At 47.2% G+C, this 144179-nt stretch overlaps 1 protein-coding gene across 1 annotated transcript; it reads right to left on the bottom strand.

The window, feature by feature from the left end:
* Window positions 1-49201: 49201 nt before the first annotated feature.
* Window positions 49202-95545, bottom strand: LOC144759471 (uncharacterized). The gene is made up of 4 exons (XM_078646485.1): window positions 95445-95545; window positions 93101-94917; window positions 50081-50526; window positions 49202-49885 (listed from the first exon to the last, which is right to left on the bottom strand). Exons 1-4 carry the CDS (start codon window positions 95543-95545, stop codon window positions 49355-49357), a joined length of 2895 nt encoding a protein of 964 aa, XP_078502611.1. The 3' UTR covers window positions 49202-49354.
* Between the last annotated feature and the right edge of the window lie 48634 nt (window positions 95546-144179).

Genomic DNA, 144179 nt, shown 5'->3' with positions numbered 1-144179 from the left:
TTAAAGTGTGACCCGCATTAGTAAGTTAGTTAGTATGTAGATGGCACACTTGTGTTAGAGCTTCATCATGTTCTTTGCGTGTGGCCCCAAAAACGAGTATATCATCACTGTAATTGACATTTGTGACACGCTGTATTATGCGTCTAATGACGTCTTCAAACACTTCAGCAGCTGATGACACTCCAAAACTTAACTGTTTATATCTGAATAAACATGTGCAGAAAAGATAGTAATGCACCTGCAACTTTCTTCCAGTTCCAATTGATGATACCCTTTGTTCAGATCAAGGCGAGAAAAGACTTTAACACCATTCAGCTGGGTGATCACATCGGCAATGTGTGGCTCTGGATGTCGTTCTCGTCCAATGTGTGGCTCTGGATGTCGTTCTCGTTCAATGTGTGGCTCTGGAGGTCGTTCTCGTTCAATGTGTGGCTCTGGATGTTGTTCTCGTCCAATGTGTGGCTCTGGAGGTCATTCTCGTTCAATGTGTGGCTCTGGATGTTGTTCTCGTCCAATGTGTGGTTCTGGAGGTCGTTCTCGTTCAATGTGTGGCGCTGGATGTCGTTCTCGTTCAATGTGTGGCTCTGGAGATCGTTCTCGTTCAATGTCTGGCTCTGGATGTCATGCTCGTTCAATGTGTGTCTCTGGATGTCGTTCTTGTTCAATGTGTGGCCCTGGAGGTTTAATCTCGTCGTATGTGTGGCCCTGGATGTCGTTCTCGTTCAATGTGTGGCTCTGGATGTCGTTCAATGTGTGGTTCTGGATGTCGTTCTCATTCAATGTGTGGCTCTGGATGTCATTCTCGTTCAATATGTGGCTTTGGAGGTCGTTCTCATTCAATGTGTGGCTCTGGAGGCCGTTCTCGTTCAATGTATGGCTCTGGATGTCGTTCAATGTGTGGGTCTGGATGTCGTTTTCGTTCAATGTGTGGCTCTGGATGTCATTCTCGTTCAATGTGTGGCTCTGGAGGTCGTTCTCGTTCAATGTGTGGCTCTGGAGGTCGTTCTCGTTCAATGTGTGGCTCTGGATGTCGTTCGATGTGTGGTTCGGGATGTCGTTCTCGTTCAATGTGTCGCTCTGGATGTCATTCTTGTTCAATGTGTGGCTCTGGAGGTCCTTCTCGTCCAATGTGAGGCTCAGGAGGTCGTTCTTGTCCAATGTGTGGCTCTGGATGTCATTCTCATTCAATCGCCTTGTTAGCTTGGCACACAGCACACGGCCCCTCCACTGTCCATTTTGGGCACTACCAATAAGGGCGAAACCCACGGCATAGGCCCATCTCTCAATAATATCATGCTTTAGGAGGGTCTCAAGCTCCTTTTGAATTGCTTCCTGTAAATAAAATGCAATTCGACGATGTCTCTGAGCAACAGGACGAACGCCCTCATTTATGTGCAATTGTACTTTCATTGTTCTCAGTTTGTCAAAACCATGAAATAATGAGGGAAACTGATTCACTCTCTCGTGATGTGCATTCATATTGCAATTTACAGATATCAGCTCCATATCAGCAGCAGTATTGAAGCCGAGTAAACAGGCACTTGATGACATACCTTGTAATACATGAAATTGGTGCTTGTACTTGTGTTTTCTTTTGTTTTTTGTAGTTGCCGTAAATGACTCCTGACTTTTTAATAGTATCGATGCAGACCTTGTATATATTTTAATCTACGATGAAGTGAGACGCAGTACGGCAGACATTTCATAATATTTCTCCTCAGGCGTAATGTTTATTGAAACACCACCATCGATAATAAAATGTATCGAGCAACCTTTCACCTCTAGGGTTATTTTAGGGCAATGTTTGAATAACTTTTGTGGTTTTACTTGTCGACTTTTCTTCAGCTCATATTCTTCTCTGCATGTGGCCAGTCCGACATCCGCATGTTTGTCTGAGGTAAACACTGACATCACACATCCATCTTCTTCACTGTCACTTGATACTGTAATGGAAGAACTTTAAGATGAAGATTTAGACGACGATCTACTTTGTTTAGTGTTTGTTTGCCTCAGGTGATGTTGCTTGGCCTTGTAGGCATGCCTAGAACGTTGCATCTGGAACATTCTGGTGGCCATTTTGTCTTTACGGCGTGACACACTTAGGTTTTGCGTTGACTTGCACACTGTCAGAAAATGGTTCTCTTTCCTGTAACCTTTGCGTACTTAACCAATGGTGGGACATTTACCAGCATGTGCAAAGGAAAATCCACATCTGAAAAACTATTTCTTCTTCTTTGGAGACATCACTTTGTGTTCCTCAACCTTAAGTTTTTCTTTACTCTTCTCATTCATGACTGACTCACTTGGAGCTTCTCCGGCCTCTATGTCAGCAGCTTGTTTGTCAGCAACTTTCTCAGCACTAGAGGTCATCAGGACTCGCTCTAGACTTAGCTTTTGTCTAGCATTTGTAGTCTTAAGGAATGAGAAATTTCCTAGTTCACACAAAGGAAAGTTTCAATTCTATTAAGGACGCAGAGGCAAAGATTATGCTAGTCCTTTCTCCATTTTATTGGACAGCAAATTAAAAGCAGTATAGAAAAAACAACAACCATGAACTACCCAGCCCAACATGCTTAGCGGTAGTCATGGTAACACAGTAACCAATAGGAGTCCATGCAACGGCATAAAGGTATCCCACGCCGATAGTCCTTCCTCTTTCGTTGCTGCTGCTGGAAAGAAGTCCTCTACCCTCTAGTCCGTTTTCTGATCGGAACCTAGGGAAGAGAAAAAATAATAATATCTCGTCCGGTACAACGTGTAATACGTCAGACTCACATTGCAATGTAGATAAACACAGGAAATGTCGGGAAGATGCCAAAGAACATAATGCATAAGCAGTACATTCATATACAGATACTGAAAATTTTGGAAAAATAATACTTCTCTTAAATGAAGAACAATCACAGGAACCCACACTCAAGGGGGGGGAAGTCTAGACAAAGCCAGGGTGGGATAATCCTCGCCTCCGCGTCCTTAATAGAATTGAAACTTTCCTTTGTGTGAACTAGGAGATTTCTCATTCTATGTCAGGAAGCGGAGGCGAGGATTATGCTTGTTCAAAGCTTACTCACGACCAAGAAGCAGCCTCATGGATTGGCTTAAAATAAAACTTTTTGAAAGTTGAATCCGAAGACCAATCCGCTGCATTCATAATGTCCTCCAACCTGCCCCCAACTTGGACAGCCTTGGATGCCATTGCGCCTCTAGTGGAGTGAGCGCCAAAGTTTCTAATATTGATGCCAGCCTCAGACATGATCCACCTGACCCATCTGGCAATGGTGGGAGATGAAACTGCCTTGAAAGGTTTCTTAATAGCAATAAGTAATTGTCTTTTGCTCGGAGGGCGGACCTCGAGAGTTTTAAGACAACGAACAACACACAGTTTGGGAGAATCAGGAAAAGCTGGATATGATACTGACCTGGTATTGCATTTAGTTCTCCTTGAAACCGTAAAAGTAACCCCTTCAGGAGTAAAGACTCTGGCAGAAATATCAAGGGCACAAACATCAGAAGCCCTTTTGCAAGAAATGAGACAGAGAAGAATAGCCAATTTAGCCGAAAGTTCCTTACGTGAAAGGTACTCATTATCCTGCCAGGATAAGAGAAAACGTAAAACCACATTAACATCCCATAAACCAGAATAGCGTGGTTCAGGGGGACGTGAAAGACTAATACCTTTGAGAAGTTTGCAAACCCAAGGATGCTCTCCAACAGGAGAGCCATCAACTATGGCATGACCAGCGGAAATAGCTGATCTAAAAGAATTGATGGTGCAGTATGCAAGATTCTTGTGGAAAAGATCAGCAAGGAAATTTACTACGTCAGTAACAGAGAACCCCACGGGATCCAGGTGTTTTGCCACACACCAACAAAGCCATCTGTTCCAGGCTGATCGGTACCGTTTAGTGGTACTGGGGGCCCAGGCTTGCTGAATGAGGAGTTCAGCGTCTCTCGAAAGAGAGTCGTTAGACCAACGTCCCCTGAAATCCTCCAGGCCATGAGACGTAGATGGCCCTGGAGAACCAGGGGATGCGGATGACCCAACGGATCTGTCAGAATGAGGTTGAAAGATGGCAACCGAAGAGGTCTGTCCCATGATAATTCCAGAAGAGACGGGAACCAACACTGAGCCTTCCAAATCGGAGTTATCAAGATCAGAGAGGCCCACTGTCTGCGGACTTGGGCTGCCACCCTCTGAATGAACAGAAACGGGGGAAATGCATAAGCCGGAAACAGAGACCAATCCTGGAGGAAGGCATCTACTGCTTCCAATCCCGGATCCGGCTTCCAGCTGTAAAAGCGGGGAAGTTGGGTGTTCCACCTGGACGCAAAGAGGTCCACCACTGGAAGGCCCAAAAGATCCGAAATCATCTGAAATACAGACTGATCCAGTTTCCAATCGCTGCCATCCCGGAAATTCCTGGATTGCCAGTCCGCCACCTTGTTCAGATCGCCGGGGAGATATTCCGCCATGACAGAAATCTGACGTAGAAGGCAATAGTTCCAAAAGTCCTTTGCAAGATCTGCTAGGACTTTGGAATGAGTGCTGCCCAGCCGATTGATATACCTGACCGTTGTTGTATTGTCCATCCGGAGAAGAACACAACAGGAGACCTTGGTCGTGGTGAATGATCGGATGGCGAAAGAACCCGCAAGGAGTTCCAAGCAGTTGATGTGGAGGTGTAATTCCTCCTCCGTCCATCTGCCCCCCACTGAGAGGGAGCCGCACCGGGCTCCCCAACCTAGACGACTGGCATCCGATTCGATCACAAGATCTGGACTTGTGCCGAAAATCGCCTTCCCGTTCCAAGCCTCCATGTGTTCCAACCACCAAAAGAGTTCTGACCTGGCTTCTGTGGACAAAGAAATGAGTTCCGAATATGTGAGACCCTTGCGGAGATGAAATGCCTTTAGTCTCTGGAGGGCCCGATAAAATTGCCTGGATCGATGATGACAGTAAGCTCACAATCCTGGCCAATTGACGGAGAGAAATCCGATCCCGGCGGAGGACTTTGCGAATCTCCTTCTTGATATTGGATATCTTTTGAGAAGGGAGATGCAGCGTTGCGTCCTTCGTTTTGATTAGAAAACCGCGAAAAGTAATTTCCTGGCGAGGGGCAAGGTCCGATTTCTGGGCATTGATAATGAACCCCAGAGATTGAAGAAGAGATACAGTGGTCTGCAGTTGGTGAAGAAGGAGATCTCTGGATTGATTCATTAAAAGAATATCGTCCAGGTAAATAATTAGCCGAATCCCCATGGTGCGTAGATGTTCGACTACCGGACGAAGGAGTTTGGTAAAACACCAAGGAGCTGAGGAAAGCCCAAAGGGGAGAGTACGAAACTCGTAGACCTGATCCCTCCAAAGAAACTGGAGGAACCGGCAATGTGGAGGGTAGATTGGAACTGAAAGATATGCATCCTTGAGGTCCAAACGGACCAACCAGTCGTTCTGAAGCAGAAGGTCTCTCAGTAGATGGATGCCTTCCATCTTGAAATGTCAGTAAATTAACCATTCGTTGAATGAGCGAAGATTGATTATGGGTCTGAACCCTTTGTCTTTTTTCTCGACCAAGAAGATGTTGCTCAGAAAACCGCGTGGATGCAGATAAGAGAAAATGACGGTGCCTTTTAGAAGCATGTTGTGAACCTCTAAGTCTATAAGCTCTTGTTCCGTGGTTGAAAAAACCAAAGGACGAGGTTGAGAGTGTTGAACGGGGGAACCGTAAAACTCTATGTGAAACCCCTGAACAGTTTCCAGAACCCAAGAATCGGAAGTTAGAGCTGACCAGGCTGGAAGAAACAAAGCAATCCTTCCCCCCAGGCGAACCGGAGAGAGAATGAAAACGCTTACCGTTGAATCCTTTGGAGTTGTTTTGATTTCCTCCGCGTCCTCTGCCCTGGCCTCTGCCTCCACGGGATGGGTAGAAGGAACCTTGCCTTCCATCATTCCACCCATTGTTCCTTCTGGCTTGTCCCCTATTGAAGCCTTGCTGGAATTGGCGGCCGGAAGAGCGACCCCTGCCTCTGCCGGCCCCACCAAAAACCTTCTTAGGGAAAAACTTTTTCATAGAGGCCTGCGCCTTATCTAAAGCAGAAAAGGTTGCCACAAACTTCCCTAGTTCTTTTACGAATGGGTCTCCAAACAAAGCACCTTGTGCCAAAGAGCCCACCTCCGAAGAAGACAATTCGCCAAGTTTAGGGTCGATTTTAAGTAACAGGGAACGGCGACGTTCCGCAGAAAGAGCGCAGTTGGCATTACCTAAAAGGCACATTGCCCGCTGCGCCCAACCCGCTACGTCATCCACAGAAAGAGGCATACCAGTCTCCTTTGAGCGTTGAGCAAGCTCGATAATCTTTGTTAGAGGACCAACAACATCCAATAATTTATCCTGACATGCCTTCCAGGATCTGTCAATCCCTTTTTTAGGGTCTTTAATGTACTTGGCAAAAAACGTGCATAAATTTGGGTCTATCTCGGGAGTCAACGCCACTCTATTAGGAAGAGACGGGTGTAGGCACTCCGAGCGTAGACGCAGCCGCACATCCTGAGGGAGGGGCTGACAAAGCTTAGCAGCCACATAATATGCAGTAGACTTTTCAGGTATCCACTCGGTAGAACGGGGTCTGAAAATAGTGGTAGGGTCAAACATATCCATAGGTACTGGATCACTATCACCAAAATCTGAAACGTTGGACTTAGGGCGCCAAGACCTGCCAACATCCTTCATCTCCTCAGAGGATTCATCCTCGTCATCATCAACGTAACCTTCCTCGTCATCATCACCCTCTAGGGGTAACCCTTCATCCGGGTCTGGGTCCTGGGTGGAATCACCACCAGTATTTCTGGGCGAGTCATCCCCCCGGTAGGGTGCGCTTCTTAGCGTGCGCGCACTCTTGTGGAAAACCTCAGCAAGCCTGCTGAAGCCTTCCAGGTGCCCCGCGTCACGCTTCCTGGCCGTGCATGGTGGCACAGAAAGAACACCACTGGGCCCAGCCCCACTGTCACCAAAATGCCAGAACCAGTTTTAAACACGTGGGAAGACAGTTTATTGATGCTGTCCTGCAGAGGTGCCAGCGCCTGGGCAATCGCCGAAGACAGGAGTCTGTCCACCTCTGCAGGAGGACGCAATAGGGGCTGTTGAGGCTGTTCAGAATTACTAGCCAAATAATCATGGTCCTGACGAGTCTGCATTTCCGCAGAGGAATGGGCACCCATACAGTAAAACACACACCAAACTAATTAATAGGGGGTTCCCCAACACAGGTACACACAGTCAACACCAGAAAAACAGTGTGTGGAAAAAATGTCAAAGTAATCTGACTGACACGTATGAGAATAACATTTTTTAAAAACACTCAAATCCAGTCACCAAGTTAAACCTGCCACAATACAGCAGCGTCAGTGTGGGGAACGAGGCACAATTGTAAAACTTGAAGCGCCGAGCCTCAGCGCGTGTTCACCACTAGCGCGGGAAAGCGCTGTGGAGAAAGCCGGTCAGCGTCTGATAAAGACGACGCCACAGACCGCGCACGCGCGCAACAGAGACGCTCGGGCAAGAAGCCTACCGCGTCTTTCACACAGTAAATAAACAGCCTACAAAGCAGGACAACAGTCGCTATAGAGTATTTAAACAAAGCTAAGCTGTCAACAATGAATAAAGCAAACTGCCACACCACAAGAATAAGTGAGGAGAAAACGGGACTTATCTTGACGCAGCAGCAATGGAGAAAGAGGAAGGACTATCGGCGTGGGATACCTTTATGCCGTTGCATGGACTCCTATTGGTTACTGTGTTACCATGACTACCGCTAAGCATGTTGGGCTGGGTAGTTCATGGTTGTTGTTTATTCTATACTGCTTTTAATTTGCTGTCCAATAAAATGGAGAAAGGACTAGCATAATCCTCGCCTCCGCTTCCTGACATAGAATTAGAAAGGCAACCATCTATGACTCTTAGTCTTATAGCTTCTTTGTAGTTGAACTCATTGAATCAGCAACGTTTGATTAGCAAATCAAGTCTTTCTACAAATTCGTTGATCGGTTCACCAACGTTCTGTTTTTCGTGGCTCAAAATAATTTGCTCATAATTAAAAATTTGGCAATTGGATTGAATTTTATATTGAGCACCTCTTTGATTTAATGGTAAGAAGGCTCTTTAGCTTGTAGTATTTCCTTTATCAGTTGCTTAACTCCACCTACAAGGTTCTTGAGGTATTGGATTATCTTTTTGTTATCTACTTCTTCCAGTGCATCAATGAAATCATCAAACGTTTCAATGCAGGCAGTTCACAATGCGCCAATATTTTGTTTCTTGGCTGTATCAAATGGAAGCGGTGGTTTTAGGAATGCATATGCTGTTCAGGCTGCTTTTGATATGCACTTAACTAAGCACCTTTTTACAATACTGGTACTCTCACCGGACGTACAGCACCTTCTTCGTCTTTAACAGTAAGTACCTATTTTGTCTCTTGCAAGTGATCATTACCGTTAGAAATGGGGGTCTCTAGTTGTCAGAGGTAGGCATCATTGTCCAAATAGGGACCCTTGCTTCTAGTCAGAGAAAGAGGGATATACTCCTAAAATAACCCCTGCTCACCCCCTTGGTAGCTTGGCACGAGCAGACAGGCTAATCTCAGTGGCAGTGTGTAAGGCATTTGTGAACACATACAGTAACACAGTGAAAATACTACAAATGGACACCACACCAGTTTAGAAAAATAAGTAATCTTTATCTAAACAAGGCCAAACAAAAAACAATTCCACAATACAGCATTAAAAATAAGACTTTCTAATGGTAGAAATAGTTCAGTTTAATGCAAGTTGTAAATGCAACACTTTTCCAACAAAGTACCAGGGTTCCATCACGCGAAACAAAACAAAAGGGTCGCAGGGAAGGTGATGCGTCCGTTCCTTGCATTGGGGGAAGTGATGCGTCGGTTCCTTACTGCAGCGCAGGAGAGGTGATGCATCGGTTCCTTACCGGTGCGGAGGGGATGCGTCGGTTTCTTACTGCGTTCCGGTTACGATGCATCAAGATGGCGCCTCGTTGCAATGTGACGATCCGGTGTGATGCGACAAAATGGTGGCGCGATGCGATGATCCGGTACGATGCAGGCTCATTTGCAGCCACACGGCAGGTACTGCGACGGTCTTCTCGGCCAGTGTGGATGCAGGGCGCTTCTTCCTGGTTGCTCGGTGAGGCGTTGGAACCGAGTGCAGATGAGGGACGCTTCTTCTTCTTTCTTTGGTAGCAAGCAGCCACTGCAGGCCAACCCCGGACAGCAAACAGCACAGGGGCAGTATTCCTCCTCAGCTTATCCGGTTCTTCTCCTTGGCAAAGGTTTCCTCTTGATTTCCCAGAACTGATCTAAAGTTCTGGGGTTTGAGTCCCCCTTCTTATACACCAAAATATTTTGTTCTCTGAAGGCAGAGAGTGTCTGTACCCAGCCCAAACCAGTTCCGTCCTCCCTGGTGCAGCTTCCTGGCGGGAGGTGGAGACAGCATTGTTGAAGGCAGACTAGGTCCATTCAGGTGAAAAGCAAATCTCCTCCCCCTACTCTAAATTCAACCCAGGTCCCATTCAGCCCAGCCCTGATTCATCAGACTGCTGGAGCCACAGCCCTCTCCCAGCTCCTGTCACTCTCAAGCCAGACATGCAATACACAAACCTAGCAGAGGCATACTGGTTGGTTAGGCAAGAAAGTACCCACTTTCTAAAAGTGGTATTTTCGAACACAGAATGTAAAAATCACCCTCACTAAAAGATGCACTTTAACATTCTGAGTTCAGGCATACTAAACTTTATTTTCCTATATTGTTTCTGCGGCCAGTTATGTTTATAAGATGTTATAAACTAACTGCGCATTCTGGCCTATTGGAACAGGTAGCCTTGCAATAGTGATAAACGAAATTGGCTGTAATTCACTATCAGGACATGCCACACACATCAGGGCATGTCCTACCTTTGCATACAATGCACCCTGCCCACAGGGGTACCTTGGCCCTACCTTAGGGGTGACTAACATGTAGAAAAGGGAAGGTTAGGGACTGGCAAGTGTGTGCACTTGCCAAGTCGACATGGCAGTCCCAGACTGCACACAGGCTCTGCAATGGCAGGCCTGAGTCACATTTTGCAGGCCGCTTCTGTGGGTGGCACAATCAGTGCTGCAAGCCCACCAGCAGCATTTGATCTACAGGCCCTGGGCACAATAAGTGCACTGTACTAGGGTCTGACAAGTAAACCAAATAACCAATCATGGAGTCACTAATCCATAACATAATTTACAATAGGGAGCACTTGCACTTTGGCACTGAACAGCAGTGCCCAAAGCATCTAGACCAGCAAAACCATCACCATTCTCAGTGTTCTGCATTGTACTTGGTTTCCACTGCCTTTTGCGTTTTCTCGCTATCTGGCTATTTGTCTTTTAGCGCTTCCCTGCTCCTGGTTGTTGCTTCCTTTGGGGCTTCGCAGTGTCTGACTATTTTTTCTGCTAGCGCTTCCTAGCACTGGACTGTTGTTGCTCTTACGGCTTCTCTGTACATGGTTGCTGCTGCATTTAGAGTTAACGTTCGGTAGGACTTATGGATCTGTGTCACTTTGTGGTGCGGTATCTCTTTCACAGCATCACAAGCAGGTGTCTGTCCAAGGATGTGATAATTTCTTTGAAAAGCTCCTTCGACAGCTTTGCTGGAGCGGCCATTTGACTCTACAGATGCCAGTCATCAATATTCTCTTCGACTGGGGCATGGGTGGCATGCATGAGCAGTTTCCTGTCTTCGGCAAACTCTCTGGGGGAGCAGTCTTGTTCTTCGGGTTATGTATCCCCTATCTCGTCACCAGTTGTAGCCTCCTGCCCAGCCTGGGTACATATAAATGATCACGCCACACACAGAGCTCAATTATAAAAAAAATTATTCTGCACTGCATAAACTGTTGACTGAATATTCTACGTCAAGAATCTTTATTAACAACACACAATCTCCTACGTCACTGTTCTACCGTTCAACAGAGTCCGTCGGGGACCATAGGCGCCCCATCATCGCTAACTCACAAGACACTACAAGAGCTGTTCTTTGATAATTCTGTTTTTCACTCTTGTTTTGGATTTAGGTGCAAGAGTTTTCATGATGGCCGAGAGAGTTCTAATGTTCCGCCAGGGAGGAGGCATTTTCAAGTAACGTCCGTGCCAAGTGCCACACATCAGGGGTTAGTGTTACACATTGTAGCGCATCTCAGTACATTTCTACACTAAAATGCATTTGCCACACTTTTTTTGCATTTCTCAAGGCGCTTTGCTTTCACTGAGGCTTGAGTGCAGCCAGCGCTCATTTGTCTAATCATATTGCAGTGTGAGCTAGGCCCATAGAGGTGGCTGAGTTGTCATGGAAACGTCTTCAGGGCCCAGCTTGTAACAATATATGGGAATTGATTCTCACGCACACGTCCGAAAACAATCATCAAAGTGTCTCTGACCCTGAGCACATGCTGTGTTCTCACCTCCAGTCGAGGGATGGACTACCCTCTAGGACAGTGTGGCAGCGCCAGGGCTGGTCCCGCAGGTCAGTATGAGGGCCATGGTGTTGGCTGCTTATGAGAGTAATTCAAGCGAGAGCCATGCAGTATATGGAATGATTACAGAGACTTCTCTTTGGATTCCTTCGTGTGATGTGTACTATGAACGATACTGAACATCTTTTCTCTGATCACCTTGAGAAAGCCCGAGGTGTGCCAGCCCCTTGTGCAAAACACGGCGGCTGTATTTTCTTTCACATCAAGTTTTAAATCCTGATGCTAACAATAAAAACCAATGAAAGATATAGAGAACTCTTGAGGCCTTTATTCCTCAATAACAACAACCCCCCCCCCTCCTCTAGGTACTGCCTGCCTGCCTGTCTCTCTGGAAATACTTCTACAATTATCTGGAGGCATCAGACAGGTAGTCCGACCTCTGGAACACTGAATGAAGAGCTCTGTCCGGGTCACGTAACCCCTTCAGCTCTACCTCTACTCTTCTGCTAGTGAGCCTGTTTCAAGGACTGGTGGGGCATTTTTTACTGTGAATTTTCCTGAAATCACATTGTGAGAAAGTAGCTCTATATACACTGGACCAGAATAAGGAACAGTGTGTATAGAGTCCACAAACCCCAGAGGTATAACAGAGGTTAAAGCCAGGTGTGACCTTACTCTCTAAAGTGGTAGCTTGGTCGAGCAGTAAGGCAGTACCAGAGGACAGTGTAAAGCATTTGTTGTACACACTCAGTCCAGCAAAAGGTTTCACACACTCAAGAACTGAACTCCAGGCCAATTGTTTTTATATCAAAGATATAGATGTTTTATTTTCTAGAACCAACAGGTATAAAGATTTACTGTTCTCAATATGAGAGTTCTCAGATGAGTACTGGGCAGAAACGCAATAAACTTTGTAAACACAATAGGTAAAGGGGTTGCAGTAGGCAACACAATTCTACACACAATTTAGCATTGAGCTCAATGGGTTTTCCTATAAAAACACAGGTGATTACTTTGTGCATTACTTTGTGGATTACTTTGGTAGTTCCAGGACTGGATCCTAGATTCAGTCCTGGGGTGTAAGCTGAATTTTTTTTAGGAAAAACGTTTTAGTTATCGCAGTGATTTTTCAGGAATATTAAGCTATTTTAAAAGTTCATACAGAAACTTTTCAACAGAAATCTGGCAATGTTATCCAATGGGATAAAATTCAGGTTGCAGTTAGAGTACAACCTTGTTACTTTTGTAATCCAGTACTGGGCTCCTGGGTGCAACACTGGGGTCTCAACTTAAAACAGGTAAGTAATTACGTTTCAGTATTTCGTATGATTTTTAAAGATTATGCCTAGTTTTCAAAAGTAGACAGAAGAAATTTCATCGAAAAGCAGACAATGGGTTCCTATGGAGAAAATACAGATTACTAGTAAACCCGGTAAGAATTACTTTTGCGATTCAGTACTGGGCTACAAGGAACAGTACTGGCTTCTGTCCGGAACACAGGTGAGTACTTCAGAATTCGGAATTCGGTTGATTTTATATCAATATTTTACGTTTTCAAAAGTCGACAGAAGATTTTTGGAGTCAAACCAGTCAATGTTATCCAATGGCAGGTAAGTGAGTTACCGGTTTCCAGATGAGTACTCGGTTGGTGAAGTTAAGGTTCTGGGCATAGACTCAGGGGTCCCCCAAGGTCAGGTAGGTACAGTTGATTCACCCTCAGCGGCACAGTGGCGGCCGGGTGCAGAGGTAGTTAGGCCCAATGTTATCCAATAAGGGACGGGGGCCTCCGGTTGGTGGCTGCTGGCTAGCAGGCCACACGGCTGTGGGAGCTGGGCTCCTGATCACATGCTCAGGGCAAGGGGGGAAGTAGGATAGGGCAAAGGTTGCATGGCCAGAGGCACTCAGGCGGCTGGGTGCAGGGTGCTTTTGAGCCTTCGTGTGCTCAATGTTATTCAATGGGAAAGGTAACAAACGAACAAAGGCTGCAGGCTCGGGGACGGAGACTCTTTAGGGGCGACCACCACTTCGAGAGGTAAGTTGGGCTCTTGGAGCACAGGTAGGTATCCCAAAGGAAGGCACAGGTGGCTATAGGGCGCCGGGTGCAGGGGTGTCTTTAGGTGTCGGGAAGCTTACCCTAGGCTGGTCGCAGCTGGAGGGGCCCCTGGTTCTGAGTCTGCAGGTGTCGTCTGGTTCATTGAGGAGGGTCTTTGGGCACTGGACTTTGGGTCCCAGTCACCGGGGGGACGTCCTCGTGGTCCTGGATCACTCGGGCATGGGCCGGGCTCGGCGGGTGCAGAGTGGGCTGGTCCTGAGCTTCCTGGTGGGCACCAGGTGGGTTGTTGCAGCAGAGCCTCTACTGATGGGAGTCCCAATCTTCAAGAGGGTCAAAGCAGGCAGGTCCTCTGGGTGTCCCAAGGTTGCTGTCCGCTGAAGTCACCGGGGTTTAGGCAAGAGCAGGTTCCAGGATCAACAGGCCGGTAGGGCTGGGGCAAAGTCAGTTGTTGTTGTCCTGTTGTTAGCAGCTGCGCGGCGGGTCTTCTTCTTCTTGACCTTCTTTTCTTCTCGGGATCTGAGGGAGGAAGGTTCAGGGAGCCCCTACATACTGAATTTAGGGGGGTTACAGGTAGGGCAAGGGCAGGGACCAATAGGTCCCTGTCCTGAGGTGGGTACACCCCCTAGCCTGCTCCTCTCCTGCGGGAGGGGGGCAGGAGCCTAGCTAGGATTGGGCAGGGCTCCCCATCTTCAAGAAGGCCGGAGCCCGGGGTCGTGCTTCACCTCGTCTCCTCCACCTGAGGGGTGGGGTTGGCACAGGCTGGCACACCCCCCTTCCTGATGTAGTTTTTACCGCCAGTCTTCCCGCCAGAGTGGGGGGCAGGACTGGTGGGGGCCAGTTGCTGGGTACAGCAAATGGTCCGGAGAAACTCACTGAGACAGCAGGCCTTTGAAGCTTCCCCGTGCCCATCCTGGGGGAGGAGACCTAGCACCTCGCCCAGGATGTGCATTGTTGCAGGCCCAGGAGAGCGGGGGGCTCTCCACCCAGGGGTCCAGCAGCATGTCTGCTGTGTGGCAGCCTAGGCAGCCTCTCAGTCCAGACGTGTATTATGGTTAGGTTTCAGGGGGCATCTCTAAGATGCCCTCTGTGGTGCATTTTACATTAAATCCCACACTGGCATCAGTGTGGATTTAATGTGCTGAGAAGTTTGATACCAAACTTGTCAGTCTTCAGTGTAGCCATTATTGTGTTGTGGAGTTCGTAATGTCGACCTTCCAGCACCATATACTCTTAATGGCATCACTGCACTTATAGTGCCCAGGAATGGCCCTGGGTACTGTAGGGGCACAGGACTCATGCACCTGTGCCCACACCACTGGCATAGGGCACCCAGCTAGAAGGGTGTCTGATGTATGCCAGGGCAGTTAGTTTGTGGGCATGGCACACAGGGATGTGTGTCATGTCGACTCTTTATTTAGTTCTGTACTTAGGCACTCAGCCTGAAAAGGCAGTGTCTGGGTGTCAGGGTACAGGGCCCCTAAGGGTGGCACCATAAGTGCTGCAGTCCTTAGGGGTCTTCTCTGGTCACCATGCCCTGGGTACCTAGGGTACTATTTACTAGTTGCTGACAGGTGGCCAGAGATGCCAATTGGGTTTTAGTTTCAACACAGTTTTAGAGAAGGAACACAGGCCCTGTGTACCTGGTTGGCATTCGGCAGGAGCCCAGGGCACACTCAGTCAAAGCACATCAGCACCCAGAGAAAAGTGAGGGCATACCCATGCAAGAAAGATGGCACTTTCTCACACACATAGACTGCAATTTGTATAGCATCCAAAAGTCTGATCCCCAACGCAATACCCTTGGAGTGTTTCAGCACCCCCTGCATGCCTTAATGATTGTGCACCCCTCCAATTTGAAGACAGATGTGTTATCAGGCGGACCGCCCTCAGTCTTGGGGTGCTCTCGGAGCCCTGAAGCGGTAAAGCTTTTACAAGCGCTCATGTCAATCAAAGCTTTTACAAGCGCTCATGTCCATCAAAGCTTTTACAGGCGCTCATGTCCATCAAAGCTTTTACAGGCGCTCATGTCCATCAAAGGTTTTACAGGAGCTCATGTCCAGGTTAGCTTTTACAGGAGCTCATGTCCATCAAAGCTTTTACAGGCGCTCATGTCCATCAAAGCTATTACAGGAGCTCATGTCCATCAAACTTTTACAGGAGCTCATGTCCATCAAAGCTTTTACAGGAGCTCATGTCCATCAAAGCTTTTACAGGAGCTCATGTCCATCAAAGCTTTTACAGGAGCTCTAGTCCATCAAAGCTTTTACAGGAGCTCTAATCCATCAAAGCTTTTACAGGAACTCATGTCCATCAAAGCTTTTTCAGGCGCTCATGTCCATCCAAGCTTTTACAGGAGCTCATGTCCATCAAAGCTTTGACAGGCGCTCACTGCCGCCCGCTGCTAAAGTGCAGGCTGTGTAGACCTGGCGTTTCCTGTTATGGGTGAATTGGAGCAGTGGGAAGATTAGGGGTTGTGCTGCTGCTGCCTCAGACAGGACGCTTCCACATGGGCTGCTTAGCTGCGGCCCATCCTTCACTGGAAGAAGGCCAGTCAGTACATTGAGTGGAGGTGTCACTCTCTTAACTTATACGTTCACTCCTCACCCTCCTTCTCATCCTGCCACTCAGCCTCCCTCAACTCTCCTGATATTGTCACACCTCTTATACGATCCCACTTTATTCCCCTTCATCATTACCGCTGGCCGCTCTCATACCACCGCTGGCCTGGACACTCCCATGAGTCTCTGCAGTCTCTTTACACCTTTGACCCACCTCGGGCTTTAAAACTTCATGTTTATGCTCTTAACTTCATTTCTCAGAGATGACGTAAAAACCCTAATGTACCCCAGGTCAGCAGAGCAGTCCCCGTTCACATTTCACATGCTTTTATCCATCTTTCATTTGCTAAGAGAGTTTCGTTTGTTCAGATGATGTGCTTCTGTGTCTTTATTATCATACAACATTTGACTCTAATGTATTACAAATTGTGAAGCCGTCACCCTCAGGTCTGGGTGAGCTCAGACTGTGGTTGGGTGTTTATGATGGGCACGATTGAGAGCCCGGAGACTGAAGGCTCTACAGGTTTCTCACAGTGCCTGCCAATGGGTCATTCAGACTAAATGCACATGCAATCCTTGGCCTCTCTGGAGAGCGCACAGAGCAATGGTCATATAAATGACATTTGTAAACGAAAGCACTACTATGCACGTGCTGGCGGGGGCTGGGTTATGGTCAGTTTCGCATTCCCCTATGGGTGAGGTGAGACCCGGGCAGTAGGGTACTTTTTCTCCTCAGATGTTTCTGAAATCCTCAATCTGCAAATCTCACATCATATCTTTCCTCTTTAGCCCCAGTTTTACCCCCTCTTTTTGTATGTATTACCTTTAATCAGCGCAGTCAATGAGGAAGATCCTGACAAATTCGGCAATTATTATTGAGCATGATCTGGGATGGGTCCAGCATCAGTGAAATATGCTGAATTTGTCCCAGTGGAGTTTGCAGACATTGGGACTTATTCAGTAAGAGCTGCACGCTGCCGGCTTCTCTTACAGAGCAACAACCCTTAGGAGAAGAGGGGATTCTATTTTCACTTCCAGCTGGGTCCAAGGCCCTTCTTTTGTTAAAATCTTATCCTGGATTAGTGTTACCTGGAGCCCTCACCCATATATCAATGCAATGGAGGAATCAAAGACACGGAAGCATGTTATTTACAGGCCCCGTGCTCTGCCAGTGCGCCACTTTACATAATGCTCTGGCAGCGCAGAGAGCAGACCCATATCTGCCAGGCTACGCAAAGCCACTTTTCATGATGCTCTGGCAGCTCAGAGTGCAGACCCATATCTGCGAGGCTAAGCAAAGCCACCTTTCATGATGCTCTGGCAGCGCAGAGTGCAGACCCATATCTGTGAGGCTACGCAAAGCCACTTTTCATGACGCTCCGGCAGCGCAGAGTGCAGACCCATATCTGCGAGGCTATGCAAAGCCACTTTACATGACTCTCTGGCAGCGCAGAGTGCAGACCCATATCTGCGAGGCTAGGCAAAGCCACTTTTCATGACGCTCTGGCAGCGCAGAGTGCAGACCCATATCTGCCAAGCTACGCAAAGCCACTTTTCATGACGCTCTGGCAGCTCAGAGTGCAGACCCATATCTGCCAGGCTACGCAAAGCCACTTTTCATGACGCTCTGGCAGCGCAGACTGCAGACCCATATCTGCGAGACTACGCAAAGCCACTTTTCGTGACGCTTTGGCAGCGTAGAGTGCAGACACATATCCGCCAGGCTACACAAAGCCACTTTTCATGACGCTCTGGCATCGTAGAGTGCAGACCCATATCTGCCAGGCTACGCAAAGCCACTTTTTGTGACGCTCCGGCAGCGCAGAGTGCAGACCCATATCTGCGAGACTACGCAAAGCCACTTTTCCTGACGCTCTGGCAGCGCAGAGTGCAAACCCATATCTGCGAGACTACTCAAAGCCACTTTTCGTGACGCTCTGGCCGCGCAGAGAGCACCCTCCCCACCGGAGGGCGATATGAAATCTTTGCTAATAGAGGTGCGCCACAGCCTCAACACCATTTGCAGGCAAAATGGATGCCATGACAAATCGTATGGATGCCATTGTCAACAAGCTGATACCAAAGGGGATGATGGACGGAGCGCTTGAGCAAATCAAGCACTCAATCCCAGTCAACTGATCTGGGTTTATTCCATCACCATTCTTTAGCTCACTCCACCACCCCAGTTCAGACATGGCCATATGCAAATCAGTCTGACCCTGTGCCTCATAAGAACAGTCCAGCCTGAACTGCCAAGCCATGTCTCCCCTGGACCGGAAACAGGCATCCTGGGACCGGTTTTGGATTCATAATCCTCATCAGCCAGGCTATCTTGAATCCAGTGGTAGAGTGAGCACGGGACCCACGTCTGGGCATTCCCTGCCAACTTAGGGTGAACAAAGCAATACCAAAGGGGATGATGGACGGAGCGCTTGGGCAAATCAAACACTCACCACCAGTCAACTGATCTGGGTTTAATCAATCACCATTCTTTAGCTCACTCCACAACCCCAGTTTAGACATAGCCATATGCTAATCAGTCTTATCCTGTGCCTCATGGGAACAGTCCAGCCCGAACTGCCAAGTCATGTCTTCCCTGGACCGGAAACATGCATCCTGGGACCGGTTTCGGATTCATAATCGTATTCAGCCAGGCTATCTTGAATCCAGTGGTAGAGTGAGCACGGGATCCACGTCAGGGCATACCCTGCCAACTTAGGGCGAGCAAAGCGATACCAAAGGGGATGATGGACGGAGCGCTTGAGCAAATCAAGCACTCAACCCCAGTTAACTGATCTGGGTTTATTCCATCAACATTCTTTAGCTCACTCCACCACCCTAGTTCAGACAGGGCCATATGCAAATCAGTCTGACCCTGTGCCTCATAAGAACAGTCCAGCCTGAACTGCCAAGCCATGTCTTCCCTGGACCGGAAACAAGCATCCTGGGACCGGTTTCGCATTCATAATCCTCATCAGCCAGGCTATCTTGAATCCGGTGGTAGAGTGAGCACGGGACCCACGTCTTGGCATTCCCTGCCAACTTAGGGCGAACAAAGCAATACCAAAGGGGATGATTGACGGAGCGCTTGAGAAAATCAAACACTCACCCCCAGTCAACTGATCTGGGTTTATTCCATCACCATTCTTTAGCTCACACTACCACCCCAGTTCAGACTTGGCCATATGCAAATCAGTCTGACCCTGTGCCTCATGGGAACAGTCCAGCCTGAACTGCCAAGCCATGTCTACCCTGGACCGGAAACAAGCATCCTGGGACCGGTTTCGGATTTATAATCCTATTCAGCCAGGCTATCTTGAATCCAGTGGTAGAGTGAGCACGGGATCCACGTCAGGGCATACCCTGCCAACTTAGGGCGAGCAAAGCGATACCAAAGGGGATGATGGACGGAGCGCTTGAGCAAATCAAGCACTCAACCCCAGTTAACTGATCTGGGTTTATTCCATCACCATTCTTTAGCTCCCTCCACCACCCCAGTTCAGACATGGCCATATGCAAATCAGTCTGACCCTGTGCCTCATAAGAACAGTCCAGCCTGAACTGCCAAGCCATGTCTCCCCTGGACCGGACACAGGCATCCTGGGACCGTTTTCAGATTCATAATCCTCATCAGCCAGGCTATCTTGAATCCAGTGGTAGAGTGAGCACGGGACCCACGTCTGGGCATTCCCTGCCAACTTAGGGCGAACAAAGCAATACCAAAGGGGATGATGGACGGAGCGTTTGAGCAAATCAAACACTCACCCTCAGTCAACTGATGTGGGTTTAATCAATCACCATTCTTTAGCTCACTCCACAACCCCAGTTCAGACATGGCCATATGCAAATCAGTCTGACCCTGTGCCTCATGGGAACAGTCCAGCCCGAACTGCCAAGCCATGTCTTCCCTGGACCGGAAACATGCATCCTGGGACAGGTTTCGGATTCATAATCCTATTCAGCCAGGCTATCTTGAATCCAGTGGTACACTGAGCACGGGATCCACGTCAGGGCATACCCTGCCAACTTAGGGCGAGCAAAGCGATACCAAAGGGGATGATGGACGGAGCGCTTGAGCAAATCAAGCACTCAACCCCAGTTAACTGATTTGGGTTTATTCCATCACCATTCTTTAGCTCACTCTACCACCCCAGTTCAGACATGGCCATATGCAAATCAGTCTGACCATGTGCCTCATAAGAACAGTCCAGCCTCAACTGCCAAGCCATGTCTCCCCTGGACCGGAAACAAGCATCCTGGGAACGGTTTCGGATTCATAATCCTCATCAGCCAGGCTATCTTGAATCCAGTGGTAGAGTGAGCACGGGACCCACGTCTGGGCATTCCCTGCCAACTTAGGGCGAACAAAGCAATACCAAAGGGGATGATGGACGGAGCGCTTGAGCAAATCAAGCACTCACCCCCAGTCAACTGATATGGGTTTAATCAAGCACCATTCTTTAGCTCACTCCACAACCCCAGTTCAGACATGGCCATATGCAAATCAGTCTGTCCCTGTGCCTCATGGGAACAGTCCAGCCGAACTGCCAAGCCATGTCTTCCCTGGACCGGAAACATGCATCCTGGGACCGGTTTCGGATTCATAATCCTATTCAGGCAGGCTATCTTGAATCCAGTGGTAGAATGAGCACGGGGTCCACGTCAGGGCATACCCTGCCAACTTAGGCCGAGCAAAGCGATACCAAAGGGGATGATGGACAGAGCGCTTGAGCAAATCAAGCACTCAACCCCAGTTAACTGATCTGGGTTTATTCCATCACCATTCTTTAGCTCACTCCACCACCCCAGTTCAGACATGGCCATATGCAAATCAGTCTGACCCTGTGCCTCATGAGAACAGTCCAGCCTGAACTGCCAAGCCATGTCTCCCCTGGACCGGAAACAAGCATCCTGGGACCGGTTTCGGATTCAAAATCCTCATCAGCCAGGCTATCTTGAATCCAGTGGTAGAGTGAGCACGGGGCCCATGTCTGGGCATACCCTGCCAACTTAGGGCAAACAAAGCGATACCAAAGGGTATGATTGACGGAGCACTTGAGCAAATCAACCACTCACCCCCAGACAACTGATCTGGGTTTAATCCATCACCATTCTTTAGCTCACTCCACCACCCCAGTTCAGACATGGCCATATGCAAATCAGTCTGACCCAGTGCCTCATGGGAACAGTCCAGCCAAAACTGCCAAGCCATGTCTTCCCTGAACCGGGAACAAGCATCCTGGGACTGGTTTCGGATTCATAATCTTCATCAGGCAGGCTATCTTGAATCCAGTGGTAGAGTGAGCACTGGACCCACGTCTGGGCATACCCTGCCGACTTAGGGCGAACAAAGCGATAACAAAGGGGATGATGGATCCGATAGTCGACTGATCTGGCTTTAATCGATCACCATTCTTTAGCTCACTCTACCACCCCAGTTCAGACATGGCCATATGCAAATCATTCGGACCCTGTGCCTCATGGGAACAGTCCATTCCGAACTGCCAAGCCATGTCTTCCCTGGACCGGAAACAAGCATCCGGAGGCACCCCACACCCTAAAATGTTGTCCTTAAAATAGCACGGGAAAAGCGCTAACTTGTTTATGAAGGCAACAAATTTACAATCTACCCAGAGTGCAGTGAAGGAGGAACGAAGCAAGTTTAATCCCGCCAAAACAGAAGTTGCGCCAGGCCCAGATAGAATATGCTCTTCACTACCCTGCGAAGCTACGAGTCACACACCAGGGCAAGCAATCCTTTTTCACCAATCCGCAGCAGGTAGATGACTTCCTGAAACGATTGAAAAGACAAAATAACACTTCCTCTACGCCGGACATATCTCCTAGTAAAAATCCTGAAGACACAGGCTAATTGCCGGGAGTGACATGTAACCAAAGTTCTCATGACTCCCGGGGGAGCTGAACCCTCCTGCTATAACTGATGAACCGGATGAACTGCACAGGAAGAATTGCCCACCTGATGGGAATTCTCAGGCTCACATGGTACAAGGGCAGGCTACTCCACAAACCGAGCACCCTCGCCCTCGAGAGACATGATCGCTCCATCGTCCTACCTCTCTGAGGGCGGGGAGGAATCGTGCTTGCCCCTGGAAGTTCCCCATAAAGGGTGTACCCCCGTTGGCTCTTCTCACAGATTAATCTGCAGAAGTTATGTCATATTGGGAGGGGGGGGGGCAATGTACTTACTGGCATGTTTGGGATGCTTGCTTGGGAGGGGGGAAAGGGTTGTTAATAGGGGTTCTTCTAGAGACATGCCATATCAGACATATAAGGTTTAGATTCTCAATGCGATGAACATTCATTTTTACGTTCTTGAATGGCTAACTCATTGCATCCCTGAGGTCTAAAAGTCTTTACCTGGAATGTTAGGGGGCTGAGTGACCCGAGAAAGCGCCGGAGGGTTTTGTCATATTTAAACCGCCATTACACAAATTGTGATGCTTCAAGAAACCCATCTCAACCCTCACCACAACCACACCTTTGCATCCAAATGGGCGGATCACCGAACATTTTCATGCTACTCCTCATAGTCTAGGGGGACGGCCATACTCATAAAGAAGAACAACCCTTTTGTAGTCGCTGGCACGGCAAGCGATCAACAGGGACACTACTGCATAGTATGGGTAAGACTAGGCCCGATTTGGTCACCCTGGCATGATGTTATGGCCCTAACATTGATGCCCAGACTTCTTTACCGAGCTGTGGGGAAGAAATTGGCTCCACTCACATAATATGGGGCAGGGGTTTCAACGTAGCACTGAATCCTGTCAGAGATAGGTCTAATACCGCACCACATCACTATACTAGAGCACAAACAGTCCTCAAGAAATAATAGCCGATGGCGGGCTGATAGATGCATGGCGCCAACTACATCCCCACACTGCGGAGGGCACACATTTCACAGCACACTCTGCCTCCTGGGCTCGACTGGAGTATTGTCTCATATCCAGAGGCCTTGTACCTGCACTGCTCTCAGTCACGCAATTCACCCGCACATTATCTGACCACTCTCCTGTAAGAATGACGAGCTCCCCTCTGGGGGGGACCTTCCACGCCCAAGCTGGAGGTTGTCGCCTCTTATGCTGCTCGATGCAGTGTTTCCTGACGAATTAGGTCAAGAAATAACTGACTTTTACAGACATTGGATAGGGAACTTAAGGGCATAGAGACTAGACTTTCACAGGGCGCTGATGGTAGAACACAGAGTGAACTACGGGATAAACTCTCGGACTACGCAGACACAGCAGACAGGGAGACAAAATTCAGGGGAAAGTATTGGGTGGCTTGACGTTACGGTGAGGGAGAGAGACCGGGCAAGGCTTTGGCAGAGACCTTACGAAAGCCTGGATATTCCAATTCTATGTCAGGACAGGAGGCTCCGATTATGCTTTCTCATTTCTTTATTAGAAATGCTCAGCAGCCAATAGAAAAACAGTATATAAAAAATAAAACTACAATACCCATGAATCTCTGGGTATCACATGACATATCTTAGAGTCACTGGTATAAAAGGTGCCATAGAGAATACCAAATCCTCTTTCTTTGCTGCTCGGCAGCCAGTTAAGTGCCTTTCTACATTTATCATTCTTCTATGTGGTTGTTAGATTTGGCATTGCACCTGTATTTAGCTGTGTTTTCAGCGCGCTTTATTACCGCCTTGCTGGCGCTTTATTACTGCTGCTTCTGCCGACTTTCGCCTTTTTCCTTCGGCGGGTAGTTTTGGTTCTTTGTAGTTGTACTGCTTTGGGAGTGTGCGTTCGCCTCCTAGGTGCAGGCGCTACGCACCCACATTTCCTTGTTTTGTGTGGAGCGGGAGATACCGGGGCAGGGGAGCTCGCGCGCGGTGCGCGAGAGCTTTTCCTTTTGTGTGCTGACAGGCGGCAAGACCGCGAATGCACGGCGGCCATTTTCCGGTGTTTATTTCGGCTTTTGTCGGCACCGGAGAATATTCTGTCACGGCGTTTACACTCACAAGAGCCCACAGCCTGCAGCTTGCCCTAATTTACGTCCTACCCAGAAAATATCAGGTTTGGGCTGTATAACCATCATAGGCTTTGCCTAGAGTGGCTAGTCTGAGCAAGCCCTCCCTCCACGTTTTATTCTGCATTGTTAGACAGGTTTTGCCTGTGTGTGTTTCTTGGCTTGCTTTGGGGTTGTCCACTCCCCCTGCATTGTGCCTTTGGCCACCAAGGTTTTTCAGTCTCCTCTGTGGGCATTATTGTCGCAGTTTTGGTGCGACTATGGCTGAATATTACGAGGAGGATGACTATTATTATGAGGATGATGCCTCTGGCTCTATGGAGCACAATTTGGTTGAGGCTCTGGTTAAGGGGGTCCAACAGTCAGTTAATAAGGCGCTGGTTCGAGCAATAACCCAATTGAAGCGTCATTTGTCCAAGTACTCCCAGCAGCAGGGTTGGTTGCCAACTACCCGTGTTTCGTCCAAGTCTCCCTCAAACCCCCATAAATCAGATTTTCAAAGGTTGGCGAGATCCTTGTCTTCTGAGCAGTCATCTGCCAAGTCCTCAGTGGGGGCTTCCACGTCCCAGGTTCATGATACTGACACTGATGATACCCATTCCTCTTCATCCTCGGATCAGGTTGATCCTCCGCCCTCCAAGAAGGCTCGTAAGGAACATTATGTTGATGCTCCAACGCATCCTCCCCTTCTCGCTTTTGAGCCTTCAGACATCATTCATCCGAACTCGTCTTCATGGCTACCGTCCCCGGCTGTCGTGGAATTTTTTTTTGTGTTTTTTTTAGAGTTTTATATAGCGCGAACTAGACCCGCGACATCGGGTATCAGAGCGCTTTACATGAGCACCAGTTTATTTACAGATGGACACATTCATTTTTGTTAGGCACGGGGAGATTAAGTGATTTGCCCAGAATAACAGGATGTTGAGTGTCCTCGCCGAGACTCGAACCATGTTGCCCAGCTACGAGGCCGACTGCGCTTCGCCGGCCCTTTGAAAAAAATGTCAGGGCTCATCTAAGGTCTGAGTGCCCTCGTCCTGATCTGGCCGACAATTTGGCTGACACCCCAGAGGTTGACCCTACCATGGTCACGTACCTTAAGAAGTATGCTAAGGACCCGAAGAAAGACATTGACCGAGCATGGCGTTCCAGCCAGGATAAAGTACTAGATTTATTGGGTCCTCTTACTAAGATCTTGGACTTAGGTTTTCAGGCCAAGGAATCTTCAGGTCTTGTAGGTCTGCAGGCGTCGCCTGGTTCGTCGAGGAGGGTCTTTGGGCACTGGACTTCGGGTCCCAGTCGCCGGGGGGACGTCCTCATGGTCTTGGTTCGGTTGGGCCCGGCCCGGGCTCGGCGGGTGCAGAGTGGGCTGGTCCGGAGCTTCCTGGCTGGCACCAGGTGGGTTGTTGCAGCAGAGCCTCTGCTGATGGGAGTCCCAGTCTTTAAGAGGGTCAAGGCAGGCAGGTTCTCTGGGTGTCCCAAGGTTGCTGTCCACGCAGGTCGCCGGGATTAGGCAGGAGCAGGTTCCAGGATCGACAGGGCTGGGGCCAAGTCAGTTGTTGTCGTCCTGTTGTTAGCAGCTGCACGGCAGGTCTTCTTCTTCTTAATCTTCTTTCTTCTTTTTGTATCGGGATCTGAGCAAGGAAGGTTCAGGGAGCCCCTCAATACTAAAGTTAGGGGCGTCATAGGTAGGGCAAGGGCAGGGACCAATGGGTCCCTGTCCTGGGGTGAGTACACCCCCTAGCCTGCTCCTCTCCTGTGGGAGGGGGGCAGGAGCCTATCTGTGATTGGGTAGGGCTCCCCATCTACAAGATGGCCGGAGCCCGGGGTCGTGCTTCACCTCGTCTCCCCTACCTGAGGGGTGGAGTTGGCAACGGTTGGCACCCCCCCTTCCTGACGTAGTTTTTCACGCCAGTGTGGGGGCAGCACTGGTGGGGGCCAGTTGCTGGGTACAGCAAATGGTCTGGAGAAGCTCTCAGAGGCGGCATGCCTTTGCAGCTTCCCCCTGTCGATCCTGGGGAGGAAACATAGCACCTCGCACAGGATGTGCATTGTTGCAGGCCCATGAGAGCGAGGGGCTCTCCACCCTGGGGTCCAGAAACATGTCTGCTGTGTGGCAGCCTCTGCAGCCACTCAGCCCAGACGTGGATTGTAGGTTCGGGTTTTGGAGGGCATCTCTAAGATGCCCTCTGATGCATTGTACATTAAATCCCACACTGGCATCAGTGCGGGTTTAATGTGCTGAGAAGTTTGGTACCAAACTTGTCAGTCTTCAGTGTAGCCATTATGGTGCTGTGGAGTTCATGATGACCACCTCCCAGTACCATATACTCTTAATGGCATCACTGCACTTACAGTGCCCAGGAATGGCCCTGGGTACTGTATGGGCAAAGGGCTCATGCACCTGTACCCTCACCTCTGGCATAGGGCACCCAGCTAGAGGGGTGCCTGAAGTATGCCAGGGCAGTGGGTTCTGTGGGCATGTGCCATGTTGATTTTTGTTTTAGTTCTGTACTTAGGCACTCAGCCTGCAAAGGCAGTGTGTGGGTGCCAGGGTACAGGGCCCCTGAGGGTGGCACAGTAAGTTCTGCAGCCCTCAGTGGTCTTCCCTGTTCGCCATGCCCTGGGTACCTAGGGTACCATTTACTAGGGGCTGACAGGTGGCCAGAGATGCCAATTGGGTCTTTTGTTGCAGCATAGTTTTAGGGAAGGAACACAGAACCCTGGGTACCTGGTTGGCAGGAACCCAGGGCACACTCAGTCAAAGTACATTAGCAGTTCAGAAAAAAGTGGAGGCATACCTATGCAAGAAAGATGGCACTTTCTCACAGATGGGCTCCCCATTGAATTCTACAAAGAGTACATTGATCTCCTCGCTCCCATTCTCCAGGAGGTATATGAGGATGCCCTGGGGCAAGGTAGGCTCCCCCCCTCCATGAGAGAGGCTCTCATTATCTCACTACTTAAACCTGGAAAGTCGTCCGCTTCTTGTGACTCATACAGACCTCTATCACTTATTAATTGTAATGCGAAAAGTCTCGCTAAAGTCATTGCCAATCGCCTGAGCTTGCTCATGGAAAAGCTGGTTCTTCCCAATTAGTCGGGATTTATCCCAGGGTGCTCGACCACATATAACTTACATTAACTCTTTTCTATATTACATAATGTGGACCATGATCTGGCCCTGTCGGCCACCAAGGCGTTTTGACTATTTATTGGAGGTTCTGCAAAGCATGGGCTTCGGTCCATTGTTTCTCTTGTGGATCTGCTTGTTATATAATTTCTCTTCCGCCTGGGTTATGATCAATGGCCACATATCTATGGCTTTCTATTTAACCAGGGGGACCAGACAGGGATGCCCTCTTTCCCCCCTTTTTTCCCCCTTGCAATTGAGCCCCTGGCTGCTAAGCTTCTGCAACATCATCAGGACAAGACGTTACATTGCAACTTGCAGCAAATACTGATATCCCTCTATGCCGACTATGTCACCCTATATGTTCGAGACCCCCAAAACAATTTAAATCCACTTCTGTGAGAATTTTTTGTATTTGGGATCTTTCTGGGGTACAGATCAACTGGGGAAAGTCGGAAGTCTTCCCTCTCACATCCGTTGCCATGCGATTCCCTTTGGACTTCCCATTGGATTGGTGCGACTCGGATTTGAGGTACTTGGGGATACATATCTCCAGAGATCGTGAGCAATTAAACCGACTTAATTTCGGCACTGCCCTCGACCGTATTGGTAGAAACCTGACTAGATGGATCTCACTGCCCCTTTCTATGGCTGGTCGCATCTCCCCTGATAAAGATGGTAGTACTCCCACGACTGCTATATTTATTTCTTAATGTTCCGTACCACCCAGGCAGGCATTTATTTAGGGCACTGTGGTCAGAAATGATCAGACTGGTTTGGCTGGGTGGGGGCAAGCAGATGTGCTTGCAATGGAATGTACTCATTAGGCCCAATGCAGAGGGGGGCTTTGACGTCCCTGATTTCGAATTATACCACACCTGCGCACAAGCACACTATGCTTATTTTTGGTTCCATCCCCCTGCGTATATGCCGCAGGTTGTAGCAGAGCATTGGCTGGCTGCCCCTGTCCCTCTCGAGGGCATGATTTATTTCATGCTAAAACCCAGAGACAAAAAGTCCACAACGCTCACAGGCACGGTAGAGGCCTGGCACCGCATTCTTGCAATGCACGGGGGAACAGTGCTCTATTCACCTTTACTCCCCCTAGTATATCACCCACTTTTGCTGCTATTAGAGGAGATAGGATTTCCCAAACTAATCACACACCTGAACATTTCAACTTGGGGAGACCCATACTCCAATGGGAAGTTTAACTCGCAGGAGCAAATGTTTCTTGATAATCGTCCATCCCCCTTAGACATATTCCTTTATTTGTGGCTCAGGCAGGGTGTGCAACACATTTCCCCAGCTTTCCCTCAGGAGCTCCCCACGCTCACCCCGCTGCACAGGGTTTTGCAGCTGCTTCACCGGGACATGTTGTCTCCAGACTTTATCATACCATTCATATTCAACGAGAAACAGCCCCTTGCTCCATTCATACATATTGGAGCACAGAACTAGGATTAGAGCTCACAGTTGAACAGTGGGATTATTGTTGTTTACAAACAGAGCAAATCTCGGCCAGCAGCAGGCTCCGTATTACACATTTAAAATGTTTAAACCGACTCTATTATACCCCAGTCAAAATGTATAAATATAAATTGAAGGAATCGGACCGCTGTGTCAGATGCAGATGTGCAGGAGCAGATTTTTTTTCATCTGGCCTGGGATTGCTCAGTGGTAAATGAGTATTGAAGGCAGGTTTTTGAGGCCCTAGCACGGATGACAGCCCTTCCTTTATAGTCCGCTCCACTGACGGCACTACTGGGCACCCCCGTGCCGCACGGCCCCCAGCTGTGGGTGTGCCCCTCGCTGCTGCTCGCAGCCTCGTTCTGCCGTCTGCCTGCCCCCTAGCTGCCTGCCTCTCTGTACCTTTCCCCAGCTGTTTCGCCGTAGATTTGTCTCAAGTTGTTGTATTTTGTGCTTAAATTGTTAAAAGTGGTTGTATTTTGTGTTCTTGCCCTTCTGCCTGCCCGCCCCGCTCCCCGCTTCCCGCCGCCGTTCACGCGGCCACGCCCCCTTTTGTTCTGTGTCCTCCCCGCTCCCGCCTCCCAGCTGCTCCTCCCTCCCACTTGTCCTTAAATGGCGACCGCGCGGCGCAGGTGAGTGTGACCTGTTCTCAGGACACCCCCGCGCCGCACGGCCCCCAGCTGTGTGTGTGCCCCTCGAGTGCCCCTCGCTGCTGCTCGCAGCCTCGTTCTGCCGTCTGCCTGCCCCCCTAGCTGCCTGCCTCTCTGTACCTTTTCCCAGCTGTTTCGCCATAAATTAATCTCAAGTTGTTGTATTTTGTGCTTAAATTGTTAAAAGTGGTTGTATTTTGTGTTCTTCCCCTTCTGCCTGCCCGCCCCGCTTCCCGCCGCCGTTCACGCGGCCACGCCCCCTTTTGTTCCGTGTCCTCCCCGCTCCCGCCTCCCAGCTGCTCCTCCCTCCCACTTACCCTTAAATGGCGACCACACGGACGCGCAGCGGGCGCGCCGATTGTGCGCCGAAGGCGCGCCAAAGGCAAGCCCATCTGTGCCCGTCTGCGCCTGGACCGCGCCCCGCGCCAGGACCCCTGGCCCCCGCCAACGCCAGACAACACGACGGACCTACGATGCCGCAACCCTCAACGCACTCAACACCGGCCCAACCCCCGCCTGCTGCCGAGCCACCCCGAAACGCATCCACGGACCCTTCACCTGCCAAGCCTGCAAATTCACCTGCCTCCGGACCTGCATCGCTCCCGCCAAACCGAGCACCCGCGGTAACCACCTAAAGTGCATCCTGCTCAACAACCGCTCCGTCCACAGACATGCCGTCGAACTCTGGAACCTGCTCGACACCACATCACCAGACGTCGCCTTCCTCACGGAAACCTGGATGAATGCCTCCTCAGCGCCCGACATCGCCATCGCCATCCCGGACGGATACAAGATCATCCGGAGGGACCGCGTGAACCAGACCGGAGGAGGCATCTCCATCGTACACAAGAACACCATCCGCATCACGACCGACTCCAGCGACACCTTTCCTCAACTCAACTTCCACCTGGAGAACAACAAGGACCGCAACACCGCCGCCCTGCTGGACAATCTCACAAACCTCGGACTCAAGCAACTGGTCAACACCCCCACTCACTACGCAGGCCACACGCTTGATCCCGTCTTCTCATCCAGCAAGCACATCACCTTCAGCCACTCCACCGGACTTCACTGGACCGACCACAGCTGCGTCCACTTCAGCTTCAGAAGAACAACGACCCACCACCACCCGCAACAGGTTCCTCACAGGAGCTGGAGCAAGATCACCGCAGAGCAGCTCACCATCTCCCTCAGCCAGAACCCGCCCGCAAGCACAACGGACCCCAACCAAGCAGCCCGTAACTTCACACAGTGGCTGACCGCCTGCGCAGATGACCTCGCGCCACTGAAGAACCCTCCCAGCAGACCCAGAAGCAAGAAAGCCACCTGGTTCACCGACGAACTCAAGGACTCCAAGAAGAACTGGCGCACCCTCGAGAAAGCCTGGCTCCTCAACCAGACCACAGACAACATGACCACCCTCAAACATGCCACCCCCAAGCACCACCAGCTCATCCGCACTACCAAGAAGAAAACTCTGAAGGAACGACTAGACAACAATGCCCACGACAGCAAGGAACTCTTCAGCATCGTCAAGGAGTTCTCCAACCCCAGCACTGGCAACAACGACATCACTCCTTCCCAAGACCTCTGTGACTCTCTCGCCTCGTTCTTCCACCGCAAGATCGCCGACATCCACAACAGCTTTGGCGCACCAGCCACGCACCCCACCGTCGAACCAACGCCCCCCACCGCCACCACTGGACCACGGTGACCACCGAAGACACAGCCCGCACGATGAACACCATCCACTCCGGATCTCCTACCGACCCCTGCCCCCACCCCGTCTTCCACAAGGTCGACTCCATCATCGCACCCCAACTGCGGGACATCATCAACATCTCCTTCAACACCGCCACCTTCCCGGAGAGCTGGAAGCACGCCAAGCTCAGCGCCCTACTGAAGAAACCAACAGCGGACCCCACCGACCTCAAGAACTTTTGCCCCATCTCTCTCCTCCCTTTTCCTGCCAAAGTCATCGAGAAAACCGTCAACAAACAGCTTGCTACCTTCCTCGAGACGAACGGATCCCTTGACCCCTCGCAGTCCGGTTTCCGAGCCAACCACAGCACCGAGACCGCCCTCATCGCAGCCACCGACGACATCAGAACCCTGCTCGACAACGGGGAAACAGAGGCCCTCATCCTCCTGGATCTCTCCTCAGCTTTCGACACTGTCTGCCACCGCACCCTAGTCCAACGCCTCAGCAACACAGGTGTCCAAGAGAAGGCTCTGGAATGGATCATCTCGTTCCTCGCCGGAAGAACACAGAGAGTCCGCCTCCCCCCGTTTCGATCCGAGGCCACCGAAGTCATCTGCGGCGTACCGCAAGGATCATCACTCAGCCCCACCCTCTTCAACGTCTACATGAGACCCCTCGCAGCCATCGCACGCCAACACAACCTCAACATCATCTCCTACGCCGACGACACCCAACTGATCCTCACCCTCACCTGTGACCCCGCCAATGACAGGACTAGCCTACACGAAGGGATGAAAGACGTCGCCGAGTGGATGAAGAACAGCCGCCTGAAACTGAACTCAGACAAGACGGAAGTCCTCATCCTAGGACCATCGCCCTCCGCCTGGGACAACACCTGGTGGCCCCCGGCCCTAGGCAGCGCACCTAAGCCAACAGACCACGCATGGAACCTGGGCTTCATCCTGGACTCCTCCCTCTCGATGACCAGACAAGTCAACGCCGTCTCCTCATCATGCTTCAACACCCTACGCACGCTCCGTAAGATCTTCCGATGGATCCCGACCGAAACCAGGAAGACGGTCACCCAGGCACTCGTCACGAGCCGACTGGACTACGGAAACACCCTCTATGCCGGAACCACAGCCAAGCTACAGAAAAGACTCCAACGCATCCAGAACGCCTCCGCCCGACTCATCCTGGACATCCCCCGCCGCAGCCACATCTCCGGACACCTGAAGGACCTGCACTGGCTCCCCGTCAGCAAGAGAATCACGTTCAGACTCCTCACCCACGCACACAAGTCCCTCCACGACCTGGGCCCCAAGTACCTTAACGACCGCTTGACCTTCTACACGCCGACCCGCCAGCTACGTTCGACAAGCCTCGCCCTCGCCGCCGTACCACGCATCCGAAGAGCCACCGCCGGAGGAAGATCCTTCTCCTACCTGGCGGCCAAGACGTGGAACCCCCTCCCCACCCACCTCCGGCTGACCAAGGACTATCTCGCCTTCAGGAGACAACTCAAGACCTGGCTGTTCGAGCAATAGCTGACCCCCCCTCCCCCAAGCGCCTTGAGACCCTCCGGGTGAGTAGTGCGCTATACAAATGCCATGATTGATTGATTGATTGATTGCTACACTGCACTGGTGGCGAAGCCCCACCGTCGCTTCATATCACTTGCTTTGCTGATGGCTAAACGCTGTATCGCATGCAGATGGGGCAGGGTCAGAGCGTCAAAGTTTAAGGACTGGCTCTCCGATCTCACATATTCTCAAGAAAATTGTGTTCTTATGCTGAGCTACTTCCATTTTCATCCCGCCCCAGAGGCATTTGGGATCCTTTGAAGGCCTACCTTGCTGCCCAGCCCTCAGACACTCCTGACGCCACTAGTGTGGAAACAGAGACATGGATCCCTAGGGAAGACTTGTGCGTGTAATGCCCCTTGGCATAGGTTGTAACACAGTGTCATCCTGGCCTTCCATATGCCTATGGGTGACTACATAAGAGTAGATATATGTCTACTGGATCATGGACCAGTATTATGCGAGCACTGATTGCCTCCCCTTTATGTGTCCAAGGATTGTGGACACTGAGGTTTGTAGGATGTAATGCTTGATGTATTTAAGGGAGCCCAGAAAAAACAACATGATGAACATGACCTTTTCCTTTTTCCCTATGCAATGCTTTTGAATGTATTGACTAATATCTGATGATCCAAAGTGATATGTGTGTCTATGTTTGATTCTGATGAAGTGATTACAGGCCGTTGAAAATCAATAAAGTTTTAACAACAAAAAAATAGACCCACACGACAGACATATGCTGAGTGAATTGAGCAGTTGGTCACTCCACGCGCAACACGCTGCGGCTGATAGGTACAAGGTGGGAAAATAACTGGAGAGTGCGGTGCGTCTGCACATGGTACTGCATGGGTGCGTGGAGAATCCAGAATTGCAGCCAGGAATTTCTGATCTGTGGATTGAGCAAGCATACACCCAGTGGAAAGGAACAGCCTGGGGAAAGCAGATAAGGCACAGGCCAAGTTGCAATTTGAGCCACAAACGTCTAAAAAGCAGAGACACCGAACCTGATGATGCTAACTCCGGACCTGAAGTTAGTGACCTCCTGTGGATGCAGATCTCAAACAAATATTGGTAGCCATACAACACAGTTTAACAAAAATAGATGGGCAAATAGACACACTTACTAACCGTATGGACAGAATGGTGGAAAGACTAGACAAACATGCAGAGAGACTTGACACTGTAGAAAGAAGAGTCTCTGACATGGAAGATACGATCAGCGAAGGAGTGACTAGGAACAAGGTAAAAGATGGAATACTCCACACCCTGCAAGCAAAGACAGAGGATCTAGAAGCACATTCTAGGCGGTGCAATATACGTATAGTGGGAGTTGCAGAAACAGCCAATATAACGAATGTAGAGCAATTCGTGGAAAGCACACTGGTGAGCATAATGGGCATAGACACTTTTTCAGAGATCTTTGTGGTGGAGCGGGCTCACAGTGCCTTGGCCCTGAAGCCGGTCCTGGAGGCCGCCTCTCGCCCAATAATTGCCAACATTCTAAACTATAGGGACTGGGATGGTGCACTGCAGAAGGTCGGAGAGATTCGGACTCTGCGCCACGAGGGATTGCAGGAACCTTGCCGACAGTTTGTGCCAGTGAAGAGAAAGCTGCAAGAGTTAAAGCCGGAATATAGCATGATGTATTCCGCTAAGCTCAGAATTGTAAATGAGGGGAAGACTCCCTTCTTTACAGATTACAAGACAGCACTCCAGTTCCTTAAGCAAAAAAAAAAAAGTTAAAGACAAAAGGAGCCTCCCCAAAGGTAATTTGAAAAAAGATGAGGACGCACCAGACCTAGAGGAGCAATGAGGTGATGATAACATCAGAGCTGCCCCCAACTCTCCTGCTAAGTTGGGGACATGAGATCAGCGTGTGGAGCTGCGCTAAGCGCACTGCAAACATTGTAAGCACACCATGGTTTTATCCTTTGCTGCCAGACGACCGTGAAAGTGTTCACCTGGTGGGGAGGAGAAGATTGGACCTTCTTATGCAGCTACACGTACGGATTATTGGTAAAATGGTACGGAACCATGTAGATGCTGAGCATGGACATACTTGCATGCAATGGAGACGAGGAGGCGGGGATAGAAGTCCTCTGAAGGGAGAGGACTAGATTATCCAAACTGACCCTTGATGTTCTTAACACTTAGCTGACAAGTGGAACCAAGCAATGTTGTTTGTGCACATGAAGTTAAGACCCCTGAGAGGTAGCGTCTAAATGAAGGCTGGGATTAGGGAAGAGTGGAGACGGAGCAACATCCGCCCTCATGTGTGCACCACCTTGTATAGTTTACAGTACTTTTAAGTTACCGGGAGGGACATTGGGAGAAACAGGGGGGTCGCAGAGATGCTATGCAAAGTTTGGGAATGTATAGCGTGGGTGGGATCCTTAACGGGGTTGGTATTGTCTAATTCGTTTTGTTAGGTAGAAGTGTGTATGTTAACAATTTGGCTACTCGTAACTGCACAGCACACAAAGCACTGAGATCATGGAAGATATAAGACAAGGAATGATTGATCAACACACAAATACGCAGATTAGACTCCATACATGGAATGTTAGAGGGTTGAATGACCGTAGGAGAATACGGAAGGTGATAGAATATCTCAAACGCTACAGCGTAGATGTAGCAATATTACTGGAGACGCAGCTGGACCCAATAGTGATGAATTGACGCAATGTAGATTGCAAGGTCAATCAATCAATCAAAGTACTTTATTCAGCTTTTGCATAAAAAACATAAAAGTCCAAGTTACCTTGCAGCGGACGGATCACAATTCATATATATAAAAATCAAGAATGATCACACTTTCAGGACTACTTCATACATGAAATTTAGTCGCAGCTAGATCTTCTAAGCCGAACTGTAACCTTTAAAAGCTAAGAACTTGCCATAAAGTGGACCCTGAAAGCATGGCTAAAAAGGTAAAAGCAGGAAGCGCTTGCATAATGTTTGCTTGTTTTAAATCGGGGATTACAAACATTTCCCTCGTCACCTCATAATACCTACAAAACATTAAAAAATTAGTCATATCCTGAGGGGATTTGCCATCGCAACCACAAGGCAACAGATTCTAGCCTTTTCTACTTCCCCGCGGGTGAGCAAGGAGAAGGTGAAATAAATCAGAACTGAATCTTGTTAATAAAAAACGGTCATGCGTTTTGGGAAGCCCTAGGAGATACAGTTCTATTGTGGGTACGTCTTAAGAATAATATATTTACGTACACTGGGCTTCAACTCACGCTCTTCTCTGTTCACCAGCCGCTGTCTAAAAAAAATCTCCGTGGCCCAAAGAAGATCTGTTCTTTCTATTGAATTCGGATTACTATAGAGATCCGCCCTACCAAGAGTCCCATATCCATCCCGGATGTATTTTAACCAAGGAATGTAGGGGATATGGTCCAGAGCCATACAATCCCTTAGGATCTCTCTATTTAGGCTGGTACCCTTGTTCAACCAGACTTTGAGCCAATGAGAAAGGGGGCGAAATGACAACATGTCAATTTATTGCGCCTGGATTTACCTCACATGCTAGAGGGGTCCTTATCTGGGCTGACAATAAGGCAGGTGTGTAGGAGAGTAGGGTCTGCTTCCTATGGCCACCCCCACTTTTTGCTGTGATTCTCTGGTTTTTCGACTTTAGTGTGGCTGTGGGCCTGCTAATCAGACCCACAGCCCAGCTGTTCTCTCTCTAAATTGATACCATGTACTTTAGGTGCACACCTAATTGGGAATTGGGTCACCTTTGTGAGCTCCTGTACAGTGTACCATAGGTAAACAGGGCATGGGTACATCCAAGCCCTACTAGGGGCTGCAGCATGTATTATGCCACCCCTGGCTGGCCATCCAAACTGACACCACAGGCTGATCACTCAGCTTGGGCAAGGTGGTGTAATCACCCCTTTCTTAGATATAGTATACCTATATCTAAGAAAGGGGTGATTACACCACCTTGCCCGAAGCATCTTCCCAGTTGCTAGCCCATTGGCTAGTTAGTCCTCCGAAGTTTTCCTTTTGAAAATATACCACTTTCCTAGTTGCTTTGGACTTGCTCCAGCTTCCCTGCAAAGGAAAAGCTCCCCAGACCTTGCTGGTCTGACCTGAAGCCAGTCTTCTCTTCCTGCGTGGATTGCATTTGCCAAGGCTTGTTGGGTCCAATCCAGATACCGACACTGCAGTCAACTAGATCTTTTGTGGGACAGCTCGAATCCAGCTCCTGGTCATCGACGACACCTCCTGGTCCTCGTGGCTGCAGAGACAAGCTTCACCTTCTCCACCTGAAGCACTCAACATCGCCTTGTTTATTCCTGGTTCCTTCCTGGTCACTGACTAGTGACCCAGACTCTGTCCCCTCTGCTTTCAGGTTCTTCACATGTTCGATCCACCCTTGGATCCACCCAGACACTTTTCTCCTGGTCGCCTGCAGCACTTCTTTGCAGCTCTCCATAGGAAACAGCGACGAAACCCGACACGAAAGACACCTATGCACCCGGCTTCCCTGGGTGAGGTAACTCGAGTACTCCGGTGTTCCCGTGGGTATTAACTATCCAAGTGTCCTAGTTTAAAGGGGTTTCACCGTAGTCCATCTGTAAGTGTCCTGAATCAACTACTTTATAACTTTTACGTTCCCATTATAACTCTAAGGTAACTCGCATTTGTGTTTAGACACTGCACACGCATCCCGTGGGCCTCCTACTACCTAATCTTTGGTTGTCCAGTGTAGCCCCAGCGATTCTCTAGGCTCTAGGCCTATTCTCTATTTCTGAAGTGGTTCTTATATCACTTACTTAGTATATGGTTTGTGAGGCCCCTAGGGCAGAACTCTATTTTTTTTTTTTTTGCAGAGTTTTATATAGCGCGAACTAGACACGAACCGAATCAGGTATCAGAGCGCTTTACATATCACCAGTTACGTTACATGAGGACACACATTCATTTTAGGCACGGGGAGATGAAGTGATTTGTCCAGAATCACAGGAGGTTTTGGCGTCGTTACCGAGACTCAACCCCAGATCCCCAGGTCCGAGGTCGAGCAACTTAAAGTATGCTTAATGAGTAACTTGTAATGTATCTCGATCTCTGACCTCATGAAGAGTTCAGAGGGGTTGTGTTAGTAGTAAATACATATATATTTTGTATATACCTTGTGTGGTGTCCTTTCATTTGGTATTCAAGGGATTATAATTGGAAAATCAGCTTACTTCACATGCGCTCTGAAGTTTTAGCCTAAGACTGCTGGCCCATGCTACCACTAGGATAGCTGATCTATAAGGTTGACTTTACAACCACCATCATAAAGGTCATTTAGACTGGTGCAAGGTGCCTACTAGAATAGTGGACATCATATACCAGGCTAACTTCTCACAAGGTGTGACAATAAAATATGTACGCATTGACCCAAGCAGTAGAATTGTGGTGGCCCGTTGTTATAAGGAAGACGTAGCAGTCCTGTTGATTGGACTCTATGGTCCTAACTATGATGAGCCACAGTTTTACCACACACTCGGCGCCTACCGCCACCAGGACGATGGCCTGCCTCAGATTTGGAGGTGCGACTTTAATTGCCTCCTGGATTTGCCATCGCAACCACATGGCAACAGAGTCTCGCCTTTTCTACTTCCCCGCGGGTGAGCGAGGAGAAGGTGAAATAAATCAGAACTGAGTCTTGTTAATAAAAAACGGTCATGCGTTTTGGGAAGCCCTAGGAGATATGGTTCTATTGTTGGTACATCTTAAGAATAATATATTAACGTACACTGTGCTTCAACTCATGCTCTTCTCTGTTCACCAGCCGCTGTCTAAAAAAAATCTCCGTGGCCCAAAGAAGATCTGTTCTTTCTATTGAATTAGGATTACTATAGAGATCCGCCCTACCAAGAGTCCTATATCCATCCCGATGTATTTTAAACAGGGAATTTAGGGGGTATGGTCCAGAGCCATACAATCCCTTAGGAACTCTCTATTTAGGGCAGTACCCTTGTTCAACCAGACTTTGAGCCAATGAGAAAGGGGGCGAAACGACAACATGTCAATTTATTGCATCTGGATTTACCTCACATGCTAGAGGGGTCCTTATCTGGGCTGACAATAAGGCAGGTGTGTAGGAGAGTAGGGTCTGCTTCCTATGGCCACCCCCACTTTTTGCTGTGATTCTCTGGTTTTTCGACTTCAGTGTGGCTGTGGGCCTGCTAATCAGACCCACAGTTTAGCTGTTCTCTCTCTAAATTGATACCATGTACTTTAGGTGCATACCTAATTGAGAATTGTGTCACTTTTGTGAGCCCCTGTACAGTGTACCATAGGTACACAGGGCATGGGTACATCCAAGCCCTACCAGGGGCTACAGCATGTATTATGCCACCCCTGGCTGGCCATCCAAACTGACACCACAGGCTGATCACTGAGCTTGGGCAAGGTGGTGTAATCACCCCTTTATTAGATATAGTATACCTATATCTACCCTTATATATAGACACATATATACCTATAAGTCACTCCTAATGCAGGCCTTGACAATCCTGAAGGCAGAGTGCTTGGTTTTATGTGAGAGGGTGCTCTAGCATGAGCTGAGCCCTTCTGCAGCTTTCGGAACCATGTCCTTATAGCTGTTCTATGATATAGCCATACCATATACTACTAAGTGCATTATAATCCTCGTGGTTAATGCTAACTGTGGTTTGGCTTTATCAAAACATGTCGTGTAAGGTGTCAAACACGTTGGAATACTACCCCCCTGCCACTTCTAGAAGGAGAAGACCTGCAGTTACTGGTTTACCCAGTTAAAGTTAAACAGAGCCCTTGCATCACAAAATGGATGCTGCTGCCACAGACACGAGTCTGACCTTCTGCAGATGGGCGAAACTCCGGCAAGGGAGGCTAGGACAATATGTTTCCTGTCGAGGGAGGTGCTAGCACCTCCCCAGACAGCCTGTAGTGTATTGGGGCAGGGTGGGTTCAATGGAAAGATGCTTTTCCAGACACTGCCTGGGGCACACAAGGTGCTCTATGCATAGCCCGGTTCAAACCAGTTGCTGGGGCACGGCATTCCCAGCTCTGGCACGAAACTGGAGAAAGGGAAAGGGGTGTAACCACCCCCTTCTCAGGGTCCACCCATAGGAGGGACCTAGCAGGTAATCCAGTCCCTAAAATCAGTATAAAGATAGGAGCTGTGTCTAGAGACATTAGATTATCCTGGACTGAAACTCTGAAATGAAACTCTTGTACCTTCGACGTTCTATACTGACTAGAAGACTGAAGACATCTCCCTTGTGGTCAAGGAGTGACCACCCTGTGCAAACAGGGACAACCAGTAAACTTGCCGGCTTGCTTTGTCGACACTCCCGCCGGAACCCGATGACTCAGCAACTCAGGAACTGGACTTCCAGACTTCTCGGACTCCGATCCACATCCAACAGCAAAGCTGAGACCCGTGGCAGACACGAGAGACGTGGGACCGGACACCCTGGACTACCTACTCTTTGCTAAACCGTGCAGCTTCTGAGGCACCCTCGAAGTTGTGCATTAGGGTTTGAGAAGCCTCAGACCCAAGAACCATTTGCATCGAAGCTTAGCCCTCCACACTCCACGAGTGCCGCGTGGGGCCTGCTCCTGCATTTCCGCTCGAAGCATCTTCGCAGTTGCTAGCCCATTGGCTAGTTAGTCCTCCGAAGACTTCCTTTTGAAAATACACCACTTTCCTAGTTGCTTTGGACTTGCTCCAGCTTCCCTGCAAAGGAAAAGCTCCCCAGACCTTGCTGGTCTGACCTGAAGCCAGTCTTCTCTTCCTGCGTGGATTGCATTTGCCAAGGCTTGTTGGGTCCAATCCAGATACCGACACTGCAATCAACTAGATCTTTTGTGGGACAGCTCGAATCCAGCTCCTGGTCATCGACGACACCTCCTGGTCCTCGTGGCTGCAGAGACAAGCTTCACCTTCTCCACCTGAAGCACTCAACATCGCCTTGTTTATTCCTGGTTCCTTCCTGGTCACTGGCTAGTGACCCAGACTCTGTCCCCTCTGCTTTCAGGTTCTTCACATGTTCGATCCACCCTTGGATCCACCCAGACACTTTTCTCCTGGTCGTCTGCAGCACTTCTTTGCAGCTCTCCATAGGAAACAGCGACGAAACCCGACACGAAAAGACACCTATGCACCCGGCTTCCCTGGGTGAGCTAACTCGAGTACTCCGGTGTTCCCGTGGGTATTAACTATCCAAGTGTTCTAGTTTAAAGGGGTTTCATCGTAGTCCATCTGTAAGTGTCCTGAATCAACTACTTTATAACTTTTACGTTCCCATTATAACTCTATGGCAACTCGCGTGTGTGTTTAGACACTGTACACGCATCCCGTGGGCCTCCTACTTCCTAATCTTTGGTTGTCCAGTGTAGCCCCAGTGATTCTCTGGGCTCTAGGCCTATTCTCTATTTCTGAAGTGGTTCTTATATAACTTACTTAGTGTATGGTTTGTGAGGCCCCTAGGGCAGAACTGTATTTTTTATTTTTTTTGCAGAGTTTTATATAGCGCGAACTAGACCCGAAGCGAATCAAGTATCAGAGTGCTTTACATATCACCAGTTACGTTACATGAGGACACACATTCATTTTAGGCACGGGGAGATGAAGTGATTTGCCCAGAATCACAGGAGGTTTTGGCGTCATTACCGAGACTCGACCCCAGATCCCCAGGTCCGAGGTCGAGCAACTTAAAGTATGCTTAATGAGTAACTTGTAATGTATCTCGATCTCTGACCTCATAAAGAGTTCAGAGGGGTTGTGTTAGTAATAAATACATATATAATTTGTATATACCTTGTATGGTGTCCTTTCATTTGGTATTCAAGGGATTATAATTGGTAAAACAGCTTACTTCACATGCTCTCTGAAGTTTTAGCCTAAGACTGCTGGCCCATGCTACCACTAGGATAGCTGATCTATAAGGTTGACTTTACAACCCCCATCATAAGGGTCATTTAGACTGGTGCAAGGTCCCTACTAGAATAGTGGACATCATATACCAGGCTAACTTCTCACAAAGTGTGACGATAAAATATGTACGCATTGACCCAAGCGGTAGATTTGTGGTGGCCCGTTGTTATAAGGAAGACGTAGCAGTCCTGTTGATTGGACTCAATGGTCCTAACTATGATGAGCCGCAGTTTTACCACACACTCGGCGCCTACTTGCACCAGGACGATGGCCTGCCTCAGATTTGGAGGTGCGACTTTAATTGCCTCCTGGAACCTGCTACGCATAGATTAATGGACCCATCCCGCAGACCAGCAGACATTGCTTAAATATGGGGGGCGGATATGTGCACTATTTCACTGTACATGACATACCCACTAGGATAGATTATTGGTTAATCTTTAAGAGCCTAGTGCCTAGGGTTACGCAACGTGGACCTCTCCCCCGTACATATTCGGATTACTCGCCAGTGATATTGACCATGGAGCTATGACAATGCCAGACCTCTGCCTTTACTTGGCGATTCCCACCATACTCTCTCTCCTAGACTCCGCCTTTAACCACTTGGATGCTAAGGTATGTCCAACGATTTCAATGTCATTTCCATTGAAATGAATGGGCACTCCATGACGAGCTGAGCTCGTCATGAGCGTCCAAGGGGTTAAAGTGGAATTCAGCCAGCTAATAAGTGAGTTTTTCTCAGACAATGTAGGCTCGGTGGATACATTTGCTACGGTCTGGGAAACATTCAAAGTTTATATCGGGGGATGGTTATATCAAAGCACTCAGGGGTACTGAAATCCCTCCGGAGTGGGTGAACTCTCCTAGAAAAAGAAATATCAGAGCTAGAAACGGAGCATCAATGGTTGGGAGATAAACAAACATTAAGGTACATCCAGCTTAGACTAGAAGAGTACATTGAAATAGCAGCCTAGGAGTTTCAGCATATGGGACAGTATGTGGTAGCCAGAGCATACCGAGAAGGGGAATACCCAGGGACAACGCCAGGAGCATTGGTGCACCCTAGGAGAGAGGTAGAGACTCTGTTGGAGAGTTAGATGAAGATGACCAACCCCTACATGAGCCGCACCATATAGCTGAGAGATTTCACAAATACTATGCTGAGTTAAATAGGTCTTGAAAAACCCCGGATGAGGCAGCCATGAATGACCATTTGGAGCACATTAAAATGACGTGGGAGCATCTGATGGCTCTGCTGGACCCGGAGGAGATCCGTGCAACACTGGTAGGTAAGCAACCTGGGAAAGCGCCGGGGATGGATGGCCTAACTGTGGTTTTTCTAACAAGAATTGGCTTGGTAGTTTGGTTTGCCCTGTTCCCATCATGCACTGGGACAGGAACAGACTAATTTGCATATAGCCAAGTTCTGAGCTGGGATGGTGCAGTGAGCTAAAAAACGGTGATGGATCAAGCCCTGATCTTTGGACTGGGTAAGAGTGGTCTGCTTAATTCAGGCACTCTGTTCATCACCACCCCCTTTTCTGAATAATTTTGTCCACCATAAGCGTGGAAGGGTATACTCAGATGTGAGTCCCTTGCTCATTGCACCATCAGGATTCAAGCAAGCCGGGCCGACGACGCCTGAAATGGCAGAAACCGGTCCCCGGAAGCTTGTTTCCTTCCCAGTACAAGAATTGGCTTGGTAGTTTGGTTTGCCCTGTTCCCATCATGCACTGGGACAGGAACAGACTAATTTGCATATAGCCAAGTTCTGAGCTGGGATGGTGCAGTGAGCTAAAAAACGGTGATGGATCAAGCCCTGATCTTTGGACTGGGTAAGAGTGGTCTGCTTAATTCAGGCACTCTGTTCATCACCACCCCCTTTTCTGAATAATGTGGTTTTTCTAAAGCATATCAAGATGTCCTGATACCACACTTAGACACGCTCTATGAAGAAATGGCACAGACCGGAATAATGCCCCCTTTGATGCGCGAGGCCCTCAAAGTTGCAATACCAAAACCTGGCAAACCTCCCAATGTGTGCTTCTCCTGTGGGCCTTTATCGTTATTAAATGTTGACGTGAAAATATACGCTAAAGTACTTGCCAATAGGTTGGAGTTGATAATACTAAGGGTGATGGGGCCAGAGCAGACAGGATTTGTCCCGGGTCGGAGTCCGAATACTAATCTTAGAACGCTGCTGGATGCAGTACAGCACCTGGACCCCGAAACAGAAGCGGCCGCAGTCTTTTTGGACGCCGAAAAGGCGTTTGACTCAGTCTAGTGGGTATTCATGAGAGCAACCTTGAGACAAATTGGAGTGAGAGAAGTACTTCAACAATTGGTTAGGACACTGCACAACAAACCGGTGGCACATATTCGTATTGGTGCAATAACCACGTCCCAAAGTCCGATTACGAGAGGCACCCATTAGGGTTGCCCACTATCGCCCCTGCTGTACGCTCTCATAGTGGAGCTGCTGGCGTGCGTGCTCCAAGAATATCATGGTCACAGAGGGCCGCGATCCCCAAGCTACAGACTAGTCATATCAGCATACGCTGACAACATGTTGCTGTATGTTTGGGAACCAAGGAATAATCTTACGCCTATGTTAAGAGAAGTGGTAAGATTTGGGGGTCTTTCAGGGTTAAAGGTTAACTGGGATAAGTTCATAATTTTTCCACTTACCCCATCCTCATCGCCACCAGTATTGGAATTCCCCTTACGATAGACAACTGAAGCAGAACGATATTTGGGAATACAGATTCATACATACCCAGCAATAGTCATACTTGAGAACTACAGTTAGGCAATACAAATGTTAGAAGAAGATGTGAACCACTGGGTCAAACTACCACTCTCTCTCATTGGGCACATAGCTCTTATGAAAATGGTAGTCCTCCCTAGGTTTCTGTTTCTGAACATACCTACTTTCCTGTCTAAAGCAATTTTTGCGACATTATGCAGTTTTCTGACAAAATTAGCATGGGCGGGAAAGCAGCCGAAGGTTCGGTGGGAGGTCCTCACTCTACCTTATGACATGGGGGTCTTAATGCACCAGATCTAGAATTGTACTATAAAGTGGTGCAAAGCTCTTCACCTATTACTGGATTCATGGCCTACACGATCTGCCGAATCAGTGCTTGGAGAGAGACGCCACACACCCCACACACCCCCACAGAAACTTTCAGGTTTCCAACCTGCCAAATTGGAGTCTTTGATCTACTGAACACTACATCACATGCACGGTGGAGCTAGTGAGATAAACAAGGGGCACACTTGTGTATTCCTGATTGTTAAACTGGAGCGGTGCACCTGGCTCTCGTTAGTACTGGTAACAAATATGAGAACTGCCCTGCAAACGCAAGGGGTAACAAAGATGGGAGATCTTTTTCACACAGTAAAGGTTGGGAATTGGAGGAATATCCCTGAGCAACGCACCCCGCCATCAGCCCTGACTCGATATCACTGCCATGAATTGAGAGAACTATTAGGACAAGACTTGCAAGAGCCACCAGACATGCCGGCACGTTCTGCTCTGAAACAGAAGAAGCCCCAGACAAGTTAGTAAGAGTGCTGTATGCTTACGCACAGGCAGGCGCAGACCCAGTGTGACTAAAGCAAGATCGGACTAGCCGAGAGACTTGGGTAGGCCCATCGAAGATAAGGTATGGCAGTCCTGCTGCGCTAGAACTAAGGAGGGATCTGTAAATGGGGACACCAGTGGATACACTTTAAGTACATAAACCGAGGGTATTATACGCTGGAAAGATTGTACCCATATGGCCTACGGGAATCTGCAAACTGCCTGCGATGCAGTAAGCAGGAAGAAGGGTTAATACATGCTGCTTGGTACTGTCCAGCGATAATTTAATTCTGGGAGGGAGTTTTCCAGGCATTGACGGCTAGAACAGTCTCACTATACAGATGGAACCAATGCTAGCTTTATTGTGATACGATAAGGACCTAGGAAAATCGGTGAGGAAGCTAGTAGCTATTGGACTACTATTAGCTAAGCGCAGAGCAGTGATGCACTGGGCAAGGGGCCCGGCTCCAAAATTGGGGGATCGGCAATCGGACATGGCACACTGTAATGAGTAGTTGGACACTTTTAATGAGCTTCAGTCTGTCCAGAACCGCCCTGGGCCCTTTATAAGGCATACTTAGAGGACAAAGGCGAAAATGCCAAGGAGGAAATATACGCAGAGGGGCGATGCTGGACACAGGATACTAAAAGAGGATTGCAGGCTGCAGCGCGGTGGGCTTTGGAATGGGGCTGCGGTAACACCAGACCCCTGCAAAAGACAAACGAATGTATGCAGCTGAAGAATGTACGGACAATAGGTCATGTGGGGCAGATCCACTGCGGACATCTGCAGCACACAGAGCACAGGCTTGAAGCCTTTTAAGATGCCACACGTCCTCGACCCTTCTTTTTTGAAGGCGTCCCCTCCCTATGATGAGGAATGCTATACAACCCGTGGAGTGGATTATGATGGACATAAGGCGTGGATATTCTTAAAAGGGTTGCTGCGTGTGTGTGTCTGTTTTGTATTTCCAAAACGCTTGCAGGTATATTCCTATGTGCTGTTGATCCCACTAAAATCTAACTTTGCCATTGCATTTAGGAAGCAAACTGTGTTGTTAAATGAAACATACGGGAACCTTATGTTAGGCAGAATGAAGTACCGCATGAACCAAGAAGAGGTAGACGAAGGGTTCCTGCTGCTCAGGCGTCGGCAGTGCAGTGACTGGTAATAATAATCATTTTATCTGTTCATGGTCCTGAGAGATCGACTCTCCTTCCAAAACGTACAGCCATCCATCAGTGCTATCAGGAACGTCCTGCTCGGGTTTATGCATATTTGTGGAAAGACCAGGATGCCATGAGCTCAGGTGCAAGCAAAGGAAATCACCAATTTGACTGTTGTTGGGCTGCTAATATACAGTAATTTACAAGGTTCAACTGGCCCCTCATAGCCCTGGTCCCCATGCCACTGCACCTGCTGCACCATAGATAAAGTGCACAGAAGCATGTGAAGTCAGCAAGCACCAGCAGGAGTGTGTGATGAATGGACCAAGAACAGAAGGAGGATCTGCCGTCCGCTGGGAAAACACGAACATGGACTTCAAACAAAATATTATCTCCAAGCCTAAGACTGAAAGAGATATCTTCAATCATGAGGAGCGCAAATAAATGAATGCTTGCAGTGATTAATTTTTAATTTTTTTTTAACTAAGTGCCGGTGCTCATACCACCGCTGTTGCTGCACACGTGCACCATTAGTTTAGTGCCCTATTGGCTAGTTCTCCTGCAGGGGGAGTAAATCATTAGGGGCCACTTGTACGAAGCATTTTTGCAGTCGGAAACGTCCAACCGCAAAAATGCTTTTAGAAATGTAGGAAATACAAATTGTGATTCAGTAACACGCTACCTACTCGCAATTAGTGTTTGCGATTTGGTATTTAAATGGGGCGTGTTTACGGCATCTCTTCCAATGACTGAATCTGCATGGGCTGTATGAAAGTTTTGTGACAGAATTAAGGTCAAATTTGACTGACTCCCATTTGCAAATAGGTAGGGGTCCTTTGAGAATGGAAAACAAATAATTTTAAGAGCAGGCAGTTGTCCCACGGACCCCACTGTCTACTCTTAAAAAAGTAAATGAAAAAACGTATTTTCTTTCTTTTTAAATGCATCTCATTATTCTTTAAGGAAAATGGGCTGCGTTAAAAAAAAAAAACACTGCTTTTTTAAAAACCAATCATAGACATGGTGGTCTGCTGCCCTCAGCAGGCTGCCTTCTCTGTGATGGTTGTGATTCCTAATGGTTCTCAAATTGCGATCCTGCCCTAAGTCTTGTTGTATTTTGCATTCTTCGAATGAGGAAAGCAAAAAAGAATTGGGATGAAAAAAGAAATTAAAAAAATCAGTCTGGACACAATACTTACTCCTGATAAGAGGTAAATCAAGTTATACCTGGCGGCACTCATAGCTACGGGGCTGCTCAGTGGGTCAGCTGCTTTCCAGTTGGTTGCGACCGCACTCTTCACTACTGAAGCCTGAGCGCTGTAGAGCTTACAGAGTTACAAAAACATAAATGTGCGCCCTATAGGAGGGGATCTTAAATGCACAGAATGCGGACTCGAACCCATTGCAATGCAAGATACAGCAGGATTTATTTAGGAAAAGATGTCTACATACATCTGCAATAACCACAGTTCAACTACTAACTCTTAAACATATGTGATAAAAGGTATGATGGGAAGGGAAAAGAGCCCACGTTTCTTTCTGCAGCTCCAACGGTAATCACACACCACAAAGAGCGAGCAACACCTGGGCTGAAGATGGACGCAAGTCCGTTCCGAGAGGTGAGTAGGGACTTTGGCATCTGTGAATAGGGGGCTGTGCTGAGAGCCCTAGCTGTGAGCTAAAAGTTGTTGTGACGTGTAAGTAATAGTTTAGTGTGTGTTTTGTAAGATGGCGTGAGAGTGTTGCAGCTGTGCCCTCATGTAATGGTGTGAGAGAAGTGGTAAATGAATACTATATTCGGTTGGTACAATAGAATCAACTAGCAGTGAGAAAGACTCAGCACATTTATAAAGAAATAACACAAGGATGTGATTGGTTATCGATCATATCTCCTTACATTCTTGTATGGCTGCTCGCAATCACGCTTCACAGGTGAACAGAGCTGCAATTACAGAGCTCAGGTCTAGGCCAGGAAAATGACTCATCTTAATGATGCTGCCTCACTGGGGGCACATATGCCTTAGCATGCTTGCGGCAGGGTAAGAAATGACTTCTCTAAATAAGTTTAGTACAGACATACCATTATGCACTGAGCCTTTTGAACACTTTTAGCTGGGACTTAAACATCAGTATGCGTACATCGTGCCCTTAAATACTGACCAATGCTAATTAGTGCATGGCCTTTTAAAATAAATTCATCTGCAAGGCGCAGATCACACCCAGAGAGCCACAGCTGCCTGTAAAACCCTGCAGCCTCTCTCAGAAACTAGTGCAGCAAACGGCATGCGAAGAAGAAAGATGCTGCACAACTTGTGACCCTCGGCAACCCGATACCTGCCGTTTAATAGGTAAGCTGCTACTTTCTCCCCTCTTCTACGGTGGTATGTTGCTAGGCCCAAGATCTGCTCTCTGTGCTCCTTCACGCAAGAGATCTTTTTTCCAAGCTGCTCGCTTTTTAAAAGCAAGAGCAGCAAATGGTGCCTCAGTGATGTGTCAAGTGTTTGCGCTTCACAATGGAGTTTGCGCACTCAGGGTTATTACACTAAATGCATGTACCCTAAAGGAACACTGGCCATTAGGCATTTTTGACTATAAGCCCTTGCTAAGTTACAACATTCCAGTAAAACTTACTTTTGTGGTAAGCAGGACAAAAGATTGTTACAGTGAATATGGATCTATCTTATTTTTATTGATTGGTGTTGTAGAAACTTTCGTTTTGAGTGAAGTTCCTGGCAAAAACTGTGCAGTGATAGGGTTCAGTTTAGTGTGTATTATTTGGGGCTGTTGAAGATGTGCCTTTTGAGTTAAGCTCTTCTCACACACAGTGCAGTGATAAAGCCTCTTTCCGGTGTGTGCACTTTGATGCCGTACATGGCCTTTCTTTCTGAGAATAGCGCTTGGAACACACTTTGCAGTGATACGGTTTCTCTCCAGTGTGTTTGGTGTCACGAGACTTGACTTTTGATTTAAGCTCTTCTCGCACACAGTGCAGGGAAAAGGTTTCTCTCATGTGTGTACACTTTGATGCTGTACAAGGGTTGCTTTACGAGAAAAGCGCTTTGAACACACAGTGCAAAGATGAAGTCTCTCTCCTGTGTGTACTCTTTGATGCCGTACAAGGTCTCCGTTCTGGGAAAAGCGCTTTGAACACACAGTGCAGAGATAAGGTCTATCTCCTGTGTGAGTTGTTTGATGCAGTACAAGGTGTGCCTTCCGGGAAAATGTTTTGGAACACACAGTGCAGTGATGAGGCCTCTCTCCTGTGTGTACACTTTGATGCCGAACAAGGGTTGCCTTACGAGAAAAGCGCTTTGAACACACAGTGCAGTGATAAGGTCTCTTTCCGGTGTGTATTAGTTGGTGCCTTAGTAGATTTGCCTTTTTATTGAAGCTCTTCTCACACATGGTGCAGCAATAAGGCTTTTCTCCTGTGTGTATGGGTTGATGCTGAAGAAGGATTTTCTTTCGAGTGAAGCTCTTGGCACATACAGTACAGTGATAAGGCCTCTCTTCTGTGTGTACACTTTGATGAGGCCTCTCTCCCTTGTGTACGCTTTGATGAGGCCTCTCTCCTGTGTGTACGCTTTGATGAGGTCTCTCTCCTGTGTGTACACTTTGATGAGGCCTCTCTTCTGTGTGTACACTTTGATGAGGCCTCTCTCCTGTGTGTACACTTTGATGAGGCCTCTCTCCTGTGTGTACGCTTTGATGAGGTCTCTCTCCTGTGTGTACGCTTTGATGAGGCCTCTCTCCTGTGTGTACGCTTTGATGGGGCCTCTCTCCTGTGTGTACGCTTTGATGAGGCCTCTCTCCTGTGTGTACGCGTTGATGCCGTACACGGCCTTTCTTATTAGCAAACCGCTTGGAACACACTGTGCAGTGATACGGCCGCTCTCCAGTGTGTGTTTTTTGATGCTGTAAAAAAGTTCCCTTTTGAGTGAAACACTTTTTACACGTTTCACAGGGATATGGCCTGAGGCTGGTATGTCCTTTTTTGTGCCTCACAAGAAGTGTCTCATTGATAAATCCTTTCTCACACACATTACAAGCAAAGCGTCTCTCCCTCATGTGCATTCTGTGCCGTTTTCCTAAGTAGACATTTTGAGTAAAATTCATCTTGCCTCTGGAACCTTTATGGATTTCTTTCGCATTCATACTTTCTAGATGTGATTGTTGTTCTGCAAAATAGAAAAAACATTGAAAATTACATGAAGAAAATATTTCTTGAAAAAGCTGCATTGAATACTTTGCGAACAGTAAGTGAACAGTTACAATTCAGAGAAAAAATGTATGTTCTAAGAAGAAGAGTCACACTTCCCTTTGAGACACACATGGTGGCTAGTCCTCCTACATAAAGTGCGTTGACTTGGTCCTGCAGCAGGAGCATGCTGGGAAATCAAGTGATTCATGTTAGAATTGGGGGTCTCTGGTTGGCGCAAGTATTCACTTGTGACAAGCAGGGACCCTCTCCTCTAAGTCAGGGCGAAGGATGACCCCTTAGAATTACCCTTGCTCACCTCTAGGTGCGTGGCGTGAGCAGCCAAGGCTATTCTTCAGGCGTAACTGAGTTAAGCATTTGTAATAACACACACAGTAAAATGTACCAATCCCCCCACAAATGGACACCAGGCTGTGAATATATAAAAATACGTTCCTTTATGTAAAAAAATATATATATGTGCAGACAAGACTTATCACAAGACCAAATATAACGTTTTTAGGTATTGGGCCACAGGTTGTAAATAGGCAAGCTTCACTTCTTAGTTCTGGTTCAAAAACAATGGTTCTCCTTGTTCCACTATACTTATAGAATAGTTCTTTTAGTCTCTGGTTGCTTGATCAGAAAGGATAATGCCCCAGTTCTTTCTTGGCAAGGTTGGCAGTCCGTTAAAAATACTTCTGGGGCAGTTTCTAGGACTTCAGGCCAGTCTTAGGCCTTCTGTGCACTTTGTAGTGCTTCCGGGCAACTCAAACGTGAGAATTCACGGCACCCTACTAAGTCTCACGCATCTCGCGTGAGAAGCGTACAACGGGACCCTACCAACACTCACGCATCTCGCGTGAGACGGGGTACGCGACGTACGTCTTCAAGCAAATGCAACACAATGATACGAGCCGTACCCAGCTTGTGCGGCTCGTACTGCGGGGGGGATTTCAGCGTCCCGGGCACCTGTCAGAGGGCTAGGGGCACAAGTTGGGGGACGGAGGTAAAGCGCTCGACCCCCACTCACCAGTAAGCACTCTCGTGGGAGCGTAGGCTTCCTCCTCAGGCAATCCGACGTGCTCAGCGTGATGACGGGAAATAAAACGTTGCGGGCCCCGAGCCTGTGGTGCTAGCGCCGTACTTTCAGATTGCAGTTCTTTTGTTGGGGGCGAGTCGTCCACGGACAGTGCGACTCGGTTCTGGCTGTACTTCGGATCTTTCGTTTCAGCGGGTGTGTGCCCACAGGTAGGCACGGCCCACGACCGGCAGTACAGTCGGTACTGAGGTCTCGCAAAGGGGGTGGCGCGGCCTGTGAAGGGTCTCAGGGGGTGAAGCAGGACAGCAAGGTACGCTCTCGTATGGGCGGCTGTCTCGGCGGGGATCACTGGCCACCGAGGAATTTCGGCGGGAGGGGCGCATGAGCGCTTCAGCGCGCTCCAGTGGCAGGCGGGGGCAGAGGAGCAGGCAGCCTGACCCGGGGGCAGAGAGCGACTCTAATTAGAGCGAGGCTCTCACGGGTGAAGGGCAGGCGAGCTCCCGAGTGCCACAGCCCTTGGAGGGGGCAATGAGGGCGCAGACTCAGCTGCGGCGGGAGGCACACACGGCTCGAAAGTCAAGACGAGCGAAGACACAAGGAACCCACTGGTCCTGGGGTTCTGTTCAGGGGGCAGGCTCAATCAAGCCCTTGGAGAAAGTTTCTAGCACAAGTCTGCAAAGTCTTTTTAGCAAGTCTTTTCCTCTCCTTCCTCAGCAAGGCAAGCAGCAGGCCGGTCCTTCCAGCGTCTTCTTCTCCTTCTAGTTGGGCAGAGGTTCTTTGTGGGAAACAGGATTCTGATTTACAAGGAGCAGGGTTCCTACTTTTATACAGAGTTTTCTTTGTTCATACAGGCCAGGGGGGCCTCTGCATAACTTCTTTCAGTCTCTGAGCACTTGTTGGGTGTACTCTGGTTTCTGCTTTCAGTGTGAGGGGCAGGCACACCAGACGCTCCACAGGAGGTGGAGCCAGCATTGTGTGGACAGGGGCAGCCAGGAGTACCTTGATGACAGTGCTTCGCCCTTCCTGGGCCAGGTGCCGGCTGAGTCATCAGTCGCTCCCCAGGGGGCGGAGCCAGCATTGTGGTGGCAGAGCACAGCCCTATTCAGAGTCCAGGGGCACTCCCACTTCCCACTAAGGTGTAATCCTTGCATTCACCACCTGTCATACCCCAGCCCTGTCAATCACATAGCCCAGACAGTCAGATACACATCCAAGCAGAGGCGGGCTGAAATGGTTAGGCAAGCAAATGCTAACTTTCTAAAAGTAGCATTTGCAAACACAGGATATTAAAATAAACTTTACTAAAAGAAGTATTTTATTATTCTGAGTTCAGGCATACTAAACTTTATTTTCTACCATGTTCCCTGAGCCTGCTGCGATTATAGAGTGTAATAAATCCAGCAGCCCATCTGGCCTAAGAGAACAGGTAGCCTTACAATAGTGAAAAACGAATTTGGCTGTAATTCACTATTAGGACATGCCACACACACCAGAGCATGTCCTACCTTACACTTACAATGCACCCTGCCCTTGTGTCTACCATAGGGGTGACTAATATGACGTTAAGGGAAGGTTTGGGGGCTGGCAAGTGTGTGCACTAGCCCAGCCAGCATGACAGTACCAGACTGCACGCAGGTTCTGCAGTGGCAGACCCTAGACACATTTTAAAAGGCTGCTTCTGTGGGTGGCGCAACCAGCGCTGCAGGCCCACTAGCAGTATTGGCATTTACAAGCCCCGGCACTCCTGGTGCACTTTACTGGGGACTGACAGTAAATCCAATGAACCAATTATGGAAATCAATCACATATGCATTTTACATTGGGAGAGCATATGCACTTTAGCACTGGTCAGCAGTGGAAAAGTGCCCAGAGTCATTAAACCAACAAAAACAGGTCAGAGAGAGTATTGGAGGAAGGCAAAAAGTTTAGGGATGACTGCCAAGAGGGCCAAGTCCAACAATTCACAAGAACCACTGTTGGACATGGGCTTTCTGGTTGGCTAGGGTAGGCACCTAAGCCAGGCAGAATCCACCACTCTAGTCAGGGTAAGCCAGAAACACACCTGAGATAATCTGCGCTCACCCTCGGGTAGCTTGGCGCAGAGCAGTCAGGCTAGTTTAAAGAGGCAATGTGCAGAGCATTTGTGCAACGCACTAATGCAGCAACACAGTGAGTAAACCACAAAAGGGATTCCACGTAGGATTAAGTAAAAATAGATTCTATATTGTAAATCAAACAAGACCAAAATGACTTAAATCACACTGTTCGTGCAAATAATGCAGGTTTGACAGAGAAAAACACAAATTACTATGAAAACATATGTCACAGCACACCTGCGCTCCTATTACACTTCATACGGTAACTGTAGTAAACGTGGTTGAAGTTATTGCATTTACAAACCAAACGTACGGCGCAGGAGCACCTACTAAACGCTAAACATTAATTGAGCTTGGGTCTTCCAGCAGTTCTCCTCTATGGACAGCCCTGCACCATTCTTGCGGTCATCTCCAGAGCAGAGACAATGCTGAACAAGAAATGCCCCTCACGCTCTTGCGAGTGTGGAGCCCACCGGGGCCGCTTGAATCGTGTCTCTTTGCCCAAGGGAAACCAAGCCACCCGTGAAGGAGAGCAGGGAGGCTTTACCACTCTTCTGGACCCAACCCGCCACACAGTACCTTTGTGGGTGCAGGGTCACTGTCCTCAGGGCATCTGTAACTTGCTAACAATGTTGTCATGTCTCGGGAGTGGGACCCGACGTTGAGAGCTTCGTGCAGTATACGCGTTAAAACCAGAGGGCGAGGCTGGCTGGAATGAGCCTCAAAATGCTGGCCCGCCGCATGTTACAGAACAACGTGTTGTCGAAACACCTGCCTTGAAGGCTTTGTGCAGCTCCTGTAGCTCTGCAACCTTAGACGCTGCACTGTACCATCTTAGAGCAGTACAAGTCTTCAGGGGCCTGTTCCTCGAGTCTCACGACCAGAGGGGCCACACTAGTTTATTCTTGGTGGCATCTGATGGTGGCGATATCTTGCCAGACTCCGGGGGTGAGGTTCACAATACAATTCAGCTGCAGTTAGCACCTGGGTCAAGGACGTGTTTGTTTCTCTGGTAATGCCTCCAGGCAAAACAACGCTGTTCACGCTAGAGAAAAAACGCTCACCACATGCTGGTTTGTAAAACGTGGAACACCTCCCCCGAATGCACAAAGGCACTCCCCTGGTCAGAGCGCTGCACTGTAGTTCCATGGTGCACTGTCCTGTAATGCACAAAGTTTTACCTTGGTGCAGAAGGGAGCAATGTTGACATGCTAGTCCTTGTAAAATGGGCTCACCCAGCAGAAGTCTTGGAGAAAAGAGGCAACAAGGTCTTTGATGGCCCTGAGATCTCGAGAGAACAGGGGGCAAGCAAACAAGCCATTGGAGAGCACTTCGGGGCACAAAGGGAGGTGGGAGGCAGCAGACAGCACATACAGTTAGGTTGCAAATTGGTAGTCCCTCCTGCAGCCCAGCTGCAGCAGGTCAACACAACAAGTCAGTTAGTTGAAATGGTTGTTGCTCCTGGCAGCACAGCAGTCCTCATGGCAATGAGCAGATTGTAGAGCCAACAGTGTCTGACTACAAGTCCCAAGCAGCGTCTAAAAACATGGGATCAGAGCTCCAGTACATATACTCAAAAATGTCTTTGATGAACGGGTGACTTCAAATGAACCCTCAGAAGTGTGCAACAGTCCCTTGCAGCCCATTCCTGGCTCCAGACAATCACTAGGGGGTAAATCAGCCCTTTGAGTGAGGGCAGGACACAACAAATTCAAATATAAGTGTGAATCACCTCTCTCCCAGCCCAAGAATACTATCAGCATGCAGATGAATGCAGATGTGTCCCCTGTCACACCCAGCCCCTCCCATTGGGAAAGCTTGGTTGTCATGGCTCTTCCCAACATGATAGTTGCAGGGGTTTCCTCTGTGGTTGAGTGAAGGGGTCAAATGCTAACCTCAAAGAATAGTGTTCAAAACACCTTCGAGGTCGAGCTTCTCCAATGCAGAATGCTGAACAGCTTTCTTTAGAGTACTCATGAGGCATCTACCAGACCTTTGGCCTGGGGGCAAAGGGGAGTGTTTTGATGCTTTATATTGAGGTGATTTAGAACGCTTTTGAATTCTTGACTATTAAAAGGTGGGTCGTTGTCAGATTTTAAGATTGCAGGTACAAGTCATGTCGCAAAGATGCCATCTAGTTTTTGAATAACTCTGCTCATATGTAGTGGATGAAAGGTCTTCTACCAATGGAAAATGGGAGGATTGATCAACAATAACTAGTAGATGATGTCCATTCTCTGGGGGGCCATGAAAAAAATCAATAGCAATTCTCTCCCAAGCATGATGTGGCAATTCTGACATAATCAAAGGTTGCTGACTAACTTGAGATGAAAGACAGTTGCATATGTGACAAGTCTTCAATTATTTTTTGACCCTTTTGTCAAGATACAGAAACCAGACTTGATCACGGAGAGCTCTCTCAGAGGCAACTATTCCTCGATCTCCTTCTTGGGCAAATTCGACTACTTGTTGTCAGAGACTTTGGTGAATAAGAATCTGTGTACCTTGCAGAATGAGGCCTTCCTGCGTTACTGAATGTTCATCTCTTACATTTCTGAACTTCATATACTCGCTGTCATTAGTGAGAGGTCTAGAATGCTGGTTCCACAACTTTTAATCTTAACATGCCTTGACCTTGGCTTGTGGCAGTGGCAATTTGCTCTAAAGACATGGCAGTTGGTGTGCTCAATTTCACAATAAATTTGATGTAATCCTCCACTGTCTTAGATGGGGTACCAGGGCATAATCAGCCAGTTTCTGATCTTTCCCTGGATGATGAAGAATCGTTTAGTTGTAATTCTTGTCACCTCAAACCCCAACGCTCAATTTTAGGAGGCATTTTTGCTGTGGGATTGCCAAATACCATCAACAATGCTTGGTGATCAGCCACTAATGTGAAGGGCTTTACATGGAAATTATTCACAAGCCCGAACCACTGCCAAACTTTCTTTCTCAGGGTGCAAGTATGCACGTTCAGTTTGTGACAGGCTCTTATTGGCATGTACCACGATATGTCTCCAGGCATTTGGCGGTCCGTTGTGCTGTGCAAAGACTGCGCCTAACCCTACAGGGCTAGCATCAACTGCAACCTCTGTATGGAGTTTGGTATCAAAGTAGGGCATTTCAATGGTGTTCTTAATGGCTTGCTTGATTTTTTGGACGTCCTTCTCACACTCACGTGCCCATTGAAGAGACACATTCTTTTTGGTTAGTTCTGGTGCAATGACCATAGCAAAGTCTTGTATGTATCTAGAACAGTAATTGACTGTTCCAAGAAATGATCGTAAGATAGAAATGCCTTGTGGTGGATTTGCAGTAGACAATGCTTGTACTCTAGCTGGATCAGGTTTCATACCCCCATCACCAAAGACATGGCTGAAGAATTTCCAGTTTTTTTTGTGGAATTCACATTTGTCAGCATTCAAAGTTAAGGCTGCATCATTCAGCAAATGACATACTTGCATGAGAGCTTTGTAATGTTCTTTCTGTGCAGCCCCACAATACCAATATATCACTATAGTTAAATGCATTTACTAAAGGCTATATGATAAGTCAATTGACGTCTTGGAAAAGTTCTGCAGCAGAGGATATACCAAAATTCAATCACTAGTAGCAAAACAAACCAATATGCATAGAAAAGGTTGCAACGTATCTGGATTGTTCTTCAAGTTCCAATTGGTAAGATCCTTTATTTAGGTTGAGTCGAGAGAAGAACTTTGCGCCATTCAATTGAGTCATTATATCAGCAATGTGCGGACTGTGAGGTTTCTCTCGCTCAGTTGTCTAGTTGGCCTGACCCATGTCAACACTTATGCGTACAGCTCCTTCCCTGTCTCTTTTAGGCACTGTTACAATGGGAGAAAGCCATGATGTCGGACCAATGGAGCGTTCAATGATGCCATGTATAAGTAAAAAATGAAGTTCCTTTTCAACAGCTTCTTGCAAGTGAAACACAACTTGTCTGTGTCTTTGATGAAAATTCTCATTTATGTGTAACCTTACTTTCATTGTTTGACTTTTTCCGACCCATGAAATAATGAAGGAAATTGACTGACAATTTCATGATGAGCATTCAATGTGTTGTTCACTGATATCAGTCCCATATCAGCAGCACTATGGAAACTCAGCAATGGTGTGCACAAATTTATGGTGACTGGTGGAGAAATACCACTTTTAGAAGTTGGCATTGCTTTGTGTCTGCCTGCCTGAGGTGAAATGCATGTCTGGCTTGTGAGTGACAGGGGCTGGATGGTGTGGGTGGCTCCAGGAGACAGGGTAAGTCAGCCCAGTAATGAATAGACAGATCTGCATGCGGTTGGGAGGGAGGAGTTGCACCTGGGACCTGAATAGGGCTGTGCCTTCCCTCCACAACCTAACTGGGCTACACTGAACCCCACACAGGACGGGAAGATACCCAAGCCAATACATTTGGAATCACTCTCCAATGCCTTGGCAGAACTTCAGGCACTTACCCAGAAGTCTGCCTCCGTGCAAGTTCCCGAGGATTAAAGGACTCACACTCCAACAGGTGTTGCACAACCCCGGCAAACAACAACTGAGCATGTGCTCTTTGATTACCATATTGATCCGTCCCTCAAAATCATGTTTCGGGTTAACCGTCACCCAATTAACCAGTGCAACATAACATTCATGTGCAAACTCCCCCCAAGACTGGTGAGACAGTTTCTTACTGCCACTGAACTTCAACCTGTACTCCTCTTCTTGGGAACAAGGTTCCATACTTTGGGAACTGGGAATGGGACTTCCTGCACTGGACTCCATATTGCTGCCACCACTGAACCCCACCCTCACTGGTGAATCCAGAAAACCACAACTGCACTCAGGGGATAATCTACCCTCCAGAGATAATTTCTCCCTGTCAAAGGCCCTCTCAGCCTCTGCCATCTTCTCCTACGCTAAGACCCTTTCGGTCTCTAGCATTTTCTCCTCCACCCTCTGCTGCGCTATCTCCTTGGCATGCTCTAACCTGAGCTTCTCCAAAGCCAGCTGATGCTCCCTTTCTTCCCTCCTATCTACCTACACCTCTGGGGATAGGGAAAGAGATGGGGCACTGTCCCTGACACTGGACCCAGCTAGAGACTCCCTATCTATGGGGTCCTCACTATCTACTAGCGTCCCTGTCCTGTTATTTTCTTCCTCCCCTTCAGACTCCACAGGGCCCCCCTCAGCCCCACCATCCTCTTGGCTTGCTGTCAGGGCCTCATCTCCTTATTGTGCTCACGTTCCCATTCATCCTTTTGCCATTGGATGAGGTTTTCCCGAAGTTTTGACGTGGTGTCTGACCCACTCACTGCTATGTCTCTCTCCTCACAGAACCCCACCAACTCCCACATACTGTATCTAAACAGACCATAGAAATTAAAGGCAGACTCCATTTTGGCAGGACGCTCAGAGACACGTGCAACACAGGAGACCTAGGTGCAAGAGCTGCAATAGGAGTCCGTAATTCAAAAATGACACTTTTAGGAGAAAAAATCAAATAAAACTCAGAAACAATAATCCCCAAACATGTGATTATCTAAATGCAGGGGTTGTAGTGCAACCAGTTGTCGCTGTGGTACTGCGCAAACGCAAGTCCTATCCTCACCCCTGACCACCAATGTTAGAAATGGGATCTCTGGTTGGCTAAAGCTTGCGCCAAAGCCAGGCAGAGACCACCACTGTAGTCAGGGAAAGGGAGTTACACGCCAAAGATAAACCCTGCTCACCCCTTGGAAGCTTGGCACGAGCAGTCAGGCTTATCCCAGAGGCAATGTGTAAAGCGTTTGCGCAACACACACACACACAGCAGCAGCACCCTAGGCACACCACAAAAGGAACTCCACACAAGGTAATATAAAAATAGCCTTTGTATTGTCATAAACACATTCAAAACATAATCACATAATATACACTGTGCACACTGGCAAAAGGCAATATTCACAGGGGATTATATACAGGACCAGGCCAATCAGGCCCTGGTCATAACCATCAGAACAGGTAAGTAAAACACAAGTAATGAAACAACCAGTAATTCGCAGTGAGCAATTGCGCTGGGCAGAGGAGTGCATCTCACTCCTACCTCATTCAGAGATGCCTTCAAAGGAATGCTGGCCTAAACATGGCAGCTGCCCTCTACTTGCTGGGCAGCTGTGAAATCCAAAAAGATGGGCACTGGCACCCTCTGTCCCCCACTGGGAGTCTAACAAAAGAAATGGACCCAAACGTTGCAGCTGCCTGCACTTCCCACGGCAGCTGTGAGAATGCATCGGCAGTCCTGGCACTCACTGTGCCTCTGGCGCCCAAAACAATGAGGACGGACACTGTGCACATGAGAGTCCCGTCCTGGGACTCTGAAAATAAACTCTGCCCCAAATGTTGCAGTTGCCCACTGTCACGCGGGGCAACTGAAACGAAATCTTGCCAACACGGGGTAGAGCACGGGCCTCTCGTTGGAGATTAAACTGGAGAAGGGCCCAAAACGTTGCAGTTGCCCGCTTAAGCGCGCAGCTGAGAAAATGCCACAAGCACCTACAATGTGCATTGAGCGGCACCAACACAGCGGTGCATTCAGCCTCCCCTCACTCACTGGTGGCGCACTGGCAGATTTCTCTGGGTCCCGGTGGGTGGGGGCAGGCACCGACAACTTGCCTCATCTCTCTCCTACCCCTGGGACCCCCTCCTCACCTGGTCAGGTGGTCTCTCTCTTCTTTTGGTCCAAGGAGCGCGGGGTAGGCTCCCGACCGCTTCCTTTCTCCTTTTTCCACAGGAGCACTGCTGCCGGCTTCTTGCGGAGCACCCGGCCCACAACCAGGCCGCTCTGCCTGGCTTCCAGGTTGCCGTGGCGGCCACTCTTGTAGATCCACGGTGTTCTCGACGGCGGCCTCACACGGGGGCCAGAACCGGCGGGGTGGGCTCCCGCTTCATTTTTGTTAAAAAGTACTAATACGTGGAAACAGCGGCAATGCGGGGTGGGCACCCGCTCTTTCAACAAAGATGATTGCGGGGTGGTCACCTGCCGGCAGCATACACAAATGCGGGTTGGCTCCAGCTTCAATAAGGAGCTCAGGGGGGAATCCAACACGCCGGGATTCCCTCGCGCTGCAGCAGGGCCTGCTCCTCTCCCCTTAGGTGACCCAAATACACCGCTCACGAGGCGCTAGGCCTCAAAAAGGCAGAAATAAGAGAGTCCTTGGTGCTGGGGAGACCCCCAGCAAAGTGCAGCCAGGCAGGCCAGCACGCAGGGACCCCCAGGAAAAAGCAACTGGGTCCCACGGCGGTTCCTCCTGGCAGAGTGTCCTCCCAAAGTAAGAACATGCACAACACTTTCATGGGGTCACGGCCCCTACATTTATAGGACAATTTGCTTTGTGTTACAGCATTGGGCTTGGGAAACCAGATGCAACTGGTTTTGGAGCACTCTGTTTATCAAGGGTCCTCTTCCCTATTGTTAGGTGGGGGCTCAGTGATCAAATGCACCACAGGGGGCGGAGCCAGCATTGTGGAGGGAAGGCACAGCCCTATTCAGGTCCCAGGTGCAACTCCTCTCTTTCATCTGCATGCAGATCTCTCTATTCATCACTGGGCTGACTCACCCTGTCTCCTGGAGCCACTCACACCATCCAGCCCCTGTCACTCACAAGCCAGACATGCAATTCACATCAGGCAGGCAGACACAAAGCAATGCCAGCTTCTAAAAGTGGTATTTCTCCACCACTCACCATAAATCTGTGCACACCATTGCGCAGCATTTATTCTCACGAGTTCATACACACTAAACTCGACCCTGCACTACTCTCATACCAGGAATTACCATGAACACACATTTCCCCCATCCATTCCTATTGGAGGGCAGGCCAATCTGACCCCATGTACTCAGAGAGCGCAGGCACTCTACACTGGGCCACAGTGCTAAAGTGCCCAGAGGTCTAAAATCACTTCCACCATGTCAGAGCTCAAGGCAAAAAGTTCAGGGGTGAACCTGCCGAAAGGGCCAAGTCCAACACAGATGAAAAGTGGGTGGAGTCTAGGGAAGAGCGAGTGCCGCACTCAGCTTTAAAGTTACAAAATAAACCTTAAACGGCACGGCTGAAGTGGCGAAAGGAGAGGGGGTTGTTTGTAGTGTTGCTTCTGGTGTATGCGGCAGAAGGGGGTAGGGTTGATGAAGCAATGAGAAAAAAAAGTGAGTAGACTGACAGCAACATACTGGTTACCTTGGACTTCTGCGCATTATACACTAGTATCCCCAAATCTGGGGGGATTGCCGCCATACAGCATTTTTTAAAAATCGGAGACACCACTCTACTTGAGCATTCTGAAATGCTAATAGATTTGAATACTGTTGTTTTGGCTAACAATGACTTTCTCCGGAGAGTAGTATGATTTTACAGCAAGTTGCAATAACTTAGCATGGCCAGATTATCAGGCACAATCTGTTTTAGGATTTCACCCGATGCACTTGGCTCTTCACAAGGTATCCTTCAGGATCACAACGGTGTTCTTGTTCTATCTGGTGGTGGTGACTTAACAGCTGCATTTCTTATCCCTATGTCATCATTACAATTGTGTAAGATACTTTGTATATCCTATTGCAGCCTTGAAAAAGTCTCTATGACAAAACACGCGACGGCTGCGTGTCAGTAATGGATTTTACGTCTCCGACGCAAGAAAGGTGAATAATTGTGGAAACAATAAATCACAAAAACATCTCTGATCTTGCAGTACTTCTTTACTGGCCACAAGGGATGGCCATTGGACTTCGCTGAGAGTGTCAGTGTTCCTCTGCTCATTTGGAAGCGAGGTGTTGGCAGGATAGGCCTCTTTGACTTAACGAGGGGGAGCAGCTGTCACTTATCACAGAGGCTCTGCATGAGCACTCTCACAAAGGAGTTATCACTGGTCTTTTGTGACTCCAGAATAGCTGGACCCAGGGCAAGGAGGAAGCGGATGCCTGACACGTCATGGCGGTGGGAAGCCTCTAGAAACTCCTACTAGTGGGCGCCAGGTATAAATATTTGAATCCAGACCGCAAAAGAAAAAATGAGGTCCCAGTGCCACCTACTGTCCCTTCTAATACTTCATGCCAGTAAAAACAACTCTCAACAAAGTCCCACAAATTATAGTGTCAGAGACAATTTACACCACTGACACCTAGTGACCCCTCCTAACATATCTCACCATTAAAATGAACTCTCAACAAAGTTCCACAATGCTAAAGTGCAAGATGTTCTCTTGCGAGTATACTGTGTTTTTATATCTACACTGTTATTCTAAGCATAAATGATGATTGTTTTGCCCATCTTCTTCCAACATTATCTCGTGCATATACTGTTATCTCATGTTGATGCTGCTTCCTATCCTACCATGTGCCTATAGCAGTGACCCAACCTTTGTGATGTCTACTAGTCTATGCTGATATTGATATACTACCTATGATGTGGGTGTATAACTTGTATATATGCCCTCGAATATAAAGGACGTTTCTGCAGACTGACCAATAAACTCCATCACAACCACCAGCTCCTAGATACGGCGGCCACTAAGAACCCAGTGACATCAACAGGCCCACTGGCGCTTTTCGGCATTCAAGGCCCCCTAGGGAAGACACACTGAATCTCCCCGGCAGAGTTAGAAGCATTAGTCAGTTCCCAAATTCCAAGGTGATGATCTCACCGCACACTACAACACAAAAATGGGAGAACTCCTTGACATAAACGCCCCTTTGAAACTCAAGAAATCAAGAAGTATCCCCTTCAGATCTTGGTTTGGAGAGGTGTGGTGCAGTGGCCAGGGCAGCTGACTTCGGAGCACAGGGTTCATGGTTCGATCCCTGGCTCCGGCGGCAGCTCAGCCAGCACCATGTGACTTAATTTCCACAACAGCCCCCAGCTCCTTGAGACCCACAAGGGTGACTAGTTCTGCTCTTTACAAATACGGATTTAGATTTTATTTGGTTTAACAATGACCTTAACAAAGAGGCAACAACTCCGATTGGCTGAAAGAAACTGAAGACAACAACCCTTGGTAACACATCTTGCGATCCGGGGAGCTAAATGCATAAAATACAAAAAACACATATTCAGAGAAAAATCCCCCTTCTTCTGAGTCAAACTTGACCCTTCTAGGAACAGACCTAAAGACCTTCTCAACATCATCAAACAGCAAACCTCCTCTTTCCCTCAACACTCAATAAATGACTCTACCATGCGCTGAATTTAAGGAGGCTAACATTCTCAGCGATAAGAACAGAGGGTACCCGAACAAATTGGTACGCCGCTCTCTAAAAAGAGCTTGGTACTGCCCCGTGAGGTCTTGCTAGAACCCAAGTCCAAAAAGAACCAAGACAGACTTATATGCGTGACTACTTTCTCACCAGCCTCAAACTCTATAAGGAAAAGCATACTGAAGCACTGGCCAGTACTGAATGCAGGGGAACTACAATTAGAACGCCCCATGTTCGCTTTCAAATGGGCCAAAAATATCAAAGACCACCTGGTACGTGCGTCCCTCCCACAATCCACACCCAAAGTCACATTAAATGATATATGGGGACTACCCGCACTAACTGGCCACACGAAATGTGGCAACTGTGTAGCCTGTGACTCAACTATTGAAGGCAAAACCTTTTCATTTGACTCAATCAAGTTTGAAAGAAAACAATTTACTAATTGTAATTCATCAAATGTGGTGTATGCAATCTTTTGCCCATGCATGAAAATATATATAGGTCAAACCACCCAGAAAATAAAGCTTTGCATTGGGCAGCACAGGAGCAGGATAAGCTGCAACACGGAAAACCCCCCTTGGTGGAACACTTTATGGAAAAGGCACACAATGAAAGAGACTTGACTTGGACAATTATCACACAGATCAAACCACCACCACGTGGTGTGGATGTGTCACAACTTCTAAACAAGGAGGAGCTCCATTGGATACTAAGGACTAACAGTATCCGCATGGGACTCAACCGCCTTGAGGATTGGACAACCCTCCTCTAACTGAATGTGCAAACATCCCCACGATATGTCTGGTTAGAAATCACTGTGTCAAAGAAATGTTCTGTCTCCGTCTATGGATAGAAAATATTCTCTCAATGCGATCATCTGTCTACATTTTCTAATAGCTGAATTGTCATTTTGAATGTACATTATTACCACAGTTTTAAATTTTTCACTGTAACTCTCGTCACCACCACTACCACTTTACAACCTCTAATTTCTCCACTCCAAGATGGCCCCCGTGTCTTAGTTACCTGACTCCCAATCCAAAATGGCCACCACACAGCTAGCGTTAGTCCCTCCTTTATTTTTCCAGACCACATGCCCAGTGCTAGCTTTATAGCCGGTCTCACAGTACAGTCTAACAACGATCCCCGCAAGAGATGCCGTGCCCTGCGATCCTGCAACCGGTACTACTGTATATACACCAACCCTACCCCGCGGCATTTTTACAAAAGTGCAGATTTCGCCAATCGAATTGCTAATGCCAACAATAACAGCAGAGAGATTTTTTCTATTGTGAATAGCTTTCTTGCCCCCTGCGCGGAGCAGCGGACTGTTTCAGCTTCAAAGGCCTGGTGTGAGAGTTTGTCCGGGTTTTTTGAGGACAAAAGAGCTGCTATCCAGTCTAATTTTGCTGCCATCAGTCTATTAAATACCTCGCTGGGTCCTTTCCGCCCTTTGAGGGTCCCATCGGGGCCAGGATGACGGAGTTTGTCCCTCCTACAACTACTGACACTCTTGCGGTGATTAAATCTTTGAAATCTGGGTCACCGTCTGACCCATGTCCAGCAAGAGTGTTGGCTGCTGTTGCCGATGTGGTTGTTCAGGAGGTGACACACGTAGTCGGCCTTTCTTTCAAATCAGCCAGTTTGCCTCCAGAGTGGAAACAAGCTAAGCTCCTGCCTTTGCTCAAAAAGGCCGGGGCCGACCCTGCGGTACTGACTAACTACCGGCCTATATCATTGCTTCCTGCTCTGGCAAAAAATTGGCGAGAAATTGGCTTTTCAGCAGCTCAACGAGTTTGTGGAAAGATCCGGAGCTCTTCACGAGGCCCAATCTGGGTTCCGCGCTGCTCACAGCACGGAGTCGGCCCTGGTGGAAATTTCAGAAGCAGTTAGGGAGTGTCTGGGCGGTGGCGGCAGAGCAGCTCTAATTTTATTGGACCTCTCTGCCGTGTTCGACACGGTACCCCACCAACGTCTCCTGGCCAGGCTCGCCGACATTGGTGTCAGTGATTTTGCATTAGATTGGCTAAACTCATTTCTGACGGCAAGATCTCAACAGGTACGGCTCCCTCCTTTTTCATCATCGGCTAGACCCCTCTTGACAGGGGTCCCTCAGGGCTCGACTTTGAGCCCTTTGCTTATTAATATATATCTGACCCCCCTGATTGAATTAGCCGAACAATTGGGAGCCAAAATTATAGCATACGCGGATGACACGCAGTTGTTGTTCACCTGGCCAGGAGAGGCTCTGGAGACAGAGCAGATCCAGAACTGTCTGTCCTCAGTTTTCAATTGGTTAGCGTCATCTCAATTGAAGTGCAATGAGGACAAGACCGAAATCCTGCTCTATGGCCAGTTCCCTCCTGACTTTAGGATCCTACTGTGGCCGGATGGCTTCCCCATACCAGGTGCCTCAAACACCTTGGTTAAGAACCTTGGGGTCTGGCTTGGGGAAGACCTCCGATTTGAGGGGCATATTAAGAGGCTTACTGGAAGTTGCTTCGGGACCCTGAAGTCTCTTAGAAGGTTTTTTCCTTATTTGCCCGCCTTAGCATGCGAGTCAGTCGCAAGAGCTTTAATCCTCTCGCGCCTGGACTATGCCAACGCTTTGCTTAGTGGCTCTCCGGCCTACTTGATAGGGCGGCTCCAGATTATTCAGAACGCTACCGCCAGATTATTGGGGAATATCTCCAGGCGGATCAGCGTTAGGAGTTTCCTGGAGAGTCTGCATTGGTTGCCGGTGCCACATAGGATCACTTTCAAAATTCTGACTCTGGCCCATAAGGCCATCAACGGGCTGGGTCCCGCTTACTTGATGAAGCGATTCATTCGGTACTCCCCCAACCGAGAATTGCGCTCAGCAGCTCAACATCTGTTGCAGGTTCCGCGTTTTCGGCGTGTCCGGTTGGGAGGACACTCTGTGGCAGTGAAGGCCGCCCGTGCTTGGAATGCGCTCCCGGCTTCTTTGCGCGGTATTGTTGACTTTACGGCTTTTAAGAAACCGCTAAAAACTCATTTGTTTAGATTGGCTGTCTAGTTCTTTAGGTTGGATCAGGGTTCTGCTGTCATAATTCCTTTTCTTTCTTCTCTTTCGTGCCAGGATACTCCGGCAGTAATTGAGCGCGCTATAAACAGCTTAATAATAATAATAATAATAATAAGAGAGTGAGGGTATTACACTTAAATGTGAGATGAGAACTCCTAGTCCCCTGTAAGAGATTATAACAAAACAAATGGAGGAGTGCCCCCTAAAGGCGAGACAGAGAAAGTCTCTGCGCCTGAAGCTTAAGGCTTAATCAAGCACTTGTGCCCAACCTTAACATAGGACATAGCATGTCCTTTTTGAAGACCCCTCACTCACCAACCTAGTTGGTGACATGCTTCATCATCTGGGTCCCACCCCGAAGGCCGAGTGCCAACAGGGTGTGCTACGACACCTGATTACAGTGGAGGGGGTATTTTTTCTCTTTTTATATGTGCAGTGATAAAAAGAGTAAGTGATTTAAAAAGGGGCCAGATTTACTCACTTCAAGACTTTATTCCTGAGTGACTGGACACCCTTGTAAGAGAACTGTAACACCTATGTCTAATTAAGTAGACTTCGATGTTAAAGACGTGCAGTGTTGATAAAATAGCGACGTGTGCTATGTGATTAAATTATAGGTCTTAGGTCTACATGTTTCAACCTCTTGTGATTGTGGGTATTCGTCAGGACCAAAAGGAAAAAGAGAGAGGGGGAAGTGGGTGTTCATCAAATTTCTTCTTGTAACCGGTGATAGTCGTTTTTATCTGGCCCTCGGCTAGTTGGATTTTGACTTGTATTTTCTCTGACAGCCTTAGGGCAGTTTTCAGGATGAGAACTATCCAGTCGTGCGTGCAGTGCCACGCTGTTGCTGCCCAATCTTTTCGGAAGGCAGCATCCTCCAAGAAAATACGAGGGGCGTTTGTAACTAATAGACCCTTAGGTGCCATGTTCTTGCTCAAGTACTGTTTTAGAATAGTGCCATGTAGGATAGTTCTGATCCTGCTTCTTTTTAGCTCTGTTAAGTTCTCCCAATCCGTAGTTTGTGATAGGCTTTGTGCTATGTTCGCATCCGCGAATATGGACAAATCTCCCATGATTTCCTCAACCTCCTCTGAGGTGTAGGAGAGGCCTTGATCTCGCTCATGGTTGCGGATATTACCAAGGGAACGAGTGTGTGATGACTATGTGTTACTCTCGCAGCTGTGCGCTGCCTAACTGTAGAGAAAACAATAATGATTATTTTAAATAATTTTAACCAGCTCTTGAACCAACTGTGATTGCGATTTTTGGTTTTTATTTTTCATATTTTGGACTCGCTCTTCGAGTCAGTTTGTTTCATTGCTGGGGGCAGCTTAAAAATTGTAAAAACGTTTTGGGGCTCGTTCTCAGACTTGCCTGACTTCTGTTGTGTGCTGAGGTGAGCCTAGCCGGCCCCGTTCCATCGCGGCTGGTGTGCCGTTTGTGTGGAGGGCGGGTGGCCATCTTACCAGGAGTCCTCTCCCCGGCTGAACCTGTGGCAGCGGTCTAGCTGGGGGAGTGACGCGCTCCTATAAAAACACCATGCCTTTTCTGACGCGCAGCGGTCACATCATCACCTCCCTTAGTAGCCGTTTTCCACCACGATATGCTTAATTTGCACAGTTCTTACCGCAAAAAACCATTGCAAATCAAAAGGCCTATATAGTCATACAGCCTAAATACTTTCTCCCATCATAAGGCTTACATAGCCACACAGCCTTTTGAGAGCAGCATCAGTATCTGAGCCACACACTGATTCCAATGGCTGGATACGCCAATAATGGAGAAGTTACAGATATGGTTAATTAACCATTTCTATCTACCTACCGCTAGGAGAAAATCTTTCTTCTACTCCATTTTCTATATGTTATATGTACAATCAATGTTTGTTTTGTATTTTGTGATCCCAACCATCCTTTTCCTGATATTTTTCTTTACAGGTTTTTCTTCCAGAGTGGGGAGAAGACTACATTTTGTATAGGGACACAATTTTGTGCTCCCATTCATCACGGATCGAGGGTAGGGCGCACCTTAGCGTGTGCGTACCACCCAGGCCCCCCTCTCTCTTTTTCCTTATGGTCCTGACGAAAACCCACAATCACAAGAGGTTGAAACATGTAGACCTAAGACCTATATTTTAATCACATAGCACACGTCGCTATTTTATCAACACTATACGTCTTTAACACCGAATTCTACTTAATTAAACATAGGTGTTACAGTTCTTTTACAAGGGTGTCCAGTCACTCAGGAATAAAGTCTTGAAGTGAGTAGATCTGGCCCCTTTTTAAATCACTTACCCTTTTTATCACTGCACATATAAAAAGAGAAAAAATACCCGCTCCACTGTAATCAGGTGTCGTAGCACACCCTGTTGGCACTCGGCCTTCGGGGTGGGACCCCGATGATGAAGCATGTCGGGGTCTTCAAAAAGGACATGCTATGTCCTATGTTAAGGTTCAGAAAAGGGGGTGGTGATGAACAGAGTGTCTGAATTAAGCAGACCACTCTTACCCAGTCCAAAGATCAGGGCTTGATCCATCACCGTTTTTTAGCTCACTGCACCATCCCAGCTCAGAACCTGGCTACATGCAAATTAGTCTGTTCCTGTCCCAGTGCATGATGGGAACAGGGCAAACCAAACTACCAAGCCAATTCTTATACTGGGAAGGAAACAAGCTTCCGGGGACCGGTTTCTGGCATTTCAGCCGTCATCGGCCCGGCTTGCTTGAATCCTGATGGTGCAATGAGCAAGGGACTCACATCTGAGTATACCCTTCCACGCTTATGGTGGACAAAATGATTCAGAAAAGGGGGTGGTGATGAACAGAGTGTCTGAATTAAGCAGACCACTCTTACCCAGTCCAAAGATCAGGGCTTGATCCATCACCGTTTTTTAGCTCACTGCACCATCCCAGCTCAGAACCTGGCTACATGCAAATTAGTTTGTTCCTGTCCCAGTGCATGATGGGAACAGGGCAAACCAAACTACCAAGCCAATTCTTATACTGGGAAGGAAACAAGCTTCCGGGGACCGGTTTCTGGCATTTCAGCCGTCGTCGGCCCGGCTTGCTTGAATCCTGATGGTGCAATGAGCAAGGGACTCACATCTGAGTATACCCTTCCACGCTTATGGTGGACAAAATGATTCAGAAAAGGGGGTGGTGAAGAACAGAGTGTCTGAATTAAGCAGACCACTCTTACCCAGTCCAAAGATCAGGGCTTGATCCATCACCGTTTTTTAGCTCACTGCACCATCCCAGCTCAGAACCTGGCTACATGCAAATAAGTCTGTTCCTGTCCCAGTGCATGATGGGAACAGGGCAAACCAAACTACCAAGCCAATTCTTATACTGGGAAGGAAACAAGCTTCCGGGGACCGGTTTCTGGCATTTCAGCCGTCGTCGGCCCGGCTTGCTTGAATCCTGATGGTGCAATGAGCAAGGGACTCATATCTGAGTATACCCTTCCACGCTTATGGTGGACAAAATGATTCAGAAAAGGGGGTGGTGATGAACAGAGTGTCTGAATTAAGCAGACCACTCTTACCCAGTCCAAAGATCAGGGCTTGATCCATCACCGTTTTTTAGCTCACTGCACCATCCCAGCTCAGAACCTGGCTACATGCAAATTAGTCTGTTCCTGTCCCAGTGCATGATGGGAACAGGGCAAACCAAACTACCAAGCCAATTCTTATACTGGAAAGGAAACAAGCTTCCGGGGACCGGTTTCTGGCATTTCAGCCGTCGTCGGCCCGGCTTGCTTGAATCCTGATGGTGCAATGAGCAAGGGACTCACATCTGAGTATACCCTTCCACGCTTATGGTGGACAAAATGATTCAGAAAAGGGATCGTTTTTGGCCACTATAGGTGTGGCAGGGTATACTCAGACATGAGTCCCTTGCTCACTGCTCCATCAGGATTCAAGCAAACCGGGCCGACGACGCCAGAAATGGCAGAAACCGGTCCCCGGAAGCTTGTCTCCTTTCTGGTGAAGAATTGGCTTGGTAGTTTGGTCTGCCCTGTTCCCATGATGCACTGGGCCAGGGACAGACTCATTTGCATATAGCCAGGTTCTGAGCTGGGATGGGGCAGTGAGCTAAATAACGGTGATGGATCAAGCCCTGATCTTTGGACTGGGTAAGAGTGGTCTGCTTAATTCAGACACTCTGTTCATCACCACCCCCTTTTCTGAATCGTTTTTGGCCACTATAGGTGTGGCAGGGTATACTCAGACATGAGTCCCTTGCTCACTGCTCCATCAGGATTCAAGCAAGCTGGGCCGACGACGCCTGAAATGGCAGAAACCGGTCCCCGGAAGCTTGTCTCCTTTCTGGTGAAGAATTGGCTTGGTAGTTTGGTCTGCCCTGTTCCCATGATGCACTGGGCCAGGGACAGACTAATTTGCATATAGCCAGGTTCTGAGCTGGGATGGGGCAGTGAGCTAAATAACGGTGATGGATCAAGCCCTGATCTTTGGACTGGGTAAGAGTGGTCTGCTTAATTCAGACACTCTGTTCATCACCACCCCCTTTTCTGAATCGTTTTTGGCCACTATAGGTGTGGCAGGGTATACTCAGACATGAGTCCCTTGCTCACTGCTCCATCAGGATTCAAGCAAGCCGGGCCGACGACGCCTGAAATGGCAGAAACCGGCCCCCGGAAGCTTGTCTCCTTTCTGGTGAAGAATTGGCTTGGTAGTTTGGTCTGCCCTGTTCCCATGATGCACTGGGCCAGGGACAGACTAATTAGCATATAGCCAGGTTCTGAGCTGGGATGGGGCAGTGAGCTAAATAACGGTGATGGATCAAGCCCTGATATTTGGACTGGGTAAGAGTGGTCTGCTTAATTCAGACACTCTGTTCATCACCACCCCCTTTTCTGAATCGTTTTTGGCCACTATAGGTGTGGCAGGGTATACTCAGACATGAGTCCCTTGCTCACTGCTCCATCAGGATTCAAGCAAGCCGGGCCGACGACGCCTGAAATGGCAAAAACCGGTCCCCGGAAGATTGTCTCGTTTCTGGTGAAGAATTGGCTTGGTAGTTTGGTCTGCCCTGTTCCCATGATGCACTGGGCCAGGGACAGACTAATTTGCATATAGCCAGGTTCTGAGCTGGGATGGGGCAGTGAGCTAAATAACGGTGATGGATCAAGCCCTGATCTTTGGACTGGGTAAGAGTGGTCTGCTTAATTCAGACACTCTGTTCATCACCACCCCCTTTTCTGAATCACTATGTTAAGGTTGGGCACAAGTTCTTGATTAAGCCTTATGCTGCAGGCGCAGAGACTTTCTCTGTCTCGCCTTTAGGGGGCACTCCTCTATTTGTTTTGTTATAATCTCTTACAGAGGACTAGGAGTTCTCACCTCACATTTAAGTGTAATACCCTCACTCTCTTATTGTTTTCTCTACAATTACGCAGCGCACAGCTGCAAGAGTAACACATAGTCATCACACACTCTTTCCCTTGGTAATTGTGGAGTAGTGTGGCTCACTGGTTAGAGGCGGCAGACCCGAGAGCAGAAGTCGGCCCGGGAGCAGGGTTCAATTCCCGACGCGGCAGGGTCGTGAACCTGGGTCAGCGGACTCGATAATTCTCGCTTCGGTGCTTACTCTAATCAGGGGTTCCACTCGGCAACTCTGGGCATTAGCTTGCCTAATCTCCACAACGGCCCCATCAATTCCGGGGATGCCTGGCTCCACCTTGGGGACTCCCAGCAGGGACCATCCCACAGGGAAAGCCAGGACGGGTTCCCCAGAGTTATACAGCGCCTGGAGACCTATGGACGGGTAGCAGTGCGTTTTACAAGCTAAAATACATTTACATTTACATTTACAATATCTTCAACCATGATTGAGAACCAAGGCCTCTCCTACACCTCAGAGGAGGTTGAGGAAATCATGGGAGATTTGTCCATATTCGCGGATGCGAACATAGCACAAAGCATATCACAAACTACGGATTGGGAGAACTTAACAGAGCTAAAAAGAAGGAGGATCAGAACTATCCTACATGGCACTATTCTAAAACAGTACTTGAGCAAGAACATGGCACTTAAGGGTCTATTAGTTACAAACGCCCCTCGTATTTTCTTGGAGGATGCTGCCTTCTGAAAAGATTGGACAGCAATAGCGTGGCACTGCACGCACGACTGGATAGTTCTCATCCTTAAAACTGCCCTAAGACTGTCAGAGAAAATACAAGTCGAAATCCAACTAGCCGAGGGCCAGATAAAAACGACTATCACTGGTTACAAGAAGAAACTTGATGAACTTAATAGGGAAATTAATGAACTTAAGGACAATCTGATGCAGCAGAAAGTGCAAAAATTTCAGAAAGATCTGAAAAGATTCTCCATGGTGAAAGCCTATCCTTATTAGGATCCGGAATACATACCAGCCTCAAAGGCAGACGACAACTCGGATGCCTCAAGTAATGCCTCAAGTAACACCTCCAAAGCCAGTAGCGACTCAAGTAATGGGGGCACTAAACAGAGAGGAAGAGGATGTGGAAGAATGCAAAGCAACTGGCCACCGTTCAATCCAATACCGATGCAAGGCTATCCAGATCCATTTAACCCCCAGAACTATCAGATGTTTGGGTGGCAACCACCATTCCAGCAACCCTTCTACCCACCAAATGCTTACAGACCGCATTTTTTAGCCAGGCGCGGAAGGGGAAGGGGAAAGAGAAGACCGGGGAACCATGGCAACCAAGTACATTGGGGATCGGAGGAGCCGGACACTAATCAACCACGGAGCAAGACTCCACAGGCAGGGCCCAGCAACCGGAAAACCTAGTCACAAATCTAGCGACTAGACCCCCCTCGAAGGATGAGGAACAAGTATTGAACAAAGGCCTCGGGTTTGTCCCGACGGCCAATTTGGACAAATTCAAACTCCAGGGTGAGCTTTCGTCCTTCTTTAGAAAACTGAAACTGAGAGCATTCTTTGAAAAGAAAGACGAGATAACCACCAATGATGATCCAAATGAAACAGGCCTAAGAACAAAATCAACTGTTATGCCACCACCACACATGATCCCAGTGGAAGTAACCACATTTGAGCAGGCGGTCTTTAATGAAGTAGAGAAGCTGACCCCGAAAACAGCATTTACTAATCTGACCAAGAAGGAGAGAATGGCCCTGGAGACTCTCAGAAATTGTGACACAATCATGATCAAACCCGCGGATAAAGGCGGTGGAGTGGTGGTATTGGACAAGTCAGCATATCAAACTGAATGCCGAAGACTACAGTCAGATGAGACGAGCTATCGGGAATTACCTAGTGACCCCACGGAGGAGCTACGTAGCGAGATAAAATCGCTAGTAGATTACGGAGAAGCGGAAGGATATATCTCCAAACATGAGGCTGATTTTTTGTGCAAAGGCGAAGGAAGAACACCTTACTTCTACACGCTCCCAAAAATGCACAAGAACAAACTACCCCCACCTGGGAGACCGATAGTGTCCGGCCTGCGTTCACTTTTGGAACCACTATCCCGTTTTTGCGATGTCTTCTTCAAGAAATTGGTGCAAAAAAACAGTACATACCTTCAAGACACTAAGAGTCTGTTACAACTACTCAACGATCTCACTGTGGACAACAACACCATCCTGGTGAGTTTCGATATTGAGAGTTTGTATACAAGTATTCCCCAGGACGCAACATTGAAGGTCCTGGAAAAAGCTCTAGAGGAGGAAGAATGGTCTTCAAGAACCCCGAGAAACTTCATCTTAGAATGTGCAAGGCTTGCATTAAAAAGGAACTATTTTGAATTCGAGGGAACACTATACTTCCAGATGGGCGGAACTTCGATGGGGAGCACATTTGCCCCCAGCGTGGCAGGACTATACGTCCATGATGTTGAGAAAAAACACATACTCAGTGGAAAAAAAACCTATAGATCAAATGTCCTGTTATGGAAACGGTACATTGATGATGTGCTGGCAATCTGGAATGGAACAGAAGATTCTCTGGCCTCTTTTTTCAGTTGGATGAATACCTGCGACGACAATCTAAAATTCACCTATGTCAAGGACCATAACACACTGGTGTTCCTTGACCTGGTTATAAACAAAGAGAATGGGAATTTTGAAACTGTAACACACTACAAACCAACGGCAAGAAACAATCTTCTAAGATTCGAGAGTTTTCATCCCAGGCCGTTATGGGAAAATCTTCCGTATGGGCAATATTTACGAATCCGCCGTAATTGTAGTCAACTTAAGGATTACAAAGAGCAAGCAAGCGACCTCACCAAAAAACTGAAGGACAGAGGATATCCGAACAAAATCCTGCAAAAATGTCAGAAACGTGCTCGCAATCAACCCCGGGAAGAACTTTTGGAAAACACAGTGAGACCAACTGAGGAAACTCCCCTCACTTGTGTTACCACATATAACAAGATTTCCAACGATGTAACCAGGTTAATAAATAAACATTGGTCAATTCTGAATTCCGGCAAAAGGCAGTGGGAAAAACCGCTCTTTTCTTTCAAAAAAACGAGAAGCATAAAAGATGCAGTGGTAAATACCAGACCAATAATGAAAGCAGTACAAAATGAAACAGTGCTAAATGCATGGGGACTACCTAAGGTGACGGGCCATTACAAGTGTGGCAATTGTAGTGTGCGTCCCTTCACGACAAACACAAAGACCTTGAATCTGGAACCAGGGAAGATTTGGACAATCCGAGGCCATACAAACTGTAACAGTGAAAATGTAGCCTACCGAATAACGTGCCCCTGTAATCTGCACTACATTGGTATGACCAACAGAAAAGTAAAATTACGTATAGGTGAACACAGGACCACCATCAGGTGTAAGAAGTCCATGACTAGATTGACAGAACACTACCTGACTGCAGGACATACGCCTGACGACCTACAATGGACTATCATTGAACATATAAGCCCTGGCAACAACCTGACTCAACGCCTCTTTGAGAAAGAACAAAGATGGATCTATAGGCTGTCAACACATAGGATTGGTCTAAATGACAACATTCCCTGGAATTCAGTCATGGGGTAAAGTTTGTATCAACAATAAGAGAGTATACCCCAGACCGCGGGCAAGGAATCAACATGTACCTTCCGGAGCCATCACTGCCCATTTGGTCATATGGAAGTATCTTTGGATATACTTCTTGGTATTCTTTGATGCGGTCCCTGTACGTATCCAAGTATCTGTAGTAACTGTGGTAGAAGCCCCCTTACAATTGAGACAATATGCTAATTTGCATGTTTTTGATATGTTATATCGAATGAGAACAGCGTCCATAGACCCTGCTCACCTGCCTTTGGTGTTCTGTTCCGACCTTATATCACAAATTCCCATCGGAATGACATTTGCCCGTTTAATTATGTAAGCTAAATCCGCCTTGCTGTTTTGATTTCACTAGGGCGCCTCCGAGCTTTCTTCGGAGCGCCCAGGGTTACCATAGAAACTGAGTTCCAAGCCTCAGTCTGACACAATCCGTTGATTGGCTGAGTGACCCACGTGAGCCGCCCGACCACGACCCTTCCAGGAAGCTGAGCATCAAACCATTTCAACGCTTCCTCACTGTGGGTGAGGGATTACCACGGGGCATATCGTCTATGGAACCAAGTAGGTTACCAGTCCGAGGAACAGAAGCCGCAAGTAAGTCAGTTCACACACGATCTCCCTGGATTTTGTTTATACGCACGAGATGACGTCTTGTCACTCATCGCGTTTTCGGCCCGTGTTTTCTGTTACTCCTTAGATTACGCGAGCATCGCCTTTGGACCACGAACGCCCATGAAGCGGATTCTTACCGCTCTATGCGTAAGCCAAATGTTTTAGAAATATCCGTGTGTCATCCTGCTACATCTTATGAAACGAACTATCAAATCCTATAACTGGGATAAGTGAATGTGGTGTGCATGGGTATATTGTGAAACATCATCACCTCCCTTAGTAGCCGTTTTCCACCACGATATGCTTAATTTGCACAGTTCTTACCGCAAAAAACCATTACAAATCAAAAGGCCTATATAGTCATACAGCCTAAAAACTTTCTCCCATCATAAGGCTTACATAGCCACACAGCCTTTTGAGAGCAGCATCAGTATCTGAGCCACACACTGATTCCAATGGCTGGATACGCCAATAATGGAGTAGTTACAGATATGGTTAATTAACCATTTCTATCTACCTACCGCTAGGAGAAAATCTTTCTTCTACTCCATTTTCTATATGTTATATGTACAACCAATGTTTGTTTTGTATTTTGTGATCCCAACCACCCTTTTCCTGATATTTTTCTTTACAGGTTTTTCTTCCACAGTGGGGAGAAGACTACATTTTGTATAGGGACACAATTTTGTGCTCCCATTCATCACGGATCGAGGGTAGGGCGCACCTTAGCGTGTGCGTACCACCCAGGCCCCCCTCTCTCTTTTTCCTTTTGGTCCTGACGAAAACCCACAATCACAAGACCTATATTTTAATCACATAGGACACGTCGCTATTTTATCAACACTACACGTCTTTAACACCGAAGTCTACTTAATTAGACATAGGGGTTACAGTTCTTTTACAAGGGTGTCCAGTCACTCAGGAATAAAGTCTTGAAGTGAGTAGATCTGGCCCCTTTTTAAATCACTTACCCTTTTTATCACTGCACATATAAAAAGAGAAAAAATACCCGCTCCACTGTAATCAGGTGTCGTAGCACACCCTGTTGACACTCTGCCTTTGGGGTGGGACCCCGATGATGAAGCATGTCACCAACTAGGTTGGTGAGTGAAGGGTCTTCAAAAAGGACATGCTATGTCCTATGTTAAGGTTGGGCACAAGTGCTTGATTAAGCCTTAAGCTTCAGGCGCAGAGACTTTCTCTGTCTCGCCTTTAGAGGGCACTCCTCCATTTTTTTTGTTATAATCCCTTATACTTCTTATCCAACCTGATCGGCACTGGTTGTAAAGATGAGGGGTTTTTCATTATCTTTACCCCCTGGTCCCAGATGTAATCGATAATAGGGATTGACCGAACCGTCTTCTTGAACGGCTCTTTAAAGTCATATAGGAAGCAATCCTAGGGTTGCGTGGTCATCTCTATTTTGAACCTTGTTGCTGCTCTCTCTACAATATTATGAAATCCCCCGATATCTTCTGGGGGTGAATCCGCCTGAGCCTGGTCTGGGGAACCCGGACGTTCAATGACATAGTCATCCCACTCGTCATCCTGTATTTCTCCCTCCTCCTGTTGACCTTCTTCATCTTCTCCTACTGCTTCCTACTTCTCCTCCTCAGAGGATGGTAGAGGAGGCAAAGTCACAGGATCTTGACGAATGACCAGCGGTGGTGGTCTAGGGCGAGGAGGTGGAGTTGATATCACAAGATTTGGAGGCATCACCGAAGGAGTCGGAGTAGGCGGGAACCGATGCTTGTAGTCCGCTATGAGGAATTGGAGGTCCGTGACTATTGAGGCCGGGAGGCACACCATAGGCTGTGAAGGAGGAGGCGGTTGATATTCCTCCTGGCATGGCACTTATGCCTGACCAAGGTCTTCATAGTCCGAAATCTCTTGGACCTTAACATTGAGCTGTGAAGGACTTGTTGCAGTGTGGAACAAGGCACCATCATCAGAATCCTTAGTATCCAGTAAGTGGACCGGTAGCAGTGGCTGGACCTTGCTAGGAGACGTAGTCTCTGGCGTCAGCATACGTGTTGACATCTTGAAGTGTGTAAAAATACACTTCAGCTTAGGAGATTCTTCCGTCGACGGGCCCGTCGACGGGGTGGTCATCAGCGCTGGGATGCTGTCAGCCACAGCAGACCTCTCTGTCGTCTTCGTCGACGACGGCGTCGACGACGGTAGCGTCGTCGACGATGTTTTCTTCGTCGACGGTGGCGTCGACGCTGGAGTTGTCGTCGATGGCTTCGTCGAAGGCTTCGTCGACGCTGGTGTCGACGTCGATGGCTTCGTCGATGGCTTCGTCGAGGTTGTCGTCGAAGTCGATGGGACCTTCGTCGACGACGATGGTTTCGACTTCATCGTCGCGGAAACTATCATCGACGGAGGGGTCATCGGCGCTTTTTTGACAGGAATTATTGAGGTAATAGACCTACCCGTCGACGACGATGCTGAGGTAGTTGTCGACAAGGTGGTAAAGGTTGATGCTGTCAACGTAGAGATGGTAACTGTCGACGCTGTCACAGGCAAGGCAGAAGACACCAGCACAGGCTTCTTGAAGTAGTAGTGCTTGGTGAACGTATGTGGTGTCTTCCATGTCACCGTTCTGCAAATATCGACAATGGGCACCCCAGAAAAGAGCGCCATGGAGGTGGAAACGGCTCTAGTGGAATGAGCCCCAACTTTGGAGGGCAGAGGATGTCCCGCCTGCTGATGGCAGAAGGCAATGGCCGCAGAGATCCATCTTGAAATGCTCTGCTTGGACAGTGGTAGGCCCTTCCTGGGTCTGCTGAAGGCAATAAACAATTGGTTGGACTTGCGAAATTGTTCCATTCTATGAATGTAGAATTTTAGACATCTTTTTAGATCTAAGGAATGTAGAGATCTCTCCGCTGCTGAAGATGGATTCGGGAAGAAAAATCTCAGGACAATAGGTTCGTTTAGATGAAAAGCAGACGGAACCTTTGGTATGAATTTGGGGTTAGTCCGTAGAATGACCCTGTCCTGTTTGAACTGAAGGAACGGGTCTTGAATAGAGAAAGCCTGCAGTTCACTTACTCTCCTTGCTGACGTGAGAGCCAGCAAAAGAGCTGTTTTCCATGACAAGTATTTGAGATCTGCTTTATGCATTGGCTCAAAGGGATGTTTCATCAACTGAGCCAAGACCACATTGAGTTGCCATGTAGGTGGTAAAGGTTTTATTGGAGGATAAGTCCTGAATAAGCCTTTCAGAAACTGCTTGACCAGTCTATTGGACCATAGGGAAATTCCAGACGAAGGGCACCTGAATCGAGATATGGCAGCCAGGTGGACTTTGATTGAGGCATGGGCCAATCCCGAGTAGGCCAGGTGAAGCAGGTAAGGCAGAAGTTGTGCCGGAGATGACGAGAATGGGTGCAGTTTGTTAGCTTTACACCACAAACAGAATCTCTTCCACTTAAGGGAATACGTTTTGTTGGTACTGTCCGCCCGGGCCCGGGCTAAGACGACTCTGCAGTCCTGAGGAATATCTAAGTCCTGGAACTCTCTGAACTCAGGAGCCAAGCAGATAATCTGAGAGATGTCAGATCTGGATGCTGGACTTGACCCTGGTTCATAGTGAGGAGATGCGGGTAAGGCCTGAATGGAATCGGAGGCTCCAGCGACAGAATGTGTAGTTCTGTAAACCAGTGTTGGCGCGGCCACGCTGGGGCTACCAGGATCAGAGTGCAGCGCTCCGCTTTCAGTTTCCGGATGACCCTGGGGAACAGGGGAAATGAAGGAAAAGCGTAAGCAAAGACGTTGCACCATGTCATCGAAAATGCATCCCCGAGAGATCCTTTCTGGGGATGCCAACTTGCATAATGTTGGCATTTTGCGTTGATCTTCGTCGCAAATAGATCCAGTTGAGGTCTGCTCCATCGGGAGAACACTGCATCGAGAGCATGTTGGTCGAGCTCCCATTCGTGACAAATGTAGCGTTGTCTGCTTAGTGAGTCCGCCAGGGTGTTGTCTGCTCCTGGGACATACTCCGCTCTCAGCGAAATGTTGTGTTGGAGTAGCCACTTCCAAATTCGCTGTGATTCTTGAGATAATGTCATGGATCGAGTTCCCCCTTGCTTGTTTAAATAGTGCATTGTGGTGGTGTTGTCCGTCCTCACAAGCACTGGGGAGTTCCTGATCCAGGGCAGGAATGCTGGAAGTGCCAGGTATACTGCCCTCAGCTCTAGCAGGTTGATGTGGAGCTGTTTTTCTGCCAGCGACCACTGACCGTGAATTTGAAGTTCCAGCAGGAACGCACCCCATCCTTCCAATGATGCATCCGTTGGATGTAGGAATGGAAGGCCCTGGTTTAGGTTTTTTGTTTGAAGCCACCAGTGCAGGACCTTCACCATGGACGGAGTGATCCTGATAAGATCGTCAAAGGATCCCGTACACTGGATCCACTGAAAGGATAACGCCTCCTTTAAGGGACGCATACGGAGGCGGCAGTGTGGTATTAGGAGGATATTGGAGGACATCATTCCTAGCAATGACTTGAAGAGTCGCACCTTGATGGTCTTTTTGACCTGAATGTGGGCTGCCAGAGACCTCAGTTTGAAGATGCGTGTCTAGAGTTGCCGAGGTGGCTGGTGGCGGCGGGTATCCGGGTGGCTGCGGGTGTCAGAGAGGCACTGCCGTCTGGGGCCCGACGCTGCCGTGGCTGCCTGCCGTGGCTGTCTGCTGCGATCACCGGTCACTGGCTGTCAGCGGAACTCCACCGGTTTCCCCTGTCTGCGGTCTGGAGACTGCCTGGATCACCGGTCACTGACGGTCATCGGAACTCCGCCGGTTTCCCCTGCCGGAGGTCTGGAGACTGCCTGTACTGCCTGCCGGGGTTGCTGTTACTGCTGTGGGCACTGAGGAGGCGCTGCAGTCAAAGCGCTGGAGCCGGGGCTGCGGTCACTGCCATGCAGCATATGGGCACAGAAGAGACGCTGTAGTCGGGTGCAAAGGGACGGGGCCGACCCTCCGGTGGAAAGAGCCGTCATGGGAGACTGCCAGCACTGTAGAGGCAGCGGAGGATTGGTTCTAGCACGGGAGCACCGGGCCCCGGTCTGCGTGGCTCACGTCGGAGGTGCAGTGGGTGCATGCTGTGGATGCCTGCAACCTGGTGAGCCAAGGGGGTGCACTGGCGACCTGTTACCGAGGTGGGCACTGCGTCCCCCCCCCCCCTGATAACTTCGTTGGAGAGACCGGGCGGGAGCCGAACAAAGCAGTGGAGAGTGAGAGCGGACCGACACAGCGCAGGACCCCCGGGGAGACTCTCGTGGAAAGGAGGATCACTCGTTCACGTTTTGAGTTTTGACGTGGGTGACAATAAAAATCCACAAGAATAGAGGCGGCCCCTGCGGCTCGCTTCCACATATGTGAGCCTGGCAATCAGGGCGTCTCTGCCACCGTGACCCTGGGAGCAGACCTGCAAACGCTGGCAAAGATCGTCTGTGCCCCTGAGGTTGGGTCTACAGAGCACATGCTGAGTAGAAAGCTGGATAAGGTATTTACTTTGCCCCACTCGTTTTTGTTTTTATTTTTGTTTTTCATTCTCTAAACCCCCTTTGTTCAAAATGGCCGGGGCCATAAACTGAGCAATAAAATAAATCCCCTCCTGTACCGCCTGAGCCCATGAGGCCCCTCAACAGCTCTACCTAAGATAACCAAAATAGAGATAAGACTCGCCACAGCAAGCAAGACTCTGAGCTAACTGGAATAGAATCTGAAACTGCTCCCCCCTGCTCTCAAAACAGCAACAACTAAAAGAGGACTAATGACGCTATCCACCCTACTTGGCGGCCATGTCAGACTATTCTTTCTCTCTTTGGCGGCCATCATGGACTAGTCTTTCTGACTATGTTTGACTATCGGTTCATACAAGGCGAACTTATCACTTCAGTCTAAGCTCATCTACCGCGCCTCTTACATAACCTTGTAAAGATTCCTTCCTTTGAGTTATTGTTTGCCCCTTTTAGTGCAGTACTATATTTCTTCTGACAATTTGTACACTGGTGTAACGTGCCCCACGGCACTTTGGTCACTTGTAAAGCACCGATTGCTACCTCATATACTTCGGTAACGCACAGATTTCTACCTCATATACTCTGGTGACTCACTAGTCTCACCTCTTGATCCTCGTAAATTACTGTTTGCACTTGTATTCCGTTCATGTACAGCATCAGTATTATACTCCTACTTCTATATATACATGCAATGCACCTCTACTTATGTTTGGTACAATTCTGTAACCTGCACCCATTTCACTTTCTCTCCTGTATTGCATCAATTGCTACCTCATATATTGAGAGTGCTCACTAGTATTACTATCAACCCTTGTAACTTGTTTGTATTTGTCCATATCATTACTGTCCACCGTCCCGCACCTCACTAATCTCACCTTTTGACCCTTGTAACTTACTGTTTGCACATGTATTCCGTTCTTGTACAGCATCAGTATTACACTCTTACTTCCATGTATATTTGCATTGCACCTCTGCTTACATTTGGCACATTTGTGTAACCTGCACCCATCTCGCTTTCTCTCATGTATAGCATCTATTGCTACCTCATATATTTAGAGTGCTCACTAGTCTCACTTTTAACCCTTGTAACCTGTTTGTATTTGTACATATCATTACTGTTCACCGTACAGACTAGCTAGTCTCCCACTTTGGTGATACTACTACTACTACTTTATCTTATTCCCACAGCACGTTACTATATCTACACGCTCATACCGTCTTAGGCTAGTCAATCCTCATCACCGCATCATGCCTAATGAAGCGGCCATACTAGACTAGTCTAAATCACCACTCCTCCGCTCACACGCCTTTACGCTTGCACCCACTCCTTCCTCGTTTACACCTTAGCGCCTCTCCCACACCCATCCACGCATACCCCCTTACCCACCTCTCCCCCTACTTACAACATGGAACCCATGGGCAAACACACTTATAAAATAAATTACCCCCCCGGGCTCACCCAAAAAAATGCTAATAAGTTTAAGCACAACTTCTTGAAGTCCCACCCTGAAACCCCCTTTGTAGACACGTACTTCTCCCTCAACAATGGAACAAAGAGCACTGATATCATCCTATACACTACACGCAGAGCACAATGGAGAAAAGCACTCCTTACCCTACTCACCGTCTCGACCACTAGGAAAACTGCCTATGGTGTAACACTCTCAATCACACCATCACAACGCTATCCTGCTAGAGCAACCATCACCATCTACAACAACGGCACCATTCTATTCCAATCCACAGATAGAAACCTAGACCTACTAGACATCCTGCTCCCCACCTTCAAAGAATACCTCTCTAAATCTCAGAGCTCACACCTTCCCGCCTTCACTCCCAACATCTTGGACTCCACAGCACCTCCTAACTCTACCCCCAACACCCTGGACCCCACAGCACCTCCTAATACTAACACACACCTCCTCACTCCCCCCATTACTCTACTCTATCACCCTTCATCTACAGACATCCCACACCCTTCAATCTTAGACACCGAACCTACCTCCTCTAACGTCCCCCTCACCGCCACCGCCTTGTCCCCTCCCCCATATAACCCTACAATCACACCTTCAACTAGCTTTTCAAAACACCCCACCTCACCTAACTGCACCCAACGCAACATGACTCTCTCTCTTCCCATATCCCCCCCCACACTATACATTCCGACCCATCCCTCACACCTATCTTCTCAGCACACCCCTCCTTCCCCAACTGCACCCCACACAACATGACTCTATCTCCGCCTATCTCCCCCCCACACTTGGCACTCCTGTCACGCCTAGCCTGCACCCCTCCCTTAACCTCTCACCCCCACTCTCACTCCCCACTATCCCACCTCCACCCCCGCAACCGCCAGCCTCCACACCTCCCCCATTTACCCTTCCCTTCCTAGCACTGATGCACTGCCCAATAACGCCAACACCAACCCTAGCATCATTCCTCGCTCTAACACTTCCAACCCCCTCACCAGCTCCACCTCTCCACCCCGGCTCCCCCCCTTCCCCAGTAACCTACACGCCTGTTCACCGTCAGTACCCTTCCCCAACTCCGCACCCAATACCACTCTGGACATGATTATGTCCACTCTCCTACAAATGAAAGAAGAATTACACGCCATCAAAGAGTTGCTCTTCACACACCCCACACATCCCAGACACCCCCCTCCCACCACCACCTGTACACCCAACAACACGCCCTCCTCACCTACTACTCGCCTTACCACACAACACTCCCCACACTGGACCTCTATCCCCTCTCGCAATACCACCAAACGCAATACCAATCGCTATCACAATACCACCAATCGAAAGCGAAATACCACCTTTACACCTAACAACACTTCCTCCTCACCTCCTACTCACCTCATCACACAACACCCCCCACACTGGACCTCTATCCCCTCTCGCAATACCTCCAAGGGCCCCAGACGCACTACCAACACGGTCTCAGACCATGACTTACACACCCTTCTCCACTCGTACGGCCCGGCTCCCCAAAATCGCCTAGCCACTAACCATCTGTCCATCCCAACGATTATCCCCAACCCCCTCAGGCACCACACGCATAACAACAGAGGCTCCATCCCCAACAACCTCACAAATGTACCCCTCACTATAGAACCTTCCACCACCCTCTGCACCCCTAAACTCAAATGCATACTTCTCAATTGCAGATCGGCCCAGAGACATTCTGCGGAGGTCGCCGATCTCATCATTTCTCTGGAACCGGACCTAGCCATTCTGACTGAAACATGGTTGTCTGATTCTTCTACACCTATCATGGATATCCTAGTCCCCCCCAACTACTGTATCATTAGACTTGACAGGCCCAAAAAGACAGCCGGCGGAATTGCCTGTATTTACAGAAGCAACCTTTCAGTTACTAGAGCGTCCGCCCCCTCCCTTACTTCCTGTGAATACCTCTGTTTGGATGTCATCAGCGAAAGCAAACCGGTATGCTCACTACATATGAAATACCACCCACCTGGGGACAAGCTCCCCTTCTCCCAACAACTCATGGACACAATCTCAACCAACTCAGGACGGCAAAATACCCAAATTTTCCTTGGCGACTACAATCTCCATTGGAATGACTGCAATGACACAGTGGTAAAGAGCCTCAAAAACTTCATCAACGCCCTTGATCTCACACAAATATGCAATAGCCCGACCCATGAGAAAGGCTCTATCCTCGACCTCATCATCTCTAAAGAGGACGCTATTCAACTTGAGTCAATCCAACCTTGTGACTGGTCAGATCATCATATTGTCTCCTTCCTTATCAATGAAAAGATTAAATTTAACTCAGTGCAACCCTCTAAGCCCAAAGTTTGGAAAAGAGACATGAAGAAACTCAACCCAAACTCCTTACCGACTAACTGCTGCAATCTCCTACTCCCCCCTCCCGGTGCTACGGATGTCCATCTCCTGACTGACCACTATCTCAATGCTATGCCCACAATAATCAATGAGGCCGCTCCCATGCAACTGAAAAGAGCTTCTTCCAAGATCTCCAACCCATGGTATGACGGAAGCCTCAATGAAGATAGAAGGGCCATGCGAATGGCAGAGCGCACCTGGAGATCAGCCCCCTCTGCACTGCACCTAAAAACCCTGAAGAAACAGAGAAACGCCTACTTCAGGAAAATAAAACGCTCGAAAAGAGATTTCTTCAGCCTCCAGCTCGCCCAAGCAAAGAACCGCCCAAGAAAACTGTTTGAGCTAATCAGAACACAATCCAAAGAACAACCCCAGACACTCAGTTCCAGGGGCGTTACACCTTCCTGTGAAGACTTCTCTGCTTTCTTTAACCAAAAAACTGACAACATAAGAAGCGATCTCCTCAATGACGCAATCTTTTACTCCAACCCCCAACACACAGCAATGTCTGAACCAAAGAACAATGCTACATGGTCATCCTTTGGCACCTACTCCGAAGATGAAATGGGCAGATTGCTCAGCACCCTGAAACCATCCAATCACATCACTGACCCCCTCCCTGCTAACGCTGTAAAAGGCTTTATCCCTTTGCTCCTCCCACTCTGGACTAAGATTATCAATAGCTCTCTTCAACAAGGATCCATCCCTAACGCCCTCAAAGTCGGACAAGTCACACCGATACAAAAAAAAACAACAGCAGACCCCACTGATCTAAACAATTACCGTCCTATTACAAATATTCCCACTCTCGCTAAACTGTTGGAAAATGCGTACAGCTACAACTGACTAAACATATAGATAAGTTTGATCTCCTCAACATCCATCAATCAGGCTTCCGAGCAGAGCACAGTACCGAAACTGCTATGACCCACATAGTTGACGACGCTCTCCAAATCCTAGACAAAAACGATACCTGTCTCCTCATCCTTCTTGATCTCTCTTCAGCATTCGACACAGTTAAACATGAGAACCTACTAGAACTACTAAACACAAGAATGGGCATTTCTGGGACTGTTCTCAAGTGGTTCACTTCCTTTCTACACAACCGATCTCAGAGATTCAAAAGCAACAACCTGATGTCCTCTCCGGTACCTGTTTCGCTAGGCGTCCCTCAAGGATCCTCCCTCTCCCCAACACTGTTCAATCTAGTTATGGAACCTCTCACTACCTTGTTACAAGCATCCAACGTGCACTTTCACATGTATGCCGATGACACCCAACTTTATCTCAAAATACAATCTCCCAAGGACATCATGCTTCTGAACACCACGATCAGAAACACCCAATCCTGCCTTGCCGAGAATCACCTCAAACTCAATGCGCTGAAGACCGAGTTCCTCCTGATCACACCTCCCGCAAAAATCTCTACCGCTCAAACATGGCTTAAACACCTAACTGCTCTAAATGTACAACCTACCATCGTAGACTCAGCAAAATCTTTAGGCATAACACTTGATGCCAATCTCAACATGCAGCAGCACATCAGCAAGGCAACCAAAGGTGCGAATTTCCAAATCAATACCTTGAGAAAACTTAAACCCTTCCTTCCAGCCAAAGACTTCCAAACTGCAGTACAATCCATAGTCGTCCCGCACATAGAATACGGAAGCACCGCCCTCTGCGGACTCCCACTAACTACAACGGCACCCCTAAGAGCATCCCTTAACGCTGCAGCGAGACTCATCACTGGCTCAAAAAAGCACTTGCATATTTCCCCTGACTTTAAATCCCTGAACTGGCTACCTTTTGAAGCCAGAATACATCTGAAAATCGCCTGCATGACACACAAGGCTGTACACATGAACTCACCCGCCTACCTCACTCAAAAGCTGACAATCTCTGGTGGCTCTAGAACTACTAGAAGCACAAAAAAGTCCACATTTGTAAAGCGCACAATCACCCGTAAGGGTCTCTAGGCGCTGGGGGCCGTCGGGAAGATTAAGCGAGCTATTGCCCAGAGTCACATGGTGCTGGGCTAACCTGCCACCGGAGCCGGGGATCGAACCGTGGTCCCCAGATTCCAGCGTCAGTCGCCCTGGCCGCGGCGCCACACCTCTCCACAATCTACTGTTGAAGCCCCGAAGATTTCGGAAGGAAAAAACCTATAAACGCTCCTTCTCAGGAATGGCGCCCAGGATCTGGAACTCACTCCCTCCTGAAACCAGGCTCATCTCCTCCAACAAACTTTTTGAGAAAGAAGTAAAAGCGATTCTCATGGCTAAATTCACATGATCTATTATTCGGCATTTCTCAAGAATCCGCTCTTACTACCTGCCTGACCCCCTGGACTATGTGTATTACTTGTATGATCGACTTAGTTGATTGTATACGTTCCCTCTTTGTATATCTCTATATTATTGACGCACCTGTCTGACTCTGTATACGGTACCTACACCACCTCAACTATTCCTACTCTTGTATTAATGATCCACCTGTATGACTATGCACCCTGTACTCATTTACCTCAACTATGCCTACTTTTACGCTATCTTCAAAAGCATTTTGAGAACGCTTAAACAAGTATATGCTCCTTCTTTTTGTACTTTGATATTATTGGCGCACCTGTTGACTATGCACCTTGTATCTACACTACCTCAATTGACCTACCTCTTGTATTTGGACATATCTATGTAACTATGCACCTTGTACCTAATTACCTCAACTATTACATACTATTATTCTATCACCCCCTTGTCCTTGTAAAGCGCTCTGATATCTGTAAAGATCTTGTTCGCGCTATATAAAACTTTTCAAATAAATAAATAAATAAATAAATACTGACTTTTCCTGGTTGAGCGTAAGCCCCAGGCTTTCGAAGAGCTGAAGACAGGCGTTGGAAGATGTGCGTACTCCTTCTAGAGTAGGAGACATGATGAGCCAATCGTCCAAGTAAGGGAATACCTGGTGATGGGGCTGGCGAAGGTACGCTGCCACTGGAGACAGGCATATTACTTCAGGCCAAATGGCAACACTCTGAATTGGTAGTGTCTGCCCGCCACTACAAACCTTAGGTATTGGCGGTGACTTTTGTGGATGAGTATGTGAAAATTGGCGTCCTGGAGGTCTAAGGACACCATGAAATCTTTGGAATTGAGTAGCTGTAACACCTCCTGAATGGATATCATACGGAACGATTGTTTCTTGAGGTATGTGTTGAGGTTCCTTAGATCCAATATAGGTCTCCATTTCTTCTCCTTTTTCCGTATTAGGAAGAACCGGGAATAGAATCCTTTCCCCCTCTGACCTCTGGGAACTCTTTCTACGGCTCTTTTCTGGAGCATTAGTGAGAGTTCCGCTTGAAGGAGATGCAGATTCTTGTGCTGCATGGGACCTGGGGGGTTCGAAGGAGGAGTTTCCACGAACTCCAATGTATGGCCGAACCGAACCAGCTGGAGAACCCAACGATCCGTCGTAATTTTTTGCCAATTGTGGAGGAAGTTGGAAATTTTCCCTCCAACTACGTAATGTGGAGAAGAGGTGGAGGCCTGTTGGAGAAAGAAGTCATTGTCTTCTGGCGGAATCTTTCTTTCCTCCTCTCCCTCGAAAGGAAGACTTATTGTACGAGGACTGGCCTTGTTGCTGCCTCTGTTGGTATTGAGGCTTGTATTGCTGGGACGAGCCGTAAGAGGATTTGTATCCCTGATAGCCACCTCCTGTCTGCTGGCCTCTTCCTCTGGAGCCCCGAAAGGAAGTATTTTTGTACTGGAGAGTACCCAAGGCTCTTGCGGTCTCCGTATCTTTCTTGATACCCTGTAGCATCTCATCAATATGCTCCCCAAAGAGCAGCTCTCCGTCAAACGGTATGTCCAGTACCTTAGACTGTGCCTCCGGCCAGAAGGATGTAGCCTTCAGCCATCCCTGGCGCCTAAGGACCGCTGCCCCCGCCAGCTGCCGAAATCCTGTTGAGGCGATATCCATCGCCACGTCAATCATTTCCGAGGCGGACCGCTCTCCTCAAGGAGGATCTTCTTTACCTCTTCTTTCTGCTCCTCTGGCAGTGTGCCTAGATATGGGGCAACATCCGTCCACATCTGGCGATTGTAACGCCCTAAAAGCGCTAGCGAGTTTGCCGCCCTGACCGTAAGGGCCGACATCGACGAGAATCTCTTCCCGATGTTATCCAGCTTACGGCCTTCCTTATCCGGAGGCGCAGTCAGCGCAGCAGATGGGTAGTTGGATTTCCGCTGCGCAGCCTGGGTCATAACGGAGTCCGGTTTGGTATGGCCTGTAAGGCATGCCGGAGCTTTGTCCGGGGCCTTATACTTCTTATCCAACCTGATCGGCACTGGTTGTAAAGATGAGGGGTTTTTCATTATCTTTACCCCCTGGTCCCAGATGTAATCGATAATAGGGATTGACCGAACCGTCTTCTTGAACGGCTCTTTAAAGTCATATAGGAAGCCGTCCAAGGGTTGCGTGGTCATCTCTATTTTGAACCTTGTTGCTGCTCTCTCTACAATATTATGAAACCCCCCGATATCTTCTGGGGGTGAATCCGCCTGAGCCTGGTCTGGGGAAGCCGGACGTTCAATGACATAGTCATCCCACTCGTCATCCTGTATTTCTCCCTCCTCCTGTTGACCTTCTTCATCTTCTCGTACTGCTTCCTCCTCCTCCTCCTCAGAGGATGGTAGAGGAGGCAAAGTCACAGGATCTTGACGAATGACAAGCGGTGGTGGTCTAGGGCAAGGAGGTGGAGTTGATATCACAAGATTTGGAGTAGGCGGGAACCGCTGCTTGTAGTCCGCTATGAGGAATTAGAGGTCCGTGACTATTGAGGTTGGGAGGCACACCATAGGCTGTGAAGGAGGAGGCGGTTGATATTCCTCCTGGCATGGCACTTCTGCCTGACCAAGGTCTTCATAGTCCGAAATCTCTTGGACCTTAATATTGAGCTGTGAAGGACTTGTTGCAGTGTGGAACAAGGCACCATCATCAGAATCCTCAGTCTCCAGTAAGTGGACCGGTAGCAGTGGCTGGACCTTACTAGGAGACGTAGTCTCTGGCGTCAGCATACGTGTTGACATCTTGAAGTGTGTATAAATACACTTCAGCTTAGGAGATTCTTCCGTCGACGGGCCCGTCGACGGGGTGGTCATCAGCGCTGGGATGCTGTCAGCCACAGCAGACCTCTCTGTCGTCTTCGTCGATGACGTCGTCGACGACGGTAGCGTCGTCGACGATGTTTTCTTCGTCGACGGTGGCGTCGATGCTGGAGCTGTCGTCGATGGCTTTGTCGATGGCTTCGTCGACGGCCTCGCTGTCGACGGCTTCGTCGACGCTGGTGTCGACGTCGATGGCTTCGTCGACGATGACATTATTGAGGTAATAGACCTACCCGTCGACGACGATGCTGAGGTAGTTGTCGACAAGGTGGTGAAGGTTGATGCTGTTGACGTAGATATGGTAACTTTCGACGCTGTCACAGGCAAGGCAGAAGACACCAGCACAGGCTTCTTGAAGGTGGCTTCCTGAAGAGAAGTCTTAACTGCCATGGCTATTGGACAACCCTCTGAAGACTTTGGCGTCTTCTTTTGAGGTGGCACATCAGACGGACCTGGAGATGTCTGTCTTGGCCTTTTGGCAGAGGAGTGTGAGCTCCTGAAGGAACACTCGCTCTCACCTGAGGAGACTGTATGATCCTGGTCCTTTAGTCTCTGAAGCCACAGAAGCAGGCGACCCTCTCTGTCTTTTAAAGTCTTGACAGAGAAAGTGCGGCAGACCTTACAATCTTTGGCAGAATGTTCAGGGTAGAGACAGTAGAGGCAGTCTTCATGTTTGTCATCTACATGTAGTCTCGGCTTACTACATGAGGCACAAGGTCTAAAGAGCCCTTTTTTAGGAGTGGTAGACATAGCTGCTCTAGCACTCCTCCACAAGAGTAATATTGAAGTGAAAAATATGGAATAAATCCAAAAATACCAGATAGCTGAGCAGAGCTCAGTGGAGACTCCCTTAGCACGACGTGCGGTAGAAAATCTGAGGGACTAGGGCTCCTTCCAGGAAGGTTCTAGAGGATGGTAGTAGCTGATTGGCTCCTGGCCAAAGTTTGGCCCTTTTTACGAAAGGACTTGGATAGGTTACTAATGTGAGGCCTCTGGCCTATTAGTATGTCTATATGACATTACTGTTATTATATACCGGGGACTCCCACCCCGACGACGGGGAATGATTCAGGCATGTGAATCTATGAAAGATACCCATAATACTGGATAACTCGCACTACGGGTGTGCAAACCCTAACTCAGCATGTTATGTGTGATGATGCGATGACATTTTACATAGTTAAAAGAGTTTACTAAAGGCAGGATGCTGCTGTAGAGAGATCATGGCTACGTTTATCTTCCCTTAAAACCATTAATAGCACACTTGGGCCTGAGCTAGAATTCGGGTGGGTGAACTCACAAGTCACATACAACGAATCACGTAGTGTATTTGTCTTTCACAACAAGGCCGTGTGCACTCTTTGAGAACCCTGCAGTGGCAAGAACATCCCTGGTTGGCCCTGCTGTTGAGGCTGAATACAGACTCGGATTTTTATATCAGGAACTGGAGATGACTGCGTCTTACCAAATGTAACTGAGCAACTGGAAACACAGTTCCCTCTCTAGACTGTGCATGTCGGCTATTCTCAATGAACACCACATCACTTGTATCCGACTATTACGTGTGAGTCTGGCCAGTAATTTCTCCCATGAATTGTGCTATTTCCAGTTCCTCAGCCTGGAATAGGGACAGACAAGGAAGGACGAGAGCTACTGTCCTATTTATCTCATGCAGAGTCCCATAACCAGGCCTGTTTCTTCACAGGAAGGATGCAGTCCTGTGTGGAAACAGAGAAGAGTGCAGGGACACATCTGCACCCTGTGTACACTCGGGGTCAGTATCGCTCAGTGGGTACACCCAACAGCAAATGATCCCCTCAGAGACTTTCTAAAATCTGCTAATATGCATTCTCAAGAGGTTACATGTGTTAGTATGCACTCCGTGTGTCCATGTATAGCGAAACACATACCTGGGGTGGATGTGGCCGTCAATAAATGTGACTGTGTTGGTCCTGTCTCCATTGAGTCTGAGGGGGCATCTTCATCTGTAGTAATTGTGTCCAGTTCTGGGCATGATGAAGGCACAGGTTGACCCCGCTCTTCAGGACAGAGTAGTTCTGCCTTGCAGGTCTGATGTTGATGCTGTGATTCAGGATGCAGTGGTTCGAGTATGTAGCTCTGATCTGAACCCTCTGCATCAGTACAGGCTGGTTCTAGCTTGCAGTTCTGATTTGAATCCTGCTCCTCTGGGTGTAGTGGTTCGACCGTGTTCTGATCTGTTTTTTGTGCTTCAGGAAGCCCCGATTCTCTCTCTTGATCCAGTGCAGCAGTGTGCAGTGGTTCCACCGTGTTGTTCTGATCTGAACCCGGTGCATTTGCACAGGTCTGTTCTAGCATGTCTTTCTGCTCTGGTTCCTGTGCTTCAGGGCGCATAGATTCCAGCTCGTAGTTCACATTTGGATCCTGTGCATAGGGAAGTTCCTGCTTCAAGCATAAGTGTTGCTGTAGGCGCTGGGTTTGTTGTGACCCCAACTTATGAAAGGACAATAGCCCAGGCTCTAAGTGTTCATCTGATGACTTCCCATCAGATGACACAGGTTGTAGGCTGCGGTTCTCCTGGGGATCTTGGAAATAAAAACACATCAATTCTTCCTCCAAGGGATCACCAGGTCCATTCCCATCTGGTAGCGCGGGTTGTATACAGTGGTTTTGCTGTGGTTTGTGTCCATCAGGAAATAGTGGGTGTGGGCAGAGGTTCTGTCGTTGGTCCCAGCTTTTACTAGACATTGAAGATGGTTCTTGCTTCAGGGCCTCATCTGGCTCCCTCTCTTCTGTGAACGCTGACTGTACGCTCTGGTCTTGCTCTGGTGCCTGGCCAACAACAAATTCTGAGGGAAGACACAGGTTTGCTTGCAGTGATCTGCCTGGAGGATCTGTCTGAGGACATCTGGATAGAGTACAATCCATCTGTAGTCCATTTCCATCTGGAAACCCAGGTGGCATCCACTGGTCTCGCTGCGACTCGTGTACATCTGGAAACCCAGGCTGCATGCACTGGTCTCGCTTTAACTCGTGTACATCTGGAAAACCAGTCTGCATGCGCTGGTCCTGCTGCGACTCGTGTACATCTGGAAAACCAGGTTGTAAGCACTGGTCTCGCTTCGACTCGTGTACATCTGGAAACCCAGGTTGCAAGCACTGGTCCTCCCGTGATTCACGTCGATCTGGGAACACTGGCTGTAGACAAAGGTTTGGCTCCTCTGGACGCCCTTGAACATCCGTCGGAGAAGAGAGTGTACACTCCTGCTTTAGTGCATGCCCATCATAACACACTGTCTGAAGACACAAGCTCGGTTCCCCTGGCCTGTCCAGTTGAGGTGTCGCAGGAGACCGGCTAACAGCACAATCTCTAATGCTCGCTGGACAAACCACCTCCAAAGACACTGCACCATTATCTAGGTAACCTTGATCCTTTTCTATCCAGATTTTCTTAATCAGCCCAGCGACTCTAGAAGGTACGCCCTCCACAGTATTCAGCAAGTTATCCAGTTTGGCTTCCAACTCCTCCAGCATGGATAAAAGGATAATGTGGGGCAGGTTCTCCGAAAGTGGTTCCAGGTCCCGGTCCCTTTGAGCATCATTTTGAGATCCCGAAGCGGAGACTTTATGGAGAGGTAAAGATGGGACTGTGGCTCTTACGGATTCACGTGAACACTGCGCTGTCACTTTCTTTCCTGAAGCCCGTCTTCTGCCCATTCTGGTACTTTGATTTTCAAGTCTAAAGTGTCTGCAGAAAGAAAGAAAAAAGAAAAGACAAGACGTTATCACAGGACAGTTAGGTCAAAATATTCCTTCCCGTCTCACCAAGCCCGGTGTGATCAGAGAACATCGCTCATTTCTAAAACCACCCAAAAATTCAATAATTAAATTTTCTTTCACAATGCCCATAACCTAGTCCATGTATTATGAAAGAAACTGATTTGAAATGTGTTTCCAGCACAATAAGCTTGATTTTGATCTAGGCAGTATGGCTTAGCCATCACTTTTTCAACTTGATTAACTGTATGCCTTCCTGGCGGTTCATCCACTCTATTTAGAGGTTGGCGGGTCCATAGACAAAAGAACGCCAGAGTTCCACCGACTCCGCCAGGAATTTTCAACTGAATTGACGGCGTAAGAGGCAGAAGCGGCGGTTGGAGGCACTCCAGCCAAGATGATCGGCGAGCTGATCACGCTGTAGCTTTCCGTCGAGCCAACTATGGCTGGAATCCCTTCTAATTTGAGTTGGGATCAAAGGAAATGAGGACTAAAAACTTAACTTTTTTGTCTTTTCCACTACTGTTTCTGTCTTTAATCCCTTCATCCAGGTTCCACCTTTGCTGCTTCATCAGCACCACGATGCCAAATGACTCCATTGTCTACGGGATCTGAGGTAAGCTACTTTTACATTTTCTCCTGTGTAATGCAGTAGTGTTCATTTCACAATTTAACAAGGTCAAATGAATACATCTGTATTGACACTTGAAAAAATATATTGTGGCTGTGGTGCCTGTGGGTGGGCATTCAATAGTGTGGGAATGTTTGTGTGGCATACAATATGTAACAAAAAGGGGCATGACACTACGTACATATGTATTTAGAAGCACATACAACATGTGTGTATGGACACATTAATAGGTAGTACTTACCAGTCTCCACTCCACCAGGGACTCACTCCGTCAGCAAACTGCAGTTAGGACTAACCCAGCCAACAGGGATATCTAAATAGGCTTGGCACAATACGGCTGGCCTGATGGAGACGGAGTTATGTTAGCCAGCAGAGGAGACCGCCGACTCGGGGTGGTGTGCCGCTTATGCGACGGTGTGGAAAATGTTTCAGCCAGCACACATCTAAAGACAGCAAGCGGGATACCGGCAACTCAAGGGAGTACTTGAAACTGCTGCCGTGGAGTGACGGAGGGAATACCGCCAAGATCTAAATTAGGCCCCATGTCTGTTCCTTTCTCTGTCCAAATTACACACTGAGCTACTAAAAAAAGAGAACTGCAGTAATCGAAGGTTTATAATACCCTGGCAGACAAGACTGCGCTATCATTCTCACTTGCACTGTACAGCTCTCTTTTGCAATATTCGGTTCAGTGACTGAAGCACGCGTCAACATATCAAACCGCCACAGGGCGGCAAAATGCTTCTTATGTCACTGAATATATAAAGAGCATGTTCAACCTGGGGTTTCTTGGCACTGAATCAGATATACATAAAAGAGAAGACGACAAATCAGACTGGGAAAAAATGTAGCATGAATAGGCTTGTGGGTTATCAGATTTCTGGGAAAACACTTGAAGTTAGATTCAAAATGTTTTTAACTGGGAGAGAGCTCGGAATGGACGGAGCTTGTACCACAAAGCTGCGTCCACCTGATCTGATCTTCTATAATTTTTGCAATAGCAAGTAAATTCAAGAGAGATTGTAAGTTTTGTAGGGGTGTATGCATCTCCGCCTGGTTTGCAATGAAGTGAGGGGCCAGACCTCTCAACCCTTTAGAGCTGAGGCAGAGGGTCTTAGAGCAAATTTGTTATTTTCATAGAGGTGTGACGTGTGCCCACCTCAGAAGATGCTATAGTAAACAAGCTGCATCGCTGTGAATTACTCGTAATCTATGAATGTGATATTGGGTATTCTTACATATACTTGGTTGGCATAATGCGATCTAGATATAACTACAGCCACCGCTATTGCTTTTCTTGCTGAAAGTGGGAGCAGTGGCGTTATTTTCTTAAGTAGTTTCAGTATAAGTATACATTTAGATCCTACTGTTGTTTGTTGTTAAGATTATTATCGATTGCTTTAGGTTTCCCATACTGGGTATCAGCTGGGAGAACTTCTGATGAAAGGGGCTAGTATACCCACGGATCTGTCCCATGTGATAGGGGAGCGAGTGGTCAGGCGTGTCCTTAGAAGAGTGCCCTATGCCCCAAACACTGATTTATGGCTTCTGGTTCCCTTTGCACAAACTGCACACACTATGGTGGTTAGCCGGCGGCAGGAGGATGGCGGTATATTGCTATTCGATCTCTACCCTGGAGACAGGTTCATTTCTATGCAAGAAGCCCAGGAATTGTTTGCCCTAGGGTCAGGCCAATTCCTGCAATATGCAAAGATAGCAGCAATGGCACGACAACTATGGCCCTCGTTTCCAGAACACACTAACACTCTATACTTTGTTGTCAATGTCGGGGTCGTAAACTAATTACACACTTATATTGGGCAGTACGCTCCGATAAATGACTAAAGCCCCTTCCAATCGAAATGGCTTGGCAGCGGCATATTGAAGACCCAGTGGCTCAGCAGGAGTGGCTCAGGATATATGCACGAGTAAAAAGGGTGGTGGTGCGGGCCCGTTTTAAGCTAAAACAATAAAACATTATACACATGACCTACCTCTCCCCCAAACGCCTACACAGTATATATCCCACTAGAGACCAGAACTACCACACAGAGATCGCTGACTTTCTACACGTGATCTGGCACTGCCCAATGATAGAGAGCTTTTGGCACTTCCCAAGGATACAGGGCTTTTGGCACTGCCCAATGATAGAGGGCTTTTGGCACTGCCCAAGGATACAGGGCTTTTGGGCTGAGGTTTTAGTTCAATTACAGGAGGCCATTTTCTGGGAGATTCCTCAGACTATATGTGCGAGTCTGCTGGACCTTCATCCATAGAACCTAAAAAGGAAGCTCAGTAGCCAGTACAATATGCTAGGCTCCTTATAGCTAAGAGGCGAGTTGCAATCCACTGGATGAGTCCCCGGGCTCCGATGAGGGGGGCTTGAGAGGTTGATCTAGTGGAGTGGGTCTGGCGTTTGCATAGGCTTAAATTTCCACTTGAGAAGGACGAGAAAAGACCCCAAAGCACAGGAGGCCCTCGCCACAGGGGCTGAGATAATTTAGGGCCTACTCACTTACACATGTTCTCTAGAGGGGGACATGCCGGAGAGAATGGGGGTGAGCGAATGACGCCCAGGGGAGGGGAGAGAAACTCTTATAGCTGGGCAGATGATGACCTAAAGCGGACTGCCAGGTTCAGACTGACTCTGTTAACAAGATCAATAGATTATGAAAGATATTGTATCTACTATGGAAGCACGGGGGATGGGGGGTGATTTTGTGTGTTACAGCTTAGAAGCAACAGAATCAAGGCATGGTAGAGCGAAGGGTGGCTTGCTTTTTCTATTGTCTGTAGACTTACCACTTACAGTTGTTAAATATATCACGGTAGGAACGCACTCGCAAATTTTGTGGGTCAAGGAAAAGGGTGGCTGTGAGGTGGTGTTTATAAATTTTTATAATAATGTTTTTAATAGCTCCCGTCATTTAGTTATAGACGAATTAGAAAGGGCACTCGTGAAGCTGGTTTATGAAGCAAAATGTTCTTTTAACTTTATTTGGTTAGGTGATTTTAATCTTTTAATTTGTCCTTTGTCACGTTCTAGGGTATGTGGAATGCTAGATAATAGCGACAATTGTATAGCACATTTTCCACATAACGCCTATGGTGACGCTATTAATAATCTCATGGCAACCTATGATTTAGAGCTACTAGAACAAGGGAAGGATGAGGATGGTCATATTATACCCACTTTCACAGGAAGGAATTTTAACTCCTTCATTGATCATGTTATGGTGTCTTCCTGTATTGTGCCAAGTACTTCGATTTGTGTTGTCCAGGATTTGTCACTTAGTGACCACAATCGAATTGTACTGCTAACTGAGTTATGTATGCACAGCAGACAACCGGCGAATAAAAATTTGTGTGACATTGAGCCACATAGGCGAAATGGGACACGGTTAAGATGGAAAGGGGAAAAATCAGCAATTGTTATGAGTATGATCGTCTCTAAATCCATGGCTGAAATTGAAGGGATCCTGAGTGTGGGTAGTCCTCCTCTTGATACTATCAACTACTTTAACAAAATCAGCAAAATCATTGAGGAAGTCTTCACTAGTAATAGATCTGCTAAGCCCCCTAAAGGAAAGGGTTGGTTCGATCACACATGCACCTCCACCTTAAGCCGCCTGAAAGTGGCCCTGGGAGCAAAACCCCGGGATAAAACTTTGATTTCCCACTTGAGGTCTGAGTATACATTGGCTTTGTGTAGAATCTTCCAAGGTACTGATTCTACAAGTAATAGTTTAAGCACCTGGCCTATAGTTTCCTTAGATATCACTTTGGCTGAGGTGGAATACAGTATAAAACTGAGTAAAGGAGGTAAGGCACAGGGTCCAGATGGTGTACCAATGGACGTTTATAAAACAGTTCTGCAGTTATGGGGACCCATACTTACTCTGGCGTTGAACGCAGCCGTTACTACCCGGATTCCACCGACTTGGGGGGACTCTATCATTGTCCCAATTTACAAAAAATGGGACAAGGCTGTAGCTAGTAACTACCGCCCGATCAGCTTGTTAGACTCCTCAATAAAAATCATGAGTCGAGTGCTGATGTACAGGCTGGATGAGTGGGCAGCTGAAAAGGGAATTCTGTCGGATTCTCAATACGGTTTCAGAAGGGGACATGGTACGCTTGATCAATGCCTGAACTTAGAATTAATTATCGGAAAGTATACCTGGGCTAAGCCTGGTACCTTATATCTTTGCTTTGCCGATCTGAGTAGCGCATTTGATCTGGTGGACCACTCAATTCTGTGGCCAGTTCTGTTGGAACTTGGAGCACCCGAGGCTATCATTTTCTTCCTAGCTAGATTATATGATAAAATGCAAACTTGTGTGCGCTTTGGGGTTGGGGGGGAATGTACCCCTAACTTCGATGTTAAACGTGGTATAAGACAGGGCTGTGTCTTAGCTCCTTTTCTGTTTACCTTATTAATAAACGCAGTTGATCAGACCCTGAAAACAGTCCAGGCAGATGCCCCCAAGTTCGGTGGTACAAGTGTCCCAGTTCTGCTATATGCAGACGACGCTGTGCTCCTGTCAAGGACCCCGATAGGCCTGCAGCGGTTGATGAACCAGTTTTATGATTTTATTAGTAAGAGGAGGCTGGTCATAAATAAAAGTAAAACCCATACGATGGTATGTGGAGATAGAAATAGGAAAAACAATGTCTTTTTTATTGATGGGGAGAAAGTTCAGGATGTGGAAAAATTCTGCTATCTGGGTGTCCTCTTCTCCCATAATGGCAGTTGGTCCCATGATTTACAGAATGTAAGGTCTAAAATGAAGAAAAGTTCCTATGGTATTTTTAAATTTGCAAACAAGATTGGTGATAGAAGAATTAATGATATGATACAAATATATAAAGCGAAAAGTGTTTCAATTGCTTTATATGGGGCAGGGTTATGGGGTCATTCAAATGTCGACTGCCTGCAAAGGGAAGAAAACTGCTTTTTGAAAAAATTGCTTTGTGTCCCCATCTCTGCCTCCACTGATCTTACCCATAGGGAGGTCGGAGTTACTTATTTAAGCGACCTGATTATGTTAAGACCGTTATTGCTATGGCGGGCCATTTGGACTACAGATGAGAGAGCTTTTAACCGATCTATCATTGTGGACTGCCTGAAACTGGACTATTTTCTAAAGATACCATGGCTCAGGTATATTGTGGACAGCTTTCAAAAGATATTTGGATTAAACATTATCGCAGACCCCGGCTCTGTGGGAAACTACTCCAAGTCGGACTTGAAAAACATTTTCTTGATATACCGAGCCCAAAAACGCGATGCCCTAAGTGGGCGCCTCACTTCGGTTACCTCGTACAATAAATATGTGCAAAGCGGTGGCTTTCAAACGTATCTGAGTCTGGTAACCAAACCAGCCCATAGGTTTGTTTTGACGAGGCTTAGGCTGGGGATAGCCCATGGGTTGGGGGCTTTTCCACAATTAAAGAGACAGCCGGCTGGACCATGCCCATGTGATGGCCACTCCAAGCAGAGTACCCAGCACTTTTTGCTATTTTGCACATTATTTATGAATTTGAGGATTGTCTTTTTAAAACCACTTTTCCAAAAATATGCTATTTTTAATGTGGAGAATGCCATGAATATGATCTATGAATTGAACTCGCCGGACAAATGTTTTTTTATTGCAACGTTTTTATGAAAGTCTATTCAACTCAGGAAGAGTATGATTTTTTAAATTCCTCATGTATTTTTTAACTTATGTGTTTCTCTACTGTTAACATTTTTGCTTCCTTGCTTTTATGGTCATTACTTTTGAATGCACCGAATAAAGCTTCATGAAATGATGAGGATGAATGTATCTACTATGGAAGCTCGGAGGATGGGGGGGTGATTTGAAGGTTCGGGTCAAGTTTTGCCCATTCTATATCAGTGATGATAGGATGGATTGGCGCTCGTGGGTCAGTTGACCTTTGCTGTATTCGTTTATTAACGGATGATTATGCCTGACTGCCTTATGTATGAATTGACGTTCTTGATTATTAAACTGAAAAAGATTTAAAGATTATTATCGATTATCACGCCCAGCTTTTAACTGTGGGTTTAGGCTCCGGTAACAATCTCATTTTTCTTGGCAAGTAACTTTGGCTCCAAAGATTGATCCTATTCTTTAGAATTACAATCTCAGTTTTGTTAATATTCAACAAGTGAGATCATAAGTTTTGTACGGGTGTATGCATTTCCACCTGCCTTGCAATCTCAACCCTTTGGAGGTGAGGCAGAGGGTATGATAGTGGATTTGTTATTTCAATATAGGTGTGGCGCGTGCCCACCTCTGAAGAAGATGTAGTAAACAAGCTGTCTCTCTGTGAATAACGTGTAGTCTATGAATGGTGTTATTGGATAATCTTACATATACTTGGTTGGCATAATGCGATCTAGATAGGACTGCGGGCACCGCTATTGCATTTCTTGCCTAAAATGGGTGCATTGCAGATTTTCTTAAGTAGTTTCAGTATAAATATGCATTTAGAGCCTACTGCTGGTTGTTATTATCGTCCATCACTCCCAGACTTTTAGCTGTAGGTTTGGGCTTCTTGAGTATCTTCAGGACATCTCCCATCTTTTTCAGTAACAGAAGCACTACAGCATTTTGAAACACACTTGAAATGATCGCTTCAGTTATTGATTTGCTGAAAACGCTCTACAGGGGATTGCTGAGGTCAGAGATTCCATGACTCCTGAAGGGCAAGGGTCAGTTGATGAGCAGATTTGACCTTGATCACTACTTCATGGAGCTTGTTTATTTCTTCAAACAAGGATAAGGAGAGTGGAGTTCTTTTCAGACTCAACTTCAGAATTACTGCTGCTTTTTGTTAATAAAAAAATTATTTCGAGTGTTACAGAATGCTTCGATAGGAAACAGGGTAGTTCTGATTTTATCTGGGGACGACAAATCATTCAGGATATCAAAAATCTTTTTGTTTATTATTTGCTCCTAAGATTGTATTAGCCTAGTAAGAGGAGTGTTCATGTAGAGGTTTTGCCTTTATGTTCTGCAAGTTCAGTTTTTAATTTGTTTTTTCCTCTCTTCATCATCTCATTTCTGCCAGTCTCGACTCAATGCAAGTTTCGCCTCTTTTAACTCTGGATGGAACAAGGGCACTAGCTTGGTGAGGTTAATAACACGCGGATAGATTTGAGGGGTGTAGGTCACTAGCATGTCTGAGCCACAGAGTGGATTCTTTTTCTTTGGAGAGAATGTCTTCAATTAATGGGAAGTGGGGGGATTGTGAGAGTCTTGATAACACTGGCTCTGTATTAATTTGTCGCCATTTGCATATGTTTAGATTTCCTCTTGTGGATCAAGTTACGAAATTCTACTGAATACAAATCTTGATCAAATAATGATCGGACCATATGCAAGGATGAAGGATATTTGGCTGAATTTACGCACAGATCAGATCCGAGGTATTTCCTTTCATGTGAGCTGAGTTGGTGATGGTGTTGGTGTAAATTCAACAACATTAACTCGGCAAATTCATAATCTTTAGGGTCAGAGTTCAGGTCATCAATTTGAAATCTCTTTCTCTTTCACGTCCTCCTCTATCTACCACTCTTCATCTTTCCATCCGGCTACCTCACATTTTTCTATATTCTTTTCCTCTCCACCTCTCATTTCTTTCTACATTATTTCTGTCTCTCCCTTCCACCTCTGCTTCATGTCTCTCACTCTACTCTTCTCTTTCAGTCTCAGTGCATCTCCTGTATCCTGGCGGGTCCCATTATCTTACTCAGGAGGGCCACAGGTACCTGTCTAGCTGGAGAAGTGTTCACAAATATAGAAGTGAAGCTGGACAAGGCAGGGGAAGAGAAATAAAGGGGAGTTATTAGATGGGACTGTGAAAATCCTGAGAGCAGTGCTTTGATTTTCGGTTGCTGTAGCAGGAATGCCAATGGTGAAAGAGCTATATTTACGGTAACAAACTTCACCCCCTCTACTCTCGTTACCTGAAATGTTGTGCTCTACCCCTTCCCATTAATCGTGCAACGTCCACTTCTTGCTGCTTTTACTCTCTCTAATTCACATTTTATCTACATTACCTCTCTCTCTCTTCACCCCCTTCCCCCCCCGGAATACTGTCCTCTTCTGCCTCTCTACATTACCTTCTCCCTACCTCACTCTCTATTCTTTTCCTCTCTCCACCTCACATATCTTTCTACATCATTTCCGTCTCTCCCTTCCACCTCTGCTTCATGTCTCTCGCTCTACTGTTTTCTTTAAGTCTCAGTGCATTTCCTGTGTCCTGGCCGGTCCCATTATCTTACTCAGGAGGGCCACAGGTAACTGTCTAGCTGGAGAAGTGTTCACTAATATAGAAGTGAAGATGGACAAGGCAGGGGAAGAGAAATAAAGGGGAGTTATCTTCACAAATGACAGGAATGCCAGTGATGTATGTTTACGATTTCAAGTGCTGTATGCACGTCTATTTATTTTTATATTATGCACTAGTCCACTGAAGATGCAACAAATAATCCTTAACACATTTACCTACGACGGGAGTAACACTCAGGTGAGATATCCGCATAAAAGGTTGTTACTAGTAAAAAAATCTAGATCCAAACTCAAAAAGAAACCTCTTTAACAATGTTGGTTCACGCTTCTTTTGATAGTACTGCTCTGGTGGGCTCCAGGTAGCTTGGGCTTTAGGATGCATTGCTGGCCTTGGTTTCCAGATATTAAGGAGTTAAAACCCATACACTGAGGCCACACTGAATCTTTGATATACTAGAACAAGTTTACCAATTGAACTCATTGCACAGAAAACCTTGAGGCCTGAATTTTAGCAAGGATACAGAGCATTCTGGGACATGTAGTTAGGATTTAAGCAACGGTAGTATGGGTGCAAAAATATAATTAAGCAAAGTGCTGTTCTTAATTGACCCATGGCTAACTGAAGGGAGTCATATATAACAGTGGGCCACAGAGTCTCACAATTATTAAACATCACACAACCAAGTGAGTTGGCACAAAACCACAAGAGTCCTCCACTCACAATAAGGCTCTGTCTGCCGCTCCCTTGGGCTCTGAGTAAGGACAGCAATTAATTTAATCAAGACCAAAATGGTGCAGATTACCCATTTCTTTTCCACCCCAAACAAAGCGGATGCATAGGGTGCGCATGCGCAAGGTTAAAGAGTGAACGACCCTGCGCGAGAGAGCAGAAGAAACAGTGATGATTTACTGAGAATATTTGAATTAGAACCAGAAAGTGCAGAGAAATCTACTAAAATCTGGACCAATATTAACGAGGGGATGGTGTAAGTACCCCCAAAATCGCCAAACACTAAGCAGTGCTGGGCAGCCCGGGCCCAGATCCTTGGGGCTATGTCCACGGTACTGAACAAAGCTGAAGGACTGAAGCATAGTGTGGGGTTGGGGTTCCGTCCAACCAGGACTGCAGGATAGTTGACCCATGGCATGAGACATCTGCAGACCGTGGCTAGCTCAGTGTTGCCCCCAGCAGTCCTCTATGATCCTGCCTCTTGCTGACCCCTAGCACAGCAGCAAGAGAGAAGTTTTAAAAGACCAACTGCTGTGTGTGGGTCGGAGCACCCGGGGTAACCAAAAGAGAAGCACCACGGGACATGAAAGAGAAGCATCCAGGGAACCGAAACAGAAGCACCCAGAGGAACCAAAAGAGAAGCACCCAGGGGAACCAAAAGAGAAGCACCCAGGCGCACCAAAAGAGAAGCACCCGGGGGAACCGAAAGAGAAGCATCCAGGGGAACAGAAAGAGAAGCACCCAGGGGAACCGAAAGAGAAGCACCCAGGGGAACCGAAAGAGAAGAACCCGGGGGAAACAAAAGAGAAGCACCAGGGGAACCAAAAGAGAAGCATCCGGGGGAACCGAAAGAGAAGCACCCACGGGAACCGAAAGAGAAGCACCCAGGGGAACCGAAAGAGAATAACCGAAGAGAAGCACCTGGAGGCAACCGAAAGAGAAGCACTTATGGGGAACGGAAAGAGAAGCACTTATGGGGAACCGAAAGAGAAGCACCCGGGGGAACCAAAAGAGAAGCATTCAGGGGAACTGAAAGAGAAGCTCCCAGGGGAACCGAAAGAGAAACACCTAGTGGAACCGAAAGAGAAGCACCCAGGGGAACCGAAAGAGAGGCACCCTGGGGGAACCGAAAGAGAAGCACCCAGTGGAACTGAAAGAGAAGCACCCAGGGGAACCGAAAGAGAAGCACCCGGGGGAACCAAAAGACTAGCACCCAGAGGAACCGAAAGAGAGGCACCCAGAGGAACCGAAAAAGAAGCACCTCGGAGGAAAGAAAGAGAAGCATGCTAGCCCCAACTTTATCATGATAGTGCAGACCTCCTGCCGACAGAGGTGAGGGAACCCACTGGGGCTATTACCGATCCTGCCAGCCATGTCCAGGAGCTGATGTCCCCATTATGAGCAACACAGCTTGGGGCATTAAGCAGCGGAGATAGATACGCGTTGAGCTGATGAGCTGTGACCAGAGCAGATAAGACTGAGGGAAGTACCTGGAGTAATGAGCTGACTAGCCCTCGCCTGGTGTGGTAAAACTATAGAGTGCTGGTCGACCCAATGGTTCACAGTTGATGGAGCGAGGTGCTGAATGACATTTTGTTCAAACTCGCAAAGTTAAACTTCCATAAAACTGTAACTGTACTAACAAGCATGTGGTGAAATTATTAATCAAGTTAGTTTTAAAATGCATTTCTCAGAAAACACGCAGGACTAACTTATGTGCTCTTTGTTGCAAATGTGTAGAGAATAATAAATTAACCTTGTCTATTGTCTTTGTCATTATTAAATGCGGCTGTTTAACTAATTATTTACAACAAGGGGTGGTGATGGACTAATTTGCATATAAATTTAACAAGAGGGGGGAGAGAGAGAGTCAGTGGATTCGGCCTCCCTAGTTACATGAATAAACAAAGTAGAATCCACTCAAAGTGGTGGTGATCCCAACAGGTGGGGAACACACAGTGTTGTATAAATGCCCCTCACACACCAACAGGCCCCTTGGTGTCATGCTTCATCATCGGGGCCTTCGCACCCCTCTACGGGATGCGGCGTGCTACGACTCGCGAATACGCAGGAGCACTTGAAAGTGAACTATGTGAGGGGGTGTGTGTGTCTACAGAAGTGTGAGTGAGGTGAGGTGAAAAAATGGTTAAAAAATACCTGGTATAGCGGTGGCAGAACGCGCAACACCGGACCACTTCGGTGTACCAAGTCCCTATTTGGGCGTCTTCCGGGCCTCGTTATTCAATTAACCACCAATAATGAGCTAGTGGCATAGTATAAAGAAGGGTACTAACGCGATGTACGCTCACTTCACCGGAGCCGCGTTGAGGGAAGGCAGACAACTAGTCATTGCAGTAACCGTGAGTTTTGGGTTGATAAAGGAGCTTTGGTATGGCGCTTGGGTACTTTTGTACCTACAACAAACTGAATCCCATATATCAATGTTGTTATAGGTCTTTTTCTGAACAGAAAGGAAGGATCCCCCAATAACACGCACAGGCTCATGAGGTCTATATTTTGAAAACTTTAAGTAAGCTGTGAAAATATCTATTTGTGTGCTCTATTTCCATCAGAGTAGAGATTTATTGCATGTTCTGTGTTTGTATATACATACATATCTGTGAGCGTCGTGTTATGTCCTGGTGTGTTGTATTTTATTTTTAATTTTTGCATTTTTTCATTCACCACAGGGTTCCACTATTTTTGGACTCACCCTGTTGTATTCTGTGAAATTGCTTTTTGGGAAGTCATTTTTCTTCTCCTTGGGCCTGTGCATCTTAGACCAAGGTGTTTATGTATGCTTTCTTTTCACAGGTTTTCATCGCCAATTGGGCGCTACAACATCAACCAACATATATAACATTGTTAGGTATATTACACATTGTTGTAATCTATTTTACACTTTTACATTTACATGTGAGTAAGGGGAGGGTAAGTGCTATCCTTGTCCTGAAGAAGGAACCTCTGAGTTCCGAAACATGTTGACACCTTTCACAGTGGTTGTAATACCTTAATTTGTATTTCTTCAACCACGCTTTGCACTTTTTTAATAATACCAGCCGGGGATTTAATAAATTTGTTTTACCCACGTGCCAGGTATTTTTTAACCATTTTTTCACCTCACCTCACTCACACTTCTGTAGACACACACACCCCCTCACATAGTTCACTTTCAAGTGCTCCTGCGTATTCGCGAGTCGTAGCACGCCGCATCCCGTAGAGGGGTGCGAAGGCCCCGATGATGAAGCATGACACCAAGGGGCCTGTTGGTGTGTGAGGGGCATTTATACAACACTGTGTGTTCCCCACCTGTTGGGATCACCACCACTTTGAGTGGATTCTAATTTGCATATAGCCAGGTTATGAGCTGGGATGGGGCAGTGAGCTAAATAACGGTGATGGATCAAGCCCTGATCTTTGGACTGGGTAAGAGTGGTCTGCTTAATTCAGACACTCTGTTCATCACCACCCCCTTTTCTGAATCGCTGTTTAACTAATGGCATGTGCATATTTATGTGCTTATGTTATGTCCTTTTTGTGATTTATGCAAAAGAGTTTGTGAATTTCCTAAAAGAAGAAGGTAGATATAAATGCTGCTTTGTGTGCTTAGCTAGGTAACATAAATTAATGGGTTTCTATTTAGCAAAGGGGGTGGGAAACAGAATGGGTCTCAATTCTTTAATTAATTATTGTCTTGTGTTTGTTTAAATAATAGTTTCTGAGAGAGGCCTAAGGCCTGCAAAAAAAGATGGCGTTTCGAATCTTGTCCAGAGAAGAGCCTTGCACGAGAAGTGGAAATTTTTAGCACGTTGACAGTTTTGTCAGAGAATGCAGTTTAATAAGTTGTGCTAAACGTGCTCTTGGAAGAAGAAGGCTCAAGGACAGGAAGCGGCAAGTTTGCCAAGACAAGGAAGTTGTGAACTGTAACTCGAGTGAAATGTAACACTTTCGAGGAAGCCAAATGTCACGAAAGCAAAGGACAATCGGGCTAAAGAAAAGCCTGATTTTGGTTTGGAAACGGTGATGACCTAATGTGGACTGACATAAGACAGCCAATAGGAATCCTGGATGGCAAAGAAAAGTATACATTTGTAGAAAGTTTAGCTAGTTAGAAAAGTATAAAACCTGGCCTCATGGGCAGGAGGGCGCTTCTCGCTTTCCGATTCCTGAAGGGGGTGACGTGCTGTTGGACTCTTTGGCGCACTTAAGGACAGCAGATATATTTGATTTATTCCTTTCTAGGTGGAGTGAGAATAGTCAGGGAAATATATTTAGGAAATTGAAACTGTTTTTAACTAATATTCATGCATTCTGATTTGCTTTAAAGTGTCAGTCTAATTGATCATTCCTATTAAAATGCTGCTTTCCTTTGCTAATAAAATAAAGATTTATTAATTAAAAATGCTCTTTCTTTGAAAATAAAGTTAAATAAAAATTAGATGTGAAAAGACAAGCTGGTCTTGTTTATTCATGGTCTAGTTGCCATCAGTTGATCCATTCGCCTTAGTGACTTAATTAAAATGATATATGTTTAAAATACCATGGTAAGAAATGATAAACTGCAGTTGTATATAAATATGTAAATAGAATGAGAATAGCTTTGATTAATTAGGTCACATGATTCAGTCGCTCAAAAATTAACTTGGTAGCAGAGCTATGGTTACTATGGTAACTGACATGCCACATGGTAATTACATAGGATACATGTTTAAAACATGTTAAGTTTGTTAAGCTGTTTTATGTAGTCGAAAGGTTTTTTCCAGCAGTGTGAAAATTCCTGGTATGCCGGCAAAAGTGTAGTGTAACAGGTGAAGTTGCACAGTGCATTTGTTCTGTTTCAGTATAGTGGTATTATTATATATCACTAGTGTTGTGGACGTACAGCACAAGTTTAGCACAAGTTTAGGGATCATGATAGAATGTATAGTGAGGATTGTCTATGAAATCGTAGCTTTTGGGTATAGGGACATCTGTCCTGTTTTAAAACTCACTGTGAAAAGAGTAGTAGAATTTATCCAAGCTTGAGTGAAGGGTAAGGAAGCGTCGTCTATCTTACTGGCGAGTGAAGGTTTCTCCTGGTGGGTTAAAGTCCTACTAAGATTCATGTATGAATGGTTAGGGATTTTTCTGTTTGAATGTGCGTAAATGACTTTGTAATATATGATCGAGTTTAACTTGAATTATCACTATATGTGCATTCAGAGAGAAACGAGTTCGTTATTACTTGTTAGAAGGGTAGAGTAGCCTTACTTTATCAACAAATCTAAATATTCTGTGAAAATAGTGTTGTGTATTTCACGTAAAAGAATACTTGAATGACTGTAAAAGCTATCATTTTATTTTAGGGAAACAGACAAATGGTTTGTTTTTGTGGAGTTACTAACTGAAATTCAATTGAAAGATTTGTAAAATATGGCGCTGTGAAAATATTTTGTAAAGGAGGAGTTAGTTCAAGGAGAGGGAGACAGCGAAGCTGCAGCGGCAGTGTACGTCACTAGGTTCGCGCTCTGATTGGCTAACATACGTCACAGTATTCGCGCACTGATTGGCTCATGTGACTAGGTAGGCTTGCAGCTGATTGGCTCTTCCTGAAAAGCAGTAATTCTAGTGGTTGAGCAGAATAGTGACGAAGCTTAACCTGATTGGCTTGTTGGTGAGTTTCGCGCACGGATTGGTTAGAGTTGCGGAAAAACAATTTCCTTGTTGTGAAATTGTTACGATCTATTCCAAAGTAAGCGGAATTGTTTTAAAACATGGATTATTATTACATGAAAGAGAAAAAGAAGCTTTCATGGTTTCAGAAATTGAAAAATAAAATTAAACCTGATAAGAAAATTGAAACGCGAGGTGGACGATTACTTCATAAGTACAAAACACCTGCAGCCTATATGTCTGGTGAATATGGTTATCATACTTGTCTTTGGATTGAGAATTGGATGGAATATACCAAAGATGATGGTGTATTAGCTTGGCCGGAAGACGGATCATTTAACCTTAAGGTTTTGAAAAACTTAAGAGAAAAGATGATGACTATTGTACCAAAGCCTAGACCTACTCAATTTGAGGCTTTAGCTGAATGGGAGGACGAAATGTTTGAATTAGAACGAGAAAGCAGAGGTGTAACAAGAGGTACTAGATTGGATGTTAACAGGGAAACGCATGAAGATAGAATGCGTCGTTGGAGACGTGCAGACATGTGCGATGGTTTGTACCCAGAAAGATTACTTGGTGAGGCAACTGGTCAAAAGAGTGCTCAAAAGTTAAATAATATTGGTGAAGAAAGTGATCAAGAAGATGCAGTTTTAGAAGAGATTTATATTACAAAACCGAAACCGCCACCTTATCAACCAGTTTGTTCATGGTCTTCCACAAGAATCACAGTCACACCAAGAGTTTCCCCAAGTGCTCCTCCTCCTCCAAGAGAAATTATTGATGAGACATCTCCCATATCAAATCAAAACTATGGAAAAACACCTGAAAGAGTAGAGATAATATCTAATTCTAGCATATCAGGAGAAAATAGAAATTTTATTGAAACTCCCAGAAATAATTTTGAAACCCCAGTTTAGAGAAATGAAGCCTCAATAAATGTAATGAGAACAGAAAGATGTGATGAATTACCAAATTCCTCAGAATATTTCCGATCAAAAGATGAATTAATACAGCAGTTAACTAAAAGCATGGAAGCAGTAACAGTACCAGTAACAATTGGACCTGTTCTTCCAGTATTTGATCAAAGGGAAGTTAGACATTCAGCTTTGACTGTTCCATTAAATGCAGAAATTCAGAAAGTGGCTGAAAAATTTTATTCAGATTTATCAGAGATTCACCGAGAGAAAATGATGCCCGACCTAACTTTTAATCAAGGTTCACCATGTAAAACTCCATTTGGTGAAGAATATGATTCTGGAACTCCAGAAAAGAGCATAAATAAAATTGATTTAACGCACACCCCACAAACCCCAGAAATTAAATTGCTTGATGTTGCAAAGTTGAAAGCGGATTTGGAAGAATTAATTATTGATACAATTGGAACTGACAATTTGAAGCTATATCCGATGAAGAATTATTGTTTATTTGTAAAAGTATTCAATGGAAAACAAAAACTAAGTATGATCAATTGGAGGAAATGGCTACTGAATTAGAGGTAGATTTGAGTAGACCGAAAAATTTGCAGAAAGATTATAGAGTGGATTTCTCTGAAAAATACATTGAAAATATGAATACCACAGGAAGAATCATTCATATAAAATAATTAATTGCGTTTATTAAAAAACTGGATGAATTAAGTAAATGGCGAGTAAAATGGACAAAGAAAAGAGAGGAAGACAGAACAGAAAGAGGTGAAGTAGCAAATTAATTTCCAATGAGAGAAATACCGGGAGGAGGGTATGTGCATGTCCCATGGACAAGGCAAGACATTTTGCTGTTCACAAATGATTTTCCTCGACTGAGAGAAAAACCTGTAGAATGGTATCGTCAGGTAGACAGGTTTGTAAAAGTCTCAAAAGTTCTATGGGTTGATCTCGATGGATTCTTTGACATAGTTGTCCCATCAGATCTATGGACGGAATGTAAAATTTCTATAGATTGGCCCAAAGAAGAACCTGCTCGAGATAAAGTAACAGGTGCTCCTTCACCAGATGTTATGAATCTGTACGAAAAGGTAACTGTTTGGTTGAAGAACAAGATTCCTCCAAAAGAAGTAGATTGGGTTAAAATAGAAAGACCAAATCAAGAGCCAAAAGAATCAGTACATTCATTCTATGAAAGATTACTGCTGGTATTTAAACAATACAGTGGTTATGAAAAATTGAGTAAAAAGAATATGATCCATTTTATTTACAGGTTTGTTTATGGCTTAAGACCTGAAATTGGCGAAATTATTAGATCTGGAATAGTTGGCTGGCAATCTCTTACAGTGGATGATATTTTGAGAAAAGCAAAATACTGTAGTGATGAATTAGATGCTAAACAAAAGAAGTTAAAAGAAAAAGCTATGTGGGCACAGGTAAAAGTGGCTGAACAACAAATAGCAACGTTAGAAAACAAAAATGTTAATCAGAATCAAGGGAAATTTAAAGGTAATTATAATAAGTCAAGATTGATGGGTAATATTGAAGAGTTAAAGCAGAAACTCCCATGTTTTAATTACGGCGAAATTGGACACTGGAAGCGCGAATGTAAGAATCCGTCCAGAAATTTAAAAAATGCATCATTAAATCCACAGATGCAGAATGAGATAAATCTGCAGCAACAGCTACAGCGACAGGTAGTGAATCAGCAAAGTCAGATTCCACAACCGCCACTTCCAAACTGTGTAAAAGTGCAGAGATACAATACAGAAACAGGATTCAGAGGAGGTGAACAGGTAAACGGACCGCCAAGAGTGAATGTGTCAAATGTTTCTCAACAATATTGGTTGAAAGAAAATGGGGGGAGTGATTCTGAGGATTACTTATGACGGTGCCTGAGAGAGGAGGAAGAGTGTGTGCCCGGAGCCACTCTTGAGGTAGATCAGTCTGGTCCATTTGTAAATGGTAAAGTGAATGATGTAGAAATCACTTTTCTAGTGGATACAGGTGCTACCCGTTCTACTGTTCGATCAGTGGAAATAGAAAACCTGCCTCTCTCTGGGGACACTATCCAAGTAGTAGGTGTAGCTAACCAACAAATTAAAACAGATTTAACAGAACCAGTTAAAGTTGAAATTGGCAAATTTAAGGACAAGCATAGATTTGTAGTTTGTGACAGCAGTCCTGTAAACCTGTTAGGAAGGGACATCCTTTGCAAGATGAACTGTAAAATATATTGCTCACCGGATGGTATTGAGCTCCAAACTCAAGAGGAAGATGGGCTTTACAAGCTAACAATGTTAATGGTTGAAGCAGAAGAGAATAAATGATTCCCTCTTTTTGATAAAAATAATCTACCTGAAGAATTAAAAGAGACAGTCAATGCTAAAATTTGGGATTTCACTGGAGATGAAATGGGTTTGATGAAAAATGTGGATCCAGTAAAAATATCAGTAAAACAAAGAGCAGATTATCACTACCACTTGTTTTAATGTCTTTGAGAAGTACTCCTGATAGAAAAACAGGTTTGAGCCCCCACGAAATCCTCATGGGTAGAGTCATGAGACAAGCATTTGTCCCAGTTAATAAACTAATGAGCATTAATAATAGTGTCATAATGGAATACTTCAAGAATCTATCTGACGTGGTAACTGCTGTGTTCCATCAGGTGGGAACTGAAGTGATAACCAAAGAAAAGGAACAGGCTCATGATTTGTTACCAGGAGACTGGGTGAGAACAAAAGTACACCGAAGAAGAAATTGCCTAGTACTCAGGTGGCAGAAGGCAAGACAGGTGATACTTGTCACAACAAATGCAGTAAAGTGTAGAGGATTGAAAAGATGGATTCATGCTAGTCACACTATTCGTGTGCCAGCTCCTGAAAATCCTGACGAAGGTGATACAACAGATGATTCAGATTCTGAAGAGGAACCTGAAAGAAATCCAGATCCTGAAGATCGACAAGGAAGTCGACATCTGGAAGATTCAAATTCAAATGCGAATGAGGCATTGAATGAAGAAAATGAAGAGATTGCGATACAAGACTCTGAAAATGATGAAGATCTGCTAGATCAAGAAGCAGACAAGGAGTCTGAGCAAGAAGTGATTCAAGATCAGGACGGTATTGAAAAGCAGATTGGAAGCTCTGGAAGAAGGAACAAAAATTCTGAAACTGGTGGATTGGAAGTAATTGAAGAAAAAAACAAAGACGAAATTCCAAGCACCAGCTATAAGGATGATGTTCCTAACAGAGTGAAACTGCAGAGTAAAGAAATACCTGGATCTAGAGCTGATATCACAGAAAGCGAATCAGATGAAAGTGATAATGAATCCAGAGTGAGAAGTTCAAGAAAAAGAGTTTGGAGAGTGGAATGTAATCTAACTGAACCAAAGAAGAAACTATCAAGAAAAGGAGATAATTGGCCAGTTGTTAATGAAGGCCTGAAATTCAAAATAGCAAAAGAACAGGTTAATGAGGTCTCGAGTCAAAGGGGAGGAGACTCAGAAAAGAAAATTCAGGCAGGAAAGAAAATAGAAGTGATTAGCAGTAGAGTAAAAAGAGTAGTAAAACCAAATCAGAAATATAAGTCCCCTGAGTGGACCTACATTATCATCCCACCAGTAGTGGAGGTGAATAGTAGCAGTCAAGAAGATTTAGATGATACAAGTGACAAAGATTGATTTTGTTCTGACACAAGGTTGAAGAAACTGTGTTAGGTGACACAAGGTCGAAGAAATTGTGTTCGCTGGATTAAACACATTGATGTAAGACATAAGGTCGAAGAAAAGCTGTTAGGAAAAATAAATAAATAAAAGAGGAGGGGTGTATATTTGGTAATTTTTAAATTTTTGATTTTTTTTGAAAGGCCCTTGTTTCAAGGTAAATATCCCTTCTACTAATAGCAATTCGAGATGTTCTATTCTTAGAAGATGCTGCAAATAGTCTTCTTTTTGTGTGATTTTATTAATTTTGGTTTGGCTAATTTTAGCTGTCGTTTTCCCTTTTGGATTAGATAAAGAAATGTACAAAACTAACATGACTAGTAAAGGGTTAAACAAGATAACCATGATATAGTGGCCAAGTCTAGTAAAATAATTGAGCACAAACCAGTGGTTCACCAAGATAGATCTGTAGGAGATTTTTCTAGTAATACTTTCTCAAGACTTTTATCTGAATATGTTAAGGTGATGGATGTAAAAGATTGCTACATTTGTGTGAAATTACCTACTTCTGTTTCTGAAGGCGTCACCTATAATATGCTTCCTCTTACTTATGGCATCACTTGTAGTGTAATAGCTAGTTTGTTCTATAAAACAGGTCGTTTAGAGTATTATTACTCTAATTTTGATGACATTTTTGCAAATCTAAAAGTTGATAACAGCCTGAATAAATTGAAACATGCTAAACAGATGAGGGCATTTTTCATAGTAACTAATGAACTTACTTATGAGTATGCTTTTAGAACTAATCTAACATGTAAATTGATAACGGAAGAAAAAACGTTCTTAAACATGGTCGAAGAGAGAAGGGCAATTTACAAGCGAAATGAAATGTTGAAACAAACAAAATCAAAGTATTGGCAGATTGAAGATGAAAAACTCAATGATAGAAACGAGAATGTTGCTATTCACATAGATAAACCTGTTAGTGGTAAACTTTGTATAAGACGAGATAATACTCAGTTTGATAATTACTTTATTGGTGCTAGTCAATGTGAAGATACTTATCGAATCCTAGGGGGATGGGGATTTAAAGGTGGTAAAGAGCCAATTTTTCCTGGAATTTATTTTGTGTGTGGGAACAAAGCTTATTTCAATCTCCCTGACCACTGGTATGGGACTTGCTATATTGGATTAGTCTTTCCAAATATTTTTCATGTAGACAGAAATGCAAAAGGCTCATTTGAAATTAGCAATCATCTGAGTAGATTCAGAAGGGAAAGCTTTTCAGAAATATTGGGTGACATATTTGGTGCACTAATTCCTATGGTAGGAATAACCCTGAATGCAAACAAAATCAGAAAAATGTCTACAATTGTTGATAGGTTGTCAACTGATACTGCTAGTGGTTTTCAATTAGTAAACACAGAGCTCATTGCTATGAGATCGATGGTAATGCAGAATCGTCTTGCATTAGACATTCTGCTCGCGAAAGAAGGAGGAGTTTGTGGAATTTTGCATGTCCAGCATTGCTGTACATATATTCCACACAAGAGTCAGAATATAGAGTTGTATATTAAAAATATAACAGAATTACATGCTGAAATTGAACCTTTGGAAGATGAAGATTTTTCAGAACGTTTGAGCAAAAGATTTGCAGCAATCAGAAACTGGTTTCAAAAGATTGGTAGTTCAATTATAGGTAAAATACTTTATCCTTTAATAGTCATAGTTATAGTGATACTTTTGTTAAAAATTAGTTGCATGATACACAAGAGAAAGAAATATGTAAGGGAAATGAAAAGGATTTACAAACTCAGAAAGGAACAGGAAAAATAAATAAAATTAGAAGAGTTTCGTAGAACTCAATATGAGAGTTGCAGACAAACAGATGGATCAAGGGTTTAGAAATACTAATACTGAGAAAGTCCAAAACATGTTCAAGGGTTGAAAATATTAAACAATTTGGGGTATTGTTTGGTGATTTTGAAATCACCAGATGAGGGAGTTGATGGAGCGAGGTGCTGAATGGCATTTTGTTCAAACTCGCAAAGTTAAACTTCCATAAAACTGTAACTGTACTAACAAGCATGTGTTGAAATTATTAATCAACTTAGTTTTAAAATGCATTTCTCAGAAAACACGCGGGACTAACTTATGTGCTCTTTGTTGCAAGTGTGTAGAGAATAATAAATTAACCTTGTCTATTGTCTTTGTCATTATTAAATGCGGCTGTTTAACTAATGGCATGTGCATATTTATGTGCTTATGTTATGTCCTTTTTGTGATTTATGCAAAAGAGTTCGTGAATTTCCTAAAAGAAGAAGGTAGATATAAATGCTGCTTTGTGTGCTTAGCTAGGTAACATAAATTAATGGGTTTCTATTTAGCAGAGGGGGTGGGAAACAGAATGGGTCTCAATTTTTTAATTAATTATTGTCTTGTGTTTGTTTAAATAATAGTTTCTGAGAGAGGCCTAAGGCCTGCAAAAAAAGATGGCGTTTCGAATCTTGTCCAGAGAGGAGCCTTGCACGAGAAGTGGACATTTTTACCACGTTGACAGTTTTGTCAGAGAATGCAGTTTAATAAGTTGTGCTAAACGTGCTCTTGGAAGAAGAAGGCTCAAGGACAGGAAGCGGCAAGTTTGCCAAGACAAGGAAGTTGTGAACTGTAACTCGAGTGAAATGTAACACTTTCGAGGAAGCCAAATGTCACGAAAGCAAAGGACAATAGGGCTAAAGAAAAGCCTGAGTTTGGTTTGGAAACGGTGATGACCTAATGTGGACTGACATAAGACAGCCAATGGGAATCCTGGATGGCAAAGAAAAGTATACATTTGTAGAAAGTTTAGCTAGTTAGAAAGGTATAAAACCTGGCCTCATGGGCACGAGGGCGCTTCTCGCTTTCCGATTCCTGAAGGGCGTGACGTGCTGTTGGACTCTTTGGCGCACGTAAGGACAGCAGATATATTTGATTTATTCCTTTCTAGGTGGAGTGAGAATAGTCAGGGAAATATATTTAGGGAATGGAAACTGTTTTTAACTAATATTCATGCATTCTGATTTGCTTTAAAGTGTCAGTCTAATTGATCATTCCTATTAAAATGCTGCTCTCCTTTGCTAATAAAATAAAGATTTATTAATTAAAAATGCTCTTTCTTTGAAAATAAAGTTAAATAAAAATTAGATTTGAAAAGACAAACTTGTCTTGTTTATTCATGGTCTAGTTGCCATCAGTTGATCCATTCGCCTTAGTGATTTAATTAAAATGATATATGTTTAAAATACCATGGTAAGAAATGATAAACTGCAGTTTTATATAAATATGTAAATAGAATGAGAACAGCTTTGATTAATTAGGTCACATGATTCAGTCGCTCAAAAATTGTCTCGTTGGTTTATGGGCCTATGTTAAAGATTTATGACTAATGGTGAGTATTGTGGTGTTAGGTAGCGTTGGTGAGACAGTTTTTCAGTCAGAGCGCTGGATCACAGGGCTGGTCTGGATAAGACCTGCGATACCCCCTGAAGCATGTTCTGCCTCCGCCAGTGAGCCTTGGGTGAAACACCCCTAAATGAATGGAGGAAGGGGCAGCAGGAAGGGGACAGAAGCCTTTGACCCCCAAGATACTCCAAGGGCTGATAACCCCTCAGTAAATACCCCTTTGGAGAGGAATACTATGCAGACCCCCCAGGATATAGCGGCATGGATTGGCAAATTTAGCGGCACAAAAATTAAAATTTAGTGGCACAAAAATGGAAATTTAGCGGCATTTAGCGGCATTTTATTTTGGGTTTTTTGCAACACCAAACACAGATATCTTACTGTTTGAGTTATTTGACAACATGGAGCTATGTAGATTTTGTTTATTTACAATTCAACCCATTTGTTTTAGTTAAAAGGCATGTTAATCTTGGCCATGTACGTTCTGTTCTTCTGAGCCCCCACAGGTTTCAGACTAGGCATGCTGGAGGCAGAGACAGGTCTCGGAGTGAGTGGGACGGGTATGCTCAGACGTGAGTCCCGTGCTCTCCATGCCACTGGAATCAAGCTATCCAGGCTGATGAGGGCTGAAAGCCCGAAACCTGTCCTTGGATGCTTGTTTCCAGTCCAGGGAGGACTTGGCTTGGCAGTTCGGGCTGGACTGTACCCATGGGGCACAGGGTCAAGACTGATTTGCATATGGCTGGGTTCAAACTGCAATGGCATGGTGAGCAAAAAAAACGATGGATTTTGGCCCAGATCTCTGTACTGGGGTGATTGTATGACATTGTTCACCTGTTGTTTTTACAATCCACAATGTTTTAAGGCAAAGGTCAAGCAAGAGCTGCTAAGGAATATGCAAAATTTGTAAGGTTGTGGCCTGGGAAAGTCCACTCATTTCATAAACCCACTTGTAAGCAAAATGACTTGTTGTCTGAATGAGGCTGTGAATACAAAACATTGTTCCTTAACGCATGTCAGTCAAGGTTAAAGTACAAAACTGTTTTTTATTTTTGTAATAATTGTAACTAATCACAGTCAATAAAATGTAGTAAAGTTGAATCTGAGGTGCTACAATGGAGGGCGGTCTTGTGGCCAGTCCCCCCACCCCAAAAAAAACCCTTGTAAGTTCTAAAAGTATTCTGACAATTTCTCTTCTGGGTTAAGATTCGAGTCCAGACACGTTCTCAGGGCAGACAAAGAAACTTTAACTACTTAGAGAAAGAATTAAGGGGAAAATAAGATTTTGCTAACAATATAAATAGAATTTTGATGCGTTTACAGAGGAGGCACAAGGCCTTGTCACATGGCATGTCCACACGACTCAGGTGCTTCCCTGTAGACTGATCCTAGGTCAGAGTTAAGAAAACACACTTCATTTTTTTAGGTAAAGGGCACTGATACTGCCGGGTCTATTCGTGCTATATAAACATGTAAAAGTAAAAAGAAAACAACTTGTCTGTAGAAATCAAGCTGACGTGCACCATGCTTGTTATGGAAATACAAACACACAAACGATTTGAGAAAACTGATCCAGGGCGCTTGGACATTCCGTATTATTCCACTGGGCCTGTATTATTTTCTGCTCGAGACGAGTTCTCGCAGCATTGTATGACACAATTTAGCGGAAAGCCAGGTATGATGCAAGTGATAGCGCCTATCGCCGTGGTTAAGCCAGTTTCGAGGCACCCACCCCTCGCCCCCGGCAGATAAGGACACCGAGTCACCAGGAAACGAAGGGACTGTCCCAGGGTCACCTGTCCTGGAGAGCAGGCCTCGGGCTGACCGGGTCACCCCCCTTGACCAGTGTGTTGTGCTCACAGGGTGACTGTGCAGTGAAGGCCGGGCCCTCCCCGGGCCGTGGCCTGGCCTGCCTCAGCCTCAAGCCCAGCCTGGGGAGGACGCACACCGCAGACAGGTTCATGAGGGAGGAATGCAGCGATCCGAGGCGCTCAGACCTTCATTCCAGCGCCGGTCGCCGCCGAGGCCGCCCCGCAGCTCAGGGCCGCCTTCATCCCGCAGCTCGGGCCTCGGGGGACATTAATCTTTTATTGTAGTATTTCTGTGGGTCGGAAATGACTTCCGAACACCTTCTTGTTCCCTGCTAACGGGATCCTGGCAGGGACGGACGTACCTCCTGTCTGTGTTCGCCGGCCGGCTGTTCTCCTGCTCAGAGTCCGCTTCCCTGGTCTCTGGAGAAGAGGAAGAGTCTTCGTGTGTGTGTCGCTGCCGCTTCTTGCTGGTCTTCTCCCTCTCTCGGCCACCGTCCTCGACCTCCTCTCGCTCCTTCTCTCGCCGCGAAATCCTGGGGAATGGAAAATGGGTGCGCATGGGGCTGGATTTTAAGGAGGAAATGGGCGGAAAACGGCGGAGACGGCGGAAACGGTAAATTTCGCGGGCTTTTGCCCAAATATCGCGGCATTTCAACAGATCGGCCGATTTCGCGATTTTTTTGCAAATCGCGAAATCGCGATAAGCTGGAGGGTCTGACTATGAGAGCTGGCACTACAAGAACTGCATTCACAATTCATAGATTGCACGATGAGTGTGAGAGGCTCATGCATGCACACTACATCCAACGCCTAACTTACCCCGCTGTGGGTCGTATGACTGTGTTAGCATTATGTGCTGCCCCCTGCATCTGACCCGAGTCATAGCACTTCACATCTGTATGAGCGCATGTGCTGCACCATAAAGTGTTACCACTGCGGTAAACAAGGACTGCAGGAGACCTGGTGCTGCCCGCTGCAATGCTGCTCAACTCTCTGCACCCACTGGTTTTTGTTTTTAAGTTGAAAATCGCGCCAACTAAGCCCTCCCCCTCCTCTAACCTGGGCCCCTCCTCTGCCCCAGGCCCTCCTACCCCCTCTGTGACAGGCCCCTCTTCCCCCTCTGGCCTGGGCCCCTCCTCCTCCCTCTGCCCGGGCCCCTCCTCCCCCTCTGCCCGGGCCCCTCTTCCCCCCTCTGGCCCGGGCCCCTCTTCCCCCCTCTGCCCGGGCCCCGCCTCTCCCCTCTGCCCCGGGCCCTCCTCCCCCTCTTCTGCCCTCCTCCTCTGCCCTGGCCCCTCCTCCCCCTCTGCCCGGGCCCTCCTCCCCCTCTGGCCCGTGCCCCTCTTCCCCCCTCTGCCCGGGACCCGCCTCCCCCCTCTGCCCCGGCCCCTCCTCGCCCCTCTGCTCTGGCCCCTCTTCCCCCCTCTGCCCTAGGCCCTCCTCATCACTCTGCCCAAGCCGCTCTCCTCCTCTGCCCACTCCCCCTCTTCTGCCCCGGCCCCCTCTCCCCCTTCTTCTGCCCCGGCCCCTCCACCCCCGTCCTCTGCCCCGGGCCCTCCTCCCCCTCCTCTGCCCTCCTCTGCCCCGGCCCCCTCTCCCCCCTCTTCTGCCCCTGCCCCTCCTCTGCCCTCGTCCCCCGTCCTCTGCCCCGGGCCCCCCTCCCCCTCCCCCTCTTCTGCCCCGGCCCCTCCTCCCTCCCCCTCTGCCCCGGCCCCTCCTCCCCCCCTCTGCCCCGGCCCCTCCTCCCCCCCCTCTGCCCGTGTCCCTCCTCCCCCCTCTGCCCCGGCCCCCCCTCCTCTGCTCCAGCCCCTCCTCCGCCGTGCTCTGCCCCGGGCCCTCCTCCCCCTCCTCTGTCTCTAACCGCCTTTCTTTACTGGGAATGCGTGAGTCTAGGTGAGGAGCCTGGGAAGCTCTTCGGGGGCCCTGAACATGCTCAAGAAGGCCCCAGCTGATCTGGAGCCTCCCAGCCGAGCCACGAGGAGCTCGGCCTCTGCGGAGAAGAGGTGTCCCCCCGCGAGCCACATGGAGGCCCTGGCTGCTCATACATTTCAGGGCCCCGGACCGATGCGAGTGTCCGGAAGGGCCTGCTTCACGGAGGCTTCTGGTGCTGCCTCCCTGCGCCTGACAATCACCCCCAGGGGCAACCAACGGAAGAGGCCTCATGGGGACCGCGTCCTAGCACAGGGGCGGCGAAGATGGGCAAGCAGAGCAGCGGGCGGTCAGGCCTGCACCGTGGACCCAGATGGCCCTGACACACAAGACTCCCTGCAAACCCCCCCCACAATCATTGTAATTGTAACAAACACATATGCGGTGGGCCAAGGCGAGCCACGAACACCCGATGGCAGCCATGATCAGCCCTTACGCACAAGCTCTTTAATTTTTAACTCGTTTTTAACTTGTTTTTGCTATTTTGCAGCTAAAGTACTATTGTTGCCACAAGGTACGGGGAAATAAAAATTCCATATTAGGAAATTTAGCGGGACGCCGTAATTGCATTTGCTGCTTGTGAAATACCTTTTAACTGCTGTCCTCTTACTCGCACTATAAAAATCACTCCAAACGCACTCCGCTACTTCAGCGGGTCTCGGGGAATACTATCTACCCCAGCACCATCTTTGTTAGCACTCTAGTGGTTGGATCGCCTGCAACTGCTTACAATGCAGGCGCGCAGCGAAGCGCCGGAGATGCGCCAGAGATAAGCCCGTCTGTGCCCGTCCGTGTCCCGGTCGCGTCGAGCGCCACGGGGGTTATCAGATTAAGGTACTCAAGGGAGGCTCTATTGAGTATAGGAAAGAGGGGAAGGGGTGGGCCCCAAAAAGATCTAACACATACCTCTGTCAGCTTGGGGTGTGGTTTGATTAACAGTAGATCCCTGGTTAAACACCATCAGGAGGTGTCGGACCTGTTGGGAGATATGAATCTGGATGCCCTTTTTATTACTGAGACCTGGGCCAGGGCGGACTCCTCTGTTGCGCTGGGCCAAGCGTGCCCGGATGGGTACAAGATGTTTCACAAACCCAGATCCCAGGGAAGAGGGGGGATGTCGGGGTGATCTATAAGGACAGGTGGAATTTCGCCCCCTTACAGGTCGACGCAGTTGCAGGGATAGAACTGATGGGCTTTACCCTACAGGAAACCAAAGGAAGGATACTAACTGGCATGATCTGCTACAGACCACCTGGCCTGGCCACGGGGGACCAGGCACTGTTTGATACTATCGCCGCCCTTGCCCTAACTCATTCCAGACTGTTGCTCCTGGGGGACTTCAACCCTTGGGACAATGGGGCCCTAGGGAGCCACCTGAAGGATTTACAATATATATGTGGAAACTGTGGTCTCGATCAACTGATACTGGAACCTACCCACTTAGGCGGAGACGCACCGGATCTGGTGTTCGGAAATCAGTCAGAGACTAAGGTGATTGGTATTCTACCCCAAAGTTGGACAGACCATTCCCTGATTCATTTCCAGATCACGGTACCTATTCAGGTGAATAAAAATGCTCGCCCTGTAAACTACCGAAGGGGAAGGGACTGGTCCAAATTACCAAAGGACAAAACACATTTTTTCTTTACCAATCAGACTCCCTTTGATCCGAATGAGTCGGTGGGCCACAACTATCATGTCTACTGTAACCGTATCACTGAGACCCTTGATAAACTTGCCCCCCTGAAAAAGATAAAGAATAGAAGCAAACCATCATCCCCCTGGTTCAGTGAGGAGCTGAAATTACTACGTAATCAATGTAGACAGGCAGAAAGGGAGTGACGAAGACTCTATTTAGAGTCTGATAAGAGACTGCTAAAGGTAGTACAAGCTAAATATAAAGAGGCCATTGCCAAAGCAAAGGCACTTTTTTATGCTACTGCCATACTTCAGTCTCCGAATAGCACAAAAAATCTCTTTAATATTATAAGAGACCTCTCCAACCCCGCCTGCATGAGCAACAAGGTGGTTGCAACTCAAGAACTTTGCGACGAAATCGCTGTCTTCTTTGAAGAAAAAATTGCCAAAATAGTGGGGGGGTTTGCTCAGGGTGAGGCTAGCTGTCAGGACGCACCACTTCAGATGGTAGAGGAGGAATTACTGGTGGTATGATCTATGGAGAGTTTTCCCCCTCTCACAGATGAGCTCTTTACCAGCTTGGCGCTCAGCATATCCTCTGGGTCCCCTTCTGATCCCCTTCCCCATAGGATCTGGAAGAAGTATGGCCCATAGCTTTTTCCCTGGATGCGTATGATTTGCTGCCAATCCCTTGGAGGAAGGAGTAGTGCCGGAGGCATGGAAACAGGCAGAGGTAACCCCTCTACTTAAGAAGCCCTCGCTGGATCCAACAATCCCAGCCCATTTTAGGCCTATATCTCTTCTGCCCTATACCATAAAAATTCTGGAGAAAGCGGTTAGCAGGTCCTTGTCAAGCTACCTGGAAGATAACTGTCTATTGGACGGGGATCAGTTTGGATTCCGCCCAGGCCATGGGACAGAAACTGCATTAGCAACCATGCTGGACACTCTGCGAATGCGAGCCGACAATGGTAACTCCTCAGTACTCGTACTGTTGGATATGTCGGCAGCATTTGACATGGTTAGCCATGCAGTTCTGCTAAACAGACTGGAGAAACTGGGCGTGAAAGGCAAGGCTCTGAAATGGCTACAATCTTATCTGTCCGGTAGACAACAGATAGTGACCATGACTCCGTTTGCCTCCCCTAAGTCCCCGGTCCACTATGGAGTACCACAAGGCTCGTCGATCAGCCCTATCCTTTTTAATATATACTTGCAGCCTCTGATCCCTATTATAAAATCTTATGGGATCGAATTGATTAATTACGCTGATGACACCCAATTGGTGTTCTCTCTGGAAGGGAAACATGCGGTACCCATGGACAGATTTCAGGATTGCATGGGTCGGGTCCCCGCCTGGCTTAAAGCAAACTCCCTTCAATTTAATGAGGGGAAAACGGAGGTAGTCTATTGCTCGACGGTCAAACTAAATCAACAGATACCGTGCGAGCTTAGGCTTTCGCCGGGGGCCGACCCCTGCGTCCCAGTAAAGACCGTGCGAAATCTGGGAGCACTGTTTGATGAAAATCTTCAAATGGTGTAGCAAACTAACAAAACAATTTGTGTTTGTTTTGGTCTGCTAAAAGCACTCAGGCAGATTCTCCCTCTCCTGCCCGATGACACTAGACCCTTGGTGGTAAGGAGCATAATCTTGGCTAGACTGGATTACTGTAACTCCCTTTACTTGGGCGCCCCTTTATACATCTTGCAGGGGCTTAGGAGAGTCCAGTCGATAGCGGCCAAGTTGGCACTTAACAGACCACGTAGCTCCTCTACCACAATGGCCTTGAGAGACCTTCATTGGTTGCCTGTACAGAACAGAGTCACCTTTAAATCTCTGTGCATAGTCTACAGAGCGTTACACAGTACGGGTCCTCTACCAATGCAGGAAAGATTCACATGGTACAAGCCCACTAGGTCTCTTCGTTCTTCTAATTTAAGTCTGGCAACTACCACCAGAGTTAAGAGATCCAGGATGGGAGGCAGAGCTTTCAGCATAGTAGCCTCTCGCCTATGGAACAAGCTGCCTCAGAACATCAGGCAAGCCGACTCCTTGATAGGCTTCAGAAAGAGCCTAAAGACATGGCTATTTGCCAAAGTCTGAGACCCCGGCGCCCATCACTTAGCCTTTCAATCTGCGGTTTCCATCTGATAATGTTTTTCCTCTAGAGCGCCAGGATACCCGTAGGGTGGCAGTCGCGCTATATAAGAGCAAATACAATACAATACAATACAATACAATTACCTATGGCCATAATCCCCAGTGAGCATATACCCCCTGAGACACCAAAGCAGCAAGAACAGCATAACTAGGAGCACCTACAACAGGAAGCAGCCTCCCCCCTCTGCCCCTCCTCCCCCCCTCTGCCCCAGCCCCTCCCCCTCCTCTGCCCCAGCCCCTCCCCCTCCTCTGCCTCAGCCACTCCTTTCCCCCTCTGCCCCAGTCCCTCCTCGCCCCTCCTCCCCCTCCCCCTCCCCCTGTACCCCAACCCCTCCTCCCCCTTCTGCCCCAGCCCCTCCTTGCCCCTCCTCCCACTCCGCCCTCTGCCCCAGCCCCTCCTCGCCCCTCCTCCCAGTCCCCCCTCTGCCCCAGTCCCTCCTCGCCCCTCTTTGCCCCTCCCTCCTCGCCCCTCCTCCCCCTCTGCCCCAACCTCTGCCCAGCCCCTTCTCCTCTGCCCCTCGCCCCCCTCCTCTGCCCCTTCCCCCAGCCCCCCTCCTCTGCCCCCTCCTCCTCCCCCCGCCCCCTCCCCTCCTCCCGCTCCTCCCACCTCTCCTCCTCCCTCCCCTCCCTCCCCTCCCACCTCCTCCTCCTCACCCATCTCCTCCTCCTCCCCCTACCCCTCCTCCTCCTTCCCCTCTCCCCCTCCTCCCCCTCCTCCTCCTCCTCCCTCCACTGCCTCCTCCTCCACTACCACCTCCCTTCCCTCCACTTCCTCCTCCTTCCCCCCTCCCTCCCCTCTCCCCCTCCTCTACCCCCTCCCTCACCCCAACCCTCCTCCTCCCCTCCCTCACTCCACCCCACCCCTCCTCCTCCCACTCCTCCCACCCCTCCTTCTCTCCCTCCTCCTCCTCCTCCTCCTCCCCTTCCCCCTACCCCTCCCCATCCCCCTCCCCTTCCTCCCCTCCTCCTCCCCCTTCCCCAACCCCTCCCCATCCTCCTCCTTCTCCCCCTCCCCCTCCTCCTCTTCCTCCCCATCCTCCACCTCCCCCCTCCTCCCCCTCCCCCTCCTCCTCCTCCCCCCCTTCCTCCCCTCCACCTCCTCCTCCTCCTCTGCCCCCTCCCCTTCTCTTCCTCCTTCCCCCTCTTCCTCCTCCCCCTTAGTCTCCCCTCAGTCTCCTCCTTCTCCGCCCCCTCCCCTTCCTCCTCCTTCCCCCCTACCCCTCCTCCCCCCTCAGTCTCCACTCAGTCTCCCCCTCCTTCTCCGCCCCCTCCTCCTCCTCCTCCCCCTCCTCCTCCTCCCTCCTCAGTCCCCCCTCAGTCTCCCCTTCCCCCTCCTCCTCCTTCTCCGCCCCCTCCCCTCCTCCTCCTCCCCCCTCAGTCTCCCCCTCCTCCTCCTTCTCCGCCCCCTCCCCTCCTCCTCCTCCCCCCTCAGTCTCACCCTCGCTCCTCCTTCAAAGCTCCCTCTTCTCCTTCTGTGCAGAGCTCAGGAACAGCTTCACTTCCGGGTCAGAGCAGCGGCTTCTCAGCTGTTCTCGTCCTGTCAGTGTAATAGCACCCGGGTCAGCGGGGGCAGAGTCAGCAGCGGAGGCTGAGAGTAAAATCAAGAATAATCTCCAGAAGGATGAATAAAGATAAGTTTATTCAGGAGAAGGAAATGTCCCATCCATCAGCTTGATCTAGTCAGGAGCAACTGACCTGCTGCCCACACATAAACATTCCATTGCCATGGCGCTGCTTAAACAATCATCAAAAACCTTAAAGAGACAACTAGATACACTTAAGTAAAAGGCACATTGTTACACTGAGCTCCTCTCTTCCTGTGAGTGTGATCGTGTCCGGGTCACCGGGGGCAGAGTCACCTTTATGGCAGAGGCTGGTTAAAGGGATTTGCTGAATTTCATCATGTGAGCCCAGAAACCCGGGACTCATCCTGGCTTCCGTGCTTCACTAATTTGTGTGATTTTAGGCAGATATTTAATTTTAGAGAGCTTTCTTTTTCTTAGTTATCAGATATGGGAGCAACTTCTGTTACATGAGTTCAGGATAATGTACAAGAATAAATAATCTGATGTATTAAGGTTAAACGCCATTGCATGTTAAAGAAATAAATGTTTAATTTTAAAGAGAATGTAAAGATGACAACTCGAGGAAGGAGTAAAACTATAGTTTATTGATAACTTCCAACACAGTGTAAAGTGGGTCAGTGAGGAGACCCGAGAGGAGCGTCTGGTTGCAGTCATCATCAGCTGTCATCTGGCAACATTCCAGAACGCTCAGCTGATGACAGGGAGGTGGGTGGGGAAGGGTGGCGAGAGGGGACAAAAGGGAGAGGGTGAACACTACACATCTTCCTCTATACTGAACAAAAAACAAGAGGAAAATGCTAATCACATACGAAATCATTGAGTTTCCTTGGAGGAACCACAAGTCGACCAACTCTGGTTCTTAAAGGTACACCAATGCCATTTTCAGATAAACGCTCTTCTGAGCACGTAGAGGCTGTTCGCTGGGTGACTTGTAATTGACCAACATTTTCGTCATCCTCCCAGAAATCCACATTCCTCCCTTTGAGCTGCGGTGTGTTTGACCATACTGTGAGTCCCTAAGTTCTAGTGCATCTTGGTAACCAGGATTGCATGCAGATAACTTTGAGAAATGCCAAACTCTACCGTCACTCAACAAGGCTGAGTTGCAAAACACCTTTTCTACCCTGAGAGGTTTTGAAAACTGTTAGAAATGGGATCCCTGGCTGGCCAGGGCTTGCGCCAAAGTCAGTCAGAGACCACCATTCCCACGTCAGGGCAAGGGAGTTACACGCCAAGATAACCCCCGCTCACCCCCTTGGTAACGTGACACGAGCAGTAAGGATAAACTCGGAGGCAATGTGAGTTAAGTGTTTGCGCACTCACACCCAGCAACAACACCCAAGGTCCACCACAAAGGAAACTCCACACATGTTTATGTATAAAAATAGCCTTTGTATTACACCAAAACACATTAGATAAAAACACACACTTTACAATGTGCCAACAGGCACGGGCAGAATTTACAGTGGATATGTACAAGACAGGGCCACCTGGACTACTGTCAGGAATAAGCACTTCTAGAACTAGAAATACCGTTAGAAATAGCACTTTATAGATCATAGAATAATAATCACTTTAGCACACAACCAGTAATCACTGGTACCAGGTAGGTACCACCTACGCAACCCTAACCACCTGATAGAGATCGCAGGTCACCCAACCAATTTTTTCACCACTTAGGTTTCGGGCCCATATACTTCAATTCACCATATACATTGATCAGATGACCTTACAATCCACTATCAATAATCATGAGTCCCTTTCGATTATTTCCAGTGTACCCGACTTACCATCCACTGTTACGGGTACCTATGATCACGATGGGTCAGGGAGCTAGCTGTAAAAGGAAAGGCAGGAAAAATACAAACCCAACATATAAACTTTGATTTTCATAAATGACCACGGACAACTGGGAAGTTTTAAGAATTTTATCTAGAATTCGTCTTCTAAAAGCATTAGGCTTACAGTTAAAAGGCAGTCGATAATCAAGATAACAAAAATCAAATATCCATATAAGAATAAGGTAAGGGCAAACATTTAATTTCTAAGAATAATAGTGAACAGGGAACACACTAAGTAAGGGAAAAAGAATTTCAAGGAATGGACATCTATAAATGGACAGGCTTATGCACGTTTGAAATTACACTATTTGGAAAATGCACTTCATGAATAAAATGAGAGATTAAAATAAAGAGTGAAAGTGGAACATGCTATAAATCTAGGAAATTACTTCAGTCAGTTTTATACGAGAAAATTATAGACCACATTAGAAAATTGCAAACTGCAATGGAGAAAATGATTTCTAAAAGGTAGGGTAACATAGGAACACTCTATGAAATTAAATGCAAATGACTTTATGATATGCAATGGTTGCGGAAAGCATGGAAAATTTAACATGTGCAAAGGTATGTCTTTATTGAAGCAAAGACAGGAAAATAGAAAGGTGCGTTTAGAGTTTTCAGCAAGATATTTACCTAGACTGGTGTGAAAACCAACCCTGGCCACGGGTCAGTTATGGACAGGAAATACCCCAAGGAAGGACAGTCATCAACGGGACAGCAGGTGCAGAATGGACACCCCAGGACAGGACAGGAAACCCAGATTAGGATCAGGACAGGACCACCAGGACACGACCAGCACCCGCAGTTCGAAAGCAACGCCTGCGCTCCACCCTCTCTGCAGCTATCGGTCAGGACCCCGATTGGGTTAGCGAACTCCCCAGAAAAGTGCTCCGCCAGCACTTAAGGTTTAGTAAAACCTTTGAGTCTATGGTCAAATTCGGACAGAGTGCTCCGCAGCGCTCTGTAAAATGCAGTCACCTATTGAGTGCGTTGGGTCAGTGACAGGTCAGCTATTCAGACAAGTCGGACAAATTCCCTAGGTGAACCTAGGCTAGTTATACTGTTTTCAGGTCAGTGTACCACCCCCTAATGTTGCAAAGTGTCAGAATCCCCAATTTCGATTGGTCCTAAGGTAGGATGGGTTAACACACCAATCAGAATAGACTTTTCTAAGGCCCTATTTAAATTTTTGGGTACCGCCTAGCAAGATTGGGGTTCCCATGAGAGAATACACAGAATACAATAGAAAAATATCATTGTAACAGTTTCAGAACAGTCAACTCCATCTTGCTGGGTCAGAGGTTGCTTTCACATGAGCATCTTGACTGTGGCTGCCAGCTGGCTGAGTTCCACTGCCCAAGGTTATTTCTTCCTTGGCGGCGCGAGCATGCGCGGAAGGGACCTTCAAGATGGCTCTCAGTACATTCAGACCCCCCAGTCATCGTGATACATGAAAAGTAAGCGAAAACAAATTAAAACATAGAAATAAATGAATGTATTACATATCATGATCTCGTACTTCAGGTTTATCATTATAAAAATATTCTATGCAGTTATAGATTAGAGCAACACACAATAACACGAGAGCAACTGCACGAGCTTCACCACGTTATCACCTTAAGCGGCCATCTTATGGCTATTACGCATGCGCACCCTTTCCCTCCAACTGCAACTACGTCGCGTCACGTGATTGTATCTAACGCATGCGCAGAAACAAAATTCAAGCAGCGGCCATTTTATTCACAAGGGTTATTTGTATTAATAAAACACATAGGCAAGCATCACTAAGATACACACGCACATTCAAAAATACATAAAATTAGTAAAGCGGACAATTGGGATTACAGGATTATAACAGATTTCGAGGTTCTTGACTCGAGCAAGTCGCGATGCGAAATCTTGCTCTATCAATCCCCTCTTTGATGATATTTTACTATCATCACAAAATAACGGAACCAGATGCCAACTTTCTTTCACACCTTGTACAACTCTATCTCCTCCAACAGGCGATTCAGTTTCTCTTTCTCGTTTTTGGTAGGGTGAGAATTTTTCACCCTTTTGTAAATCTGATTATTCATTTCTTCCAATTCAAGCTCATCCGCACTCCGTTTCACTCCCCTCGCATTCACTTGGTACTTCTTGTGGTGTTTGCGACATTTGCAACAGACAAATATTAGGAATAGGATAAGACCTATTACTCCAATTGGCATCAGTATCTTAAACAATAAGCTTTTACCTAAGCTAGCAAACCAATGACCTACATTGGAGAGACCATCAACCAGTCTCTTCCAGGCACTGTCAACCTCGAGTGGTTTGAGTTCCTTTCTAAATTAGTAATGTTTTTCACATATCTTTTGAGCTGCACACTTTTGTCCGGAATGTAAGTGCAACAATGTTGCACCTTCAACATCCGGCAGACTCCGCCCTCTTTTGCTAACAAAGTGTCAAGAGCAAGTCTGTTCTGCAAAACCATTGATCTGATCGCAACCATTTCGGTATTGACCAGCAGAAATCCATGAGCTGTGTCGGTAGACAACACATCCACTATTGTGGACAATTTGCAAATTCTGTGAGTGTTCAGAACCACTCCCACTCCAGGTATCAGTGCACTAAAAATACTACCCATTATTTCACCTACGCTTTCTCTTTTACTACGCACTAAGCCATTAGTGTCTTCGTTGCTTCCAGCAATTTCATTCACATGGTATATTTTCGGGAAGACAATTCCAAAGTAGCAGCTTCCATACCAGTGATCCGGCAATTTGAAATAAGCCTTGTTTCCACATATATAATAAATTCCAGGAAACACAGGTTCTGACCCATTTTTGAAACCCCAACCTCCAATTACCTTGTAATTGTGTTCACATTGACTGGAACAAATGAAAATGTTATTATAATAACTAGTCTTCTCGCGGTGAAGACAGAGTTTCACTTTCTTTTCGAAATCCAGCAACAAAGCAGGCCCCGCCCCACCATTTGAAGTGTTGACCAGTGGCCCGGTGGCAGTGGGCTGATTGGTTCATACTTGGCGAGTGCTGCTTTCTGTCACATTTCGCCCCGCTGATTGCGAGCGGAGGCGCTACTCTGGCGAAGATTGAATTTTAACTGTCACTAATCTTACTTTTAAATTTATGCAGGTCCTGACTCCTTTGGGCTTTCAGGGGTGAGCTGCCGGCTGGGGCTGATCGTGCTTTTCGCGGGCTCCCAGCGGCAGCGGGCGCCATCTTGGCTTGGGCTTAGCTTTCCATCTCAGCCCTGCCACTCCCCCGCCGCTCCGCCCCTATTTAGCAGCGCGTTCTTCCTCTCCCCTCGTGTTGACCAGTGGCCCGGTGGCAGTGGGCTGATTGGTTCATACTTGGCGAGTGCTGCTTTCTGTCACATTTCGCCCCGCTGATTGCGAGCGGAGGCGCTACTCTGGCGAAGATTGAATTTTAACTGTCACTAATCTTACTTTTAAATTTATGCAGGTCCTGACTCCTTTGGGCTTTCAGGGGTGAGCTGCCGGCTGGGGCTGATCGTGCTTTTCGCAGGCTCCCAGCGGCAGCGGGCGCCATCTTGGCTTGGGCTTAGCTTTCCATCTCGGCCCTGCCACTCCCCCGCCGCTCCGCCCCTATTTAGCAGCGCGTTCTTCCTCTCCCCTCGTGTTGACCAGTGGCCCGGTGGCAGTGGGCTGATTGGTTCATACTTGGCGAGTGCTGCTTTCTGTCACATTTCGCCCCGCTGATTGCGAGCGGAGGCGCTACTCTGGCGAAGATTGAATTTTAACTGTCACTAATCTTACTTTTAAATTTATGCAGGTCCTGACTCCTTTGGGCTTTCAGGGGTGAGCTGCCGGCTGGGGCTGATCGTGCTTTTCGCGGGCTCCCAGCGGCAGCGGGCGCCATCTTGGCTTGGGCTTAGCTTTCCATCTCGGCCCTGCCACTCCCCCGCCGCTCCGCCCCTATTTAAACAGGCAATATGAGGCAGCGCAGCGGACGAGCGCAGCGGGCGCGACGGAGGCGCGCCGGAGTTGCGCCTGAGTTAAGCCCGTCTGCGCCCGTCCGCGGCCGGCCGGGGCTGGGGGCACGAGACGCTGCTGGTTTTATCTCCTATTCTCCGTCGCAATTATGCCTTTATTGGGTCCCCGGCAGCATTAACCCCCCTACTACTACCTATTTACAACATCTTGGCCTATACAGTTCCCCTCCACTTTCCCCCCCCTGGTTAGTATCCCATCTAGCATCACCAACCCCCGCACCCCCCTACCCCCCCTTCACCCCTAGCCCCCCCTGCCCCGCTGCCTACCACCTCGGCTACTCTCTTAAACACTAGGTCCGCAGTAAATCATCAATACGAACTATTTGACTATATTGACTCCAACGAACCAGATCTCCTTTTTTTAACTGAGACCTGGTTCAAGACCGACTCCCTGCCCAATGTGCTTGCCGCCTTACCATCGACTTATTCCGCCATTCGTGCGGACCGTCCAGAAGGCAAACGGGGTGGAGGAGTGGCTTTAATAGCTCGTACAGACCTCAATTTTCAAGTTCTTTCTTCTCCTCCTATTCCTGATGTTGACTATCTTGTAGCTCGTTCCACTTCTCACCAAGCCCCCCTCACTTTCGTCCTTATCTATCGCCCTCCCCAGCCCACTCGCTCATTCCTCCCCAATATCCAGACCCTTTTGGCCACCCTGGTAGTTAATAATGCATCTGTATTAGTTCTAGGGGATCTTAATTTTTGGCCCAATGACCCTGCCGAAAGCCCTCAATCCAAGGAATTTACTGGCCTTATGCACAGTTTGAATTTTGTACCGCAGTCCTACCCACCTTCATGGCCATATGCTAGACCAAATCTGGACACTGAACGTTCCATCCACACCCCCCATCATATCCCCATGTCCATGGTCAGATCACTCCACCATCACGTTTTCCCTTGCCCTAACTCCCCCGGTTAAACCCCCCCCTCCCAAAAACACCTGGGTTCGGAAATGGGGCAAGGTAGACATGCCTTCCTTCTGTTCAGCCCTGGCTAAGACCAGCCCTGATCTATCCGGCTTGGCAGCCACCCCCCAGTTGGCCACCATTAACAACTGGCTCACGGTGGTGGGTGATGAATTTGCCCCCCTAAAGCGGCTTTCAGTTAAACGGGCCCACGCAGCTAATCGTTGGTTTACTTCCGACCTTAAAGAAAAAAACTAGCTGCAAGGAGGGCTGAACGAGTCTGGAGAAGAACTTACGACCTTGCCCAAAAAACAATCTATCTGGCTGTTCTGCAAACCTATAAAAAAAGCATCCTGGAAGCAAAAGCCGAATATTATACTAACAGAGTAATGATCGCCGAGTCCCAGTCGAAGGACATTTTCTCCACTGTCCATGAACTAGCCTCATCCACTAGAGCCACAGTCACCATCCCCCCCTCCCAATCCCTCTGTGACTCGCTTAACGAGTTCTTTATAGACAAAGTTGTCAAAATTAAACACAACATCCCTCCGCCTTCCTCCTTTTTTGCTGACCCTTCCCCTCCCCCACCACTGTTAAATTGACTAACTTCCCGCTATTAACTACTGACACCCTCCTTCCACTACTTCATCGGGTCAAATCAGGCTCTCCCTTGGACTTTGCCCCTGCTTGTATCCTCAGAGAAATTTACTCAGTCTGTCCCACCCCCCCTTTGACCCTTCTCAATGATTCACTTGTACAGGGTTCTGTTCCCAGTTCTCACAAATCGGCAGCTGTCATCCCAATCCTAAAAAAATTGGACGCCGACCCTTCCTCCCCCTCCAACTATCGCCCTATTTCACTCCTCCCTTACCTTGCAAAAGTTCTGGAAACTCATATCACTTCCACTCTGGGCACTCATGTTGAGGCAAACCATTGCCTCTCCCCCTGCCAAGCCGGCTTTCGTCCCCTGCACTCTACAGAGAAAGTGGTCATTTCAGTCATGGACAAGCTGCGCGAAGGTATCGACACCAACCTTCCGCAAGCCTTGATTCTCTTAGATTTATCCGCCGCTTTTGACACGGTGGACCACTCCATCCTCCTAAACCGTGTCAGGGCGGCGGGCATAGAAGGCCTAGCCTTTTCTTGGCTAGAGTCCTTCCTTGCCTGGGAGAACTCAAGCAGTCCGACTGACTGGCTTTGCGGCGGCCTCTCGCAAGGTAGAGTGCGGGGTCCCTCAGGGCTCATCACTTTCCCCTCTTTTGTTTAACCTTTATATTTTTCCCCTCATTTTTATGTTACAGCAACTGGAGGTCACCGTGTTCAATTACGCGGACGACCTCCAGTTAATCTTCAATCTGTCTCACTCACCTTCATCTGCCCTGAACGTCCAAACAGTAATGACGTTCATTCAAGATTGGATGAACTGCAACCACCTCAAACTTAATCCGGACAAGACCGAGCTGGTCCTGACCGGAGGTGGTTGCAGTCCATGGTCCCCTTCTTTCTGGCCCCCTTCCCTTGGTGCCCCTCCACTTCCGGTACCCAAAGTAAAAACCCTGGGAATCTTTCTGAATCCCCAGCTCACCGTTCACCCCCAAGTCAGTTCCGTGGTTTCCTCATGTTTCTTTTCCCTTAGAGTAATTAGGAAAGTGTCCCGTTTTTTTTCTTCCTCAGCTTTAAAAATTATTATGTTGGCCATGGTACTGTCCCGTATAGACTACGGTAACATAGTCTACAATGGGGCCCCTGCATACTTGATCCATCGATTACAACTGGTGCAGAACCAGGCGGCCCGCCTGATCCATGGCCTACCCAAATTTCATCGGGTCACCCCATTACTCAAAACACTGCACTGGCTCCCTGTGAGAGAGCGTGCCCTGTTTAAACTCGGCTGCCTCACATATCAGGCCAGATCGGGCACTGCTCCCGAGTTCATCTGTTCCCTCATCAAGCCGTATTGCCCTGGCAGAGAACTCCGCTCGGCCAATCTGGCCCTTCTTACTATCCCTCGCTTTATAAAGCAGAAGGCGGGCGGAGCGAGATTCGCTGTCCTGGCTCCAACTTTTTGGAATTCCCTTCCGGTCACCCTACGTACCTCCCCTTCCTACCTTCTGTTCCGGAAGAATCTCAAAACCTTCCTTTTCACATCAGCCTACCTGACCTAATTGCTTAGTTGCTGCCTTCCACTGTTCATCACTAGCGCCATGAAACCGCTGGGTATGCGAGCGCTGTACAAATGTTTTTAAATTCAAAATTCAAATTCAAATTCTTTCCATATCCTCAGCCCATTTTGGGGTTTTCTGTCTTTTGTCATTTGCCTTTCTTTGGAAACTCTCCCTTCTTTTCTCTGCCATGTTCAAGAATATTTTCTCTTGTTCATGTAATGAACAGGTCAAGTTGTCTCTGTGTGCTTCATTTAAGTCTATGGTACCTATAGTCAGAAAGTATTCTCCCATATAACGTGTAACGTCACTTTTAGTATGTACAGGATTCAGATTTCCACGTATAGGAAGTTCAGAAAATATCACGTCATTGTTAGAGTAATAGTACTGTAACGGTCCTTTTTTATAGAACAAGCTAGCTAAAATGCTACAGGAAATTCCATATGTCAGGGGCAGGTGATGGTAAGTCACTCCCTCAGCTACAGAAGTGGGTAGCTTCATACAGACATAGCAATCTTCTATCTCCACAGTTTCTACATAATGTACTAACAGGTTTGCGAAAACATTTAAATGAGTCTGGTTCTTAACTCCATGGTAATGTAGTCCTTCCTCATCTGATGCTTCTAAATCTCGTTTTGTTTGTCTGAGTGCTTTTTCACGTCTTTCTACACTTCGTGTTGTCAGTTCGTCAGTGTCAGTAGTTTGTGTAGCGTCAATATTAGTATTTTTGCTTACCATAAAAGGAATGAAAACTGTTAGTCCTATCCAAACTACTATTACTATAGCTATACTACATATACATACTTTGCAGCATGTTTTGCAACAACTGCGACTAGGTCTACCATTCACGTTTGAATCAGACATTTTGGCTCAGAAGAAGTTTTCAACCCCTCTTTGCAACTTTTACACAGGTAGCTTACTCTGTGCAATTTCAGGTGAGCTCGTCTTCTTCGGCAGACAAATCAGCAACCTGTTCTTCGTCGCTTTCGTCAGTTATATCAAGATCCTCAAAATTTTCCAAAATCAAATATGTCCATTCAGGATCTTGATATTTTTCATTCAGTCTTTTTATTCGATCACTCCTTCTTTTGGAGCTTTCTCCAATTTGTTCTGCAATCCGTGGACTTCTCCTTTTGTCTGCAAGTTTCTCTTGTACTGTTTTTATTCTTAGTCTTAGTCTCTTAATATATCTTGGTTCGATATTTTTCTTTTTCTTAAGTCTTTTAGCTGGCACTGTGATTTGGCTTTCTTCTAATTTCCTTTTATTTTCATTTGTTAATGGCACTTCTTCTGTCTCTTCCCTTCCTGTCTGACTAGTCCCAGGTCTTATATCTATTTCTTCTGCCTGGTTACTAAGCTGGCCTGGTTCAGGTGAATTTTTGTTTTGGCTTTCAAATGTCTCTGTTTCTGTGTCCTGAACACGTTCTTCTAATCCTATCTGATTCTGTTCAAGCACTTCGATCCCTTGATGTTCTTCTGCTCGAACTTTTACACTAGTTCTAGTCCGTCCCTTTTCGATTTCAGGTGTTAGTGGAGGAGTGTCAATCACTTGTTCTGTCCCTGTCTGACCTTCCTCTTCGTCCTCAGATTTGACGTGAATCTCAATGATCTGAGGGTCTTCGCCTGTGCCTGTCTTGACCTCTCTATTCCACTCTCTATCTTCGTAGATTCGCTCTCTTGTTCTGATTGGGTCTTTCATGAGATCGATTATGGGTATCCAATCATCTTGGCTGGTGCTCGGTTGCTCGTCATCAGCTACTTCCGGACCAACGTCTGCAGACCCCTCAGCTGGACAACCTTCAGCTCCAGGCTCCTTGTCTGGTATCACCTTCTGGGTATGGCTGGCATGGATCCACTTGGGAACGCCTGCACACTTCACCGCTGTCGTGGTCACCAGTATTATTTGGCATTTTTCTCCCCACCTCGGTGCAAGGCAACTCGAACGAGTGTGCTTCTTGATTCTAACCCAGTCACCAGGAACCAATTTGTGAACTGGAGTTGTCGGGTTGGCGACGGCGTCTTCCCCAATCTGGCGAGAGATAGAACGCACTTGGTCACCCAGTTGCTTGCAGTACTCAAGTACCAAATCATCAGTAATGCTCAACAGTTTGTATCCTGGTACCCATGCTTGTCTCATCACTCTTCCCATTAGGATTTCATGGGGGCTCAGGCCTGTTTTCCGATCTGGAATACTTCTGAGTCCCATCAGAACAAGAGGCAAGGCAGTAATCCAATTCATTCCAGTTGAGTCACACATTTTTGCCAATCTCGATTTTATTGTGCCATTTATTTGCTCTACTACTCCAGAAGCCTCTGGACGATTTGCACAATGCAGCTTTTGTGTGATTCCGAATGCTTTACAGAGCTGATCGATTACTTCATTCTGAAAATGTTTGCCTCTATCCGATTCAATAGTGACTGGAACCCCGAACCTAGATATCAATTCTCACGGTAACAATTTGGCTACTGTTAAGGCATCACTCTGTGGGACAGGGTAAGCTTCCACCGATTTTGAAAATAGGCAGACAATGACAAGGACATATCTTTTTCCCTCGCAACGAGGCATGGTGATGAAGTCAATTTGTATTCTCACAAAGGGACCCCCTGATTTCCCAATTTTCCCCAGTTCAACTACTGTTCTGTTCTGCTGTGCCAGCGTTGAACTGTTGACACGTCAAGCACCTCTGGCAAAGGGATTCTGCTACCTTCCTGAATTTCGGGTTGTACCAGGTCTGTTGAAATACCAGAACCATGGCATCCCTACCAATGTGTGATCCTTCATGTATCAATCTGGCCATAGGGGCAAGCAGGTGTCTAGGTAACACAGGCATACCATCTGGGCTCACAATGACACCATCCTCACGTCTTGGTCGACAACCAAGTTCCTTCCACTTCTCTTTCTCTTCCCAGGGCACAGCATGCTGCCATTCTCTCACTTCATCCCAGGTAGGCACTTCTTCAAACACCATAAGTTGGCAGCTGTTTCCAATCCCACCCAGTTTGATATTTATTGACATGCGATCCATAGCGCATTGTTTTGCTACTCGATCAGCAAAATCATTTCCCAATGACACAGGGTCAAAGCCCTTTTTATGAGCAACACATTTGACCACTGCCAATTCTTTTGGTAATTGGATTGCCTCTAGAAGGTCTTGTACAACTTTTCCGTTTCGAATGGGGGTACCTGATGAAGTCAGGAATTCTCTTTGTAGCCACAATTGGCCAAAGTCATGCACAACCCCATAACAGTACTGGCTGTCAGTATACACTGTTATTCTTTTGTCTTTTCCCAATTTGCAAGCTCTTATCAGGGCAATCAATTCGGCTACTTGTGCAGACTTTATTCCGAATAAACAGGATGCTTCTTCAATTTTGTCTAAATTGACCACAGCGTATGCAGCACTTAGGCCTATAAGTTCGTGTCTCATACATGAACCATCCACAAACCATTCTTTATCATGTACAGGCAATGGTGTTTCTTTAATGTCTGGGCGGGGTTTAGTACTGAATTCTATCAGGTTAATGCAGTCATGCTCGTTTTCTCCCCCATCTTCCATAATCATTGAGTCAGGGAGTAGAGTGGCTGGGTTCAAGATTTTACACCGAGTAATGGCTACATTTGCAGCACCCACGAGAATCCTCTCGTATTTAGTCAGCCGACTAGGGGTGAGATACTGAGTCTTCGTTCGGGTCAATAAGATCACAACTGCATGTGGAACATACACAGTTACAGGATGTCCCATAACAATGGATTCACTCTGTTCTAAACTTGTGCAAGTTGCAGCTACTGCTTTCAGACATCCAGGTAATCCAGCAGCCACTGGATCCAAAGTGGCAGAGAAATATGCCACGGGCGTCTAGTCAAACCATGTTCCTGAGTTAGGACCGACAATGCACAATTGTCTCGTGTGTCACAGAATAGGGCAAACTCCTTAGAATAATCAGGCATGCCTAAGGCAGGTGCTGTACATAGACAATCTCGCAACTGAGTAAATGCTGTTAAGCTCTCATCATCCCATTCCACTGGGTCCTCTGCTCCTTTCCTTGTCATTTTTATCAAAGGCTTTGCTAGGACTGCGAATCCCACAATCCATTGCCTGCAGTAACCTACAACTCCAAGGAACATTCTGATTTCTTTCTGAGTACGGGGTAACTGCATATTTTGAATTATTCTGACTCTCTCTGAGGTTACTTTTCTGATGCCCTTTTCTATCTGGTGCCCCAGATATTTTACTGAATTTGAACAGAATTGCAATTTTTCAGGGGCCACTTTATGTCCCTTTTCACTTAGGTGATTCAGTAGGGCAATGGTGTCAATCACACAATCCCTATGACTTTTGGACGCCACCAAGAGGTCGTCAATGTACTGCACCAAAACAGACTTTCCAGGTAAGACTAAAGATTCAAGACATTTTTTCAAGATCTGATTAAAGATAGAGGGGCTTTCTGTGTACCCTTGGGGGACCCTATTCCAGACATACACGTGACTGTTGAAAGCAAATGAGAAAAGAAATTTGCTGTCTGGATGCAATGGGATTGAAAAGAATGCGTGACATAGGTCTATCACAGTAAACCATTCAGCATCCCAGGGAATCTGATACAGAATCACTGCTGGGTTCGGGACAATAGGACAGCAAGGAACCACAATTTTATTTACCTTTCTCAGGTCCTGTACTACTCTGTACTTGCCACTAGGCTTTTTGATGCCCATAATAGGTGAGTTACACGGGCTACTCATCACTTCTTGTATGATGTCTGCTTCTAGCAATTTCTGTATTTCAATGGCAACACCTGCTCTCACTTCGGCACTCATTCTGTAAGGCTTAGTATTGGGGTAGACTGCATTTTCTTTCATGGCTATTTGTATGGGGTCTACGTTTTTCATCAATCCTATATCTTTTCCAGTAAAGTCCCATACTTCTGGTTTCACTGTCTTTTGGAGTTCTTCAGGTAAGTCCTGTATAGTCATTCGCTTGATTTCTGAGTCAGGTCTGACTAACATTAATTTGTAAATACCGTCTTCATCTGGGGTCTGAATTTCGACGCCCTTTGGTGTGCAAAAGATAGTGCAGTTCATGTTTGCACAGCAAATCACGTCCCAATAAGTTCACTGGACTGGTATCACAAACGACAAATCTGTGCATTTCTTTAAAGTTCCCTATTGAGATCTCCATGGGCTCTGTAACGAGGGTACTAATCAATTGATTAGATACACCCACTACTTGGATTGCTTCTCCCGAGAGGGGTAGGTTTGGAACGTCTGCTGTTCTCACAGTAGAACGGGTAGCACCAGTGTCCAACATAAAGGTGACATCATTTCCATCAACCTTTCCTTCAATGTATGGCCCTGACTGGTCTACCGGCAAGGAGGCGCCAAGTACACACTCCTCGTCCTCCCCTCTCAGGCCCCGTCAGTACTGGTCGTCACAGAAAAAGGTGTAATTTAACAAATACTGCGAAGTTGCTGCATTTCTGTTCTCATTACCTCCCCAGATTTCTACGTCGTCACCCTGCGGTGATTTCCCCTTAAAACTAGGTTTTGGTGCTCGGGGCACTTGAATCGTTTTTACCTGCTGCTGGGTCTTTCTTGGTTTTTCATTCTGCGTCTGTGGAATTAAATCAGGGGTTTGGGTATTATCATGCTGTAAATAGGGACACTCGTCTCTGCAATGTCCAATTTCTCCGCACTGGTGGCAGGGAAATTTCTTTTTGGCTTCCTCTCTGCTCATTTTTGCTCGGGGCTTTCCCCCACCCCCAGGGCCTTGGTTCTGAGTAGTTTTATTTAACTTATTCAATTGCTTCTCCTGCTGTTCTGCGAGCTTTACTTGTGCCCACATCACCTTCTCCTTCAAAGCCTTTTTCTTTTCTGCCATTTCGTCCTCACAGTACTTTGCGTACCGTAGGACTTCATCCATTTTCTTGGATTGCCAACAAATTTTGTTATCTTTTATCCACTGGCAAATTTCGGGTCTTAAACCGTTTACAAACCTGTAAATGAAGTGGGTCATGTCCTTCATCTCGATGTTATCTATACCACTGTATGTTTTGAATACCTGCAACAGCCTTTCATAAAAGGAGTGCACAGTCTCGTCCCTTTCCTGCGTGGTTCTATCTATTTTGGTCCAATCAGTTTCCTTTGCAGGCACTTTTCCCTTCAGGTGTAATATTACCTGGTCATATTTTTTCATCACTTCATCAGAGGGTGCTCCTGTGTTAAGGTCCCTCGGGTATTCCTCACTAGGCCACCCTATGGCAATCTTACATTCGGTCCATGAATCCACAGGGACCACAATGTCGAAGAACCCATCCAGGTCCTTCACAGACATTTTTGCACCTTTACAAATCTTTCTACCTGCCGGTACCAATCCACAGGCTTCTCTCTTAATTTCGGGAAGTCATTAGTAAAGGACACAATATCCTGTCTGGACCACGGAATGTGCACATATTTTCCACCTGCGACCTTTGCGCATAGGGCATAACTGTTCTGGCTTGTCTGCTTCTTTTAAAACGAATTCTGGGGTCGCTTTTTTGGATCTAGCCTCATCCTTTTTCCTAGCCCATCTGGCTTTCCATCTCTCTACATCTCCCCATTTTTGCAATACTGTCAATAGTTCCTTGACCTGTGCCTTTTTTCCTGACACATTCAGGCTTTCCAAATCCTTGTCTGAGAAATCTGCTCTGTACGGTTTCTGCAAAGGTTTCGATTTAGAAATATCTATTCCCATGCTAGCAGCAGTGTCTGTTAATTTTTCATGAAGTACTCGGGCATTTCGGGTAAGACTTTTGCAAATGAACAACAATTCTTCCTCTGAGTAGGTATTTAATCTGTCTAATCCTACATTTCCTGCCATTAGCTCTTCTATTTCTACTCTCAATTTGTAGAGATCTACGGGTTTGGTCTGCGGAGTTCGTTTTTCTAATTCTTGACTCCATCTTTCAATTTCTTCAGGAGTCACCGGCGTGACACTCTTAGTACCCGAAGTCGTTTCCATTTGAATTTCCCTCGTGTTGAAAGGATTATGTCTTTTCTGCATCCTTTTCCCTGTATTTCTAATGGGCAGATCCAATAGAGACACTTCAGACTCGCACTCACTCGTCTGTTCATCTACGATTAAGGGTTCTGGTCTAGGTTGTGCTATGACTGGGGTAATGACTGGAGTTTTCGGACTCTCTTGCCGGTCCCCATACAGTGGAACCACCGGTCCGATAGTTACTGGGATTGTCAATGCTTCAGGACTGGTATTTAACTGGGAGATTTTCTGAATTATCTCAGCTCTCTGCTTTGCTAGAACCTCCCGCTCCTTTTCTTCCAATAATCTCTCTAAGGATTTGTCATGTAACACCTGCGAGGTCAGAGTGGGAGCATAACTCGGGGCAGTAGGATGTGTTTCACTTGGTCCTTCACCATAATTAGGTCTTGGGAACAAACTTCCTGTGCCTAGGGATCTTGGTTCCTCCTCATATAGAGTTTGTAAGAACGGCATTCCTGAACCTGATGGTCTTGCCTCACCTTCGTAAGGAGGTCTAGAGAAAAAGTCTCTTTCATGGGAGTACCTCGCATCCCCACTAGCTGGTATTCTTGGATAAATATCTCTTGTCTCTACGGGACCTAAACTCTCGGTATAGGGAGGTATGAGGCAACCCCCTCCTACACTGGCAGATCGGGCCTCATCCTGGAGATGCAGTCTTCGGGAATTATCCCCCTCACTGGACGGTCTATTTCTTTCATTGTAAGGAGGCGGACTTCTCATAAACAGGTCATCTAATAATTCATCATCCGACTCTCCAATAGGCACCCAATGTTTGCACTTTTCTGTTTTCTTCTCCCCCCCAGGAGGCCCA

The sequence above is a fragment of the Lissotriton helveticus genome, chromosome 1_1 (assembly GCF_964261635.1).
Source record: "Lissotriton helveticus chromosome 1_1, aLisHel1.1, whole genome shotgun sequence".
Lineage (NCBI taxonomy): Eukaryota > Metazoa > Chordata > Amphibia > Caudata > Salamandridae > Lissotriton > Lissotriton helveticus.
Note: the sequence above shows the minus strand (reverse complement) of the source record. Positions and strands in the feature narration are given on the sequence as shown.

Excerpts from the sequence above, each read along its gene's own strand:
- LOC144759471 (XM_078646485.1), bottom strand. The coding sequence starts at position 95,545 with ATGGAGTCATTTGGCATCGTGGTGCTGATGAAGCAGCAAAGGTGGAAC. Across the intron at positions 50,527-93,100 it reads GACGGCCACATCCACCCCAG|AACAACAATCACATCTAGAA; the intron begins GTATGTGTTTCG and ends TCTATTTTGCAG. Across the intron at positions 49,886-50,080 it reads GAGAGAGGCCTCATCAAAGC|AGGCCTCATCAAAGTGTACA; the intron begins GTACACACAGGA and ends CACAAGGGAGAG.